A 144,179-nucleotide genomic window follows, 5' to 3' on the forward strand; every position below is an offset into this window, starting at 1 on the left:
CAGTTCAATAGGCAGTCACCAGGTCCTCAAGAATCGGGACAAGGTGAAAACGTTTTCAATGTTGGTATTCAATGCCTGGTTGGCACTCTGGCCTCACGGAGCGGAGTTAGACAGTCACAGTTTCTCAGTCTAAGGTGTTTAGCGACCAGTGCATATCCACATAACGATTGTTTTAATCTTTCCCAACACTGAGGTGCGTTGATTATATACATACTTATGAAAATAGTAGACGTATTGTAGCAAATTTTGTCTTTTCCTTTGCCGTCAATTCGTCTGTGCAAGAATTTATTGCGATTGCGAACGAGGAATCCTTGCTTTTCCTACCAAGCAACATAACACTGTCTTAAGGATCGATTACCGTCTTTGCTAAATTTTTTAGAATTTTATTTATTTGCTCATTATGTTTACAATGGAATATAATTATGGACGGTTTATGTTCCTTTTCTGTCGTTATCACGGTTTTTTATCCAAAGATTGGTTTATAGCAGCTCTCCAATCTACATCTCGTTCTCTGTCAATTTGTTTTATTTATTCATAGCTCCTTCCACCGACATTTGTTATTACCTGCTTCTCGTAGTTCATTCCATTCCTTGATATGTATTATTTTCCTCAACGTGTCCTTCAAGTATGATTTTCAATAGGATTTATTGCTTCAGGAAGTGTTAAATTTCTATCTTCTTCTCATAAGTATCCTCCATTGATTTCTCTCTTCGCCCAATCTGAAGATGGCCAATGATTGACCACCGAAAACTGGTTTAACCACTCTTATTCCCATTTAGCCAGATGTATAGGCCCTTAATCCGATTACTCGTACTTCAGATAATAGCGTACTTGTTGCCAATGGCAGACAATGTCGCAAAACTGTATTTTGCAGTAATAAATGTTAAATTGCATGAGGTAGATAAGTTAAGACTGAAGTCAACACCGTTGCAGCATAATACGGTCCTTCAATTACGAAATGCGGTCACGCTCTAATTGAAAATTCATTTACACCCTCCTCCTCAGCTTATGTTTGCTTTAGAACACGAGCGAGATGCGCTCTCATTGGCCCATCCTTTACGACCGTTTTCCTCAAGTTCAAATGAGAGATTTTTCACAATCCGCTCGCCCAGGAACACCCTGTGCAACAGTTTCATCCTTTGGTGGCAACTACAGGACCATAATTTTTGCAATGGTTTGGCTCTGTCAGAGAGTTAATTGGAACTTATTGCCCCGCTCGAGGTCTACCTTCACTTAGTGTAAACAAAATATAGATTAGTGACGGCTTTGAAAAGTTAAAACCTCTAGAGCGAGTCAATAGTTCATATTATTTCGGCGATTTTTTCATCCCATCAGCTTAAAATTTGTGGCATTTAAAATGAGGAATACATTTTTTAAATATACATAATTTTTTATGTATATAATTTAATTCTTTCGAGATCTCGGTTAGAACGGTGGGTGTGTGATCGATGCCTTGGGTGGAATATGTGTAATAATATCGGTTACGATTGAAGATGTGAATCAATCAGTTCTGCGGGTGCTGTGATAGTTTACTATCTATCAATTTAATCGACACCACAAGAAAACGTGAAAAAACTGAAATCTTTTGATTTAAGGAAACGGATATGATTTAATAAAACGACATTTTTCTAAATAATGATCGCGGCTTGCTAACAACGGCGACTTACATATATATTTTAAACTTAATCTTAATTTACCGTTCACATTCAATTAGGTTTGTAGTTCGTCTTTTGTAAGTTATTAATCTTTGTCTGCGCGTTTCAAAAATACGTAACTGTATTGAAAATAAATGTAAATGACCATAAGATCTGAAGAGTTTGCATTTCTTTGCATAGTCCAAAACAAAATGATAAGTTCTCCAATAACCAATATACAGGGCTACGATTAAAATAAGGGTTAAAAGGGTTACCTTGATTACGAAAAAACGTATAGATTTCTTTAAAAAACAAGAGAAAATGCTGTCATTTGGGTGCCCAAGCATAGCGACACATTCGATTCTTGAGTTCAGACTCATGAAGTGCAAAATTATATCCTGTTGCACTAATTCTTAGGCATTGTATTTTTAACTCATATGTAAAACAAAATGTTTCCAGTATGTATTCAAGTGGTACCATGTGCTTTTTTAAGAACATGTTTGTTCCAAGTAAATATGGGCCCGTAAATTACTGAATGCAATAAAATAAGACGGAATATGAAACAGAATTAGTTTTGATTTATTCGAATAAGCTTCCGGTGTCTGTGATAATGAAGTGATCGGCCGTCTCTCCATCGCTTTGTTCATCAATAATATTTTTGTTAAAGTGATAATCAATATTAGGTTATTTGCCGAAGATGTGGCAATCTAACCTGGTAGGCAACGAAAAAGAGTGTGGGGTCTTTTAACCAGAACTGCCGCACAGTATATTAAGTAACTACAGATTATGAAATCTTGAAAGAAACACCAATCAATTGATTTGACACATCAATTAATTATGTATTTTAGCTATTCCAAGGGTTGATTTTGGACGATCTCTGCTAGAGACTATTTATTTCTAAGTATTTTAAGATATTCAGATATTTTCCAACTGCTAGCTGCTTTTATGCTATCGAAAAATCCCACTCTCCTGCTTCACTCTCCTACTTCCCAAAGTTCTTCCATCCATCAAAGTCTTCAATATCCCACTACCTATTAATATTTCCTTATTCAATTCCTCAGCCATTTTCAAATTCCCCCGCCAACGTCCTTTCTTCGATCACTATGCGAAACCTTAGCATTTTGTCTTCCTATCTGCTCAAATCATTTTCCCCATTCTCTACCATGCCCAAATCTCAAAAGCTTCAATTCAGTGTACCCGATATCATTTCTGTCCTTCTTGCAAATGCCTCCTTTTCACTAACGGAATTCTCCTAACGTCCAATTACAATGCCCCTTTTACTCCAAATAATACTTCCCAAGTCCTGAAGTGCTCCACCTGATCTAGTTTATTCCTTCGTCCTTGTATGTTTGATAAAGGTACATAGATCTCCGAAAAAATATGATAACAATCCATTAAAATAGATTCAATGTAAAATTTCACAAATTTCAAGTTAAACATATGCAGTTTTTATGGAATCTCAAGGCTCAAGGAGTAAAACATCCCAAGGCACACAAGTGCTTTACTTTTCTATGAATAGACTTCAAAATTTTGTCTGGGTGAAAATATAAACTCTCCTACCGTTTTGACGAAAGATATTTAACACGGTGAAATATGTTTATAATAAATTATCTAACTGCTTAGTATCTCCTCGCTAATCGACACTCAATTTCTGGTGATGGTCAAATGAGGAGGCTAGCTAATATATTATATTTCATCTCTTACGATTATTGGCAACTAACAGTGAAATCTGGAAACTTGGGGGTTTTTGCTAATAATCTACAGAAACGCCGAGCAAAATCGTCAAAACTGAGAAAAATAGCAAAGCGGTTTCGTTGGCTACATACAATTTATCCTATGATATGTATATTGGGGACATATACACCTATTAGTTTTGTTATTTGTTTATTTGCCATACTACTTCTAGAACCGCGTTGTGATAAATATGAAATGGCCATTCACTAGGCAATGCAATAATTAGCTGACGCACACATTAATTTGAATACAAATAATACTATATTTATTTCGGGTTCATTTATTCGATAAACACTCATGTATTTTGTTAAATTCTACGTGAAATTAACTTTCTTTTAAGCAACTTTCAGAATCTCCACTATAATATCAACATTGGGAAACTAGATTCAAGACCTGGGACTCATTGAACATAATTATCTGATGCGGTGTAGAGCGTTGAAATGCCAAGTTTTTCAAGGAAAATCAACTCTCTAGAGGAATTTGATTCCATTTTTTTTGCTGGAACTACTTTCGCTAACTAAATATTATCGTACTGATTTATTTAAAAATAGGTCCTAAAATATGTTTTGCGTTTATCTACAGCAGAAATCAAACCCTCGACGCTCGGGTGGGCAGGCGAGGTCAGTAACCCATTGTCAAAGAGGTTGGCAAATGATATAATAATTTTGGTTGGTATTACTCATGTAGGTAGATAGTAACAAAGGTTGAAGAACCTGGCGAACACTTATACCGTCTGACAGGCCAGAGTAGAGAGAGAAAGACCCCTGAATTTATTATGCAATTTAATTCTTCTATGAAGAAACACATGCGAGAGTGACTGCAATTTCCCGCAGATCTTCCCAGTATATAACGCCCAGATGGAATTTCTGTTCTAAAGACTCCGTCTAGACCAGTGGATATCAAACATTAAGATTATAATAACCCTAAATCAGCGAGCTTAAAACTTTTTCCGTCATATTATAACTAGTAATGCTTCGTAGGACTCCAACCGAAAGAGTGACAGTTAAATTACAAGCGTAAATAGGAAAATAAAGACTAAATAATTCAGTGCTATTTTATTATTTCTATAATTCATACAGTTGTCTATTTCGCCGGAAGGCAAAATAATTTAAAACAATTTGCATTTCATTGACTTATTATACATTTTTTCTATTCAAATTTGAAAAAAAATATTTCCACATCATGAAACATTATTGCCATTTTTAAATTGGAAAGTGTATCTAATTTATATTGATCCAACTACAGTATCACATCAATGGTAATGAGTTGAATCCCTTTCCTTTTGGGTATATTATAAAAATTTTGGATCGTGTGCTCAAACAATGATGCTTTCATCACGCAATGCCATTAAGTAATTAATTATAAAAGATTCAACAAATATTTTAATGATATTATTTAATATTATCGTGAACACGAAGTATTTATACCGCGTTTCAACTATGACTAGAATTCATCTACATAATGAATACATTCACAAACGTTAAAGCTCCATTCATTACTCATCAAATATACATGAAAACTGCATATTGTGTTACACTGAGCGAGATCAGTACAACTGATATTTTGAAAAAAAAAAATGTTTCGGTTGATTTTATTTTACGAGCAAATATTTTGTCAACCTATGTTAGTATGTTTCTATATATATTGTATAAGATTAATTTATAATATCCCATTTTCACAGTGGATGTCCTATATTAACTCCAACCCAATATTGTTGGTGAATGCGATTGACTTCTTCAACAGAGACAATATTTTATTGCTCTAGATTGAACAACTAAATTCTTCACTTTACTTCTTCATAACTCTTGTTTCCTAAATTGTTTTGGTGATCGAATTTTAGCTTCGATCAAATTTAATTTGCAAGACATTTAACTCCAACTGCTCTCGATATTATTATATCTTGATATAACTACTGGTTTTCTATATGTGAGGAAATGTAACTCTTTTCTTCTATTTCATCACAATACGAACACCTCATTTGAATACAATGATAAGATTAAAAATTTTTTCTTGAAATCTAAAAGATGTATTAACAGTTGGTATAAGCAAAATAAAACAAAGTTCCGCGTACTTACACTTGTACATACGGCAATGAAAATACTAGTTTTTAAAAGGAATTTCTTAAAACACTGCTTCGTGAGCATAGACTGTAAATAAAAAACTCCGGAATTATCATTTGGGGTAAAGCAAGGAAGGTGATTCTCTTAAGACACTCTGTCTTTATTCTGCGGTAAGCAAACGATTATGAGTGATGAATGGAGTAGAATCAATGAATTAGGAAAAATGTGGACTGATTTCCAAATCAAAATCCAGGTACATATGATTACTTTCAGAGTTTTAACCCTGTTTTTTCATCAAGGGAAAACGATGGGTTGAATGTTTGCGTCTCGAAATTAAAATGTTCCCAGGTGGAGTTTCCTTTTCTTTTGAAAACTGCGTCTATCTTTCCGGATTCATCAAATAGTTATAAACTAAATCTATGCATACAACTTATAAAGGCCACCAAAACTTCTTTCTAGCGCAATTGAATCATCTGAAAAATCATCAAAATGCCCGAAGTGTGACTTAAGAATTCATTGTAACCAATATATTTCTCACTTAATTGACTATTTCATTCTTTTTGTCGCATATTTCCAAAAGAAAGTGAGTTAAAAACTACATTAGGTTGGACTGCCGAAATGAAAATGAACGTGAGAGTGACAGTTTAGTACGACCTTATTCTCGTCCCACTTGGCTCAGTATACTCGTAAGTACCACAAATTCTTCTTTTCTAAGAACCTCGTTCTCTTCTGCCAAGTTTTAACTCGAAGCATAAATGCTACAATTAATTGTAACATATATTTTTACCTTAGAGTTTTTAGTGCTTGCTTGTAGTTTTGCAACACCCATGCTGCAAATCAAAGGTCATTGCACATTTTAAAGAATGAACCTGTGGAAAAAATGTGCAAAGTAAAAACATCAAGCATTAATGCTGATTAATTAGCTGATTTCCCACATGATTCATACATAATACAAAACCGCTCAAAATGAAAAAGAGAACCACAGCACTGGGCCAATATGGAATCATCTACCGCCGGAGCACTTTGGGACTGTTCGCACTCTCTTATCACCTGTTTTAGATCACATTTCTGATTAAATCGCATTTTGGGACTAGTCACTGGACGAAGAGCACCGTGGTCTTCAGGGAGTTGTTAACATCGACGCCCTGGCATAATAATGACCAGGCGTGGGAAGACATTTCCATGCGGGCGTTTAAGTCTCTGAGCAATGCGTGCATTGAAGTCTCCGCTACATGCAGTCATTGAAATCTCCGTGATGCGCGCGCATTGAAGCCATTGTACATCGCTAATCACGAGCAATTTAGCCTTGTAGTTCACAGTAAAAGCAAGGCAGCTTACGAGTAGAACGTTAGAACGGACTCCTGGTTGCCTCTCACCAAAAGGAAAGGAGGCATCCCGCGGGTTAGGGTCTCCATCCACGCCATGTAGAGGGGCGCCGAGACTGCACCACGACGAGGCATGGGTAGCGTCCTGAAAAGACAAAAAATATTCAGAGCATTCCCTCTTTTAGGTTACGACTCCACATAATCGTTTTTAACCATGTTTTACTCTACCGCCATGGGGTGTATACAGTACACTCTTTCGCACCAGGTACCAAATATTGAAATAAGTCAATGAAAGTTACGACATGAAACTTCCCATGCGAAGTACGAGCAAGAAAAATCTCTTAAATAACTTACATGACGACGAGATTCGAATCCTTGGAGTTCTCTAGAAGCAATTCTCGTAGCCGAAGATGACGAGCTGTCTTCTCGCGCTGCGCAGTCAGTTCACTCTCGGAAATAGCGTTTTCTGCCTCTATATACATTTAATAAAAATTCCAATTCAAAGTATCAAAAAAATGGGAAATTGAATGAAGACATACAATTGATTAAATGCGGTTGTGTACAGATTAAGAAAGCTTACGTCATTGTTGCCAGATTATATCATTAATATAACTTGAAAACTCATATCAACAAATAGCTATTTCATTATTATCGCAGGAAGTGATGTTCGATTTTTGTGTATTGATGGCGAATCTGAACTTATTTTACCAATTTAAATACTTGCCATTTTTCCTCATTTGATATTTAAGATATATGCCATTACTTTAGACTTATATGAATTTTCAATTTAAACTTTGAAAATGTCCCAGTTAAAAAGATCAGCGGTATCAAGTTTATTGTCCACTATTTAAATATTGTATGCTAATATCATATCTCAAGAAATCTGAAAAAGGAATATGCCATGTGATTAAGAAAATATCTTATTAATTACAAAGGCAAACGAACTTGAAAGGGATCTAATTACCACATTGTTTGCTATGAAATTTTTTAAAACTTAAATGTATCCATAACTTTTAAAATAGTTAATAATAGTATAAAACGAAGTTTCTAAAAAATAAAACGATCTTATAGATGAATATTATTTCTTTAGCTTTAATTTTATCACAAACTCTACAGTTGCCTCACCTGGATCATCGGGTGTCACTCCGCTGGTTTTTCTTCCTCGGAAATTCTGGATGAGACTGGCGAAAAACGCTTTGCTCGAGTCCAGAGGCCTTTGTGTGATGTCTCGTATCATGGTCAGGTCTGAGTAGTCAATTCGGAATTTGGAGAGGAGGTTTGCGATGCTATAGTTTGTGAAATATAAGAGACATAATGAGTATTTTGGAGCTGAAATCACGTAGGCAGACATTAAGAGAGGCTACACGGCGAAGCTGATGAAATATTTATGCCATGGGGAAAATATTCACGAAAAAAGAAAAAAATTAATTATCTTTATCTTTTTTTAAATTTTAATTAGTTGATACAATTGATTAAGGAAAAAATCAAAACTCTTCAATATTGATAGACATTCATATGTTTTTTATACTATATTTTGCACTGATTCAGAATTAGACGCGGTGCATCATCAGGTAAATGAGATATTTCAAAAAGAGCCAGGGCTTTTGAGTGCCCTAGTCAGACATTTTTGGTATGCGACTTTGATTTTACAATGATCTCAGTGCTTATTTTTGCACAAAGGAGGTGATTGATAAATATTGATATTAGAAATAGCTTTAAACCTATCCATTTGGGTGACATTATTTTACTCAGAAGTGTCTTTGATAAATCACATCTTTTGGTCTGAATCGTAGATTATTTTAGTGAAGAGGGAAATATGAGCTTCAAACTTTCACTTTTGAGATTTTAAGTGAAAAGAAACAGTTTTCACATAGCACGTGTATAAAATTAGGAGGCATAGAAGTGTACCTTATTTGCTCCATTTCCAGATTGTCTTTAGAGTTAGCGAGAGCAAAAACGCGAAGTCTGCAGCCAGCCCAATTGCCTCTTGTGTTGATGAGGTATGGAAGTAGAAGAGTTAGTCCTGAAAATAAATGGAGGGGTTAAGATCCAAAACAAAAATTCCAAGCTCCAAACTGCTTTATAGAGTAGATGCTTTAATCGTTACTGAAGTGTAACCGTTAAGTATTCAAGTTTTATGGTTGAAATGTGTTCAGTTCAAATTGTCGTTTCATGATTGATGGGGTGAAAATATTCCCGAATTGTGTGCAGGTATCATTGCACTATTCGTTGATCGCTACGGTATCATTCATCATCAAGTGATGTGTATTTCAATAATGTTTCGATGTAGGAATATAAAGTTATTGTGTCAAGTTTTGCTTTTTTTCCTTGTTTGAAAATTTTAAAGTGCCGGCTAATCCTACTAAAGTTTTCCAGTGATTGACTTGGCACAGAAAGAATTTCGTATTAGCAGCAATGAATGAAGCCTGGATTGAATGATTCTGTTTAACGAGTTCAATGAATCGTCGCCAGATGGCGACTATGGACAATGAGCACAGTGGCTCGCGAATGGCACGCGGCCAGGAAAATATTTCATCTCTGGAAAGGAAAATGTAAATCTTAATGGATAAAAATAAAATAAAACACTGAACGAGCCAAGGTGTACACGAGAGGTAGATATTGTGTTCACTTAGATACGATATTATCTGATTCTTTGCAAACTAGAGCAGTTTGTTTATTAATTAAGTACTAATCCTAAATATGTAACATTCATTAGGTCAATAAATAGTATTCAAATAATGCTAGTTGGACAGTTGTAAATAAATATTTTATGCGAGCTAAGTGTTATCAACGGTAAAATGACTTTTACGTTTGAGATTGAGTAAGTCATATTGAATAAATCTCATTTAAAAAAATACAAATCATTTATACATGTTAATTAATTATTATTATTAATGTTTATTATTATTAATGTTTATACATTTTTTTCTTTCGTTACAATTTTCTACATTAATAATATAGTAAAATATATTTTAAAAACTCAGTATGGAAAGTAATCAGCAAAATAACACAATGCAGCAGAATTAATCGGAATGAGGATCAACTCTTCCCGCCGTAATTGGACCGTGACCATGCATTCTTAGAATATTACTTGTCAAGGCTTCCGAAGTAAAAGCTGTGCCGTATACGAGTACATCTTAGTAAATTCCGTGTTGCTCTTTACGACACTTAATTCACTCACAGTGCAAAGGGGAAACTTAACAAAGGTAATTTGACTACTATATATCTTCTACTATGTACTAATACCAGTTAACGGGGATGATATATTTTATCCGTACTGGGAAAAATTGACATAATTTGGGGTGTCTATTTTCTTGAGGGATATGATTAAATTACTATCGATCTAGTTTGGTTAAGCACGTATCGGTGCGTAACATTGGTGTTATAGAACGGTTTTCCCTTCCCTCCAACGTTGAGAAATTGATCAGAAATCAGTTTTATGACCCTTTAAATATGGGATAATGTGCAGTGTGTGAGTTTCGTTTCAGAACTATTAAAGGGATATTGGGTTCATTAAAATTATGGTATCCCTCCATTCGAATCAGAGTCCTTTGCGAGGAAGACAGTTGCTGGCATTAGTATCTTAATTATTCCTCGTCAATCTGTCTTTTCGTCTTTGATGACAATAGTAAGCTTATCTCTAAGTACTGTCTGAAATTTGCGTTAGGTTTTTTAGAAACCTACAGCGGCTCGTGGCTTGGCCTTTGCTGACAGTGGTTCCCAATGTGGCCCATCCCCCCCTTCTAGTGACCCTTGATATATTCGTAGAGCATTTAAACGACACAAGGACCAAGGCTAGTGCATCAAAGTGCGAGCACTCTGTTGCGAGCTTACCTCCGTCATCGTAGAGCCACCACACGTCAATGACCCCCTTGCCTTGCTTCCGCCGGAAATACGTCAACTTGTGGAGGACATCATTGGGCAGTGGAACTCCTCCGATGCCCCTGGAAGCGAGAATTTGGTGTAGGAGGGTTATTTTTTAATATAGTTTTGTTTGGTCATGAAAATATATATTCGTTAAAAGAGGTTTTTATCGCTGATTTTAGATTCTACAAACCTAATTCACTTTTCTACATGCCGTTGCCGTTCACTTCATAGCACTTTTTGTAACGCTGCACTAACTTATTTACCCCTCATAAATGGTTGCTGCCTGGGAATTGAACCACTTGACAAAGACGACCTTGAGTCCCTCGTCGTTTTCAAACCGTTGCCCACCAAGCCATTGCTATTTATTTTAATCGTTATTTATTTTTAATTATCATCTTTAGAATATTCACCACCTGACGTTAATAGAGGGAGAAGCAGGTCATGTCGTGGGTCGTGAGGGTCATGGTATATTCAGTGCAAGCAGACTTATTATAGTGTACTCTGAATATAGATCTTGTATCATTGGTAAACTACCTAATGTTCATAAAATTATCAAATTGACTATTAAAATATTTAGCCATGGTTATGTACTCTGCAAACTCTCTTTAATGTAAACTCTATGGCAAGTTTGTGTCTTGATGCCAAGGGAGTCTTTTAATTGAAAAAATGAATGACGACATTCAATTTGGTATCCGTTGATTCTAGTATTTTCGGGCATATCAAAGATGTGGATCTACAGAAGCGCCGTGAAATGTCCATAGTTTGGAAGAAATGAAAAAGTATAATTCTCTCAAACAGTGAAAATAAATTTGAAAGCTTTGCCAAAACATAACGCATGCAAAGTTATACATACGTGCAACAAAAATGTAGTAGGTGTAAACTTAGTTTTTTTATGAGTATCCGAGTCTAAAGATTATCAAAATTGTCCATACATCATGCTTGTTCTCATTTTGTTTCACAGAAATTTATTTGGCTGTGTTTATATTTTCTGGCGTCATGAACGTCTTCAAAACCAGCCGTATGGTATGAGTTTCATAACATTAACTCCATTCGGTGACTCCATAAGAGGGGAAACCTATATTTTGCTTAAATTAACAGCATTTAAGTACGATTTTTGCTCATTTATAGTCCACATGTATGATGTTACTGGATTCATTGATGAACAATTCAAAATAGAATGTTTCCTGAATGATGGCCCGTCATAGATAGTACTATATATACCCATGGTTCGTGATCTCCCGTATCTGAACTTTTCCTTAACCTTTCCTGTAAGGTTTGAACGCTTTCTGCTGCGTTTTGGCTTCACGCCGGCGTGTCAACTCACCTATATACATCCGCCTCGCTCTCCTTCCCTTTCTTAAACATCTTAAACATGCCGCCCTCCATCGCGCCCACGTCACCGACAGTTGAGGGCGGTGCTCCGTTCCTCTTCACGACGGGACTTCCAGACGGTGACCTATTCCCAGGCACTGACATCAGGGAAAAAATTACAAATAAATGGGTGAACCTTGGGTTAAAATCAATGAATAAATTTATGCAAGCGAGTAACCAAAGGCATGTACCGGAGTTGATGTCCAAGGATACGACACGAAACATTAACCTCGATAAAGTTCAATGACTATAAATGACGGGAACAAGCCTTAAGAGTCGAAATTTTCCTATAATTATATTTTTTATGTTTATTAGACTTTGGGCGTATATGTATACCCAATAGCAAGCTCTGGAATGCCTTACATGGAAGCGTGCTTCTAAAAATGCTCGGTAAATATTTTAAGGGCCATATTGCTTCAGAAACCACGTGACCCCTTCAGAAAGGTCCATAAAAATTGTAAATGAGGCTTTAAGTCTGACACGGTTTAACTTATACTAACTCAACAAATGGTGAAAAGATAAAATTAGGAATGTTTGGCACAGTACTGACAAATACGGAGAGAGTTGAAGAGTTAAACTGAAGGTGAAGAAATATTGTATTCTCCAGGGCTATGGATGGAAAATGGATTAGTAGACCGCAAAAATAAGGATATGAGCCTTGGGATCAATCAATGCGACGTGAGATGAGGAAGCCGTGAAGGAATTGGTAGGATGGAGGATAATAGTTATGCATTTCTAGATTTAAAAATCTAAGCTTTAGACTAGGGAACTGTTTCTCATAGCTATTAGTCTGCTGATAGCATACAAAAATACCTTAACTTAGCTTTTTAAATTATTTAAATTTGATAACATCTTAATTAAATTGAAAAAAGTATGGATACAGGTGTTAAGATTCTCAATCATTCATATGTTCCACAAGATATGATTGATGAAGTTAGTAAATTTATACTAAAACCCTGTTTATTTATTTTCAGATTTGAGAAACGGTTTCTGGTTTAATCGCAAATTTCAAGCGCTTCACGGTTAACGTGAAGCACTAGTGGAATAGCGCCATGTCAGAAAAGGAGTGTGTTTCCTTCTCGTTTCCATCCGTTTACCCGTTAACTCCGATCTCATGTTGGTCTTAAGCGGTGGAGGAGGTCCTTCGGGCTCCTCCTTTCCCTCCTCCTCCTCTCCCTCTTCCTCCTCCTCCTCCCCGTCCGTCCCCTTGTCCTCCTCCTCCCCCTCCGCCGGAGCGGGCCCCTTCTTCCGAGCTACTGACGGGGTGGCCTGAGGAGTCTGTGGGGCGGGGGTCGAACTCCTAGCCGCCGCCTCGATGGCCGCCGACTCGTTATCGTCGTCGAGTATCTTGCGGTAGTCGAGGAAGTCGCCATTTCGGAGTACAGCCAGTCCTAGGTGATGGTCCAGGGCCATCCTGTGGAAAAGTACGGAGTCATATACTCTGATGTGCTAGGGATATTGTGACCCTCATTCAAATGCGAAGCTTTTACCTAGAGAAGGGAATAGATGACGGGCACCTTTTTAATTTAATTAAAGATTTTATTGGGGCAAATTTGAGACTATTCATAGTGTGTAATATCTTCTCGCACTTAACCTCTGTACATTACATTGAAGATGATTGCAAACACCCAAGTCCTAGATGGAGGATCAGCCACGGGTTGGGTGGCGAGGACGTTACTCCGCCGCCACCTTAGGGAGAGATGTTTAGTAGAGCCTAGTTTGACTTATATGACTTATCCTTCCTCTTCGTTGAAAAATTTTCTACATTTGATTTGTTTACATTGATTCTCATCCCATACCTATCAAATTGATTTTACAATGCGCGTAACAATGGTTGTATTCCTTCACTGACTGGTAAACGGAAGCTTAATCATCCGCGTACCTAACTGCTTTTATGAATCTCCCGTCGACTTTTATTCCTATCTCCAAGTTTTTTCTTTTGCCTCCTTACCATTTTATTTTCACTAACGTTAAAAATTACGGCTGATAATGCTGTCTTTCTCCTCTCCTTTCCGCCCATCATGACCTTTTATTATATTAAAGGATCAGGATCCTGGACTGTAAGTTTTTGTACTCCAACTACTATGAATACTAAATTGGTGATAAAAATTGACGCTTATCGTATGTAAAACGATAGAGTGGTAATTTTACATTGAACTGTGATTCGATCTTCAAATAACATCTACGATCGCATATCATATGGGTTAAGCAGTTTATTTATTGTGAATTGCATGGTGTCAGGTGACAACTCCACATAATATCACAGAGCTGTGGTTTTACTAGATATCACATGCTTCTTGGTGGACGCATGGGTCACAGGAAAGAAGCTGTACTGTCTACCCTGAATAAGTGAAATCTGCGCTGCGCGCCTTGTGTCAAAGTACGAGATTGCGATCAACCCTCAACTTTCAAAACCATACTTCAGGATCATTGCTGAAGAGGTAGGAAGCACATCACAAAGAAATGAAATTACCGGACATCAATGACCCGGCGAAAATACTCACAGCAGCACGTCAAAGTACTGTCTGAGGTTCCGGGGGGGACAGCTTTGCCAATCGGCCTTGTAACCGATGAGCAGGACGTTTGGTCTCATCTTGCCCACGCCGGCCGCCTGCACGAGGGCCCGCGCCCCCACATCCAAGCCGCTCCCACCCTGGCCTCCGCCGCATCCTCCCGCGCCGCACCCGTCCACCGTGGCCACGAACGCCCGGATGTTGTGTCGGCGAAGCCAGGAATTGCCACTCCTTACCACGCAGTTTCGGGCCTTGTGGGACAGCGGTTCCTATTGGACGAAAGGAGGGAACGGGGGACGACGTTTGACATTATCCCTTGACAATATCTGATTACAACCTATAGAAAAATTATCCTACAGAGCGAGTCATAAAATACTTTGGTAATGTTTAAATTGCTCTTATTAATTACTGGTTTTTTGGTGCGAATTTGCAAAAGAGGTGTCGTTACCAATTCTTAGTTGAGCTTAGTCTTCACAGGAAAATATCTGAGATTTGTGCCCTTGTAACTGACACCAAAATACCTGGACTCACGGTTTGGTATCAGACTGAGTATCTGTAAGATAAGCTTCTTGGCGTCGGTAAGGGTTTGGGGGAATCCTGAAATGGTAATCGGTACTTATCATTCCTGTCTTACGAAACGGTATCTGGGATCCGTGAACTTTGTGTCAGTACCAAGGTACTGTAAATGTATGTAACTGTGTAGGTACTCTGCTGGTACCGACCTTATATCCCAGGTTACCAACTTCATTGATGGCTACTTACGAAACGTACATATATAGTGGGTCCATAGACATATATAATCTGCTGAAATTGTCAATGTCATATCATACATTTTCTATTTATTTTCAAAACTTCATAAATCGAATTTACTCATATTTAAAAATTATTTTCCTCTACATTATTATAAAATTTGAATACCTCTATTATTTATCATACCTGTACCTGAGGATCTGTAATTTTGAAAACGCCAAGAGTGATATATTTCCGTAAAATTACTTTAATCTTATATGGTTACATCCTTCAACTTGATGTATAACGTCAAAATAAAAACTTTTAAAACTCCAAATGCAAAAAAACTTTGATTTGATCTAGGTATCACTGCGCTAGTGAAGCACGGCAGTAATATCTAGGTCGCATTTAAGTTTATACGAAATTACAAAGTTTTTGTTTTGATTTTATTCATCGCGGAATAATTCCATATAGTTATACTTGAAACGATTATTAATCCCTTTAACTTGCGCGAATAGTTACATGAAAAGGTTAGCGCAAAATTTAATTACTTTAAACTTTTTATATAAAATAAATTTAAAATTAAGTATCATGTTTTTGGTAATGTGTTTGCATTGAAAAAATTAGCTCTAGGGAGTCTCTCCCGATCTCAAAGAAGAACATCCCTAGGGCATGGAAATGCAACAGAGACCGCAAATAAGTAGGCTGTTAAGTCAGTGAAGGTGGAGAGCACGAACTAGGGAAAAGTTGGTGGTAAACAAGGCGTTAAAGCAAATACTACAAACAGGGGAAAAGGAACAATTTTTCTTGCAGTCATATTCTTGATAGTTGGCTGAAATTTACTAGTTACGAATATTTTCTCAGACTTGGAGAGGTTAAATAAATTCCTTCATAATGGCATCACAAAAACGTTTAGCTTGAATTTTAGGTGCGATTTCAGATTTTTTTGTAGTTCATGTTAAGCATTATGTTAACATTGCCCCTTGAATTTAGCCCTGAAAATAATATCTTCCCCACTGTTTCATTCTTGGTCAGGAAGGTTCCCGATCACAAACATAGCACAGCAAATATGCTTACATATTATGTACTATGTGCAGATCATTGAGACAAGAGTTGTAATTAAAATTGCGAGGCGCAGCCAATGACAACAAGAATAAACGGTTGTAAAATAGTAAATAAAATAAAAAATGATCTAGTTAAGTATTAATTGAGAAGTTTCCGAAGTTTTTATGTAGGATAGCTATCTGGACACATTCTTAGAGAGAGTGGTTTATGATGAAGAGATACTCAGAGTAAAGTCAATGGCTTCTGAATCAATTTCGTAAAAATTCACGATCATTGATTTAGTAAACTTCGCATATTTTCACGACAATTTTTGCTGCAAAAGTTGTCGGTTTTTGATTCGCAGGTACCTGATGATGTCGCATGTTCATTAAAATAGGTAGTTCCGTGAGAAAATGTTTTGTAAAAATATATATAAGGTTTTTACTCATTCGGAAATCCGTAAAGGGCAGGAGAGCTTTAAGATACTACAGTGCGATCGTAGATTTGTCAGGATTTATGGCTTTCGGCAGCCAATAATTGTCACCATTCAAGCTTTCTCACCCATTGAAAATCGTATCTTTAAGTCAGTTATTGTCCAAATTCGATCGTAGGATTTTGAACCAGTAAAATGTAATGAACTGTAATGATAGATGCCAGTAGTAAATTCGTGAGCGGCTTCCAATGCTCGTGGTCCTCCTACGTATGTATGCCTCTGGGTACTCACCAGCTCCACGTCACCGACGACCAAGAGGGAGACGTTCCTGGTAAGCAAGTGACCGAGATCGACGAGAGGAGGCCTCGCCGAAGGACGCCCGCACAGTACCAGCACCTGGGGGCGGTAGTTCTTGACGTGCTCGCGAACCTCGTTGAGGCGCTGCAGGGACTTGATGGCCGACGTGTACGTCTGAGCCTGTGTGGATGAGCCCCAGTTGACGTCTGCAGAGGAAGAAGGGGACAGAAGATCCAATTCTATTTAGTGTTTCACATTGGCGAGGAATTGAGTAGGATTAGAAGGATTAAGTTTGCATTTTAGGGACTTTCCTTATTTACTATAAGATGATAACATACTACGAATCTTTATCCTAAAGTTTGCTTGGACGTCGCTGCATCCGCACAAATCCTCGAGTTATGTATTCAATCATTGAATAAAATCGCCTCCGCATGGAATGGTAATGGAAGTTCAGTTTAAGAGGAGGCTTACTCAGGTTAAAGTAAAATGTCGTGGTCAACATAGCCCGGTAGAATCGTTATTTTTGAGATAACGAAGAATAAAAGCGTAAATAAATTTAAAACAAAGAACGTCGATCTGTTAGTTACATTTTCAGACTTTTTCCCTGTACTCGTCGTATTAAGGCTTAATTGGGGAATAACGTACACTGGACCAGAAAGTCACTAGAGATTCAAACGACTCGAATTTATTTCACACGGAAACAGGCAATACGAAAAGCTTGATTATTCATAAATACAGTGAGGGGCAATGGGAGAGAGCCAGAAAGGTAATTCATTTCTCCTCAACGGGAGATAAAAAGGAATTGTGATCTGGATCAATTCATCGGCTATTTTTGCGAAATAATAGTCATCGTTATATGCTAAGAGTTTTAGTACTAGTAAAAAATGTTAGCTTATCCAGAGCAAAAAGTTGACAAATTAACAGACCGTACTTTATGTGACACATGTCACAGAAAGGAAAAAGTCTCCTTAGTTTATGAGTCCTCGTCAAGACCAGGCACCATTAAAGAATAGTATTACGAGTACTTTCCAGATTAGCCATGAATAGCTTAAAATGTTTTTTTGAAAACTGAACGTACAGTGCGGGACCTTCTCGATTACTTGTATACGTGTAACCCGTGCGGTGGATTTGGTTGTTGATTGGTTAGAAATATTTTGCAAATTATTCCGAAAGTATAGAATAAAAGAATGACATTGAATAATTTAGAGCGTTTTTATTTAAACATTTTATGCCCGGTGAGAAAAGGGTTTTTGCAATGTGTACATGCCTGAGGATGAGTAATGATATGATGAAACGCAGACCCTTGTTGAAAAGTTTTACTCAACAGAAAATTATTGTAATATGTGATGACATGCAACCAAGGGACTTTTTCGTGTACTCCAGGACTTACCAGGGTTTCTGTACATAACCATGAGGTAGAGTGCCAGTAATCCGGATAGGGTGATAACTGCAGTTATCCAGCTCATGAGGAACATAATGGCGATACAGATGACAAAGCCAGCCAAACTGAACCACATGTTGTAGTACTGCAGGAAGAAACGTCAAATGAAGGGATAAATAAAGAGTTTTTGCTCTCTGCCACCAAACTAGTCTATGGAAAAATGTAAATTATCTACAATCCCGTTATTTTGCCTCATAGATATCAATAGGGTCTTTCATACTCTGAAAAGTTTAGTTATGTTTACTTTAAAGAGTTTTAAGTATGAAGATATGAATTGTATTGAAATAGTATACGTATAATGCATTAGATCTGGGAAAACATTAACTCCTCATCTATATTAAACGAGAATGGTATAAGTAATTATCCCATGCTTCAATGTAATACATTCTTAATTGAGGTGCCTTACGTTCTTTGAAGTCATAATAATTGTAACCGCTAAGAAAAGCATCTGTGATGAATTATCTTATTGCAGTGATCATTTTACCTTGATTTTAACTTTTTGTATAAATTATAAAACTGGCTTTCCTACTGATGGACGTTATTGCAGTGGATAATAATTGTAAAAAGTTACGAGCCTAGGAAGGTATTGTAATATTTATTGCCAATATTAATTTCGGGGCATATCAATAAATTATCATTTATAAAGGGTCTTATTATATGCCCATGATATGAATAGATAGACTAAAGTTATATTTTAAAATAATAATTATTATTAAATAATGACATTGTTACACCATTTTGGCCATGGAAAATGAGCGCTTTGGTCGGCGATGGGATGCTGAAGACTATGATAACAGGGAGAACATTATGCAAGCAATGAAGTAGGAATAGATGGGCATATTGGGTAGAATGAAGGGAGAAAGGAAGTATATGGAATTGAGGAAAGGTTTACTGTAGTGTCGGCTGTAAGGTTGTATTTTTTTTAAGAGGAGAGGCAAGGAAATGTATCCTTACCAGTCTGTATCCATTTAAAACCTACCATAGACGGTAATAAACCAATGATAATAATGATTGGGCCATGAAAATGAATCAATAAATTTCAAGAACGTACTATTCGAAAATTGTCATTATTAATGAATGATGCTGTGCTTTTAACTTAATTTTGGCATTGAAATTAACAAAAATTAAGAAATAAATGACTTGTTGCCTGATCAAAGTAAAACATCTTGAATTTTAGACGTAGGAATCAAATTTACGTCAATTGTTTAACAGATTCCTCACAAAGCTATCAGAGCCTATCAAGAATGCCGCTATTCCTTCCTACTGCTTCTTAAATTGTTGCCATTTCCTCTCCGATAGTCGTTTTCCATTTCTATGCCACTCCATTTGCGGTATTGGCGTTTCACATTGACCCGCGACGCTCATGCCAAGCGACACAGTGCCCGCAAATGTTAATGCCCCGTCAACGGTATGTCTTCCACGGAACTGACCGCGACGAATGGCTACGCTGTCGCCATACGGCGCCACAAACGGCGCTACCCGATGAACTGTTCTTAGCGAGAAGCGACTCGTAGATTTCTATTTTGTCCGTGATCAGCTGAATTCAATCTGCAACCTATTTAGCCGTAAAGGCCTTGATTTCATTCCAACGCGCATTTGCTTCATTAGTTTCATTCATCTCCCAGTGCCGTAGGAACGGAGACAACTGAGTGGCGAGTATTGAGTATATTGAGCGAATCAGTAGGCTGTCGAGCAAAGGAGTGTATCTATCAGGAATTAAAGTTGAATTTGATTTTAAATTTTTACGCATAACGGCGAAAAATATATTTTTTGCAAATGTCTTTTTCGACGATGAAAGTTAACGCCGAGGAGTGAAAAATGAGATATTTTGACTGTTTTCTCGAGGAACTTATCCTGCGTGCGGGAGAGATCGAAACCATCTTTTACCCGAGGAAGTGAGCCTCTTCCTCTTTAATGTTATGTGACTATGCCTCTCGGTACAAAAGTATTGTTGGCTAAATCAACAATGATCTCAGAGTTCATAGCACTAGAAGACATGGTATCTTACTACCTTCAGTCCATTTCACCTGCCGTTACATGTTACGCTTAGTCACTCAGCCCTCTTACGTGAGCCCTTCATGATCTGTCTGCTAAACATTTCCTCTCCTAGGAAAATATGCGCAACTGAAGAAGGATTTAGTTTGTGTCCTCGCCCAAAACCAACATTGACAAGTAGAATGCCAATAATTAATGAGTTTACTATCGATATACTTGCTGATTAGGATAGGTTTTCATGGGCCTAGGTACTACACACTATTGTGTGAAACAAAAATATTCATACTACATACAATAGTAAGAATATTTCGATGAATGAGATTTATTAATAAATCAATCACGTGGAAGTTGGTGAACATTTTACGTGGAAGTTTAAATGACAGCGTCATTTAGTATTCGGTTTTGCGCAGCCAATCAGGGAGCAGATTGCCGCTGCAGGTTGCGGCGCCGTAGAAATAGCCCAAATCTCAACTCTTGAGGCGGTGAGCGAAACTCGACGCTCGCTGTCTGTCATCTGTTCGTCTCCCATCGAAAAACTTGTGTGTGTCATCGTTGTCTCCTCTTTCTGTCCAACGCTGCATGAGAACGGGTCACGCAGGCCGAAAAATGGAACTCGAAACTAGATGCATAAAAACGTAGGACAGAATTTATGAAATTTGTTGAATTAATTCTTGACTCATGCCTTTAGGAGAGCTTCTGGGTCCCAAATTTTTGAGTAAAATGGGGAGTGTTATTATGATTATGTTTATATTTACCTTGAACGTTGGTCTCCATCCGATGGGCTTAGCGAGCGTCGCATGGAACGTGCAGAAATTGACGAGAGCGTAGGATGCCAGGAAGAAGTTGGAGATGAGGGGAGCGATCGCGTTCAGCTCGGCTGCGGGAAAATAGACAATTCTGACTCAATTGGACGATTCGACTCAATTACAGATACAAATTTTTGCACTCAAATAGTAACCGAATAATTTACCTCTCAAGCCGCCGCAAGCTCGTGTGGCGGGGATACACACTCTTCTAGGTATTAATATTCACTTATTCATAAATAACAACTTATATTTTCACATGAAAAAACAATCAGAAATGCTAGTATGTAAAATTCAATAATGGATATGTTGAAGTTTTAAATTTTGATTTTTGAGGGACGTAGGTGTGGTTACGTCCGATTTTGCTATACTTATATAACGTGCGAGGGAATAACGATTAATTGAGTCTGTTAGTAAATTAGCCTATCCCTGATTGTCCAATCAACCAACGAAATTGGGGGTCATAATAGTTCCCTCGTATCCCAAACGATACTACGCTGTCCATCCCAACTACATTTCAAGATCATGGCAAGTGATGTAATGTCAGATTAAAATGTACCGTTAAGGATTTCTTATACATGAATTCTTTCACATTACTTCCTCTAAAGAATTTTTCACCAGAACCTACCTTCATTCTTACGTATTCACGGCTTACTCTACTCAAGGAGTGATCCACTTTGTTCAAGGGTCTCAAACACAAAAAAATATGACAAAAATCCATTCATCCTCAAAAAATAAAGATGAGAGAGGATTCTGATGCTCTCATGCTCTCACCGATGAGGATGAAGGCGAGGGCAATCAGGAAGGCCAAGGCGTAGGACCTGTACGCCTCGTTGCTCTTGCCGTAACCCTTGGCGAACCAGTGAAGTCCTGGGTAGAGGCGGTCGGCACACAGCGCTTGGAAGACTTTGGGCGCCGAGACGAGCGAGGCCAGGGCCGATGAGAGAGTAGCGGCGAAGCATCCGGCGTATATTAGGGGTCCGAATATGGAGACCAGCTCCATCACCTGCGAATCATAAGCATCATGTCAATATGTATATTATTATTATTAATAAGAGTTATCTACCGTTCAAGCTAGGGTTTTGATGTATCCAAAACCTATTCTGGTCAATGTCGACATACTTATCCTTCTTTACACTGAAGATGATGGCCGCAACATTGAAGATTTTGATTTTCGTGTTTCTTTTTGTTAGCTCTATCCTTTTTGTTTTTTTTAATGCAGTTCCAATACAATTGTTTATATGTGTATGTATACATATACACACACACACACACACACATATATATATATATATATATATATATATATATATATATATATATATATATATATATAATATTATAATTATATGAAATATAATGATACTGTTAGATTGATATCAAATTTCGTAAACATTAAAATGATATATCGATGTGAAGCAATAAATATTTCCTCGGAAATAGTTATTGTAAATGTCAATATAATATTCTATCTACTTATCGCTATACATTTCAGCTTTTCTTTGCAAAAGTATTACGCAGTTATAACCACTGTAGTAGAGAGTACTTGTCATATTGTGCAGAATTGTCATGCAATAAGATAATCATGGCTATTTAAGCAATGCTATAGATTTGGTTCCCATTTCCCTATTATATATATATTATTATTATAAGGTAATCTACGGGTTAAGGTAGGTTTTTGGATGGACACAGCTCCTAAATAAATATTTTGTGACTAAAATCTCTGTATTTTCCATCATTTAATTCTTGGGAATGATAATTGAGGTGGTTTCCCGTTGCCTTCCTCAATAGTATTTTTAACGTGACACCATCACTTACTGGCCGCCCCACTGGGGTCATACGCCATTGCAGCCGCCTCACTGAGGAATAGACGCTGCGTGGACTACGTCAAGGTTGTAGTCCGGGGAGGGATATATATATGTATATATATATATATATATATATATATATATATATATATCTTCGAAATGGAACGCTCTTCGGCGACGCACAAATATATAAAAACACGGATGTAGATTTGTAGAATATAGAGGCACATAGAACACACACATAAACAACATAGACACATTTCTATGTGTCTCTATATTCTACAAATCTACATCCGTGTTTATATATATATAATGAATTGGACGGCACAAACAATATAGACACACATAAAAAGAACACTCACACGTTATTTCTTGATAATTTCGACGGAATTCTGATCCGTCTTCATCGGAAGCTAGAGAACGTCAACGAAATCATCTATGCCTATATACATATATATATATATATATATATATATATATATATATATATATATATATATATATATATATATATATATATTAGAGTAGGTACGCATACGCAAATGTGTGTCTATATGCGTTACTACATGACGTCATTAAGAGTCAGTGCGTCAATATTCGACGTCAAAGAGTTGTCTTGTTGAAGCTGAGCTTCATTATAAACATTTTTTTCAACGTACTCAGTGTTACTTCCATTTTTATTTATTTTATATCAGTTCGGAGTCGGTAATCGGATGGAAATATAAATGTTATACTTTTAATTATCAAATGCAGTGGCAACATTATATATTTATAATTGGTATCCACCTGATATAAGATTGTGTAGAAATAATGAGCTAAAAACCGCGAAGTCCCGAATTTCACAAAGAACAAATCAAGTAACCCGTCAATCAAATAGAATACAGAATTGTAAAACGGATACACGCACGTTTTCGCTCATCCACTCAATCACTTGGTTGTGTACGGAAACAGGACATTTGCGAATCACAGGTATTCACTCGTTCAGGGTAGAAAAGGATTCCTCATACGCCAGTGACCCGTCCTGTGTGAGTGACGGGTCGCTGGCCTAGGAGGAATCCTTGTATACTCTGAATGAGTGAGTTTGTGCGATTCTCAAGGGGCTAACACACCAGAGTGATTGAGTGATTGCGTACGTAAACTTGGGAGTTTTACTTTTTTGATTTTTATTTCAATTTGTTTTTCATTCCTGTGTGAGTACAACGGGCCCCTGCCATAGGAGATATCCTTGCAAACCCTGAGTCTGTGTGTGTGAGATGCGATTCGCTGTTATTCCTTAACAGACTCTAGTGATCTAGTAGTTGTAAGTTTGTTTCCTTATTTATTAATTTTACATTGTTTGTATATTATTGAGGTACACGTGAGTCACTGCTTCCCAATCACACATAGAATGCTAATTCCCATGCAAAATATTTTCATAGAAGTTAATGTTTTAACTTGAGAATCAAAATAAATGCGAGTATAATAGAAGGTGTACTAATGGATCATGATGAAGTCCTAGGACATCTTAAGGCTCTAAACTAAAGAGAAAGTCTAACGTGTGTGCTCATACTTTGTTGATGTGGCTTTACAAATGTTACATTAATATTCCTATTCATTAATATTATGCTACTTTAGAAATGTATGCTGTGCATATGTGACATTATGCTATGCTTAATATTGGGAACAACAAAAACAAAAAGTTTGAAACTGAATCATATACATGCATACATTTCGTCCGCGAATATTTATTTTGTCGACAGTGTACATCGTATCACTTAAAAATATGTTACTTTCCCACGAATTATTGAGTATGCAATGGAATCCTTTTATCGAGTTAACATTTTCCTTTCCCAAACTTACAAAATGAATTGAGATTAAAAATTCTTTCTGTTTGAACATAGAACTTAAATTTAAGGTCAAACAGCAATTAAAATTATGCTATAAAGAATTTTGTTCAATCCTGACATTTTTTACTGCGCCTAGAAAATGAACCGCAGCTTTTCCCGCTCATGAATTATATCTTCAATGCGAGACTAGTTCCGTAACAGCGTATCATCTTCTGAACATGCCGTAATAGGTCGCAAATATGACCTATATTTTATTTGATAGCAAAATTTTCTTTTTCTCCTTATCATTTTGGAAGAATTTGACCGAGTTATGCCCAACACCATTTCGTATTTTTACGGAATTTCCATTCACCGGCGATGTAGCCAGGTAGGACATAAGATATTCCATTTAAAGTTGAATACAAATGAAAAAAAATATAATTTTATTTTTTTCCTTGGAATCGGTTCGTCAAGAATCCAAAACTTGTCAAACTTGTTTTAGCCCATAGTTCATTTAATTGTAGATAGAAAAAGAATAGACAGATTGACGGAGAAAGGAAGGGATAAGGACGATTGGTTAACTGCACAGCTTACAATCTTTTCTGACGAACTGTTATTTCTGAAAGTCATCAATAGCTCCTCTGCTTTATTTCCCTCTTTGTTTAGCCCATTGGTCTTCCATGAGGTACTATCCCTGCTATTGCCGCTCCTATTTTGTCCTTAAAATGTGTTCCTAGATGAGTCCATATAACTCATCATTTATTTTGCTTTATATAATCTTTCATTTTTCTTTTCCTTAATCGTAATCATCCTTGTTCCATACCTTATCTTTCTGTTTAATCTTCAGCATCAGCTTTAGAGCGATTCTATTCTTCTCTGGCTCACACATCCCGCTTTTTCGGCAATGTTTTAAATCCATAGAGTACCAATCTACATGATTATCGAAGGAATTAGATTAGGAGCCACTGAGAAAGACCTGAGTTTTCTTGCGACGCCGTGGGAACTATCATGCTCCAAAATATATGTAGAAGTACATTGGTAATTTCAACTGTCGAAATAAAATAAGAGAGTTAAGACACTGTCACAGAGATTCTAGCACTCGTTGCCTTACACTATCCCTAATCATAATAAAATCAAACCCAAGAACCCGAAAAGACTGAAGTCAAATGATTAGGTCAAACAAATCGATTTTTGCATAATTTATAAACATTTGTATACGAGAAAAAAATATATGTATTTAATGGCATGCATGCACTAATATTTGCGCATGTAAGACTGTTTCCCTGATACCCCCCGCCGCCCGACTTACGGCGTATTCACGCTATTTGGTAGATAAATATTGTTATCCTACCTTACCTTTCTTACTGGCATCGTCTTTGAACATGATAGTAGTGTTTCTTGATAAACTCCTCACCTTGAGCTCTTTTGGACTTGGTGTTCTCCGAGCCTTTTGCATTTTATGTAAATCCCATTTTGCTTGTCAAGTGTATTATACCCCGGAATCATTTTTCATGTTATTCATTTAAATTGTGCAGCAGTCTTTTAATTTCACATTTACAGTTGAATATCTAATATATCGATCATAAACCAAGTTCTCTTACGAATAATTTATGTTTATTGTGCTCACGCGTACATAAAATCGTTAATTATTTTCATTCGTTGTTGAAGTCACGTGATTACTTCTCACTTGCTGCCGAGGAAAATTCAATGCAAAATGCACGATATCATTTCAACCCCAGCACCCATTTTTGCTTTCTCATCAGCCTGGTTTTAATAATTTTATATATTGAATTATATCGATAGTGATAACCGCCAAGTCGACTATGGCGTCGCGCGCAACGCTGGCCGTGATACTAGCTTTCTAATCTGGAAGAGCTTTAGTATTGACACGGTAGGAGTGTAAGTGGATCCGTATTCACCCCTCGGCCCTGCGTCGTTGCAAAAGGCAGCGAATTTCATTGTTGCTGGGGGAGGGGACGAGGACGTCGGCGGGGGGTCCAGCATGCAAATGGCCGCTCGCTCCGACCGCGTCACCCGCGACACGGACGGTTTGTTTCGCGAGGTGGTATCGCGGCGGCGGGCAGAGCTTGACTGATTAGGCTGCGGCGGAGTGGGGTTGGTGGAATCGAGGGGGGGTTGAGGACGGACCTTGAAACCTTGTCCCCTTTCGTGCCTAAATGGTTAATTGGTCGAGGCCATGGCACGGGCACGCACGGACGACGCGGGCCTCCACGCGCGTCGCAGCACGCTTGGCCTCTCCACTTCGTCCACGCTGGCGAAGGACGACGCCGATGAAACCGTCATGCGGCGAAAAGCATTACTGGACGCCGTGGCCACCGGCGGGAAAGTTCGCGGGCAAGAACAGAAAGAGGGATCCCTTCATAGTGGTTATCTCGGAAACATTAACATCCATAATTCACCATTTTTGGGACGATCTTAAAGTACGAACACGCAAATATGAGGTCAAAAATCCATAAATTCATGGTCACCGTGCATGATACCAATCCAGTATGAAATACATTTTCCATTTAAAGATTTGAATTGATTATTTATCATCATCTATATTTAAGGTTTAAAAGCAACACTTTTATATTTATTTAAATATTGTACCCTAAATCCTGAAGTGGAAATAAAATGTTGATGACTGTGATGGATAGTAGAACTTTGTGTAAGCGAGGTGGAGGGTGGAAAGGATTACGTGCATGCGTGTTGAAAGGACTCAACAGAGGAAGAGACTATGTGGAGTTAAAGTGTGGTTAGTGCCCGTGTACCGTTGTCGTGTATTCGTCGTGATAGCAGGGTTTTAGAAGTTTGGCAGTGCATAATCATTAGTTCCATATAAAACCTTCATGATCGGTGGTCTATTATTAAGACATAGTCAACGAATTAAGTTCATAATTATTTTATTTTCACATTTGGTACATCTTCAATTAAGTTGTTCCACAATTTTTCCAAAGGCAAATTTTAATTGTCTGGAGTACGTTTCCAGTTTACCAGCGTCATTTAGTAATTGAATATTTAATACACCTGTTGGAAGTTTATAAATATTTTCATTGTGCTGGACTTTCCGTTGAAAATACGTTGGTCGATGCGAATAATTTTCGTTGTATAACATTGCATTTGGCTTGGGGGTCTGTCTTGTGTTTTTGATCATCCAAGGTGGTAGTAGTCGGTTTCTCGTGGCCATAGTAAGGGCTGTCAAATAATTATCACGTGCGTAAGCCTCGAGTCCTTTGGCATTTTATATTCTCACGCTTTTGAGAAGTTGGGATATATATCTACCGCACGGCAGTTGTCGTGAGTTGAAAATAGAGCGCAGAGTACCTTTAGTTTCGTGGGTAATCTTTCACCTAAGAGAAATGCGTGCTAGATGTATAATTTCAATCACTGCTTCTCATTTGAGCTTGAAAATGTTACTATTTAGTCACAGTATGATAGAAACCTTCGGTTTTGATCACTTTAACTTCCTTTACGAATTCCTTATGGATGGAGGCATCGTCAAAAGCAAGTATTTTTTTATGCAAGCTTGCAGGCTAGAATAAGATTCAAATTCTCGGAGAAGCAACTGAAAGAAAAAACTACCCTTGTATTTTAAATACGTATTTGTATATCTCGATATTTAACTGAATTGCGCTTCTGCTCTCTGAACTCGTACGTGAAAGACGGCTAGAAGATTTTTTTTAATGAAAAGTATCAGGAAGGGTACCAGTCAAGTAGGTTAACGAGAGACGTAATAGATAAGAGTAGGTTGGGTAGTTACTATAATCTTCTGAAAGAGAACTTCGGGAGAATACAACTGTATGTACATTTGAAGCCCTATGAAAAACAGCGTTATCTCGTGTATATTATTTAGTTTGTTTGGGAAAAATATTGTTAGCAAGAGAGATTTTTAAGAGGACACGATGAAAATTTGTATTTAACTAACGAGGCATAATACCTGGACATTAGATAGGAAATGTACCCTTGGGATACTACGCATGAATATTAATTGGGATTCATTCAAGGATTCTATTACGTATTATGACATATAATCATCGTAATGAATATTAAGAAAAAACCCGAACGCTAATTCTTCTGGAGTTTTCAATCGCGTGTATGAGGAGATACTATAACCTGCACAACTTTGGTTCTCTCAAATATTATACTATACTCAAAAGATTTATTCTAAGGCTTCTGAACTTTTCGATGCACACTTCGTGGTGATAAGTCAATTACGTTCATTTGTGAGAGAGCCACTGGCTGCTTGGTGTGCCCCATCAGCTGGAAACCTGCGACCCCTTGCGCAATAGTTGTGAAGACTCGACTTCATAATAGGACGGAAACGTAATTGTCTGTTAATGGCGTCAGGTGGGACTGTAATTCCTTTAATCGTCACCTCACCGGCGCCGACATAATGTTTTGCCACCCGTGGCGACCTTTACGTTTGTCAGGTCATAATCACTATGCCAAGTTGGGGTGGGAGGAGGTTAACTGGTTAACCCCATTGGACTACTGGACACTAGGTCGTGGGTTCGAGAGAGCAGGTTGATGTATGCATCGGCGTGAATTCGCTCCAATGGAGTTGATTGGAGTTGAGCTTGGATGTGTTGAAATTCTCTAATAGAAACAGGAGACTGAATTATGATCTTAATTCTCAGACGAGACTTCAATTAATTACTTCAAAAAGCATAAATACTTAGATATCGTTGTTATGCATTGTTTGAAAGAGTTTTGCGTTTGAAAAAAGGAAGTTATGTTGCCTCGCCCCGTACTATGTTTCACCCCAAATAAAAAAAATGCATTATGATCCCAGGAAAAGGACGCTAAATATCCAATAGTGTCACCTGACTTCATAACAGCTTATTCTGCCATGATGATGTCGTTGGCGTTTTTTCACCTCAAAACGCTATGAATGGAAATGCGTGTTGAATGACATAAATGCTGTATACTACCTTGATCAAAAATTTCCCGGAATTTATTCAGAAAATTAAAAATACAAGTTTATTCATCTTAATCTATATTGTCCCCTTCAAAGTAATCCCCATCGACTGCAACACACTTATGCCAGCGCTTGATCCAATCCTCGAAACATTTTTTATATTCGGTTTTCGGTATGTCCATCAGTGCTTCCTGCGATTTTTCCATTACTTCCTCTCGGCTGCTAAAACGCGTTCCCCGTAATGGTTTTTTAACTCGATTGAACAGAAAGAAGTCACAGGGAGCCAAATCAGGTGAATTCGGTGGCTGTTGGATGGTATTTGTTGCATTTTTCGTCAAAAAATTACGAATAATGATAGCACTGTGCGACGGTGCGTTATCATTGGTGCAAAATCCACGAGTTTTCTGCCCACATTTCTGGTCTCTTTCGGCGAATTGCTTCACGCAAACGTCTCATAACGCCCAAATAATACTCTTTGTTTACTGTCTGGCCTTCTGGCAAAAATTCATGATGCACTACACCGTTGTAATCCATGAAAACCGTCAGCATTGCCTTCTTTTTTGACTGAAAACGACGTGGTTTTTTTGGTCTCGGCTCATTTGGTGAACGCCATTCACTTGCCTGATGTCTGGATTGCGTGTCGTACTCATAAACCCACGTCTCGTCTCCAGTAATGATCCTTTTGATGAATGTGGGATCGGATTCAGCCTCGCAAATCATGTCTTTTGCGACGTCAACACGGTCTCTTTTTTGCATGAAATTGAGGTCTTTTGGAACCAACTTTGCTGCTACACGACGGAAACCCAAATCATTAACCACAATGTCTTGGGCGGATCCATAGGCAATGTTCAAGTCCTCCGCTATTTCTCTGATGGTTAATTTGCGGTTATTGACCAACATTTCTTTTACTTTATCAATTTTTTCACCGACTTTCGATGTCGATGGTCTGCCACTGCGTTCATCATCTTCGATTGACTCACGACCACTTCTGAACCGCTCGTGCCACTGGTAAACGACCGTTTTTTTTAGAGAATCGTTGCCGAAACACTTTTCCAACATTTCCAACGTCCGTGCGCCACTAAATCCGTTTTTTACGCAAAATTTAATACAAGTTCGTTGTTGCAAATTTAAATCCATTTCTGAAATTGTAAAAAATCGCCAACACACACAGAGATAGATGTACTCTTGGCTACGTAACTTTTGCAAATGTCAAGTTATGACACTAAGATTTAAAGGGAATATCAACAACAGATGTACCAATTTAACAAAAAAAACAGAACTCAAATCGGAACGATGGGAGCGCCACACGGTGGTTATTCCGGGAACTTTTTGATCAAGGTATATCAATCATGATCATCTCGGTGGAAAACCAAACATGATGACGCAACTCTTAATCTCTTAAAAAATTTTAATGACTGCATGGTATAACTATTTTGGATTCCTACTCCTGACCTTAGCTGATTTTTTTAGACTTTGGTACCCAATCCATAATTTGAATATCGGACGAATAGAATCAGCCAACTACTTTTTAAATCAATTCATTTATTTATTCTTTTACATCCTTGGCTAAGAGAGGAAGAAATCATTATGTGACTGATAGTTTTTATTGCATGGAGATATGTATTGTAGCTGAACAAACAAAAAGGATAATTTCATGACAAGTATGAAAGAGTTTTATTTTGGATTTGTCAATTATTTAAGATTTTTTTGCGCGATGAGGTTTTAATAAAAACAAAGAAAACTCCCGGTATTAAAGATATTTAAATTGATAGCTGCTGGATTGAATAAAACTGGCTTTCCTAGCCTATTCCACTAATAATCCTTCCTAGTACCGCATTTTATAATGTTTTAGAGCATCTCGTAATATTTTGGACTGCAACAACGTTCGACTGGCTTGCCCTTTAGAATGCGAATTGTTAAATTTGTAGATTATATTGCTGAATTTTGGAAATGATGCTCAAAGTGTTTCTGTGTTAAGAGTTTGCTAGCCGAAGTTTTAGAAGAAGTGACGTTGGCCGGTTAACTTTACACTGCCAGATATGAGGATCTTCATTTAAATGACCAAATAGCTGCAACTTTCAACCAGTTAATTCAGCCGGCCAGTTTTCGTAGCACCTAATCATCTTCAGGTCATCTGTATCATTTCCACAGGAAGATGTAGTAAAGAGACGCCTCGTGGGAAATGAAGTCGTTAAATAGTATGAAATTGCAATTATTTGGTCATTAAATATTCATATCCCACCAATTAACTCCTAAATTGGGGCGAGTCGAGGAAGATATTTAATAAGCTTTTAGAATCGTTGTGTAGAAATTTTTTTCCATTCCTGAAAAATAATGCATCTCCGTGATGCAATTTACGGCTTACGGTGAACCTGTGACCTACATAGTTACACTGCTATGTTCATTTGGGAAATCAAAGCATGTATATTAGACTTTGCAGTTATAGAAATCACTTGTAGGGTGTCTCTCTCTGCTGGAGACATCAACGACGATGGTATAAATTCCTCACGTGTCTAAATTGTTACAGATGATGCCTAATTTAATTTACACCGGCAAAGGTGTTGGTGGGACTTCGCCATCGAATTCCAACCCAATGGTTTCCGGTTCGATTCCCGTAAAGGAAGATTATCCTCCACCACCTCAAGCTTTTGCGGTTACCCTTTTTGTTATTTTCACTCTAAAAAGTCGACGTAAAAGTTTAAAATTTGGTCTTTTTCTGATCAGTGCTAATTAAACTAATGACTCTTTACGGAGGCAGTGTATTTGTATGGAATTCCGTCATAAAAAAGGAAGTTGTCTCGAAAAAAATGGTGGCGATTCCCTCGTGTTCACTCTCGACGTCAACGCAGTGGTACCATACGGTCAGAAATAACCGATTTCCTTACTCAGTATCTTTGAACTTTCAGAAAGGGAAAAGTCTCACTCTCTTACTTTGATTTGGTTCTGTGCGGTAAAAAATCTTTTCCATGAGTGTAGCACGTCGCTAATCTTGTTAATTGCCCTGCATTCACTTTGGACGAGTCAAGTCTGATGGTGGTCTAGTCTCACCTGGAAGCTGTTGTGCAGGCCCCATTGGCAATGCGCGCCCGTGCAGTTGGCGAAGGCCCAGCCAGTGATCTCGGTGGCGTTCCCCGTGGCGTCCCTGAGCACCGAGGCGCCCGCCAGCACTATGAACACCAAATAGGAGATGGTGGTAACTAAGATGGCCAGGAGGGTGCCCTTGGGAATGGCCGACGACGGGTCCTTGAAAGAAAAAAGGAGGAGGATGAGTGACGCAATCTTTTAAACTCTTATATCATACACTCACACATATCCAAGCAGAATTGAGATAAGCATTAGGTTAGGGAAGGAAACTGCAAACGGAAGGAAGTTGGCTCCTAGCCGTGAGGATTAATCCAAACCATTACTTGGGTGAGGTGTATGAATCAGTAATTTGGTTTGCAGAATTCATAGTCATCACAGCTAGCGACCGGCAGCCTAGTTCATATTAGTCATTAGGGATAAGTAGGCGGATCGGCAGAGACGGGGCTGTAGGGAAATGGTCGGAGGGGGGAGAAAAAGTTGGTCAAAATCAGCCTATTCTTAACGAAAGACGCTATGGGGTCACACAATTTAACGTCCAATCCGATTGACTAAAAACTCGAAGTGCTCTCATGAAAACCCCAAGTTGGAATTGGTATACCTCTAAAAATTCTTCAACTATCGAGATTTCAACCCGTACCCGTAAGGTGGCAATCCAGTACAATAATGCGAATTTGGGGTTCGAGGGAACGGGATGTGTTAGCAGCGTAACCAGGGTAATAGGATCGTGGTGGGGAGGAGAGGCCAATCAAACGGATCCTATTTAATTCAAGTAAGAAGTGAATTCTATCAGCAACAGCGTCATAGAACTATGTATACCTTGTTAAAAGTTCTTCGTTGGCACCTAGATATAACTAATTTAACTGAAGTCAATTTTTAATTACTGGTTACTGATAATATCAATTTTTAAGGATAAGTACTGTAGTTCAAATAAATATTGTCAACCTTAAAAATCGTTCAGTCAGAATATTTTCAAAAGGAAGATTAATAATTGAAATGCAATACTATAGTTGTAAATTAATCAATGCAATTTAACATCATCGTAACATATTAGTCAATACTAGGGTACTAAAAGAATCTAATAAATCCCCAACCTGACTAGGCCAAAACATCTGACCCCATTCATTTCCCAATCTTTGTTAAAAGTCAGCGATGTGAAGAAATATTCTCGGCGATGTACAAAGGGCCAGCAAGAGGGTTGTGGAGCAACCGTCGTCCTCAACCCTTTCCACCATACGCCTACGCCTCTGGGAAGAATACATTTTGTTGAAAACATACTTCAGATGCTCCCAATACCAGACGTAAGCTTTTACGCATCGTTTAAATCTTCATCATCCGGTAGACACCTTGTAAGGTTGGTGGAGAAGTGCGGACTCAGTTGTAGAAGGGTTTAAAAATAATGAAAATCCTTGAACTTCACAGAATAAGAAAGCTGAAAAGCCCGAATATTATATAAAAATATTTTTGTCTAAAATATGTAGGGGCTGAAAATAAATTAGATTTTTACATAGTGGAGCACGCTTAAAATTAAGTGAGCTTATTTGCATCGTTATATTTTAGTTTCTCTGGCAAACGCAATACGTAAGTAGACATTTTTAGGATCGAAATTCCTCACTTCTTTTTATGTGTTGATGGTTAACTTTTAAGCTGCCTCTTATATGTTTCACTACCAAGATTACTTACCTTCTTGACTTTCATATCCCTGTTTTGTGGCTAACATCTGTCCAATACACTTCCATAGCAGACCGAATAAGAGCCAGTAGGAGAAACTGTTAGGGAAGTAGTGGGGGGAAGAATTGGTGATGCATTGACAGGGCCTAATGACGAGGGTCTGAGATGAAAAATAAATGAGGAAATATTACTTGAAATGTCAGCGTTGATTACATGACTTTACGGCTCTTAAAAGTGAAAGCTAATTGCTTGAATATCTAAATAAAATGGTAAGAATATGGTTGGTATATGTTGTATAAATAGAGAATCTAATTCTGGAAACACTTTACCTTGTTTATCTGGAATGCTATAACAGTTTGTATTGTTGCCGGGGATAAGACTGAGAGAATCTGTACCCAAATCCATACGTTTTAATTTAAAGAAAAAACTATGATGACATTACATTACCAAACGAAGAAAATAAATTGCTGGAAGAAACTATAGATCAGCAAATAATATTTCTTTCTCGCGTACCCATATTTACTATGGGTTGGGGTAAAATATATTGATATTGATTATTCAAAATTAAGTTTAACGGAAAATTTCAATGGAAGTCTTTAACTACTTGGTATTCTTTAACCTTGAGCATTTAAGCTACCTGTGAGAATAATAAATCTACCCTGTACCCAATTATAATCCAATTGTCGGCCGCAAGAATCTATTAATTAAATTATGTTTTCATAAATATCTGCCCCAGTCTTGGTAGATACTGTCTCATTCTCATGAAACTTGAGTGATGGCTTGAGTTAAGCAATGGACAGGTGTTCACTTTAATAGTAGGACTACTGTTGCAGTGAAAATAACATAGGAGATATGTCGGATACGATCAGAATAACGCGAATATGTGGTGGGTGAATATTTTGCGATTGATATTTTTTGTGAAAGATTCATGCGTCGGAGATAGGCGAATGAGAGCTACGTGTAGGTAGAAATAAAAATAGAAACGCTAGTGAACCACTATTTCCATGATCATTACTCGTTGGGATTCGGCGTAAACGCCACGCAAAATTGCTGTTTTGCTTCTGTGAGTTTACGTTATTCCACGGTCGCACGCAATGGTTTTGCTGTCGGCTCGCGTGAGGTAAGTTGATGTTTATTGTCATCTCTCGTCGCGAGAATACGTTTCGCGCATAAATTTTCCGCGCCATCCCTTCGGTTTCCCGGGGAACGGAAGAGTACGCGGGTGTACCCGAAGTACGTGCGATCGAATAAGTCGGGGAGACTTCGGCATTCCGCTCTTCAACGAGGATCTTACAAAATCTCCGTTGACTTAAAGGTAGCCCGCAAGGTCATCGAGTTCGTCGCATTTGGGACGCCCGTCGTTTTAGCCAGGCGTGCCTCGAGTTCCAAGTCACACCCCGTCGACAGCTGCTTATGCTAGCGGCGTTGTTCTGTGATTGAAAGTCCTTTCTCAGAGTTAGTGATCGAGATCTCTGCAAAAGATTCGGCTCTCTTAAGAGTTAGAGAAATCATTATCTTCAAAATGAGGGCGTCGATTTTAATGAAGTAAAGTTTACTACATAGGATTATTAAAGTATCACACCGGTTCCAATTCATTAAACATTGAAATATTTAGTAAAGTATCTTTTTTTTCTGACCTTCAAAGTGTAATTTTTCACTCCCGGTCGTGGTTTTTTCCACCCGTGGAGTAATTGATGCCATAGTTATTAACTTGATGACCCATAATGAGTAATAATAGTTGGGAAAGAGTCTCGATAAAGCAGCCGATCAATTAATTTCGCAAATAAATTGGATGTAAGGAAATTGAAATACTACCTTGATCAAAAATTTCCCGGAATTTATTCAGAAAATTAAAAATACAAGTTTATTCATCTAAATCTCTATTGTCCCCTTCAAAGTAATCCCCATCGACTGCAACACACTTATGCCAGCGCTTGATCCAATCCTCGAAACATTTTTTATATTCGGTTTTCGGTATGTCCATCAGTGCTTCCTGCGATTTTTCCATTACTTCCTCTCGGCTGCTAAAACGCGTTCCCCGTAATGGTTTTTTAACTCGATTGAACAGAAAGAAGTCACAGGGAGCCAAATCAGGTGAATTCGGTGGCTGTTGGATGGTATTTGTTGCATTTTTCGTCAAAAAATTACGAATAATGATAGCACTGTGCGACGGTGCGTTATCATGGTGCAAAATCCACGAGTTTTCTGCCCACATTTCTGGTCTCTTTCGGCGAATTGCTTCACGCAAACGTCTCATAACGCCCAAATAATACTCTTTGTTTACTGTCTGGCCTTCTGGCAAAAATTCATGATGCACTACACCGTTGTAATCCATGAAAACCGTCAGCATTGCCTTCTTTTTTGACTGAAAACGACGTGGTTTTTTTGGTCTCGGCTCATTTGGTGAACGCCATTCACTTGCCTGATGTCTGGATTGCGTGTCGTACTCATAAACCCACGTCTCGTCTCCAGTAATGATCCTTTTGATGAATGTGGGATCGGATTCAGCCTCGCAAATCATGTCTTTTGCGACGTCAACACGGTCTCTTTTTTGCATGAAATTGAGGTCTTTTGGCACCAACTTTGCTGCTACACGACGGAAACCCAAATCATTAACCACAATGTCTTGGGCGGATCCATAGGCAATGTTCAAGTCCTCCGCTATTTCTCTGATGGTTAATTTGCGGTTATTGACCAACATTTCTTTTACTTTATCAATTTTTTCACCGACTTTCGATGTCGATGGTCTGCCACTGCGTTCATCATCTTCGATTGACTCACGACCACTTCTGAACCGCTCGTGCCACTGGTAAACGACCGTTTTTTTTAGAGAATCGTTGCCGAAACACTTTTCCAACATTTCCAACGTCCGTGCGCCACTAAATCCGTTTTTTACGCAAAATTTAATACAAGTTCGTTGTTGCAAATTTAAATCCATTTCTGAAATTGTAAAAAATCGCCAACACACACAGAGATAGATGTACTCTTGGCTACGTAACTTTTGCAAATGGCAAGTTATGACACTAAGATTTAAAGGGAATATCAACAACAGATGTACCAATTTAACAAAAAAAACAGAACTCAAATCGGAACGATGGGATAGTAGTAGTTTTGAGGGGAGGCGACCGACAGCTAAGGTCATTTGCGCCATAGGGGATGGATAGGAAAGGATGCAGGGTGGAGAGAAACCCGGCGTCGGCATTAGCCTACTCTTTACGAAAGGCGCCAAGGGGTCCACAGTTTAACGTCCCATCCGACGGACGGCGTACTCACTCAAAGTGCCCTCCACAAAGCACCTCAAGTAGGGATCGAGATACCTCTGAAAAATATTCAACACCGCCGGGATTTGAACCCGCGCCCTCAGGGTGGGAAGCCAGTACGTTAGCCCCCGCACCATCTCGATCCCCCGGAACGATGGGAGCGCCACACGGTGGTTATTCCGGGAACTTTTTGATCAAGGTAGTATTTACCGGAAGGCGATGTAATAATACGTTACTTTTTGCGTTTTCTTTTGTAATTTGAAAAGATTTTTGATTTTTCTCAAAATTTAACTATTTTTTTGTAATAGGATACCATTTTAGAAACTTGAAATCTGTTGCGCCGGATTTACACGCTTATAATTTTGTTATATCACGTCGTACCCACTTGAATGTTTTAGCAAGTGGGCCATGTTTATATCAGTTGACAGAAAAATATTCATTTTATCGCAATATTTTTTACTAATTCTTTTAAAAAGTAATTACTCAGATAACTTTGAGAAAAAAATCCTCGGAGAAAGAGCTTGGTTTAGCCTGTGGTGGAATTCGGAATTGTTGGATTACGAAATTACAGAAGGCATTTTTTAATCTTAACCGACATCATGAATGTCTTTCAGAATGTGACCGCGCCCACGACACAAGATTCGGGACGTTTGGAATTCGTGTCACTTCAGTCAGTACTGTAGGCCATTGCAGGCTCTCCATTTAGATCGTGGGAACGCTTTCGCCCCTTCGGCTAAAGCATGCCTCGCTATACACAACACTACTGTGGGAAATTCTATTCTAGAGGACTCCGCTGCGATAAATTCGTGATCCTACCTAAACCTCAATGTATGAATAACTTATTCCAACAAGTAAAACTCTTCTCTTTTTTTGGGAAGAATTTTACCCGAAAATAGGGACATTGGTCATAATGTTAGAAGAAGAAAGGCGTTAGAAACGAAAGTATGTCCAACCGGGAATGAGTTGATTATGAGGAGCATAAAAATATCGTAAATAAAAAATCAGTTAAAACTTGGATCACAAATAAAGAATATGGTTCCGGTTTTGGAGATGTGATGTAGGATAACGGAAAGTTAAACCGGATGTAAAGGCAAGTTAAATAAGTGATAGACGTGGTAAGGGGAGAGATGGGATTGTAGTGAGGAATTGAATGAAGGCTGAAGAAGTAGATTGTGACTGTGAAGCATGAAGTCAATTATCCGGCTGTGGTTTAAGGGGTAATGTAAAGAAAATGAGGTAACAATAGAAAAATAAAACATATCTTGAACGGCATGAAAGGAAATGGAAAGAGTGTTATATATGAACTGGTGTAATGTGACAGGTTATTAAATAAAACATTGGTTTGAAGTAAGTTCAACAGATTCAGGCTTGAGGTCGTGGAAGTTCATCATAATGAAATAAGGACAATTTGCACTTTTCCACAGTTTATTTAACGTACGACGCGTTTCAACTCACTGAGTCATCATCTTGTACCTGATGATGACTCTGTGAGTTGAAACGCGTCGTACGTTAAATAAACTGTGGAAAAGTGCAAATTGTCCTTATTTCATTATTGGTTTGAAGTGTTAAGGTTTTTTAAGAAGATTTTTCAAAATTTACTACGTTTTATCACCGCAAGACAACGGTGGGGTGGGAACTCGCTTACCCATCGAAAAATCCGTTGAAATATCAGGACCAAGTTCTGATTATAATTCATAAACCAGTCAATATCTTTTAAATATATTTATTTCAGAGCAGTGGAATCAGTTTACTTCTCCTTGAACTATTTTGGACAATGTTGTTCAAAGTAGTAGGGATAAAAGGAGAAGCATTCGTTTAGGCAAAGAATCTTTCACAAGAAGGTTGAGGGTTGATGACAGGAACGTTGATTAAGGAGGTTAAGAAGAGAATCGTTAAAAATATTGCATGGAATGAAGTTTATTTACGGCGCGGAAACATGATCAATGATCCAAGATGTTAGGCGTAGATTGGAGGCTTTTGAGATGTGTGTTAGAACCAGACTGGAAAGGGTAAAATGAACGGAAAGGAAAACAAACGAAGAAGGACAAGGCATGGAGGGGGAGGAAAGAGGGAGAAATCTAAAGGAGGCAGAAAATGTGGATGTATAGCAGTTTTATAGGCGATGGAAATCTGGAGACCTTGATAGAGGGAGGGATATTTAGCTGGTGAGGAATAGGTATGAAAAGGATAACTATATTGCACTAAACGAGGAGCAGAAAGTAAATTGCGGATTTGAAGAAGGATTAATTGTTACTTTGGGGCGTCACACTGTTTTGTTGAACGAAATTAAGAAATGTAGAGATGCTCAGTCTAAAACAATCTAATCCTACCATAAGATAGAATACCAATGATCAAGTAAAACATTTCTTCTTGTGTCACTCAGCGTGATTTCTCACTCCTATTTTTCACTGTAAATCATACTTAGTTTGATCTCCCATATAGTCTTATGGCCTGTGATGAGTAATGGGAATACTCGTAATTGGATGGATAAAATCGTTTCGTCAATCTCAATCTCTCAATTAAAATAAACGCTGAGAAATTGGGTTTTTACCAGAAGGTGGTGTGTTGAGGAAGTCCTATTTTCGTTGAGAAGTGGGAAAATTTTTAAATAAGTGAACGGATGTTGGAATGGGAATCGTCAATGCGTCTCCGATGAAGCTTTTCAAAGCTCTTTATTTTTTCTTATATCAATATAACATGGAAGATAGTAATTAGATCTATTTTTAATATTGTTCCAAAACAAATTAAATGAGATTAGTAGAGTTTTGGAATGTAGCTGGCAGTGCAGTCAAGTTTAAATAAACGCTTGAAATATATATGCATGAAGTTCAAAATAAATTTATTAATTTTTAGAGAAATTATTTTGGTACCTAGTGCCTTTTCACTTGATCAATTAAAGAATTAGGTTAGAGTACGATGGACCAGGACAATACTTCACGGTAAATATTTACCTTGAGGTCACCGGAGATGTTGGCGCCGGCGAGGATGCCCGTTGCGGATGGGAAAAAAATGGAGAATATGGAGAAGAAGGACTGCATCTGTCCGTCTGTCTCCCGGTAATCTGACCAAAAGTTGTGCGCTAGTAAAGTAGCTGGAAAGTAATTATAAATGTATGTAATAGGAACTGAAGTAAATATTTAAAAGGCACAAAATATCTTCTACAAGCACAATTTAAAATAGAACCTAGAACAAAAGAGTTCCTACAGTTAATCAGGAGAGAAGCAGCGTAGTTAACGTTCGGCTTCTAGGAGAAATAGTTACAGTCGGTTGAAGTACAGACGATAGGAAAATCGGTGACATTTTAATTCTAATTTAAACTTTTCAGATATTCATTTTGAGGATTATATAGTGATTGGGAGTGATATTTATCATTCAAATCCAATCTATATTTTCCCTTAAAATAACAAGGCTTAAACTCTTAGCGGACGTTTGAGTTTTCTTGTGATTACCTTCACCGTTTTTTATAGGAAATCTCTTAGAAATTGGAGCAAACTTCGAGCATGTTTTTAAATTTGTTTTTAGCAAGCATACACTTGCGACATGAAAATACTTTCACATACGCTATTGAGATTACTGCCGTAGACTGGAATTTAATATTTGGCGCACTTCTTGGCGTTATGATGAAGGAGCACGACCAAGTGCAAGACTTGTGGGAGATTTTAAGCCTCTTCTATGTACTTCATGGAGAAAATGTTAGTTCCGAAGCAGTACTGAGCTTAAGTGAATTCTCTAGCTGGGAGAGTCTTTGACACTTCCATGCGAGTAGCTTACTCTTCTTCTAGCTAGCAACGTCACCCTTTCCCCACAGTTTTAAACCTGGACCAATCTCTTAAGCCAGTTGACGACCCTCTACAAATACCAGAAGCAGATGCTTTTATCTACCATGAAGCTACGTTTTCGCGCACCCAAATTAACGTGTCGTTGCCGCACTAGGATTCTTCACCGACACACAACGTTATCGTGCTTGCGGAAGCGTCAGGAAAGAAGGACGACCACCCGCGCGCTGTGTGTTGCCGCGTCTAGCTGCATCACGGTGAAGATGTATACGGTCTGATTGGATGTGCCGTCTGAGATGAAACCTAGCCATTTGCCTATGGCCTTAAATGGAGGTAACCATGACCGATGCAAACGCTTCCAGATTGGAAACGTTTGCACGCTTGAATATGGGCTATGATTAATTCTCTTTTTGCTAATTTGTGGAAATCATAAGTGGTATAAGAGACTTAATCAATGAAACAGAGAATGAGGTAGAATTTTTAACGTTTCTTTAGGATACCTGAAATGTGGCCACAACAATTTTTGAACTTCTTGCCCACAATATACGTATTTTAAAAAAATTACCAAGATTTTTCCAATTTAGAAACGTGTGAAATGGACTTGATAAACATTATTTTGAAGTCATATTTACAATCTGGACACCTCCGTGGGATCTGAAAACAATTACCTCTATTAAATTACCGGGGTGGAATGTATAACAGCATTCTCGAAGTCGACATTACTCTTCAAAATGAATGTCATTGCATGAAAAATATTGTAAAATGACTGGTCGATCAACAATAACTAGTTTGGCCTGCATTTATCCAGCCCCACTTTCCTTTAAATATTAAAATCCTTGGCAATCCACACGTCACTGGTTTCTGTCGATGCAGTAAACGCCATTTGCCACTGGTCTTTTATGTTCCAAACATGCACATTTAATGAATACTAATAAGACTCTTTGAGTTAAGAGTGAAAGGTTTGAATGTGAAATGGATATGCATACGAGTGACCAGTTTTGCCTGTGTTGGCGAAAAGGCAAGATAGCAAAGAGAGTAAAATTACCATTTAAGCCGATGAAACCTTTGGCGACTTCCTCTTCGTTGGTCGGTCCGACGAAAGCTCCGATGATGAAGTCCGCGATGGCAATGAGTAGTATCACCAGAAGTCCCATTTGGGCCTGCAAAATGGTCCACATTCAAGGGTCAGTGAAGGTGTTATATTAACCGTTTTACATTGCCGCGAAATAGAAAAATGTTATTAAACCGGATTTGTAATATTTAAAATTGCAGAACACCAAACGGAAGCGGTGAGCACAGTCATGAGATCAACACCAAGTCTCTGTAAGTCAGAGCATGTGACGATTTCATGATAATAAGATGGTAAAAGATACGACTTAGGATTTTTCCGAAAATATTCATTAAAATAAAATCGCAAGGAACTGTAAACCAAACACTTCGATTCCATTTATCTAATATACAAATAATATTGGATCCAATACCTTATATTATCCTATCTTATCCAATACCTATCCAATATCTTATCCAATGCCTCGTATATTCTTGACCTCTTCACTCTTTTGAAGTGAATTTGTGCATTGGCAGTAATGTACCGACTTAAGGTACGCTTTTAATGGATCCTGGTGCTACAAACTATTGTACTCCAGAGCAGCGACTAACATGATTATATTTGCTTACCCTGTACTACGTACATATTACAACAACTCATTCTTTAGGGCTATATACTTAATTATTTCCTTAATTATACCCATAATACCTATTCTTGCACTCCCTCTAACTCGCTTTCCCAGCATTCTCACTTGTATTACCGTCTTCTCCATCCCATTGCATTTCACTACCTCTCGCATGAAATTGTGCTGCCTTCTTCGAATTTCTATCAACATCCTTCCCTCCTCCATTACCATGCCTAGGACTTCGTTTGTTTACCTTTCCGTCTTAATTCAATTAGCATCTGTAATGAGTATAATTAAGTTTAATATTTGGGAAAATTTTCTTTTTAACTGTTATAATCATTTTCTTCACTCTCATTTCACAGAAACAATAATTTATTCCACCCTTGTGTTAACTCTCATGTTTCGCCGTAATTCTTTCGAAGTGAAACGCCATTGATATAAATTTAACGGCCTAAATGGCACAACCTGTGGAGCTTAGCGATCAGAGTTGAGAGCAGCTATCCCACCGGAAGCCTGAAGGAGCAAATAACCTGTCAACGTAATGCGTAAATGCGTCGGTGGTAACCAGCCGCACGTCGGCGGTAAGCTCGTTCGTGACTTCCTCGGATATCCGAAAGGTGTCACGCGCGATCTCTTCTGCTCCTCATCTCGCAGTCACCGAGCGGCAAAGAGTGGCGATCGTTTGAAGCAGGTGGGAGTCACTTCGCGTGCGGGTGAGGATAGGAACAGGTTATGGCGTGCTTCCCCCCGCTTGCCTCCTCCGCAGCCCCGCATTGTGCCCCGATCATCCACCCGGAGAAAGCACCGTCGGGCAGAGCGGAAGGTTACTTTTCACTGGAATGGCGCGTCGTAGGACAGAACGCAAAAGAGGGAGGGTTGAAAATGCGGTGTCCAATCGTCACTTAAATGAGCGAAGTAACCGGTGCTATTCCGGAATAACAACATAGGGAATTAAGTAAGTTATGGGACCTAACAGTCCAGGAGTAGAGCGTTAGACTACTGAGCGGAGGGTTCGGGTTCAATTCCCGGGCACGCCTCTGTGGGCAACCCTCGGCTTCACCTAAGCTGTGTCATTTTTCGGGAGCCAGGACTTTCTGGGAAACCATAGGCAATTCAGGGAAGGGATCTGGCCTCCCTACCATGGTGGGTGACTTTCGCACGCCGTTGGGGTTAGTGCAGGGTGAATTCTATAGTCACATATCAAACCGATCTTCGGGTCGATATCTATGAATGGTTTTTAATTGAATAAATAAAACCCTGAGGCACCGCAGTATAGGATTAAGGCACCAGCTGAGCATTGAACGGAATAGACGATCAGAAAGCGACTAAAAAGCGGGATGGCCCATGTCAATAAACTTGAAAATTAAATTCTTACCGAAATTTTTATTTATTTTCGCTTGAAAACCTAAACGTTTTTTCAAAGACATTTTTCATCCCTGTGCTGCTTTCAATTATCATTCGGGACTAGTTGAAATTAAGGTCAGTTACATTATTATTTACAGTGGTCTCGCGTGTTAGGGTAGGTACTAGAGGAGCCCTGAGACAATACACTACTGTACTCCTAAGCCCTCAATGAAGAAAACATGAAATATCCTTAGACTCCATTATAAATATTACAGTAGCTCATTATTTAGATATGCATATATTCTACCGCCTTAAACTCTAAATCCGAAATGCCTATTTTTTCCTCCTGCTACCTCGCGTTCCCAGAATTCTCCCATATATCACCGTCTTCAGCATCTCATTGCCTCTTGGCATTTCCTACATCATCTTTTCCTGTCTTCCTTGAATCTCTCCCAATCTTCCTCTATCATATCTATTAGTTCAGTGTTTGTTTTTCCTCCTTACCCATTTTTCCATTTGCATCCTCTTCTCAAAGGCCTGCCATCTTCGCGTATTCTCATGCTTCAATGACCAAGGCACTGAACCATAAAAAAACTACGACAAATTAACTATTATACATACTACTCAATGTTCAAGTTTTCCCTTTTTTGTTTCTTTAAATTTGTCTACATATACGCTCCTTTTGATCATCCCCGCCTCTATGTAAAAGCTGCTTTACTTAGCTTAATTATTGTAATGTTCTTGATGCATTGCTCTTCTTCTAAAGCACTTCATAGGCAAGTGAAATTAAGCCCGCTTTGGCTCGTGTCCACCAAATTTTCAAAAGTAGCCCGTAAAATCGTTCTTTTCTGTTCCTAACTGGGGTATACTTTGCCGTATGGAATAAATATATTCTAAAAGGGGAGGATCCGGAGTTCCCTTCATCTCTTGATTTGCACAATTGAGAAGAAATGCGATTATCTAGCGTTTACTCTTCTGACTGGGAGTGGCATTGGGAGAATTCTCCTGATGATACTCTCAGTAAGAGAAAAAAAACCGTGAGATATTTTTAAATAGTACCGCAGCTAATCCCGAAAATATAGGTGATAAATAAAGTTTATGTATTTTCACAAAAATACCAACAATTTCAACCAGGAGGAAGAGAACAGGAAATTCCAAACATGCATTTTAGTGATTTTTCTTACTCCTTCCTGAGAAATAAAAATTTTAATTTAATTTTCAAGTGCTAATTTACAACATTTTATTTGGCATTACGAGTATATGTATGTTATACAGCTGCAATTTGTCTTTTTATTTTTCCAAGGGCTTATTAAAATGAATATTTCCAATTCGAAGACACCAGTGTTTGTATAACATGACGTGACACTTTATGGTCTTATGTATGTTGTCGTTTATGAGTTACATGTCTCTATGGACTTTAACGGTTAGTTGTACGAGTACGTGCCTACATGTATATCAACGTCTGATGAACGTCAGTCGTGGCTGACACAAATACTGTTAGACGTCAATCCATTATAATTTATTTAATTTAATTAAGATTAACTGATGATAAAAATATCGTAATACGAATTTGTATTTTCTTGTTGTTTATGTTCAATTTGGCGCACCAAACTTGAATATTGTGAATTTTTGCACGGTTTATAAGCGGAATTTGAACCTACAACTCTCGGTATAAGAATGATCGCGTTGGAGACCGCTATTAATATTTATTGGTACGAAAATTTGATGTGAGAAGAATTTCGAGGCTTAATGGAATCATAAAGTGACCATCCAGCTACTTTACCCGACATGACCACTTGGTATTCCTTCTGTAGCTGGTCATCACACATACAGCTTCCTTTCTACCACTCACCTTGGCCTCCCAACTCATACCGATGAGGCAGATGCAGAGCATGATAATGACGGCCGACACACCGACAATTCGGATGTCGTTCTTGGCCCCGTCCACTATCTGTGTGCCCAGGGACCTCAGGAGGTCGCCGACGGACTCGGCGAAGCCCACGGTGTGCATGGCCGTGCCGACGGCGCAGGCCAGCGAGTAGATCAGTCCCACGGCGGCTCCGAACTCGGGTCCCAAGGCCCGTGAAATCATGAAGTATATGCCACCTGTGGGGAGAAGGGAAGATAACGGGCGGGAACAGCGGGAGCCGGTTGCCGAGCACCAGACTTCAGATATTTACATTCCCTTTTCAGGTCATGCGACTTTGTGACGGGTTTCATTATGAGGTAAATTTCTTGCCTTGTTGACAGTTCATTTGTGTATTACTATTTTAATTGAGGCATAGCCTTTATAAAGAGTGGCCAAATTGAAGTATTACTGCCTCAGCTACACTTACGTAAGATGATTTCCCGAGGATTAAATACAAAATGCTTCTTAGTGTAATGATGGTAGAAAATTATTCATTGAAATTTTATTGAGGTACCGTATGGCATGAGGTCAGAAACATTAATGAATCAGGCAGTGGTATCTAGTAAATTAATTAAGGCAAACAACAATTAAGGAGGACAAATTGGTCCTGTTTTAATGTCTTAAAATACCATCCCTTTTTGAAATTCTTTCGGTATTTTTTCCTTCAATGAAAGTTGCCTGCATTAAGGTTCTATTTGTTAATGTTGTAATTAAATTCTGGCTTGGTAGAACTTCTGGCGCGAACATTTATTTTTAATGCTCCGATCGAAATTTAAAAAATATTTTAATGATCTGGTCAAGTTTGTTTCTTTGAGAGTATTTGCATTCGTTTGCGATAATCAGTGCATGGTAAATATCGCAAGTTACGATCATGCAAGCATTTAATATCAGTTAATAAAATGAGATAATTATCGCGGTTGAAAGGGTATCGTTCGTTGCAAATAGCTTTTGACCAGACGGATGATATGATCACGTGCTAACTGATGTATCTTTTTACGAAGACGGCTGGATTATATATATATATATATATATATATATATATATGTGTGTGTGTGTATATATATATGTATATATATTTGTATATTATATATATATATATATATATATATATATATATATACACACACATATGATGTATATAAAGTTAGCACTAGCGTACAAAGACAAAAACTTAGACAAACAAAAAAAAAGATTGCTGGCACCACCGAAAATTTGAGTACCGATGAGTTTCTTTTCTTTTTTGTGTGTTTTTGTCTTTGTTTGCTAGTGCTAACTTCATATACATTATTATTCACATCCGTGAGACTTTTGCATAATTTTTAAGCATATTTGTGTGTGTGTATATATTTACATAAATGAATATACGATTAAAAATGGATCAGATCATCAAACGGCGTTCGAACTGCTTCCTTTTCCTGGCCAGTACTTTGGGTTGGCTTCGATTGGAATGGGGTAAAATATTGACCAATTCGATTCTCCCGCCATCTACTATCGCTGACCACGTCTATTCCATCGAAAACAAATGACGAAACTGATACGCTCCCATTGTGTTCTCCGCCCCCTCACACTCCTCGGAGCGAGCGGTTAACGGACGGCCCACAAGGCTTTGGTCGTTGGCCGAGGGCCAGTTTGTCGGCGTCTCCGTGTCAGCCATTCTCTGAACTTTCTCGCACCACTCTGCTCTCGCCCGCTCGCTATGCGCGGCCAGCTTGTCAACGGCGTCAGTTGTATGCAAATGAGACGCAAAACTCTTAGGGGGCGCGAATCACGATTCCTCGATTCTTCCTGAGAAAGGAATAACAATTAACGTCGTCGACGCCCCATTATCCTCCCGGGGGAAGGTGGAAAGGTCTTTGCAATTAGAGGCGCCGTGCGAGATGAGGAAGCCCCATTGAGCCCACATCCCCTGATCGCCGAGAAACCCGTTATCCGACTCCGATGACCCCTTTGGAAATTACTACGTATTTTATGGCATTAACAATACATATTTCTCGGGTAATACCTAATCACCATTTATGTCATCAAGAGTGTCTATTGAGTGAGATTAAGCGCTTATTTTACTGAACTTACCGTTAGACACGCGAAATAAGTTCCAAGATCCGATTGATTTATTTGTGTTCTTTAAACCAAAGACCATCACCCTAGGATTGACATTAAAGCTACCCTCCAAGCTAACCTAATTTCTGTCAGTATCTTCATTTCTTGCGCCTTTCTCTTTCAAAATTTTCTTCTTTTAAATCGTTCTTGGCCTCTCCCTGAAGATCTTCTAGCTCATGGTTTTCTTCATTTCGTCTTCAGTAAACCTTTATACTTTATTGTGAAAAGGATTATAGCTCTCTAGTATTTCATGGTGCTTAATTTTTATGATTAGCCTCACATTATTTTTAATGCATAAACGTCATGACGATACGGCCTTTATATGTTGAAGAGCACGTCGGGGTAATAATGAATGTAGTCAAAACGGAAATTTTCCTTGCATAAATATCTTTCTGCCGTTAAGATAAAATTTCGCCATCTTCGACTGTCAGATTATTTTATTCTCCAAGCTGTGATTGTGTAGTTCAAAATGTTTTTTTTTTGTAATTCTTTATTTTGATTTTGCATCGGCTCATTGAAGGAATTTTTTATGAAAATTTATTTTTGTCATTCGTAAGAAGGAGGCACCGCGTCTAATATTCTTCTTTGTGCATCTATTATCTCCAATTTCTCAGAGTCAATAACTCTGTCTTTAAAGTTTTATTAACTTGAATCTTTTTTTCTAATTTAGCTCTAATTTTCTCATTTAGACAAAGGTATATTGAACAATATATTTTAATCAGCAATCCATGATTCCATTCAACCAGCCGACGGCTCTAAATTTGACCACATCGAGCAAGACATTCATTTGAACACTGTGGAAATTCCAGAGAATCACACATTTTATGCATGACAGATTCGTCCTTAATTTTGAGAATGTGGTTTTAAAATCAAATCGTTTGTGTAATTTTGTACTTTTCTTTACCTATTTGTATTCCTTAAGAACAAAATTTGTCACCGTCAACAGTAGCAAAAACAAATGCCATTTAACCCAATGTAAGAAAAATTGCTGTGATTCTTCCCATAAAGTTTCAACGGCATTTCACTGTGTAGCTGTTTCAACTGTTGCATTATTGTTTTCAATATGGTGAATTTTGTGACTTTTAAACTTTGTGAATTATAATCAGGTTACCATTACCATTTAGGTTGTTTTCTTCCCATGCCTCTCTAATCATTTCCAATACGTCTCCGAACGAAATAATTATTCGGCAGTGGATTTGAGAATGGGCTATGCACGCATTATTTTTTTCCATTTTTATGTTTCATTCCGTCTCGCAAGAATTGCCGCACCCTACTAAAGAACCGCGGGTAGTTCACATTACGGCTTAAGATTTATGACGTCCCAACAAGTGGAGAACGATTTTACGTGGAATTATACGTCGTGAACAGCTACAACACCCTCCGCAATCTTTCCCGCCTGGACGCGTCAAACAAAAATGCTTACTATTACTCTCGCAATAATGAGTCAAAGTGAAGTAAGTGAAAATCGTCCGACTCGGAAAGTAATCCAGGGTCCCTTTCTCTACTTTAAAACTGCTCCGACAATAAAAGCATAAACGTGTACGTCGAGGTGTTTCGGGAACAAACGCTCTAAGGATGGAATAACAGTCATAAAATCGGAGACTTGGCCGTCCGTATTTCCCAGTCGTCCGTATGATCTAAGGGTCTACAAAAATAAAAGGTCTAAGAGTCTACAAACGGGATTTCGAGTCGAATTTCATCGTGTTTTGCTCACAGGTGGACCGCTTTCCACGGCTGTGGAACTGTGGCATTTTGCAGGTGTCGGAGGATTGCCTTTGATCCCTCGCTGACCGCCCAACAATGCAAAAAAAGCGAGAGGAAATGGGGGTGGATTATTCTGAATTCGAGGACCATACACCAGTCCTCGGGCTCGTGTAATTAAGACCCACAAACCTGCTTTGACTTGACCGTTGGTGCTGATGGCGGACATTGAGAGAGCTGTCAAGGTCGTGACCAGAGCCGAGAGCAGAATGACGAGACATCCCTCACCTGCGAATAAAAAGATAAAAAGCGACTTATTGATTGAATAATTGAGGTGTTAAGAACTTAACCCATACAAGATTTAATTGTTTCACGAGAGAAGAAAGTTAAAGGAATGGGAAATGCAAGCAATGTGGCGTGGTTACCCATAAACAATGGAAAAATCAAAATGAGTATTAGTTCGTATATGGAATGTGTTTTGAAATGTTCAGTCATATAATTGAAAACTTGAGATGTAGGTAATTCGTGATAAAGTAAAAACAAGTGTTTTAAGCTTCATTTTGTGTATTTGTATGCATTTATGCGTGGAATTATGACTTTGTTTACTATTGGCTTGAGTTTTTCCTACAGAGAGAATTTTTGATTAATATTTTATTTAGCAAAGAATCACTAAGAAAACTTACACTAATTGGTGAGTTCATAAATAATAGGCAAATTGTAACAAAAACACTTGAGTATAAACTGATTTTAAGTAATTAATTAAAATTGTGTTAGCATTTGTTACAATTATTTTGATGCATAAATCTAGTGATTGGGTTTAACCATGGACCTGTTGCTTTACCATATGTTTTAGTAAGCATGCTTTGCAACAACATGACACATGCGTAAATAATACTGACTTTTTAGCAAAATAGTCAGGCATTGAGAATTTCTGGCCATATTGCTGTAAAAATTCCCTTCTTTATATTAATGAGTCAAATAATTAACTGAAATTGAGACGGGCGGCAAATGAAGCAAGAGAAACATGGTGGAAGAGGCAGTGCGAGGATATGAAAAGTTTGCAGAAGAAGGGTGAAATTCAGCGCTATATTGCAAGGACACTCTTATGACGGAGGTATACAAACTGAAAACAAATATAAGTAAAAATTATCGTGGATTATCGATTAAAGAACAGGCTCCTCTGAAGACACTAAAATACCGCCAAATCCTTTGGGTTTCAAGAACTTAGCTATTACTTACAATCGGCTAGTAAGAAGGGAAGATCTGTGCTAACAGTTAGAGATAAATAGAGGAAGATAATAGTTGAAACAGAAAGATCCAAGAGATATGGGAGGAATACATAGGAGAACTGTATGGTAAAGAAGTTAGGCCAATGAGTTTAAACATAGAAAGAGAACATGACGTAAAGGAAGATAGCTTAGGTCCAGGAATACTCAACGATGAGATAGAAAGGGCATTAAAGGAGACGAAATCAAATAAGGCCGCGGGGGTAGACAACATTACTGCGGAGCTACTTAAAGATTTAGGATAATGCGTGACTGGGAAGAGACTATATGGATGAAGGGAGGGAAGAAGTACTCAGAGATGAAGAGGGACTTGATGTAGAGTAAGTTGCTGGATTGTGTTTTGTTTGGAGTCACAAAATGTTAATTTGGTAGTTGTGCCCATCCAAAACCTACCTTTACTGGAAGGTTGCTTAAGAAATAAATATTAATTTCATTATTTAAAATGTTAAAATCATTATAAAACGAAAAGTAGAATCAGTACAATACGCATGGGATAAGAATATATCACAAGAAAATGAAGGGAACGAGAATCTCATGAAAAAGAAAGACTAAGATTAACGTTACATCTGGGAAATAGAAACGAGAACAGGTAAAAGAGTTGAAAGAATTTTTGGGAAATATTTTGGACAAAGAGGAGGAACAGTGGGAAAATTAAGTGAAAAATAGCTTTAGGTAAATATGCCTTTACCAAGAGGCAGGAATTGATAGTTAAGATTTAAAGAAACGATTGGTGAACACTTAGGTTTATTTGGGTCGGAAAATTAGTCTGCAAGGCAAGAGGATAAGCGAAGTTTGTAGTCTTTCGAGATGTTGTTGTGGAGAAGAATGAAAAAAATAAAACAGACGAGAAAGAATACAAAAGATGAAGTTTACGGCATGGTAGAGAAGGAGAGAAGGTAGTTGGGAGAAATTCAAAGGCAGGAAACATGAACACAGGCAATAGGAAACTGAATGCGGTAAGAGAGGGAAGATGTAAGGAAAGCAATGGAGGGAGGAAAAAACAGGAATTGGGGATGGAATTCAGGATGTAGAAAGTATGCAGAGATGCTTCTTAGATGAGACTCATGTTATCCATCTAAAAAACTTGACTACGAGGAATTTTATCCTCTGCAGCCTACCACCAGAAGTGCCACTCACCGACACCAGATTGAGCGACGACCCAGGACAGACGAAGGAAGAGCATGACCCCCCAGATGTTGAGCATGCAACGGACCATGACCCCTTGCACCCAACCGAACTTGACGCTGCCCTTGGACCCTCGCGCTTCCGCACCCGCTCCTCCATCTTGCTGGATGCTTTGCTAGGTGAGACATTGGCAAATTCAGATTAAGGATCATGTTAAAGGCTCAGAATCACAAGTATAGACTAGTAACACAAACATGAGTATTACTTTTAGTTGCGTATATTTTACATTTACTTCCAATGAAAACATATACTAGAAAGTAATGTAGACACGAATGAAGAAGGACACTAATAGAAATATTTTGTGCTCTGGAGGTCATGCAGTATTTGAATAACGACGTAGTGGTACATTTAATCAGTTGAAAATGAAGGATTTCGGTCACGGATCCTGGATGTGCCATACATTAGTATTTTTTCGTGGATATTTGCTGCTCCTTTGCGTTCGCCCATTTACGTTTCCTAACCTGCTAATTTAATTAGTGTAGTACGTATTTTCTGTTATTCATTTATAAGACAGCTGGCTTAGAGCACCAAACTAGCATCTAGGTCTTCAATATCCCATTTTCGACCACGATGCTCTGCATTCATCTTTCCTGCCACCTTTGAAATTCTCCCAACGATCCTTACTTCTCCCCCACCAATGTTTAGCACTTCCTCGTTTACTTTCCTTTCTGTCTATTTCACCTTTACCATTCTTCTTCACACCCAAGTTCAAACACTTCTATGTTCTACTATTTCAGGCTTCGTTTCGTGAAGGTATTTATTATTCATGCTAAAAAAGCTTGGTACTATTCCACAGATTTTTGTTATAAGGTAGTACACGTTACACCAACTTGGGGCATCATTACAAACCTTATCATTCCGTAAGTCGGTGAAACACGTTGTACCTTATAATAAAAACCTGTAGAAAAGTAAAAAGTCTTTTGGTATGGATTAAACACTTTTAAACTGTATTATCATCCTGCTTAAACTGTTTCCCCACCGCAAAAAACCACTCTTAATAACAGTTAAGTTTTGGGGAGCTTTTCCTTGACATCGTTACTTAACGTCCCTGTTATCAATTTCCTCCTCTTCGTAAAATAATATTTACCAAAGAAATTATTTTTTTTATATCCCTACCACTTTGACCATGCTTATATACACTCATATAGATGTAAGAATCAGATAACTCAACCTGCGTGACACACACAGAAATTACAAAAGAAAGTACTCAAAAAAGATATGAACTCATGTGAGGAATGATTAAACGTTTCGGTGACCCAACAAACTTCATCAGTGGAAGGAAGGATAGTCGGTTTTCTTCGTCCTTCTGTTGAAGATGGTGGTTATTTCACCAAAAAATGTGATTACTTCTCGTATGTTGTCTTATATTTTGGAGGGAGTACTTTGTGTGGTTTTGGATTACTTCTGTGATTCACGCTTGTTTCATACAAGTGTTAAATTTTACTTCACGAGCTCTTCCATTTAAGAATGTGTGTGTATTAAATGTGTACCATTATTATAATTGGAATGCTCTCATTTAAGGTAGATTTTGGATGGATTAAGACTATACAGTTGTACAAAATCCATTCCTTTGCCTCTTCTAAAAAATCACTACCTGATATTCAACACTGCAAAAAACCATTCTTTAATTATGCATACTTCCTTCCTCCCTTCATTCAACTCATTATGCTTATCCTATTCCTAACCCTTCCTCGCTTGCTTAGCGTTCTCCCTTCTGTCACGGTCTTTAACTATATATATATATATATATATATATATATATATATATATATATATATATATATATATATGTGTGTGTGTGTGTGTGTGTGTGTGTGGGCCACCGTAGTCCAGGGGTTACTGGCCTACTACTAGGGACTTCTGACCGGAGGGCCCGGGTTCGATTCCCGGGATAGACTCTCTGGGCACCTGCAGCTCCACCCAAGCTATGTGGTTTTTCGGGTACCAGGTCTTTCTGGGAAACCATAACTGGCACAGAGAAAGGAACTGGCCCCCCTACCCTGATGTGTGAATTTCACACGCCATCGGGCTTAGTACTGGGTGAACTCGACCATCACCTACCAAACCGATCTTCGGGTTGATTACTGTGTTTATGGTTATAAATATATTATAAATAATATAATAATATATGTATGATTAATTTCCTGATTATTATGATGAAGTTAATGGGAATACCAGTTGGCGTATCTTATCTAATTAATCACTTTAATGGCGCCAAATGATTTGCAAGAGGTTCCCTGCGTCAGCAGTTGTTAAACGGGGGCATTTGAAATTTCGGTCACGGATCCGAAAGCTCATTGGCATTTATATCGCTCTATTAGTATCTCTTTTCCGGACGAAGGGTGCGGTGTGAAAGGAGTGCTACAGTGCCGCAATTTCCGCGGAGGAATTTTTAATGGGAAAGATTAAAAACCACCTAGGCAACAGAGGAGCACTCTAAAGCGGTCAGCGCTTGTGACATCTTGGTATTGTTTAAAATGACGTCCCTTCGTACTAGTAAATTGATTCTGCTGTGTAGGATTGTGGAATTTCCTCATGTTCCAAGCATATTTGATCTTGGTAATTAATTCCCAGGAAACCGTATGGCAAGTTACGATCGGTAATGGAGCATAATTTTGAAATTTTTCGAAAATATATTTTTCTATTGAATTTTATTATTTAGGTAGCCTTCTATTTAAGTTAGATTTCAGATGGACACAGACTCTTTAACGATACAATGCTTTTCCCTTATTGACAAAACAAAACCTGACACTCCACTCTATGTTAAATGGTATTTAAATTCCGCATATCCTCCCATAATTCCGGAAAAAATGGGAGCATATTTTGCAGCATAATATCTTGTCAGTACAGAGGATATGAAAGCTATTTTGAATCGTTGTTGATAAGGCTAATAAATACAGCAAATAATAATGTCTTGATCCATAGAAACCTATCCTGACTCGGTAGAAAACAGCTTATAATAATGATCTTAACTAAAAACTGTTATTATTGTTAGTCCACCGTTTAATGTGGGATCTAGATGGACACAGAATGAACATTGCTATATCCCTTAGTTTTGTCTGACAAGACACAAACACATCCCACCATATTAAACTGTTCATCAAAGCCACACACTGCCCTCTTTCTTACAATCGGATAAAACTATTTTTATTCTACCCCGTTCACGCTTGATTAACGTTATCCCCTACACGTGGGTGGTCCAATAAGTACCCGTCCTGACCTAGAGATAGCGGTAGTTGTTTAAAAAATATCACTGTATTGGAATGTACGCAATCACTAAAGCATATGTTTCAAGTTTGAAGGCGCCACGTTGTTTAGCATTTGTTTGGCAGTCATCAATAGTGAATGTTTTCAGTGCATTTGTGAAAATGGAGAAAATTGGTCATCGTTATGTGATACAATACTTTTATTTGAAAGGTTTCAGGTCAACCAATATAAAGTTGAACTGGATTCTACTCTGGGTGAGTCTGCTCCTTCGTTTACAACAGTAAAATATTGGGTAGCAGTGTTTAAACGAGGCCGTTCGATCTGTCAGGACGAGCATCGCATTATTATAAAAAGGGTATCGAACTTATTGAACATCGCTGGGAAGAGTGTATAGAGCTGAAAGGAGATTAAGTTGAAAAATAAATACATTTTTTCCAAAATGTTTGTTTTATTTTACTTTGCTGGCACTTCTGGGACCACCCTCGTAAGTGTAGTTTTAAATTCAGAGATCGAATTTAAGCATGGGGTTTGTGCCCCTGATATTTAGCATCTCTAATATTTTAGTGAAATTTTGTCTTGCTTAATTGCTAGTAGCGCATATTAAGCGCTATTAACTTGGGCAGCGATGGAAATGACTGTTTGTTGCTACATTCAGTAAAATAATGCTACTATTGGCAACAGGGAACTGTTACATGCAAATATTTTTGTTAGCAATAGATTCAAGAGTTTAGATGGTAATTGTAGGGGTGATTACATCAGCAAATTAGGAAATGAGTGTGCTAGTAGGGAATGAAAAACCAAGTGAGCAAAACAAAGCTGATGAGGTTTATGAGGAGGAGGGAGACTAGGTTAAACGTTCAATGGGTCATTAACTATAACAGTTAGAGCAGTTTACCTATCTTGGAAGTGTTTTAGACCGAGATTGTCAAATCAATATGAAATACTAGATGAAGAATTGGTTTAGGTAAAGAAGCTTTCACAATGAGGAGGATATTGACGTCAGGAGCGTTGAGTAAAGATGTTATAAATAGGCACCGTAACTTTCATATAGTGCGTGGTTTTGTGCGGCGCGGAAACATGGTCACTGAAGCAAGACGTTATGCATACGTATGTCAGAGGCCTCTGAGACGTGGGTTTGGAGAAGGATGATAGAATTGCAATGGTCAGAAAAGAAAACAAACGAGAAAGTGCTAGGCATGGTGGGTAGGCTAGGGGAGGAAAAGTGATTGTTGGGAGAAATCCATAGGAGGTAAGAAAGATGGATTGGTAATAGGAAGTTGGAGACCGTGATAAAGGGGGAGAGAACACTAGGAAGGAAAGTGAGGAAAGGGTAGGAATAGTATAGGCATGCTAGGTGGAATACAGGAAGAAAAAGGATGTATGGTGGATTGAAGAGGTTTCAATGTAGCGTGGGGTGTTAGTTTGTCAGATTAGGCAAGGATACGAAATCTTGGGCTGTTAAGTCTTTATGCATCCAAAACCTACCGTCGACAGTCTACTATAAAAAAATATGCAAAGTTCGTGAGCGATAATGATGGGAATATGCAGTTTTTAAGTCCTTTGATGTTCTTATTTATTGTGAAAAATGCTCTGAAAACCTATTTTGGACAAGTTCGGTGGCATCATTTTTTTAAATAATGGGTATTCCATTTTTTTTCCTAAAATTTACCTTAAATCCTTTACCCCAAGATGGATAGGTTATTATACTATGCTAAATATATTACAATTGTGGCAATTATGTCAGTTTTGAAGGAGAACGAGATGTATTTCTGCTCCTGTACTCCAAAATTCATCAAGTGGTAGTCCACCACTGCCATAAGAAAATGTTTAAGATTTTGGTTTATTGAGTAAAAATTGAATAAACAATTAAATGGGGAATATTCAATTTTGCCAATGCCATATAACAGAAAATATTTAAGACTACAATTTCAGAAAAAATAATAAAAGTAATACATTTTAAAATTTGTTGTCTCTGGCGTGACTTTAAAGTATTTTACGCAACATATTGATATGAATGAAGTAAATTTGTAATTCTACATGATCTTTCATTAAAATACGATCTAGTTTTTGAAGTTGGACGTCATGATGATGATGATGTTCAATATTAAAACCTAGGCCGTGTTTTAATAAAGTTTGTGAGGAATTACAAAGTTACTTCTTTTTTTTCAACAACACATTTTACGTTTCGTTGTTACCTTATTATCGATAGATTGTCGTAGAGTTCCTGATTGGCACCATTGCTCTCTCTCAGGGGGATGGTTTAATTAATAAAGTGCGGCAGAAGGGTGATATAGTTGCTATTGTGCTACTGTCTGGTGTACCCATGCTGCCGCAGGCCCTGCTTTACTTGATGGACGGACAGAATGAGAGGATGGGGTTTCTTTCTTATGACTGAGTCCACCTTAATTTAGTCCTTATTAGAGAAAGCAGCCTTTCAACATTCAAATCGTCACCCACGCGCCTGGAGACTATTATCCGTAGCTTGCGCACCGTGTTTTCAAACGGCCTAATCTCCTACCCAAATTGGTCACCCATTCCGATCGTTAGATGAGTGCCGGTTGAGTGAGTCCGTTCACGCCGCGATCCATCGGAGTGTGCTGTGGCCTCCGCCCATTCGCCGTAAGCCTGGATGAGACCGAACTCAAAAGTTTTGCAAGGGCCAGACTCTGAAACCCATCCGTAGGGGCTTGAAACACTCGCTTACTTAACACTTGAAACGCAGAGTTTAAGCTAAGTTACCATGTATCCAGTTCTCAAGCGCCGCAGACAGCACAACCAATCAGGATGCAGATCGCTGGCGCATGCTGTCTGTCTTTTATTTATATCCTATAAAAACTGCACTTGGGTCATCGCCGTCTTCTGTTCCGATCTGGCGCTGCGCATACAAGAGAACGGGATGTACGGGGGTACGAAAATTGAACGCAAAACTGGACCCATGGAAATGTAGCTTCAGTAGTTTTATTCACCGGAAGGAAGAAAGTAAGTCGTGATTCTCAGTCCGAGTTATTTTTTAGTCTCTGGAAACTGTATCCACCTCCACCACCCATGTGATTTCTTTAACACTTGGCATGATTCATATAATTTATTTATTCATGCATGTTCTCACGTACGCCCCTCTCCAAGCACACACAGGATTACCCGACACACTGGCAATCTCTTTCCATCAAGTTAGCCTACGAGTCAGCACTAATCGTCAGGGACATAAACAAAAATATAAACATAGATGCTTATATTCCTTCCAATTTATAAATTAACGACATCCTCTTGGACTTGAAGGGCCCGATCTTATAAACAACATATAAATATTTTAACTCAAGAGGAAAAAAGAAGAACAAGACCGAAACAACCTGGTCTGAAGACAAATAAGTTGCTCAAATTAATTTGATGAATGAGATCAGGAAGCAAAGGAAAGAAGATAAACGCCTTTTAAGTACTTTTTGTTGCCCTAATGGGCTTTTTCGGTTTGGATAAAGATGGTAACATAAAAATATAACATTTTCTTGAGGAGAATAATTCAAAAATCTGGTATTATTACGCGATATGTTTCAAAAGGTCATTTATTTGTGCCTCCTTTATAAAGATTTCTATGTATTTATTTTTTAATTAGAAGATACCCACTTCTTTCGATAACCAGACTTATTGTTATTCACCAGTTCCCCCAGTTGTGTGATTGACGGCAAATCAAATCAATCGCCTTGTTGCGTAAGCAACTGACCAGTCGTAAATTAATATCCTCACTCCATCACGGGATCACAATGAATGGCTTATTCATCGATGCGTGAAATGCAGTCTATGACAATTACTTTAAAGTTAGTTAAAGCAGAAATAAAATTTTTCTAATAAAAGGAAATAAAGGTGCTGAATAATCTAGGTTTTCCGTTATTTGGAGAAGAGAAATATGATGATGTCAAAAAGCTTCACCTATATTGCAGCATAACTGAAATGAATTAGCTCTGGATCACTTAAAATAACTCATCTTGAAAGCGATTCATAAGCGTCACAATCTAAGAGAGGAAATACCATGAAAAATGTAGGAATGTGTGACAATGGATAGGAAGGGCTTAGAGAGAATATGTCCAGGGCCGTGCAAAGTTGGGATGCGATGGCTTCTCTAGACTAGAGCCTTTAAATTTGGAATCCCTGTGGTGAAGGAGTATGGAATTTAAAGTTTTTAAAAATTTGTTTCATAAAATTATGCAATCTTGATACTTCTATTGGACCCTTAAATTTATGGTTTAATGAGTGTACTACTTAAAAAAAATAATTTAATTAACTGAGACATCCGCGGATCTTAATCCCTCAGGATAATATTTAGGAAAATATTCTGTCATCTGCATTGCTATTAATTATTTTATGGACAATTGGACAAAGGAACTTTCGTAAAGACCGGAGACTCTGAACCAATGTCTTCAAAACAAAATAATATTCATTTTCAAATATTTACAATTCAATATCGTATTATATATATTGTTTACTAAATGTTTTTTTGCTTCCCTTAAGGTACATCAAATAGTGACTACATGTGTCATTCAAAATTCTTATTATATTAAAATTATAAGGGAAACAACAGATGATGAGGACGCAAATTTATCGATTTTTTGCTTGCGTAATCTAAGAATTTGGTTATCATTTTACAAATGATGCGACTGATAAATTGACAGTTTTGACGTTTATTGATAGATTGGAAAATTTGCGACAGGTTTGGCATGGAGTTAAGAGGGGCAAGTAGCTCGAATAATGCAAAAAAAAGTGTGGCCCAATGAATTGATCATCGCTGACGCCGCTCCGGTGGGCAAGGCTTAGGGTCAACCACGACCGCCGGCCATATGGAATGGACTGCACGGGAGGAAGCGAAGGAAATTGATGAGCCATTTGTAAGCGCGATTTTGCTTTGACGGGTTTGACCAGAAACACGTTCTCCCTTCAAATCACATTAAATGACGAGGGGAGGGTGAGTAAAAATTGAACTGGCCTGAAAAAAATGCGGCAATCCGATAGACACTTATTTTTTTAATGGTTTTGCGCTCTCAATGGCATCGAGGGCTACTCGGTACACTTTAAATGTACGCGGAGGGATCGTAAATACGGGTTTGGTGGCCAGTGTTTTTCCTATCGCCGCACCGGCAGTGCACTAGACGGTAAAACTCAAATGCTCGAGTCGGAAATTGAAGTGAAAAGGATAGCGGAGGGCTGGTTAAGCACCGAACGAATGTAAACGAAGTTAATTTTCCAAGCATCCGATGGAGAGCGCTGTTTCCATCGAAATGGTTCTTTAAATTAATGTCCACTTAGTGTGCAGTCTTTTTCTCATCGTGGGAACATTTTTCCTTTCTGAAGGATGTAAAAATCGTCTCACTAAGTTAAAGTTGGAACAAATTCACCAAACCAAATGTTGCTGAAGTAAATTGAAATATTGTTGGGAGAATTGAAACTACCATTTACTTAGAACATTAAATAAAATAATTGAGAACGATCTGAAAGTAAAAAAAAGTGTTCCTGGGTTTTGCACCTGGTTACTATGCTGAATAAGTTTCGAAGGGTAACTCTGCCATCTTTGTCAACACCCTAACCTTTCTTCATCCTTAAACTTAGAAACGTCGGCAGGGGAATAACTTCGCGGAAAATCTGAGGAGACCTCATATATATATATATATATATATATATATATATATATATATATATATATATAACCTACCTTGATCAAAAAGTTCCCGGAATGTATTCAGAAAATTAAAAATACAAGTTTATTCATCTAAATCTATATTGTCCCCTTCAAAGTAATCCCCATCGACTGCAACACACTTATGCCAGCGCTTGATCCAATCCTCGAAACATTTTTTATATTCGGTTTTCGGTATGTCCATCAGTGCTTCCTGCGATTTTTCCATTACTTCCTCTCGGCTGCTAAAACGCGTTCCCCGTAATGGTTTTTTAACTCGATTGAACAGAAAGAAGTCACAGGGAGCCAAATCAGGTGAATTCGGTGGCTGTTGGATGGTATTTGTTGCATTTTTCGTCAAAAAATTACGAATAATGATAGCACTGTGCGACGGTGCGTTATCATGGTGCAAAATCCACGAGTTTTCTGCCCACATTTCTGGTCTCTTTCGGCGAATTGCTTCACGCAAACGTCTCATAACGCCCAAATAATACTCTTTGTTTACTGTCTGGCCTTCTGGCAAAAATTCATGATGCACTACACCGTTGTAATCCATGAAAACCGTCAGCATTGCCTTCTTTTTTGACTGAAAACGACGTGGTTTTTTTGGTCTCGGCTCATTTGGTGAACGCCATTCACTTGCCTGATGTCTGGATTGCGTGTCGTACTCATAAACCCACGTCTCGTCTCCAGTAATGATCCTTTTGATGAATGTGGGATCGGATTCAGCCTCGCAAATCATGTCTTTTGCGACGTCAACACGGTCTCTTTTTTGCATGAAATTGAGGTCTTTTGGCACCAACTTTGCTGCTACACGACGGAAACCCAAATCATTAACCACAATGTCTTGGGCGGATCCATAGGCAATGTTCAAGTCCTCCGCTATTTCTCTGATGGTTAATTTGCGGTTATTGACCAACATTTCTTTTACTTTATCAATTTTTTCACCGACTTTCGATGTCGATGGTCTGCCACTGCGTTCATCATCTTCGATTGACTCACGACCACTTCTGAACCGCTCGTGCCACTGGTAAACGACCGTTTTTTTTAGAGAATCGTTGCCGAAACACTTTTCCAACATTTCCAACGTCCGTGCGCCACTAAATCCGTTTTTTACGCAAAATTTAATACAAGTTCGTTGTTGCAAATTTAAATCCATTTCTGAAATTGTAAAAAATCGCCAACACACACAGAGATAGATGTACTCTTGGCTACGTAACTTTTGCAAATGTCAAGTTATGACACTAAGATTTAAAGGGAATATCAACAACAGATGTACCAATTTAACAAAAAAACAGAACTCAAATCGGGACGATGGGAGCGCCACACGGTGGTTATTCCGGGAACTTTTTGATCAAGGTAGTATATATATGTATCATACGCAGATTAAACACCAAATCCTTCAACAACTTGGAAGGTTCAATCAAACATATAGAATTGATAATAAAGCCTGACGCTATGTTTTTGCACCAATCCGGTAAGGTCCTCCAAACAGACATTTCCAAGTCTATAGATAAATACCGTTTGTAAGACACTCCACCTTAGTTGCTTAGAAATATAAAAGAGTTGCTACTATTTCAATGAATGCAACCGTAGCAATCGTAACCAAATCAATAATGATTTTACTAACGTAGAAACTGCATATTATCATAACAGAATATTAAAAAAATAGTAGCATCAAGAAAACCGATATTTATAGCAAAAGGTCAGGCAATCACAGCGCACCTTCTCAGGCGTGAAGCCGATATAAGACGGGACAACAAGCATAAGCCATTTTTGACCTGAAGACGCCAACTATAACGCCGCCGAAATTGCCGTACTAGAATGCAGATCCACGTGGAAGAATCCCTGAAAAATGTGAATATTTAGATTCGAGCCCTGCTTTGGAACGTTGTTTTTGTACGTCACGAAAACATGGTCATTGAAGCAGGATGATAGATGTGATTGAAGGTGTTTAAATATGGATATGTATAGGAATGGAAAAGGTGGAAAAGACAGATAGGAAAGCAAAAGAGGAAGTGCTAAGCATGGTGAGGGAGGAATGAGGACTGTTGGGAGAATTCCAAAGGAGGCAAGAAAGATGGATACACAGCATCTTGATTGGCAGTGGAATTTTGAAGAGCATGAAAGAGGGGAGAACTTTAGGTAAACGAGGAAGGGGTAGGAATAGAATAGAGATGTTGGTCAGAATACTTGGAGGAAGGAATTATACGTAATTGAGGGATCCACTATAATTTCGGGTGCCAGATAGATTTTGTAGGTAGACACCAATAAATTAACATTATCAAATCAGTGTACTTTGAAAACCTACCTCAAACGGTAGAATAATAATTTTAAAACGTCAAAAAAAGTGAATTTTGAGAAATAGCTGTGCGAAGAGTATGAGAAAGGATGAATACAAAATCTCGTTGCCATAGAATTTTTGAGGTTAAAACCTAAGCAACTTAAGATTTGGCCTTGGTTCAAATTTTTTTTCAATAATTTCTAACTGAATACAAGGTGCTGACTACAGTTAAGCATCGGTTGTAGAACATTAAAAAAATTCTCTGAAAAGGAATCTCTGAGAAACTAGTAATTTTTGTGGAAACTTAAGATTTAAACTAAATATCTCTTGCAAAAACCGTGATTTTTCCTTCAGGTCTTGTTAAAACGAAGTGGAAGGAAAACCGTGTATGCCATCCCCCGATCAATCATACCATCACTGCCACGGTCACTTCCCCAAAGGTTGTTTTCGTATTTGAGGAAATACTTAACTCCAGTTGAAGCTAGTAGACGCGGAGTCCAAAATTTAGACGCTCAGGATTGGGGGGCATGTTCCGTACGATATTTCACGGTCACGATCACCCAGGATGATCTGATATCCATTAATTTATCTACGCACGATTTACAGGATTAGGTGTTTGATAACAAAAATGTAGCATACTCTTCAAGCTAGTCAACCTGTCAGAAGTTATTTGTGATAATATTAACAAGAGCTCAGATTTATGTAAAATATACCATATCGTATACCTTATACGTAAGGGAAACGGGGTGTAACATTGTTAGTTGTTAAATCTCTATCTCGTTTATAGATTCGTCTTCAAATTTTGTTCTTGTCTCATATTCCAACATTCCAGTTGCTTACAGATTTTTCTGCCATGCTATTTATTTATTTATTTATTTATTTATTCAGTATAAGTCCGAAAACAGCACATTTTGGCCTTTACATCGAACTATTAACAACGATAACAATGTCACATTTACAAACACCCAAGTGCTAGATGGAGGGAAACTCACCCAGGCGGGAATCGAACCCGCGACCCTTGGAATGGCAGACGAGGACGTTACCACGCCGCCACCGGGGCCGGCAATTTGTGTCCCACGAAGATATTTGAGCACACTACCAATTTTTCGTCATAATAAGTCAACTTTTGGGACCAGACCTTTCATTTAACGAGAGCGCCAATGATACATATCGAAATTCCCAATGATAATCCTGGCGGTATTGGATTTTCAGTGGTCATTCCGCAATCACACGCCTTAAGGAGCGAACTCCAAGTGAATAAATCTGTTCTTCAAATGGAAAATATACTGAGAGCTCCTTCTTTCATTTCAAAAAACGTATCCCCCGAAAAATCAAACAACTAACGCCCGCAACACTGTGCCTCATCCGGTCGACAACGGCCACCTGTTTCACCGGGACGGGCGAGAAATCTGCATCGCCACCTCAGGCCTGAAGACGCCAGCAGGCTGGCTCAGTTGGTAATAAGTCAACGTGGAGGGTTATCGGAAAGCCGAGCAGCTTCAGGCGACTAAACACTGCGGAAACCTTACCGCCAATCTCGAAGGTCAGTCAGGAGCCTAGTTCTACCCTCGTAAATGGTGCGTGATAGTTAACAAAACGCTGGGATTCATTCCCTCCACTCCTCCCATCACCATCTCCTCGACTCCACAAGTGCCCATAAACGATCGATTCGACCCGCTTCCGTCGTAACTTATGTGTTTCTTTTTGCCGAAGCACGAAGGAAATCTCTTTTAAAGGAGACGCCGTGCACGCGTCTTGCGTCGTTCAGAGTGGAAAAAATTGCGACGGCTCCCGGGGAGGCGACGTGCCTTGTTCCCCTGGAGTGAATCCACAGAGTCTGTAATACCAGTCCACCAACTCAATAGTGCGACGTGCAAGGATTAAGACGAACAGAAGGATGTCTTAATTGACTTCAACTGTCAGTCTGTGTGCTGTCATAAGAACCCACGGACAAATATTATTTTGCAATATTGTCACGGTCGTATAAGTTTCTAAACTTTGAGCTACCAAATAAGTTATACATGATATAATGAAGGAATAACGATACATTTATTATGAAATATCTAGTTTTAACGCAGCATAACTGGTTATTTTCAACATTAGGGATGAATGGGAAAGGAGGAAGGGTGGAGAGAAACCTGGTATCGACATTAGCTTACTCTTAACTAAATGCACCAAGGGGTCCGCAATTGAACGTCCCATGCGACGGATGGTGGACTGATTCTAAGTGCTCTCCACAAAGCACTTCAAGTAGGGATAAGGATACGACTAAAATATTTTCCAACTCCAGGATTCGAACCTGGGCTCAATAGGTGGGTAGCCAGTACGTTAGTCATCCCGGTTCCACTATGATTGTATAATATTTGAACGTGAACATATCTCTTAGTTTCGGGTTAAAAATCATAAATTACGTGAAAAATATTTTATGAACTACTTAATTTATTGACCTTGGATTATTTATTTACGAGACCCTGAATCGTCAATTTTTTATTGGAACCGCGGATACTATACATCCCTTTCTTCTTCTATTTCCGGAGTCAAAAGCACATCCTTGCCATCTTCCTATGGCTAGTCACCCCGGTTGGGAAGCAGCCTTCATTTTTAAATATAACTATGGTTAAGCATAATAGGAATCTCGCCCCTGGGAACATGTCACGGTCAGCCAACTACTTCCCCTTGCTTCTAAAATTGGGAACTCTCGTTCACATAAACATCCTGCTGCTCTCTCTACGCCCTTGCCTTGACCTCTTGAAACCCTCTTACATTGAGATGAGCTATATTTAAACCACGACTACGTAAAGAGTTATAGCGCTTGCATTTAATGGTTGTTGGTTCAAAATAGATTCCGCATTTCTCCAAGCTACTTTTAAAATCCTGAAATTGTAGCATAGCATTCAACACATACTGTTTAAGGACAAAGGCCTCAATCACGGTTAATTTTATGAAACAACCATCATTGAGGAAAATCTTTTCTCGACATCAGAAAATATTCCATCAGAAATGTTCTTACATATTACAATACATTAATATTGTTGTTTAATAAATTTCAAGTGTTTATTCACAGTCATGCTAACAATATTATTACTCACTTGCAAGCAGAACATGATTATTCAGAACATGAATGCATATACTTAATCGAAATGAGATGGATAGGCGCACAAACGTTGTGTGGCTGCAATAGCTTTTGAACTTCATATGTTGTAACTAAAAGAGAGTTTCAAGATCTGATAAATAATGATAATAAATTTGTCCTTGAATTTTTATCTATAAAAACTGTACCAGTATTAATTTAAAAATTGAAATAATTAACTTTCTTTACTTATTTTATGTGGTGAATTATGCCAAAAAATATTCCATTTGTGAGCGTAATAAATTATTTCTTACAGTTTTTTCGGTGAACGTTGGTTTAGGTAATTTCTTGAAATATGTTACATTATCAATAAGAAGTTTTTATCATTTTTAGGAAGAAATTCTGCTTCTGAAGTCTGCAAAGCATAACACCTTTAATCAAAAAGTTCCTTCTTCAACTCCTCGTTTCTACATCTATTTAATACTAGTATAAACAAAATGCTTTTATTCTTCACTCTTTCTGCAGATTAAAACTAGTATAACATTTAAGACTAGATTAAAATTCTAGATAGCAATATTATATTTTGAAATTCCTATAAAATGGGAAGCATTTAATTAATCTACATGTCTACATACATCTACATCTAATGAAATTTTTGGTAACCAAACTGGTCGTTGCTTTATTTTGTTTACTAAAGGACACTTCAGCAATGTATGTCACTGTCCCTGATTCCTTCGCAAGATTTACTTCAAATGAATCAACATATTATTTGATTTATTTTTCTACTTTTGGCCTGTCTGACCTTCGATTTTGTTTGACCTGTTAAATTGGTATACGCAGCTGATCTTGAGCGAAATTACATTAAGATTTGTCCAGTAAGTGAACGGTGGCAACTATAAAACCAGCCTCCGTATTGAGTATATTTTATGCTCTAGATTTATACTAATCTTTTGGCAATTTGTGGCCGATAATATTTGTTTTCATCACTTTTCGTTTATCAGCTCAATGCATCATTTATCTGATCGTCTCATATCATACTGATATATTTTCTTTCCTATAAACTATAATCTACGTAAAGTTTTGGTTATGAATAGATAACATATAAATGATAAGTGTTGGTTATGAATAGATATTATATTTATGCAAGTTAATAATGAGAATTATATACGAATATTGAATAAGTATATATAAAAAAAATAATCATGCCCGAGTGAAAATTATATTACTCTTGGTTTATAAAAAAGGACTGAAATTTAATAGCTGTTAAATGTGCTCACCATTCCACCAGAAATAATGGGTAGAATAATTATTTAAAATTTTACAAAAGTATCTAACTAGGTTTTTTCAAACCTCAACATTAAAAATATTGGGTCTCGGGTTTGAACAATGAACATCCTTTTCTTGTTAACAAACTAGAAAAGATTTCAATATCCGCTAAGCAGTGACCTCTGTCAATTTCCTCACTGATTTGCCTACCGCTTGATATTAAGACTCACTGAATTAGAGAGCAATGAAAGGGCAAATACTAATTATCTTCTCATTTTGAACACGATCGCGAGGTAATCCATCATTCCTAACGACCCTCATGGATGGGTTATCATGTATCTCAAAGTTTGAAGAAGAAAAACAAGCCACGGTGGGTACATAGTTTGAGCGATATGCTTTGAAACATTTACATATAAGCTCGGCTTATGGAACAGATCTATGTAGTTTGATATGCACCATTCGCTAATCTGCTTCCGTGTTATGAAAGATTAAGAAGCATCATCAATCACAATCAGATGTAACATTTAGATTTAAACGCTCTCAAATTTCAGTTGATTGAAGTAGTATCAGTACTTAGCGAATCGTAAATAGTGATAGTTGTTTGAACTATAAAAATAATGTTTTTTTAATTTGCTTCTTATTCTGAGACTTTTTCCACCACAACTTTTCGTTGTGAATTTGGATAAGGTGTAAGGAAATTTAAATACTATTATGTATTCTATTTCCTATGTAAGGAAAGGTTTTGCGTACTGTTCTTTTCCATTCGGTTAGCTTATTTTCCTGGGAAAAAACGACTCGCATCTGTACCTCTAACGTGGCTACGTCGGAGCTTGGTGGGTAGAGGGATCGGCTAGTGACAAGAGGGTTGGGACTTCAAATTCTAGGCCTTAACTCGCAAACAATCGTCAGAAATAATGTGATTTTCTGGTTATTAGAACTTCTCAAGGAACTAAATGGTGGAAAATTGAAAACAAATTCACCTTCTTATCCTAAATGCCCAAATTGGCAATACTCAAGTCATAAGTTGGGATTAAATCACTCATTAAAGCCAACCCAAGTTTGACCTTTGTGTATGATTAGGTATCCTATGGGTTACTCAATTAAGATAATTTTCATTAATATTGTATGTTGTTATGGCAGTATATTGGTACCAGAATATCCATCCATAAAGTCATCAAAAAGAATGATGCAATGATGCTTCCTGTACAGTTTGTACCTTATATTTTTCACATCTTAAACAACCTCATACTGGTGGGTTAACGAAGAATCGATCGCTGGAAATGCGAGCATTGCTAGGGGAACGGCACGCGAAAGAGAAAATTTAAATATAAAATTATGTAGTGCAAGAGCATTTATTCGCAAGCACCTGTGGGAGAATGCCGCGAAGTCAGCTCCGGACGGGAGGGAGATGCCGGTGGAGGAGTTGGGGGAGCAGGTGAAGGGAGAATGGTCTGGAGTGTGGGGGGTGGGAGGCAAGAGAGCCTCACTGCTGCGAGAGAAGTCGAGCTGCCTCTTTATAAGTGGGTCTCAAAGAAAAGATCGCGCCGGTGTTGATTTTCCGTCGCTAACGAGATCAAGGTCGAATAAGCAGTTCTGCACCCTCTCTCACCCTCTGCTCCTTCATTCCTCCTCCCTTACCCTCGCAACATCGCCAAACCTTCCCTCCCTCACCGTTGGTAGTCTACGACATCCTCACACCCCTTGTCACGCCCGTCGTCTCACCGAAGTGGGGCTGAAAAAGTGGCCGGTCGGGTACCTCTCAGCAGGGGGCGAAGGGGAGGGAGGGGAGGGACCCTCCCCCCCACTGGAGTGGCCTTTGATGGCATTGAATGTATTTGGCGACACGTACCCCGTTCATTCCTTCTGAGAGGACATCGGCGAGGGGACGAGCGTTGAAGTATCCGTCGCGGATCGTCGGAGACTTCAACAGCCGAGATGATGTGTTTGCTGCAAGTCCTCTCCCTGTTGACCTACAGATACATGGAGCGAGAGAGGGAGGGAGAGGCAATTTCGAAGCGGCAATAAATTATAGGCGTTACCCTTCATTTCACTCGCTAAATTGCTCTATCGAAGGACAAAATTACAGACCACGCTGATGCGAGATGATTGATTGGAAATCAGTGGAGGCGTGTGGCTTCCAATTAGTGAGATACACAAAAGGGGCTTTCTTTGCTGCAATTATTTTATGAGATTTATTATGTAAAGTAATTTCTGTAATTTAAAGCTGATCATTTTATCGTTTAAGTGATTAAACAATAATTTTGTCCTCTTTTATTAAGTTATATAAGAATTATTGATTGCGCCATGAAGTCATTATTGGGTGAAGATATTTGTTTGTAACCAATGGTTACAAATCATATAGTATGCCCAGATCAATGAATAAATAAAACTTAAAAATTTTTAACAGAAAAAAAATAATGAAAAAATACCAAGTTAAATTCATTCAGTGATCATGAATTTTCATAAATTAGGGCCTTAAAACATCAATTTCATATACATCCTTATTTGATGATGGTTAATTATGCAACTATTCTCCACCGCGCTGAAAAATTTGATACCAAAATATTTTTTATTACAATGATACTTGAGATTAGTATTCTAACACCATTTGGTTTTTACATGCATCACACGTCGAAAATAACATGAAAATGAGGTGAAATAACTCAAATGATTCCACAATTAACATATGTCAAGGGTTTATAACAATGAAGGCACGCATAATTCTATCCAAGTCCCTTCAAGCTATCCGTTCTAATTTAGCAAATCATAACAGGATATACGCGTATACCCAACAACTCGCATAGCACTCTTCGTATGATGAAGTGGTGCATTACGATGGGTTATCAGGAACTTAATTTCACATGCATTCATAAATGTACCCAAAAGACTTGTTTAACTATTAATTATCATCCAACAGAAAGATCTCATGTCCACATCTTAAGATATTTGGTCATTTTATTCTGAATGAGAGTTAATAAGAGTATGAAGTGACCTACTTGAATGGTTTGAGCAAAAATCTTAGATGGAGGTTTAAGATGAAAGAGGTGTTAAATATTGCTGTCTCAAAGTTCTCCTTAAAGATTGGTTAATCAACAGCTTTTCTATTCTTTGTGGTAATGTATGGGTCAGTGCGTTTGACCCACGGTGAAGATTATAAGTCTTGTGGCAAGACTCGCAACCGGTCCCCTCGAATAAGGCTACCACTATCGTTCCTTACGCGAGATTACGCCACCTTAATGTCAGCCCTAATGCATCTAGCCGCAAAAATTCCTCCCTCTCAAGATACCTGGAGTGATGAGCACGCTGCGCTTCCACTCACCAAGTATTTAATAGACACATAAACCAATCGGAACCGAAGTCATGTCCTTCGGAAAATATGCAACAAAATGAATACCAAAAATATACGCCAAAAAAGTGTTTATTTTTGCAGAGAAATTGACTGACGACATTAAGATGATAATTTCATTAGTATAGTGATTCAGATTATTATCCAATTTAAAAATTATCAATTACAAGCCAATCACATTTTGACGTAAAATTAATTCCCTGAGTACAAGTATTTACCAAAAATATTATCTTCAATTCCAATGGTTTTGCTTCTTCCATGAATATCTGAGCCCATTGGCCATAGATTCTTTCTTTCCGACTTCCGATATATTATTATCATCATTCACCCTCGTTACAAACATTCACCAAATCATAATTATTGTTAACCCGCAGATATTAGTGAAAAGAACTTGTTTGCATGGCAATGGAAATGGTTACTATTTTATCTCAATCCCCAGTGAAAACGGATCTATCCAAAATTACTTTTCCAGGAAACTAAATGAGTTTTTTCATTTCCAATTTTAAGCCAATGCTTTTTACTCCTTTGCGGAATTCAATTATGATGAGTATGCTATTTTCATCGGCGTGATCTTCAACTAAACAGCACTTTTTTCAGGGTTGAAATACTTCATTGCCAAGAATTTCAATTAAACCTAGCACTTAGAAGAGGACCAATAGGTTTTGAATCTTGTTCAAGATCAGATGGAGAGTGAAATGCTTTCTACCATATAGTGAATAGCATTTGACCTAACATGTATGTTATAATATAAGAGTAAAGGAAGGAAGAGGTGATATTCTATTTGTGTGGCATTGAATATTATTTTTTATCTTTGTTTAAATTATATTCTCTCCACAACTATCATAACAATTTGGATAAGACATTTCCCTCTGTCCACTGTGGCGAATAATACATATGAATACTCAATTATTGAGTGTTTCTAGGTCTAAAAATGTCTTTATGTCTTTTGAACAGAAAAAAACTCGAACTCGAAACAAATATTTCTCCTAAAGTGGCCGCATAACTACTTAATAAAATCTTGAATTGAAACCGCAATTTTATGTTATGTTTTATTGGCTTTTTTATATGAAGTCATTAGTTAGACTAGACTGCTATAATTTGACAAACGATTAATGCATATATTATCCGTTTTTGTGGACTGTTATACATATGTATATATATATATATATATATGTGTGTGTGTGTGTGTGTGTGTGTGTGTGTGTGTGTGTGTGTGTGTGTGTGTGTGTGTGTGTGTGTGTGAGATGGACAGAGAAGAAAACAAATGAGGAAGTACTTGGTATGGTGGGCGACGAAAGTGGTTTCTTGGGAGAAATCCTATGGAGGTAGGAAAAGTGGATGAAGGGGGTATTGACCGGCAATGGGATGTTGAAGACTGTGTTAGAGGGGAGAATGTTGGGCAAACGAGGAAAGGGAAGGGACAAGATAGGGACGTTGGACGGGATGAAGGGAGGAAGAAGGTACTCGGAGGTTAGGAAATGCTGATGTAGAGTAATGTTGTGTTTTATAGGAACCGCAAAATATTTTTTTAGGAGCTGTGTCCATCCAAAAACCTACCTTAACCGGTAGGTTACCAAATAATAATATATAAACCATAAACACAGCAATCAACCCGAAGGTCGGTTTAGTAGGTGATGGCAGAGTTCACCCAATACTAAGCCTTATACGGCGTGTGAAATTCACACATCAGGGTAGGGGAGCCAGTTCCTTTCCATGTGCCGATTATGGTTTCCCAGAAATCAAATAGCTTGGGTGGAGCTGTAGGTGCCCAGAGTACCTAGCTCGGGAATCGAACCCGGGCCCCTCCGGTCAGCAGTCCAACGCTCTACCCCCTGGACTACTGCGACCCAAAATAATATATATATATATATATATATATATATATATATATATATATATATATATATATAAATATATATGTCATTAAAATATCAAAATACCGTAACTGTCGAGAAATACAGGATTTTCGGTTTCAGCGCCAGATTACAAAATGAGTGGCTAAATCTTTATTCTCGTATCTATTTCTAACTAAAACTAAATTATCGGAAGAGGAAATTTCGAAAAAATCGCGACCCAGTATATCTGGAGCAAAGTTGCAGTTTTTCTAAAAGTTTTTTGCTACTACCAATAATTTACCCTAAATCGTATCCGCGTATATTTAGCCGCTAAAATCTGAATCTGGTTCTCTGCCTGTAAATAAATGAATTTTTGGGACAAGATCGTATATCATCATATATGATTATATAATTACTCTACAAGTTTTAGTAAATTGAAAAATATAGGATTAAGGATATAATACTATATATCTAAATATGGTAGGACAGGGAATTATTGTCTAAATCCATATGGCAAATTTTTCGAGCAGCGACTTGTTTACCTTCAATCATAATTATTAAAAAGCGGCGAGTATAATAATATCTAAGTGATGAAAAATTGTGAGAATATATTCATTACTGAAAAGTGACGATGTCGTGTTCTCTTTAGAGAGAACGTTTGGAAAGTGGAGTAAAGGAAGGTAGAGAGTAGGCTTTTCAGGCAATATTGAGGCCAGTAGAAGTTATGAAGAAATGAAGAGATAAGTAATTTAGGGAGAGCACAAGGAAGTTCTTGCGATATGTAGAAGATGAGAGTGGGTAGAGAAAGTCCAAAAATCTACCTTAAGTGGTGAAATACAATGAAAAGATATGGTACATCATACAATTTCTCTTTAGTCTCAGATAAACTACTGAATGAAACACTATCTTTTCTACATGAAAAATGGTGACGTTTTCTACAACCTTTTGCCAGATGCACAATTTTTGATGAACATTCTTCGTCTTTATATCATCACCATGGATAAGTTATCAGTCAAATTTTTTTCTAAAAAATAGAACCTATTTCATAATAGGTAGGTATAATATTGACTATATCCTACAAATATACTTTTCAGTTCATATTTCTTCAAAAATGTCTTCGTTTCTCTTTCCTGATTACCTTACATACTCTGTTCTTTCACGGCATTCAAATCAAATGGTCGCTATTCAAAAATATATCCTCCACCTATTTCCCATGCCGTTTTAGAATTTTATCCAGAAATTACTCACTAAACCCAACAATCACATTTAAAACTCCGTTCTTTTCCTCCGATAAATCCGATTTATTTTCTCAACTGCTCTCTTTTTACATTTAAAAGCCTCCATTGAACGCTTAACCTCTTTGCTTCAAACACCTGATATCATTTCTATGCAGTTCTTCACAATGGATATCAGCACAACTCTAACAATGTTTTGTCATCTATAGGGAATGACTTATTAAAATATTGGTCGAATAATAATTAAGTGAGAATAAAGAAGAAATTTTCCTTGTTTATATTACCATGTAAGTGATATAATGAAATGATACTCAAGGCTTGCGTTATTTACAAATATCAATCAAGGAGCAATGGTGGAGAAGAATAGGCATTTTGAACAGAATGAGTAATGGTAGAAAGTTGGAAGAATTAAAGACATTGTAGTGTGTGTTCAAGTTGTCTGTTGAGCAAAGCCAAGAAATGTTAAAGTGTTAAGTTTGTAACCGTCCAAAACCTACCTTGAAATTTGGTCTGAGGATATTTTTTTCAAGTTAGTTCGAGCTTAGGAGAACAGTAGTGCTTAGTTCCAGGGTCCATCAAAAACCTACCTAAAACCAGTTGACTACTGCCAACAAATATCCAAAATATGAATCCTATTAAAAATCGAATGAACTTTTATCGTTAATGACTTCATATCTATTGGTCGCTGTTTGAGAGCGTGAAGTTATTGTTATTCGTTCATCTGCCGATGCATTTCTGTACTCAAATAAAATCGTTCAAATCTCGGCATATTTTTTCATAGGTGAGGTGAGGGTGTGAGGGTAGCTTTGAAGTGTTGGGCAACATCCAGGGTTATGGCAATCCGCGGAGGCGAGAATTAATTTCCCTTACCTCTCGTTCCGACCTCCTTTGTTTTCCTCGCAAGCGGTGAATTGGTAGACACTTGCTCTCCTCAGGCGTGACTAGCCTGCGCAAACCTGAGTAACGGCGATTCCGTGAAAGTTTTTAAGAAACACGCTGCGAGCGAACTTGCTTAAAAATAATTTCGCGTCCATTTCTTTCACGATTTAACATTGATAAAACCACAAATTTTCAGTGATAGTAACAAGAATTGAGAGAAATCAAATATTCTTTGAAGGAAAAAATGTTTTTTGGATATTGCATAATAGTGAGATATATATCCGAAAATATTCTAATATGCATTTGTTTAAAATTCTACGAGAAGCGTAGGATCTGAGAGTGGAGGCAACAATTTGATCCCTCCTCTCCCAACAATCTTTCTTTCAATCAATAACTTTCCATCATTGTGGTGATTAAATATTATTATATGGCCCTTCCATTAGTATCAGTGTAAGAAAAAGTGGAAAATTTATAATAATTCTGACAATGTAAGAAAGCCTATGGACTATGGCGTATTATTTTATCCGGTGACGTATCTATCTATCACTAATTTCTCGTAAACCCTAAAAGCGAAGCTGTTGAGTGACAAATAAGCAAACAAGGTATTCAATATGCAGGTATTAACAAAAACTGCGAGTACACCGCTCACATACACCTCGCGTAATTAAGTAATGAGAATATTCCGAGAAAAATATATAAATTCTTATTTTATTTCATTTTCACTAAGGATAGTGAAAAGGAAATGGTAAATGTACGTATCCATATTTTAACTCAATTTTTTAAAATACTTCGGGTAATAATTTGGTTTCTCCTCTTATATCTCGATTGCCAGAGTTCTATCGATCCCGAAATAGCTTTCTAGCGCATAGAGCTATAGGAATGGTTGTTTTAGTTATCATCATTGGGGATGTACCAATCACACAGATAAAATAGCATATGGAGACGTTTAAAAATCTATTTTGCTAGATGGTTACCTATACTGTCACTTAACGCGTAGTTTTATGGTAGAATCCCGCCACGATAAAACATATTTTTCTCTTGAAATGTAAAAATATTTAAGAAATAGCATCTATCTTAGCAGGGAAACCCTATTTCTTCATTTCTCCTTAAGAAGATTCTTCATTATTTATATTTTAAAGTAGAAAAGTTATTTTTGAAAATATATAAATACGCTACCTTATACCTACGAATCGTAATTATTAGCACAGATTCATCATAATTATTTTTTAACAAAAATGTTTTCGTAGAAAATAATCTGGATGAAATAAAATATGTTTTTGAATTTAATATACTATCTGATTATCCTATTAATAGAGCTACTCTGTATTTATCTTAAGCGCATTACAATACCGTTGATTGAAGTTTTAAGTAAGATGCATAGATAACTGGAGAAGGCTTTATCCTGAGCTAATATTTTACGATTTATTTTCTCGTAGACTTTGCTTACCATAGCTTTCAATCTGCAAGAAAATTTGGAAAAAAACCTTAGATTCCGCTTACTAATGGATTCAGTCGAGAGACCCGGAATCGAATAAGAATTTAGACCCTTGCACTTGAATAAACGATATAGAAAGGATAGCAATAAAGACTGCCGCCATACCTTCAAAACGCTACAAAGATCTGGTAAGGGGGCCAATTATGAATTCAAAGAGGATATACATGTTCTTCGTGGAGTGTATGCCAGAAGTACGTGAAGGGAAAGGTTGAGGAATCTCGGTGCACTTATCTGTATTTTCACGAGCAAGTGAGTAAAGAATTCACCGTGCCTTGCATACTGATATCGACGGAACAGCACCTCAATGAAGAATGAGAAAACATTCGTTTACCATGGAGAATTCCACGAAAAATATTTAATTTTAAACTAAACAAATTAACTCATAGTTTTCTCAATTAAAGTGAAATTAGTTTCACTGGCAAGATCCATGGAATCAAAACAAAGCATGGTAGTTGTCTGGGGATGTAGAAAGTAATACAAAGAAAAAATAGACAATCAGAATACGCCAAACGTAAAAGGTTTACCTTATTTCGGAAGTAAAACCGCCAGAATTAAACCAGGAGTACTGGCAGTTAGAGGTTGATGAAGAATATACTTTGCATAAAAGCAAATTTGCGGGACCCGATGGCGGGAAGACTTCCTCCCTCTCTGGATTCAATTCCCACTCAGGTGAGTTTCCCCCCATCTACGGGTTTGGTATTTTTGATTTCCTTTGTTGCTGTTTCGGGCTTGTAAACCAATGTAAATGGTCTGACCGTGACTGTTTTTGGATGAATTTTAAATAAATAAAGAAAATAGGCCAAGAGGTCTCACTCCCCGACGGGTGTAATGATGAGAGAAAAGAAGAAATTGGGAAATAATATGGTGTGACTTGTGGTTACAGACTGACCAATGGCCGAGGCGTCATGAGCTTAAATCCCGGTGATTCCATTAAATGACCTTACCTAAGAATCCCAGGGATGAGATAATCTACAATCGTAAGGGAAGGGACTCCCTCACTCCCTGACCCCCTCAGTGTTCTTAATTTGCTGGTTGCACATGCCTTATTGCGTGTTTGCGGATGGCTCCACCCTCAACATTCGTAATCGACCTTCGGGTTGAACACTGAGTGGATGGAAGAGATTAGCGCATAGGGAGCATTAAAAATAATTTCTAATGAGCTCAACAAGAGAGAAAATAATCAGAAAAGTGGCTGATTAGTTCTTAAAAAGAAGGATTTATCAAGTCAGTCAAATTTAAATAACAAGTTGAAGACGCTTGAGGAAGGAAAAGGGGACTAAACGAATTAAAAAATATTATCCCTGGCTGTGAAGCGTGAAATAGGTAATGGCAGACATAAGAGCAAAAAATATGAAGACATGACGAATTTACAAATAGATGAGGTTAGGGGGGCAGACATAATTCGTCAAATCAATATCAAGGTTGATATCCGCTGTCGTTGATGAACGGTTTGATTGAGATTTATCTCATGGGACTCCAATCCATTTTCAAACTAGAAAAATGTTTTACATAGATTACAATTTTTTATGGCGTTTACGCTTTTTACTTTATCTCTCTCTGCGTTTAGTCTCCAACAGTCCCAACCGTATCCCAAACCAGCTGCCTTGGTTGAAATGCGTGTATGGATTGGAGAAACTTGAGGTTATTAAGTGAGCGTCAGCAGCAAAAATTTTTGTCACCGATGGGAAGATATTTATTTTTACAGGAGGTAAGGCATAACTGAAAGATCACTTCTAAATGGAATAATCCATTGGTCGTTTGCTTTGCATGCGGGATTATGGAATATCGCTCCAGCATCTTCAGTACTCTACTCCGCTTGTAAAGATGAAGGTTGAATGCATAGACACTTCAACCCCACCCCCAAGAAAACCAAAACCAGTCGTGTCCCATTGGAGGGTTAAAAATATTTGGCTAGGGATTAATATTTTTCATTGGCATCTATTATTCCATTAAACAGACCGTCATTTTCAATTCGATGCATTGTTTACGTGTTTCAGTTTATGTATTTCAATATTCTCAGCATTTATTTTACTGAAAGAGGAAGTATGGGAAAATAATATCACCGTTTTGCCCGGGAAATTCAACGGGGAGTAGTGTAAAAATAAAACGGGATGGAATTTTGGATAAAAATTCTGTTCGATGCATTGAAATTTTCAAACAATACTTTGAGAGATCATATTACTTTAACTGGTCCCTATTCTATATTAATTTTCTTAAAAAAGTCTCAAGTGAAAGCTGAGAGGCAAAAAACAGGATATTTATATGACCCTGTTTCTCCGTAAAAACTTGTAGATAATATCTCTTCATTGCTGCGATTACCAATGAATTCTCTGGGCGTCAAAAAATCGAAAAGTATAGGTGAAGCCTGGAGCAAACATAATCCCTGGGAATTGAACCCGAATTCTCGGGGTAGTAGCCGAGCTCTTTAATTAATACGCCATACCGTCAAAATTTGAGCTTTAGTTCAAAAAAACTAAAAAATACTAACATGCACTTTCTTTAGCGCAAGTCAAGTTATTACGAGAGAGTTTGGTGAGGAACTCTTAATTTGAATTAGCGATATACTACATATAATTGTTATTTATATTTAAAATAACACGTATGTTCTACATTAATAATTATGCAGAAGTGATGAGCTCTTGTTACGACTCTGCAGACCGCGAAACAAATACTCTACTTCTATAAGAATGAAGAAATGTTTCCTTTATTAATGAAATGTTTACCTACTGTACTCCTGGGGTGTTTGTATTTTCTAGTATGCTACGCAACTCTCTATTGGTTGGTTATCTTGAGAAAATCCGAGCTAAAGATGTCAGTTAACATATAGACGTTAAATGGTGAATCCAATTTCACATTTGACACCTTTCCTAAAAGACTGTCAATTCGAACCAATTCACTGTTTTGAGAGAATCGTTCGCAACTCTGATCAGAAACAGAGAGGCGTATATTTTTCAGTACAATAGAATAGGTGTGCCATGAATATTACTACTTGTTTTTCCTTCACCCCTTCATAATTTGGAAATATATCTGAACAAAATGCAGTACATATCCTTGTTCAGCAGGATTCAAATTACAGCCTTATGAACTATCTAACAAATGAAATTAAGCTTTTTTAAAGTAAAAATTGGCATTTTACTTAATTATCATTAAAATGCGATTTTTCTGCAAGAAAATAAAAAATAAATACGCTCCAAAGCTCGGGAATTTTGTTCAGTCCCTTTTTACATATTTACCTTGCTCAAAGTTATTCGAGGCAACCAAAATGAATAAATGAATCAAACTTCTGCAAATTAATAATAAAGGGTGTAAAGTGTAGACCAATGTTTCGCAATGAAAATGCACTGATCAGGAAACCTGAGTTATGAATTTGCGGTTCCCAAAAAGTAATGAATTAATGGAGCAGTAAGCCATAAGGTGAACCAAATTATCTTGGAATCTTCTTCCGTTGCCAATAATTTATAGAGTAACAGGTTTAATTTATAATATCAAAAATATTTAAAAAAAAAAAAAAATATATATATATATATATATATATATATATATATATATATATATATATATATATATATATATATATATTTTATATATATATATATATATATATATATATATATATATATATATATATATATATATATATATATATATATATATATATATATATATATATATATATATATATATATATATATATATATATATATATATATATATATATATATACACACATATATGGATATACGAGGGTCATCCGGAAAGTAGTACCCGTTCGTGCCGCATGAAGTGCTGACGACGCGAGTAGCCGCTGGACGAGGTCAGATAGCTTCAGTGGCTTGTCTGCCTTCTCTGAGCCAAGTTGCGTGACGCTAGCATTGCCTGTGTTGTTTCTGTGATTGTTTACAATGTTTAAAAAAATTGAGAACGCCGCCAGTTGTGAAGTGAGGGCAGTGATTAAATTCCTCAATGCAAGAAACGTTCGCCCATGTGATATTCATCGCCAATTAAAGGAGGTGTATGGAGACAATGTAATGGACGAGTCGTCTGTTCGGCGGTGGTGTCGCAACTTCAACATGGGGAGGGGGAACACACACGACGATGAGCGTTCGGAGAGACCGTCTGTCATTACAGACCAACTGGTGAGCTCAGTTGACGAATTCGTGAGGAACGATCGGCGCGTCACAATTGATGACATCTGTGAGCATTTTCCCAATGTTTCTCGAACAATTGTTCATGAAATTGTTAAACACCATCTGCATTATGCAAAAATTTGTGCAAGATGGGTCCCTCGCGTATCTCAATGAGCTGGCGGCGAAGGACTATGCAGCAGGAATACAGAAACTTGTCACACGTTATGACAAATGCCTTAATTTGCTTGGAGATTATGTTGAGAAGTAGTTTAAAGTATCCTCTTTCAAATAAAATTTTTAATGTTTGTTAATATTTACTTTTGTGTCTTTAATTCACGAACGGGTACTACTTTCCGGATGACCCTATATATATATATATATATATATATACATTCAAACACGAAATCCCGCCAAACGGCGAATAAATACTCATATATACAGAAACATATCTAAGGAAAAGGGATAGGAACACACATAAAGGACGAACACAATAGAGGTGGGGAAGGCGGAATCGAACGGATCACAAGAGCGTATGTATATATATATATATATATATATATATATATATATATATATACATATATATATATATACATATATGTAAAGGTATATATCTGTATGTATATAATATACATGCATACGTATATGTTTATATGTATATATACACAATTATACAATATACATACTAAAACACACAGCCATATACACATAAATACGAGTATATATATGTATATATATATATATATATATTCATTATCAGGAACTCCCTTCTCTCCCTTAATAAAGGTGGTATCTTCACTGAAATTTCGTAATAGGTGTGTTTCTTTTTTGCGTTTCTTTGTTTTTATTTTTAAATAAATAATTATGTATATTCATGAAGTCTTACTTGTAGTTAACAACAATTCTGTACTACAGGCGTGTGAAAGTCTTGGAGTCGTATTTGAAGAATGCCTCGGAGAAGGCCGAAAGCGCAAATAACCTACTAAGTTTCCTCTATGTGTTATGTGTTACCTGTTTTATTTTTTGTTCTATTGTACCGTTACATACTAGCAACTGAAATTCGTTTTTAGAATGTTGGCTCTTTCAACAATTAATATGGATACTATTACTGCATTTGATGTATTTGATAGTGATTTACTCACTCTTATTTACTAAGGTTTCGTAAATACGTACACATCACAATGCATTCTGATTTTTGATCTCCTGTCTAACCGCCGCGTTTGGGTGGCCTTCCCCACGCACTTTCGCTGACGTCATCTTTTCTTATTTCTGCTCTTTTGATGACGTTATTACTTAAAATATATTACACATGAGTTCTGTCTTCTAGTTTGAGGAGTTAATTTTTAATTGGGGACTTTCAACAGGGATTCATCCGTGAATTACCATGTAGTCAGGCAAGTTGAGAGATCAAGTTTGAATACATTACGTTGGGGTTATAAAATGATTTAACGTGTTGGACCTCTACCAAGGGAGACTTTGAAATAATAACACTTTCCCCTAATGGCCCACGAAATTGTACACTTGACGTGCGCTCTTGGACGATCGTGACCCTAACATTACTGCTATGATCAAAATATTGTGTTTCTCAAAGTCTTGATATCCCCAACATAAAAACCCTCTCTTCTGACTTATCTTAAAGACCTTCTTGTCTTATTTTATCCTATATAATTCTCGTTTAACAGGGTAGATGTTATAATACGTATACTGAGTAGGCATGACTTTGCCATCCCGAAAAAACAGGCGAAAGAATAATTTTTTATTCCAGATTTTTAATGGAATTCTGTCTTCACACTATGCGTGAAACCTGAACACCGTGGAATGGCAATGTTTAAAAAAATGGATATTTACGATAATTCTTGTACGCTCTGCGTTTACTGCGTAGAAAAAGATTTTCTTATTTACGACGATTTTCCGCGGAAACATAAAGCAAAGAGAGGAACCGCCCTCAGGCGTGGCACGCGCTGTGGTCGGCGAGCATTGAAGTACGATTATATTAAAATGAGAGGGCGGATTCCTTCCCGCATAAGAATGACGCCAAAGTTCAAAAATATTTTGCAAGAGACAAATGAAAACTTGTAATAAGACGTCCTCTGTGCAAGAGGTTTACGACAGATTCATATCCAAGGCTATAAAATTTTTAAACGACGGCTATATTTCTTTGACGTTCTGATTCAGAAACGCCAGATGGAGAGCAGGAGGGGTGTAAGAAGAAAATAATAACGCGGCGACAATATAAATTTCAAATTCTGAACTAGATTATCAGATCCCGTGAGTCACCAAGAGTCGGCAGAGTTTTTCTTCATGCAAAACTAGGTCATTTACCCCAAAAGTACTAAACATTTTTTGCTTATAGCTAACAGTTAAATTGTAATGCATGATCATGATCAAACAGAACTACACAATATTGAAGCGAAATAAATGTGAGTGTGCTATTTGATTACTGGTAATTGTTTTCTATTGGGGAAAAAATATGAGCAAAAACATCAGCACGTGAGGAATCATTTTATAAATTCGAAATTTCCTTCTAAGTTAATCGATAATTTTTAATAGGTAATTTCAAAACATGAATTAATACTAATTATTGGTGAATCTATGTACGCAAAAATGCCTTTTTTTGGAGTGGGACTAAATATCTTTTTTCGAGTTCCGAAGCAGCATGCGACTAAAGGGCAAATTCATCTTAGCAATATCACCGAAGGCTGACCAATTTACCGAATATTTTAGGAGGTTAAACTAAATTTCTCATGAATTTGCGAAATTTTGAGAAAGTTCATTAAAAAACGAGCTGTTGAAATAGGAGGAAACTGATGTGCTGTGTCCTGGTACGAGATACAAAGAGGATATTAGGAAGTTTATATTATTAATGGCAATGTTGTATTATAACTAAATATTGCTAGGGTTAAATAAAAATTAAAAAATAACTAGTTCAATAAAGTGGAAGGAATATAAATAAATTAATAATTTTGCTTTGTGAGAGGATTTTTGGGGAAATTCAAAGAAGGGGATTGAAGTCTTCGCAAAAAGTGGGAATAAGAAATTTTTGAAGATGCTGGGATGTTGAAGAGATTCCAGACAGATGCTTATTGAAGGGGTAATTCTAGATAGGCTTGTTTAGTATGATAGAAGGAGAGAAAAGACGTTTCATATGGTAGGAAGTCGAGCATATTGTTTTAGAACTAAACTGAGGCACTAGTTGTCATTCAAGCAATTAAATTTGCTTGAATATCTTCATAAATATTGTAGATTGTTCGTCACTCTTCGGGTTCTTATATACTCCTTTCACTTGAAGATGTACTGTGGCATCAAAATAATTTCTTTATTATCAAAAAATACACATTTTTGTTCGCCCATTGTGATTTCCCTAATCTTCCCTCGGCCATCATGTTCCCACAAAATCACCATTATTAAGGGTCCCATGCTAATGGAAAATTAAGAAGAACTTGAGAATATTCTTAGCATAACTTCATCGTATTTATACGTTAAATATATTCTTACCTTTGCAATTCTACTAAAAGCACCTCACATGACATTTCAATATTTCTAAAAATTTTCCAAAGTAACATATTTTTTGTAAACATCAGCTGAACCACGAAAAATGCCCTGCAAAAGTAGTTCCTGTTAAATAAATAGTATTTCGTAAAATATTGGGCTAGACGTCCTCTGTGAGAGTTCTCTGCATGAAACATTATTAGTATTTCCGGCATGCAAAGCTCTAGGACGAACCAATAAATTTCCATATTAGAAAAACACGTGAATATAGCGAGAAATATTCTGGAGGAAGTCGTTATGAAACTATAAATAATGTTATTGATAACTTTTCCAATTCACGTCCGGTACCTCCTACGAGGGTCATCCGGAAAGTAGTACCCGTTCGTGAAATAAAGACACAAAAGTAAATATTAACAAACATAAAAAATTTTATTTGAAAGAGGATACTTTAAACTACTTCTCAACATAATCTCCAAGCAAATTAAGGCATTTGTCATAACGTGTGACAAGTTTCTGTATTCCTGCTGCATAGTCCTTCGCCGCCAGCTCATTGAGATACGCGAGGGACCCATCTTGCACAAATTTTTGCATAATGCAGATGGTGTTTAACAATTTCATGAAAAATTGTTCGAGAAACATTGGGAAAATGCTCACAGATGTCATCAATTGTGACGCGCCGATCGTTCCTCACGAATTCGTCAACTGAGCTCACCAGTTGGTCTGTAAGGACAGACGGTCTCCCCGAACGCTCATCGTCGTGTGTGTTCCTCCTCCCCATGTTGAAGTTGCGACACCACCGCCGAACAGACGACTCGTCCATTACATTGTCTCCATACACCTCCTTTAATTGGCGATGAATATCACATGGGCGAACGTTTCTTGCATTGAGGAATTTAATCACTGCCCTCACTTCACAACTGGCGGCGTTCTCAATTTTTTTAAACATTGTAAACAATCACAGAAACAACACAGGCAATGCTAGCGTCACGCAACTTGGCTCAGAGAAGGCAGACAAGCCACTGAAGCTATCTGACCTCGTCCAGCGGCTACTCGCGTCGTCAGCACTTCATGCGGCACGAACGGGTACTACTTTCCGGATGACCCTCGTATAATGCTGCTAATATTTTAAATGCCACCATACACCATCACCACCACCATACTCCTCAAAAATTCACTTGTGGTATGACTTTGTTTAGTTTTAGTGGATTCAAAATACTTTTTTTTAATGGAGATGGAAATATTGCATTAAAAACACCAAGCATGGACGAAAAAATTGAAATGGTGCAAAAATATTGATCTTTTTGATTTTTACTTTTTTATTTAATTTTTGCTTTTCAAAATATGCAAGTAGTTGGGATAAGGCAGTTTAAAGGTAAAATGGTGATATGAAAGAAAAAAGAACTACAGCACTCATTAATAAAACTTGAACTGTCTTTGCTGGAAGGCAGTACTTAAGTCGCTACTTCAACCCACTGTAAATGAGAAAGGGATGCACCATTTTGAATTTACAATATGTTTATTACGAATTTATCGATAAACTATAGCGCTACGCTGGGGAACAATACCATTTAACTTGAAGTGATGCAAATTCAGTGGTAAATCATAGCATAGTGTATTGAAATTATGTTTATCTCTGGCATTTCAAAAAATGTAGTGATAAATGCTTCAAGTTTAACATTAGCTAAACTCCAAAACCGATTTCCAAAACAGCGAGTCTCCAAACTGTAAATGATTGTATGCACATATATGCTGATCGTTGAAGTATGCATATAAGGGTTAAAATACACAAAATCACTTAGTGCTCATTGATTCTAACTTCGTGAGCATTAAAAAATGGATTTTTAAATACATATTTAAGTGATTATCCAAATTGTCTGGTGATTTCTCAAAAAAAGAATTTGAAGTTATCCACTTCTAAAACTCGCCTCATAACGAAATATTTAGACAGTTTATCGGCATACTTATTAAATATTAAACAAATCCGTAACATTAGGCCATTTTTTGAAATTAAATTAATATAACACGAGTCAATTTATTCGCCTTGCTATGCTATGCTATATAATCTCCAGCAATAGGGTAAGAAAATTTAGTATTCATCTGTAATCTCCTGTTAGGATAATTTGGGGATGGATAATGTAATGCGCGGTACGATTTCAATTGCCTGAGAATTCAATTTTAAATAAAACCCATATTTTTCATTCATGAAGCCTGCACTCTTTATTGCGTGATCCAAAGTAACAGATTTGGGAAAAAATATTAACACAAGGATTTTCATATGCCAATAAAAACTGAGCAAGGAGCTTAAACAATAATAATTGCCATGATAACTGCTCTAGTATCTGTTCCGGGAGCTTAATAAGGAGGTTTTGTTAAAATCCCACCTTGCGTTTCGAAATTTGATTTACTACCTGCTAGAATTTTGGTATCCAGAAGATTCAGGTTTAATTACTGTTTACTTCAAATCATACATTATTTTTTATGAAAACCTCTGCCTATCGCATCCATCCGTTAGTATTTCTCCTGGAGTATATTGGCGTTTAATTTGTCTTTATTTTGTAAGTGACTAAAAGTGACCCGCAAATGTATGTTCGTATTAGAATAACCTTCTGACTTCACCTGAATGTATTTCTCTCCATCCTGTATGCCCACTTATTTGGATTTTATTTGTACATTTAATTTACAGTTGCAAATTTAAAATAGAAAATTGAACAACTGTTGCTGCCGACTTATGTTGGAAATGGTGGCTCACTACTGCCCCGAACGTTAGGTTTGGGATTCCTGCTAGCCACTAATATTTAGTATTGTAGTACTCTTTTCAGTATTATTGGGAGTATTCAGTTTAGTACTCCCTTGAAAATTAATCCTTAGCAAAATTAGCAAGCAGGGCATAATTGCTGCAGAGGTAATATTATGGATCATATTTTAAATGAGAGGGTTCTGAAAAAATAATAATTAAACAAATAAATTATATTTAATCTGTTCGAGGCAAATTGAAATTTTTATAAATAATTATATCCTTTTTTGTGACTACTAATCTCAAGAAAAAAACCAATTGCATGTAGACGTACTTTTGCGCTAGGAATATCAAGGGATTATCCTACTTAAAAGTTAAGTTAACTGTAGGTTGACGTTTGTCAACTTGATAGGATTTTTAGTTAAATTTTTCCACTCCCGTTACTTATTAATGAAATATTTTAAAACCTATGGGTTTTTAAGCACGGAATAAAAATTTCAATAAACGAAAAGTTTTTAAATGAGTTGAAGATTAAAAAGGTTCAGGGAAATATTAAACGTGTGCGTATTTCTTTATTGGGAAATCCTTTGAGCAACAACCGTCCCTAGAGGCGAGAACTTAACGATCTTAGCGACTAATTTGAACTCATTTGAAAGCAGTTATGAAAGCAAACACTAATTACTATCAACGGTGATCCACTCGTCGTAACGGACGCATTTAGCAACGGCGCTTCTTTACTCTCAGCGCATATTTTGACAATGCAGGAAATTTCCATTCATTCGACTGGGCTAAAATCACGTTCATTATAAAAAAATCTTCTTCAAACTCACTATCGCGCTTTCCTTCGGCCATTTTATTAAATTTATATTCTCATAATTTTGTTAAATCACAAAATTATGTTAATATCATCACACGAAATAACTGTATTATCCATATAACGGACAGAAATATTTCGTTACGAAATATAATATTTTGAAAATAGTTGAATCAATAGAGGAGTATGTCACCTACTTCTGAATAATGTAATATAAAACAAAAAGGTATTAAATTTTACCACTGAATAAGTTCTGCCACGCTCAAATTTAAAAACGACCTGAGAGTTCTCATTTAGGCCACGATATTAAATGAGATATGACATTAAAAAAATATTTTTCTGTAATAAACCTTGAAAAACGTAGTTACTTGATAGTAACAGGGTTCTATAATAGCTCACAGCTTAAGTAACATTATATAATGAATTTATATATGTTTACGGTTTATTTTTTTGCCAAAAAAGTATCTCAGTGAGCTTATTTTCCCTTCCATTTCCCAAACTCCTGTCAGAACATTTATTGACAGACGACCCACCTCGACAATTCCAATAGTTAGGCTCGTTGTCTACCTCACTCTGGTTCATAATTGTGGTCAGTTCAGGAGTCACCAAGTTGATGCAATCGTAATATCCCCATGAGGCGCACGGACACCGTGTTAACTGGTCGCAGTCGGCTCCAAATTTTCCAAGCGATAGTTTGGCAGTCCATCAGCGGAACATTCTCCCCTACTGCGGCCGTGACTGTCAAGAGCGGGACCCAAATACTTGACGAGTAGTCAACATGCGGTCAGTCCAGTGCAAGAAAAAAGTCTTTCCCTCACTTTCTCTCCACTTTACACCTTCTTTCCTTTTCCGATTACTCAAATTATTACCGGTCCAATCCCGTTGTTAATTTTCATGGCGGGATGTAAAAGTCGGAAGAAAATGTACTCGGTGCACCTCGCACACGTCGCCTGAGCAGAATCGCATTGGCCTCCTCTCTTTATACCTCTCGGGGAGGGAATTAATGCGATGTTTCGGCGCTGACCTAAATCCACACCGCGAGGAAATACTACCATTAAACTCACCTTACGTAAGTCGTCTTTAGATAACAACTCGTCCAGTGTGGGCCTCTTGTCCCTTCCAGAAGCGATCGACATGAGATTTCGGTAATTGTCCAGCCGCGGCAGGGCCTCCCGGGTCATTTGCACCAGAGCTCCGCCATACTGGGTCCCTCCGCCCATCCCAGTGATGGTCCCCTGGTAGGCGGACGACATCCTGCGGATGGCCGGCAATTCCATGGCCACCGCGTCCCTGGCCTCCTCCTCCTCTTCCCTGCAACAACCCTTGCCATCATCGTCCTCGTCGTCGCTAAATGCCCTATTGGCATGCCCGTTGCCCTCCTCCACCAGGGCCCCGAGGTTGCTGTGGTGCATCCCCGCGGCCACGGAGTCAACCCTGTTGACCCTGAACCGTGCCGTGGGATCTGTAAGCTCAAGTGCCACGCCGGAGAGTTTTCGCACCTTCTTCATGGGCATGTTTCGCACACTTGGATCTGGGCGATCACTCGCGGAATATTCCTCTCGATAGGGAGGCACGCACGGCCGGGATAGCGGCGATCTGGTTTGCGGCCGCCACCCAAGACACCCACTAGCGGTGTGCCGTGAGCGAGTGAATGATCGCGACCTCGCCTTTCGCGATCTGCACGGGTGGGGGTTAGTGGCGGCTCATGAGACCAAGCCCCTCCTTCCCCGAACAAAAACCAAAGTCCCGTGCCGGTCGTTGAAGTCTCCGGGATGTTTTATTTCCTTACGCGGGCGTTTGTGATTTTTTGGGAGAAATTCAACCGGTCTACGGGTTGGCGGCCACGAGGGTTACTGGTCACCCGCGGCTCTGGATATCCCCCCTACCTCTTACGTCGGATGATATTGGTCTTAACCTCGCGTGTCTCTCCCCGTGTGTCACCGGGAGGTATCTGCGTGGGTCGACCCGAGAGCGTCTTCCTTTTTGTGACCGCCGTACTTCCCCCACTCCTCCCGTGGCCCCTCTTTATATAGACACCCGTGACGTCAAGGCGGACGCAACGTTTACGTACGCGTGCCTAGGTGCCAGGGTTAACCCTCCGCTCCCCCACCGCGAGAGTTTAGTTTTCTTCCCCTTCCTTGCCCGCCCCGGCGACCGTTTCCACCCGGCTATGCCATCTCTCATCCTCCCGCACGCTTCTCCCTCCTCCGGCCACTGCGAACCGACCCGAGAAACCCCGTCTTGAGTTTCTAACAGGTACCCACGAGTGTACTTTCGGTTTCTGCTTCTGCTTGGGCACTTCAATTGGCATTTTCCTGCGTTCGCAAGTTTGAGCACAGGCTTCTACGTAGGAATGATCATTTTAAACATTCTTCTCATCATTATTTAGAAATAGAGGTGAAACTTACTAGATTAACTGTCTTCCACGGAATTGCTTTGAAGTTGAACATAAATTGAACATAATGGTTCATTCCGCAAATATTATAATACATATAAAGACGATCTGAACAGAAGATATATTAGTCACCCATGGAAAGTATTTGAAAACTTCAATAACTTAATATTTTTTTACGGGTATGCAATTTATTTACAAATAATAGCTTAAACATGGACAGGATACGATTTAAGATATATTGCGTTCCCATTTCATATTTATATAATTCAATAATAATGATGCTTTTTCGTGGAATGAATACTGTACGTTTATTTTTTTCGGTGCATTTAAAGTTGGCACATTCTGATGATAAAATTACACCATTAATTTGTGCTTATTTCGCAATTGAAAGTTATATAGAACTTATTCCAGGAAAATAAACGTGAGAGATACTGTCATAAACAATATTTACTTCTTGATTGTAATGACTGAGCATGGGTAAAGCTGATAGCATGGAAATTTTGCCATTCAACGCTATCAAAAACAATTTCTAAGCTATCGCCGCTGCCTTCCTCGTTGGGTGGTAAGTAAAATATCTAAACAGCGAGTGGGTCAGGGAATAAAATATAACGTGTATTATCTCGTCACCTTGAATGGTGTAGGGAATTCTTCTCGCACTGTGAACTATACACATAGACTATAAGTGGTTTCACCCAGAGTTGAAGTCATATACTCCTGGAAATACCTTCATAAATGAATTTGAGTCAACTAGTGTTATAAATGGAAAATGTATCTCAAGCTATGAGCTTTTGCATCTCCATTGAGAATTAAGAGCGTGCTGTTGAGTCTAACGCCCGCCTGAATACGCTTTTGAGATGAACATGAGGGGGTGGGAACCAAGGAGTCGATTGTGTCAACCGCGGTTAGTTTCCCAAAGTTAAGAGAGATTTGAGCACATTTAAAATAACTTTTAAAACCTTCTGAGTAATTAAATACTATGTAGCGAGTTGATTGTTGATATATGAGAAAGGACATACCGCCAATGAGAAGTCCGAGGGTTAGTCAATAAACAATTCGCAAACTTGGTCAAGAAAAACACAGGAGCTGTAATGCACATTACATTGAGAATGCTTGGAGCATCCATCGTACAGTCCCGACTAACCCTCCACTGATTTTCATCTGTCCAGCCCCTTAGAAATCATCTGTGTGGTCGAAGTTTTCAAAATGATGATGCTGTAGTCCAAGAGGTTACTCGTTGGCTATGACAGCAAACAAAAGACTGCTTTGCTTCCGGCTATTAATAACTTGGAAATAAATGGAATAAATGTCTGGATATGTAGAAAATAAGGGGTGAATATAAGAAGTGAAATAAGTTGCAGGATTATAATTGCCTCTATCCAGTTTTGCGAGTTGTTTATTTACTTACCCTTGAAATATAATGGGGGATTTCTAATGTTTTAAAATGAAGTGCGTCAATTGGAAATGTGATCTTTACTTAATATCTCGCCACTTGATAATCAATCGGTCGACGTGTGGCAGGGAAACGAAAGTAACTTCACAGCATTGAAAACTGGGGAGTCAATACTCAGCGTCTTCCGTCGAACAGTAACCATTATGGCATACGCTCCACTGCTCAGCAATAAGGTCATCTACACCTTTAAGAACTGATAGGCGAGCTAGTTTACTGTAGTAGAAAAGAAATCCGAGTGGTGTAGCTTTTATCCGCCTAACAAAGACAAGCGCCCAAGAAATCGTCAACGCCGTGGCGGGCTAGGGCGTGAAAAATGAATCAAAAGAACTGACAATCGAAATGAGTTTCTTAACGGTTTCCATACGAGCATTGCCAATGCAATGTAATTGATTCTCAATAAATTCTAAATTCTGGGAAACTTCGAATGGAATTTGGAGCCGAGTTGATCCTTTGTTTAATACCTTTGAGCACAACCAAGAAGAAATTTTATGGCTGGAAAGTGTTAGAACAACCGGATTATCTCAAACTGCGAGATAAATTTCAATTTTTATTTCACATACAGAAATTCATTAACATTAGTGAAGTAAAAATATACAATTTCAAAAGTTGAGTTACTCATAAAATACACTGCTAATTGAAAATGAAAAGTTTGTAAAATCAGGATTTAATTAGGTATATACGAAAAAAGGGGGAGAATATCAAAAGTTTGCTAACACAAAGAAGGTAATTTTAACTAAGACAGTTTAGAAAAAAGTAAAATGGGGTAAAGTATTCTACTTCACATCTTATGACATTATTCTCTACCTAATGAAATAAAAATAACGCCAGGATATTGTTCGTGAAAAGAATAAACTTGACATTAACCATGAAAGTCCTTAAAAATGACAGAAATCCATGCTAATTTTTATGAAGAGCGATAAGAAATAGAATTGGCATAGAGTAGTTATGAGGCCATTTTCATAGATAGAAAAGATAATTTAGGAGAAAATTGGAGATTGATAATTTTTTGGACTAGTATTCTACATTTTATTACAAAATAATGCTTATATTTTCTAAATGAAATTCCCGGATGGTATCGGGAGGGGATAAGATTTGCAGTGCCTTTATAAAATTGTGTATCAATTAATAATATATTTCTACGCTATAATTCAACTTATTTTAAATTGTTCGGAGATTATTGTAATTTCCATTTAAAAAAATGAAGCATACGGGAATTTCAATAAAATACCAGCAGTTGCTTCTGTGGTTCTGAATTATTTTAATCATATTATTTAGAATTTCAGACTATAAACATAGTCATTAATTACAATAAAATAAGGAACTCTCGCGCAAGGAATCATTTTGTCTTCAAAGAAATAATTTTTTATGATGCTTTCGGAATTGTCTATTGGGTGCTTGATTTCTCATAAAGTTGAAATATATACGATTATCATTATTCATGATTAATAATCGTTAATTTAAATGGTTGTTGATTTATTAATTCATGTAAATGACGAGGAATTAAGTCGAAGAATCTATCTAGTCTCAATCTCGACCCAATACGTTTTATTATTATTAGTGATAAACGATATTAATATCGTTTATCAATTTAAATAAAAAAGTATTCCGGTATTGTATTTCCCATTTCCGCAACGATTTTAGCCAATCAATTGATGTATTTATAATAAATAAAATGATTACGGGATAATACCAGAGTACATTAGCGAGATGAAAGGAACCAACAAAAAATTATTAATATGTGAAAAGGAAGGAGCTTATGTAAAAATAAATTCAAGTCTAAATTTTTTTGATTACTTACTTCAAACCTTGCAGGCCTCCACATAAAATTGATTTTATACCATGAGAATCAGTATTGAACAAAAAATAACACGATTGCACAATCGAATGCTAATTAGCATATAATGGTAGATCTCACTTCATAGTTAGCCATGCCGCTTTTGAGTAAAAGTACCAGATTTACCTTAATCATCTTCCTTCCCCAAATTCATGTAAGACCAGAATCCTAAACCTGAGAATAACCTTGGCAGGGAAAAACACCTCTAAGATCCGAACATAAAACCTTTCGCACAGAAGTTGAGAACTTAAATGACTAGGGTGTCAAGTCACTGATGATATAAAACATTTTGTAGTAAAACTGAGGCTTGATAGAGCAGTGGATAGGGTGCTATGCTCCTGACCAGAGGACCCGAGTTCTTTTACGGGTGACCCTAAGCATCACCCGAGCTTCGCGATTTTTATGGTACAAGATCTTCCTGGAAAACCATAGGCGAAGTACGGAATGGAATTCCTTACCACGCATTGTCACACGCCACAATAGGCTTGGTGCTAAGCGAGCTTTACTCTTACCTATTAAATAATATTCAGGGCGATAAATGTAGCCTGTTGATGGTGAAAATAATTTTTATTAAAAGTTTTGTTTCGATTCCCAAAATGTGTCCTTGAGGTACGCAGTCAGAGGAGCCGTGGTCAGTTTTGCCATTTTTTTCGCGCAAATAAATTTCGCACTCCTGACGCGTCACAACTTCTCCGGCATGTCCACCGAGATATATCCATGGCCATGGCTCCGTACGTCACCGAGGAGTGTTTTGCAGTCTCCGGACGGTGCTTGGCCAAGCGCCGAATGCTGTCCCACTTGTCTTCCTCCACCATTCCCCCAAAGCCGTGAGTTCTCTCTCGGTAGATCCCCAACGGTGGGAGGGCGGAGGAAGAATGCCGGAGAGAACAAGAGGCTACCGTGACGTGCACACGACCGGACTTCACTTTTACCCGCGTCCGAAGAGGGAGGGGGCCGCGGGTATCTCTCTCTCTTGCGCGCGCGGAGGGGGCGGAGAAGAAGCCTCGGGTGAGGAGGGAGAAGGGACGGCCCTGACACCCACGCCGGCAATTCACCCTCCCCTCCCCAGCACCTGACCAGGAGGGCGGTTGACCTACTGCGTGTGGAAGTGCGCCCCATCGAGGCCGCAGAAGCGGGAGAGGCGCCCGGTGGACTGTCGCGGTCTTCGGCCAACCGTGAGCACCGCTGGGGCACGTCCGCCGGCCACCGTGATGTTTCCATCCCTCCTCCCTCGGCATAGGATTCGCGTCCCACCAACGAAGCCTGCGGTCCCCGGGGAGACGGATTGGGAATTTCAATTGTGTGTGTGACAGGGCGTGGATTGGCCCATTTCGTCGGCCGGCGGTGGGGTGCTCGGGTAATGCTGAGACTGTCGACGACGATGCCGTGCAGATAAGACCCTGTCTCGAGGGCACGGAGCAAACGCGCGTTCGACATCATGCAATGTAAAAGATGCGGAAAGGGTGTCATAATCGCGTGCCGGAGAGAATCAACCGACTCCCGTTTGGGAGGATGTCGACGCTGGGGTCTGTTCCCGTGTGACGCTCGTGACTTTTATTGATAGCAGAAATTGTGAGCCACTCCGGTGGTCCGTACGTCGGGTAGGGATTCGAATGGGGGTTCATTCACGAATTGCTTCAGACTGGTAGAAGTGACCGTGGTGATGCCAAATACGCGTATCATGGTTTGTGATGGGAAAATTGGTTTTCAATCGATAAATAAAAGGTAATTTACTTGCAAAAAGGTAGGTTTTGGACGTTATAACTACTGTTATAAGCTATATATTAACTTCCTCTTTTTAGACCCGTATATTCCCTTGAGATCTTTTTTCCTATTATCTGCATGCATGTCCATTGCAATTATTGCATACATCACCATCTTTGTATAAATGACCTCACATATTATTTACTTTAGTGTAAGCATACAAAGAAGATGTAATGGTTGAAAAAACCAAAGTCACTAACCCGAAAGTCGGTTTGATAGGCGAGGGTGGAGCTCAACTGGTACAAAGCCCAACGTTATTTGAGGTTCACACATTAGGGAAGGTGGGTCAGTTCCTCTCCCTAGGCCACCTCAAGTTTTCCAGAAGATCTGGTACCCAATAAATTATACAACTTGGGTGGAGTTGAGGGAGCCCCGAGGTGTCACCGGGAATCAAAACCGGGCCCTTCAGTCAGCAGCCCAGCGTTCTACCCAGGGGTCTACCTCGTTCGATTACGTTGTGGTTCAAATGTGGTTAATCGGTTCAATTTCTATTAAAGGTAGATTTTAGAAGGTCTAAAACGACTATTATCTTTAACATATTGGGAAAAATTCCTTTTTTTTGGCCTTGTTTCATTTTCTTCTTCAATTCATCGTAACTCATATATCTTCATTAATGCCGTCTAAAAATCCTATTCCCTTCCTTTCTCTACTCCAATTAACCAACATTCTCCCCTCTTTCACTGTTTTCAAATCCCACTAAAGCCACTAATTTTCATTTTGTTTTTAGCCAACTTTTTCTGGCTCTATGAGATTTCTCCTTGTAACTTCCTCTTTATTCCCACCATCTTTAAAACTTTGTCTTTAGCCTCCTTCCCTGTCCGACTTACATTCTTTATTCTTAATATTCACTTAGGAACTCGGGGCGAGATTTTGTGGCAGCTCCTAATTCGAATACCAAGGTTCGATTTTGTCACTATTGCTTTTTCGCACTTTTACTATCTTAAAATCTAAGCCAAGTCTGCTCTCCTTGTGAATCAAGGGACTACCAACGTAATTCCTCCAGCATGGGATACAGGGATAGGAACACGTATGAAAGACTGACACAAGATAAGCTTCCAGACGCCATCTTCTAGCCAAAGATACTTTATTTTTATGCTTCCTCGATAGCTCAAGTGGCAAGTTTCCTCAATAAATAATCGGTCGGATAATTCAAATAGTCGAAGATCCGTGGTTCGACTCCCGATCAAGAAAACTTTCTTACGTTTGTTATCCGTTCGATTCCATCTTCCCCACGCATGTCTCTTGGTCTTCCTCGTGGAAATTTCCCTTCTTTTTTTCCTTCTACTGTATTCTCAATCAATCCATTGTGCCTCAATGTGTGTTTAATCCATCTATTTCTCCTTTGCCTTAGAGTTCTGCACATGGTCCCATCCTCTTCTGCTCTTCTATATACTTTCTCGTTCGTTACTTTGTCTGTCCATTTAATCTTCATCATTCTCCTCCAGCACCAGGTTTCAAAGGCTTCTATTCTTCGTGGTCCACTTTTCCAATGTTCCAAACGATCTCGGAAACATAGAGCGCCATGCTCCACCCGAAAGTCTTGGCGAATTGCTTCCTTGTTTGTAGTCTTAGGTTCTTTGAACATAGTTGCCTCTTCTTCATGAATGCGTTCTTAGCTTGAACGAATCTTCGCTTGATGTCGGTCGAACTTCTTTCATCCCATGATATACTTTTTTCCAGGTAGATGAAGGATTCCACTTACTCTAGTTTTACCCATCGAATTGTGTTATCTGCATTCAGCTTCTCTCTTTCACACACAATGGTTTTAGTTTTCTTCTTGTTGATGTTCATATTATATTCCCCCCTACTTGGTCCATAGGAGTTAGAGATGCTAGCGGGTCCTCTCGCGTTCCCGCCACTACTGCGATGTCAAACCGGTGCTGTTGATTTCTTCTCCATTTGTATTGGTTCCTTTGACACCCAATTCTTTTTTCTTTTATTGCCTCTTCCAGGTATACGTTGAATATTGCTAGCGAGAGATGTTGCATCATTGTTTTACTTCTTTGTTTATTTTATCTTCAATTTTACTTCCATTTTTCGTTTGCATTGTTGTTACCTGATTCTTATAGAGACTATGGATAATTCTTCAGTCATTGTAGTTCAATCCAAGCGCTTTTAGTACCTTGAATATCTTGATCCATTCGACGATGTCGAAGGCCAAGTCCATGAATGCCACTAAAATGGCTTATTTACGTGTCTCACTTTTTCGGCCAGAAATCTCAAGCTGAGGATTGCCTCAGTTACCCCTCGGTTTTCATGAATCTGAATTGGTTTTCTGAGAAGTTTCCTTCTTTCCTTCCTTCTATTTTTCGGTTAAATATCCGAGTAAGAATTTTTGATGCTCGAGTCACCAGGCGCAATGTTTTGTGTTCTTCGCATTTTTCGGTTTCTTCAGTATTACAATCATTATACTTTTCTCGAATGCTTCTGTTATCTTTCCACAGTCGTAGCTATCTTTGATTATTCCATGGAAGGCATCCTTCGCTTTGAACCCGAGTGCCTTGATTTTATCTCCGTTTATTTTGTCAACTCCTGGTGTTTTGTCGTCTCTCAGGTATGCCACGGCTCAGTCGAATTCGCTTTTCAATATCTGCGGACCCCGATCTTCTTTATCTATCATGTTTTCATCTTTAGTTGAGCCATCTTCTAGTGATTTGGGAGCTTGATAGAGTACTTCAATGTATCCATTCCATCTATTCCCAATGTCGTCATCATCTATTAGTATTTTTTCCATTAGCGGCTCGGATTGTTAGCGATTTTGTGTTTGTTTCTCCGAATTGCTTCTTCAATTGTTAATAAGCCATCTCGCTATTTCCCTTTTTCATGTTATCATTGATTTCCTAGTAGAAGCTTTCTATCCATTCTTCCTTTGCTTTCTTGCACTCTCGTATGACCTGGTTCCGCAACTGTTTATAGAGGTCTTCTTCACTTTCATTTCTTGGATTCTTGTATTTTCTTCTTTCGTCTATGAGACCTCTTATTTGAGCTGTTCTCCGTGGCTTCCTAAATATTTCCACCTTACTCACAAGTAGCTCTTCTGCAGCTTTGGTAATTATATTCTTCATTTCTTTCCATCGACCCTCAGTTCTGGTATTTTCATTATTTCCTTCAGTATCCCTTTCGATGGACGTGGTGAACTTTTCTCTTGTGCTCTTTTTTCCAGTCTCTTTGTATTCCATCTGGGTTATTGTGTCTCTTCCTTCATCTTCTTGTGTCGCAGCCTGCTATTCATGGTCACCAGGTTGTTATCGATATTTATTTATGCGCCATAGTAACTCTTACATGTCTTAACTTGGTTCTTGTATCTCTTTTTGAGAAGGATGTAGTAAAGTTGCCATTGTGCTTTTTCTCCAGGAATTGTCCACGTGCATCTTCGTCTTGGATGTTGATCAGAGATGATATTTGCCACTGCCATGTTTTTCTCTTTGTAGAATTCCATCACTCTCTCTCCCGCGGCGTTTCGTTTTTCCAATCCGAAATATCCCACGCTACTTCCCTCTCGCCCCTAGCCGACCACAGCATTCCAATCTCCCATCAATATGAGGTTTTCCTCTCCTTTTACTGTTCCTAGGGCTTCTTCCAGTTGCTCGTATACTTCCTCTATTTCCTCATCTGAATGGCTGGACGTCGGCATGTACACCTATACTATCACTGTATCCGTAGGCTCTGCCTCGAACTTTATCATCAATATCCTTTCATTATATTTTTAAAAAACCCAGTACTCGACCTGGAGGTTGGTTTGGTAGGTGATGATCGGGTCCATCCAGTGCTATGTCCGACGGTGTTTGAAATTCACACATCAGGGTATGGGGCCAGTTCCTTTCCCTGTGCCGGTTATGGCTGCCCAGGAAGATTTGGTACCCGAAAAATCACATAGATTGGTGGAGTTGCAGGTTCCCGGAGAGGTTTTCCTGGGAATCGAGCCCGGGCCCTCCGGTCAGTAGTCCAACGCTCTACCCCTGGACTATTGCGCAATTTATTTGCTCAAGATTTACCTATTTCAAGATCAATTTGATGGGAGATTTGATTTGATGGGAGAAGAAATCTTTAAAAGGATTATGTATTTTTCTTGCTCGAGTTTACTTTCGAGCCAGGTTTCCATCATAAGAAGCAACTAAATCACCTTATCATAATTTCTTATTCATGCGTCAATTATTAAATTATCGGGATATTGATCTAGAAATCAGTAAGGCCGCTGTTAAAACATTTTAAACCATCTCTGGGACTTAGCTCCCAAAACTGTGGCTTTATCCTTATTTGATGACAATGTTCCAATCACGGTTGAAAACATATGACTCAAGTTATGATAGAAGCAGGGAAAGGTGAAGAAGAGGAAGAATTAAAAATCAACTGAAGAGGTCAATTGTGCACCATAATGGTTTTTCTTCCTTTACAAACGAGTTTTCGTCTTTTGTGACTGTCGTGACAAAAACTTTCTTTACGAGATTATCAGTACCGATATCCTCGACAAAGACCCTTCAACAGGGAGGAATGATGTTGGTTACATAAGTGGAATTAAAAAACTGGAGAAGACAGTTGGTGCGAATGATGTTGCAGAAAGAGTCGTCAAACTAATTCAGCAATAAAATAGAATTGTCACAAAAGATGCAAATGAAAAACAATATGCTCTTCAGATCGTGTCCGAAGACCGTAAAAATTACCCAAATGATACTTAATCTACTCTTATCAAAAAATAATATTTAATGTTTGTTCGTTCACATATGTATGATTTGATTCTATACAAAGTATTGTTCTAAATAAAAATGTCTTTCCCTTAAAGACAATTGTAGCCTCATTAAAAAAACCTAATGCTTTCACAATTTTCATGTTATTTCAAGGATTGTTCCAACTTCAAGGAGTTCGAGGGTCACCTAGTAGTTTTCCGATCCAAGTGAAATTTTGTTTATTTGGATAAGATTAGTGGGTGGGAGCAGCAAAATTTTGACTTTCGGAAAATACCCTTTAGCTAAGGGCCACCCTAATATATATAACCTTTGGACGGCACAACAGAGCAACGTAAACGTTAATGACACTACCTCATCCTTGCTGCCGCAATGTCCATCTCTGGCGTACAGATGACCTGTCAATCTCAGAATAATTCCGAGATCCACCAACCCTTTGGCGCCCCTCCCTGACGAATTTCCTTATCTTTCCCCTACTTGTAACCGCCCCCGATCTAAAACATGTCGGCTTGTCAGAAAAACTCCCCTTTCCCCACATCCCCTTATTGCCCCTTTACATCGTTCCCATGCTAATTGCCTCTCGGAAAAGGTTATCTATCTTTTGTCATGCAAACAATTTACTTCATTTTATACAGGCGAAAATGCATTCCAGAGTCCATTCTAATGAACGATCACCGCTACTTCTGAAATTCTGCCTCACTGTCTTCTCTTCCTATCCCTTCACACGCAAATTCCAACAACCTTTCCTTCAACCAGTGTGTTTCCTGAGACCCTAATCATCCTAGAATCCTTACCCGATTCAGCCTCCAATATATAGAGGTGAGAACTCGTGAATCCACACATATACTATCTTTTGAAATTCCCACCCTTAATCGCTATCTTACATCCCCTTCTCAGCATACCCTGCGCCTTTACCCCCAGACCCCGTATTCTCCCTGTCTGAGGACTTGCAGTTTGGCCTGAGGAAGACCTAAGAGAATGAGGCGGAATGCTCAAACTTTCAAAGGTGTGTCATTTTACGTGTTATCTATTTTATTTTTGTGTTTTGTTTTGCCTTCCAAATTGCCTTACATTTCTTTTGCGAGTGCTTCTACATCATCGATATGTATATATATATATATATATATATATATATATATATATATATATATATATATATATATAACAAATAAAAAAGGTCACACACGTGTTTAGAAGTTTGTGGTGCCAAGACCACCTTACCCTGCGGACAGAATGAACTACTTCTTCCCTTCTACCCCTTACCGTAATTCGTCAATTTCACCCGCTGTTGGGCTCAGCATTGGGTGAGCTGTATGCCCACCTCGTCCAGACTTCTCGGGTTACTGTGGTTATAAGGAATAGCTAACTATCTTTCTCAAAAGGGTTGTGCGATGATTAGTATTTCTATCAGTTACTTCGTGTCATAACATGAGTGAACATTTTACATCTTTCTGCATAAATCGGCTTTTATTTAGCAGAATTGAGGGAATCATTATAGGGAAAATGAAGCCTGTTTTGAATATCCCGTCCCCTCTGGGTTCTATCGCTCCTCCCCTCTCGGTGCACCCACGTCGGTCTGATAAGCTGTTATATGAGCGTGCGCATGCTTAGTCGGGGACGCTGAAGGGTGTCATTGATTTGTTGCGACAATGCTACCTGACCAGTTTAGGGAAGCTTTTATGCGTGATTTAGGTTAACGGTTATTTAATGGAGACGGGTGTCTGATGTTATCATCGAATACGCCTCAGGTGTTTGGGACCTCTTCGGTAGAGGTTATGTTTTAGAATGCGATGATGGTGCGGCGAAGAGCTTACTCTGAAAATTATTATGACAAGCTTGAAAGGGTAGTCCCATTAAGAAACAGTATTTTTTTCGATACGCTGGTGAGCTGTTGAGTCCAGCAAAGGCAGTAGCGGATAGATGTCAAACGTGCTTCGTACACCAAATCCTTGAGTGACGGAGGAACTCCATCACTATCACTTAGGTTTTCACAGTTATGGAAGCCAGTTGTACACTACGATCGATTAGTCACTGTAAATCATACGTAAAAAAGTAAAAATAAAGACAATCTAGAGAATTCTGAGCGAGTAATCTACGTGTTTCTATAGTACCACTGACTTCAGTTTCAGTTCAGAGCTAGATGGATCAAAATTTCTGATCGTAAACGCTATGAAAAATTACGTACTGTCAAATATCTCAACATTTATCTTAATTGAGAGTATTTAATCTCAAACTGATAACATCTAAGAGAGCAGAAGTGTCAATTAACTCCTTTTGTAATTTAATGATGGGCTTCTTCAGCTACAGACCACTCTCACAACAGGGACGCGAGAATAGAACACTTTTATGGCGGGCATGTGCTACCTCCGAATAACTAACTTATTATACTTCTAAGGCTGGTTTTAGCTATCTCCTAATGTCCAGTAAGGCAGAAACTAGTGAGATGAATGACTTTCGTGCGCCAGTGAGCTTTATAGTTGAGAAATATTCAATCAAACCCGATAAAACTTCAAAGAGATAACAAGGGTAAGTTCGACGCGAACTGTGCAGCGTGACTTTTTTGATACTGTCACAAAGCGCCAGAGTAAAAGATTTTCCACTAGGGTTAGAAACCCCCTCTATTAAACCCCTTAAATTTCATCGTGTCTATTATGTTAAAATTAGGAATATTTTGATTGTTCAAATCTTTATGAAGTGACGCGGGGAGGCTGATGGACCTTTGTTTTAGGGTTCAAACCTATCACATACTTTTCGGAGGCCCTTCTCCCCCACCGTTCTGTTACACACCATGTCATAAATCTTCACGATTCACAGCTCGTGTTGAACTTGCCCTTCTGTTTCCTTGGATTTATTCCCAGAATCGATTCAATATTCCAAACTTGATAGGTGTTTGGAGTATGAAAGTAAATCGACTCACTGTTTGGTATCTGACGTGTTCGGCATGCGAAATTTGGAGTCCTTCCTTGTGATGCCGCACTTCCTTTAAACCCTTACCTCCTCTCGTGCCAAGTAATAAGCGTTTTTCCCCATCGTACTGCAGGGACAGTCAACATAAGGACATTCAGCATCGGCCGGTTGCGGGTGAGAGTTCTTTCAAGGTTGTTAAAATTCTTTTAGGGGTCTTTTGGGAAAATTTTGCGGAGATAATCCATTGAGAAAATGCGGAAAGCTTGACTAATCACCAAGTTACCTATTATTTTTCAAGCGTGTTTCTGGTTAGCAAGAATGCGAAAACATTTCACCCATACGTTGTATTTTTATGCTTTATCTGGGTGTATATAGGGATTAGGGAATATGCATCTATGTAAAGTACGTTCTCAGATACTAGGTGAACATATTTGCTGTACCTGTTGAAATACTATATGTGTGCTTAATTTACGCCGTACATTAATATGAGTTGGGTTTGAAAGGGAGGGTAAAAACAACAGCAAGGGAACAGTTAACACATTTAAGCTTCTTGGAAGAAGAATGTTCAATTATTAGGGATATTGGAACGAACTACACAAAAAGCTTTTTTGAATAAGAAGGAGATAATGGTAAGAATCTTGAATAGGAATCAGAAGAATAGATTCATGACATTTATAATTAAGAGTGTAGTTTTGTAGGAGGGGAAACTTGGTTATTGAATCAAAATGATTGACATAGTTCAGAAGCTTTTACAATGAGGGTTTGTAGAAAAAAGGAAAAAGTATAATGAGCAAAAAGAAAAACTAAGAACCAGGATTGGTGAAGTAGGAGAGAGGGTTTCAGGGAAAAATTCGAAGGAGGCAAGAAAAGTAAGCACAATTTGGTTGCTGATGAAATGCGGAAGGTGGCGTTGGAGTGTATAATGTTGTTATAGGTGATGTATGCACTCCTAGGAGGAGGAAGAGAATACTAGTATGTATGTTGAGCAGAATTAAGGGAGGCAGGATATATGCGGAATTCAACAAGGGTTTACTACAATGATGGGTTACACGTTGTGTACAATCAGGTGAGGTTTAGAAATGTAGCGGTGGTTAGCCTTTGTTTATATCCAATAGCAAACTTAATTGTTAGACTAACATTGATTAAAAACCATAGAGAATGCATTTCTTCCTTATTGAGAGGGAATCGTGCAGAATATTGTGCATAAATGCAATCAGTATCAGTGACTACAGTTGACTAATATAAGACCGTCTAAAATACCACAGAGGTAGACGGAAAAATCAAAATAACCCTAGAATAAATTTATATTTTCGTCAATAGAGATGACTAAAACATCTCGAATTGATAGATCTACGCCAAATAATCGTTCTAAAGGCATTAAGCCGAATGGAACGAGAATGGGGATAAACCCATGCATTTGAAATACCATTTTTGTAAGAACGAGTGGGTGCATTCCAAGCAGAGCGTAACTACTAAGAAGAAAAAGCAATGTGCGATATCATTCCCCATTCACGCGGGGTTATGTGCAATCTAGCCAACACCCCATCCCGCCTTCACCCCTTTTCCTTTCTCTCCCCACCACCCTTCCAACCCGCTCCCCTGCTGGACTCAGCGGCAGATTCGTTGCGTCACGAGCCTCGTCAAGGAAGACTCAACGATAGCAATCGGTGCCTCGCCCATTGGCGTTCCTTGACGTGCCGGAGTGAGGGAAATCCAGCACCGGCTGGAATTATTCATCCACATACCCGCCGAAGACCTCATCGAGATGTTCTGCCCCCAATCCTCCTCTTTATAATTAGTAATCCATGCACTGTCAATTTTCGAGCATCCCTTTTTCTATTTTAACTTATGTCATTCGAATAAGTTAAAGTTCAAAGGTGATTCCCTTGAAATAAAAAAACAAGAATCAACCAGGTTGATTTAATACATGCAGATGAGGGTTAAGCTAACATTAAGCCGTTAACCAGGTGTGTAATTCATGCAACAGAATTTAAAGGGTTTAATCCTTTTTCCTTATATCTGTATCCATGTGAATGAATATTTTTTGCCTTATGGCGGGTTTTCGTGCTATGTGTTTTTGGCCAATGTTGCTCGTCTCCTTCTAGCTCTGCACGTCACGGAACGCACTTTTTCCACCCTTTATGACGTTGTATCATTACTTTCCCTTCTGTCCTTTCCTTTTGTTTCGTTATCCATTTCTCCTTTGATGACCACAACGGCTCCCTAACGCCATCTCCTGGCCCAAGAATCGGGGGTACTGGGTTGCACAAGCCCCTCGCAGGTTTCAGGGTAAATTACGTTTCCTCAATAGATCATGTGGTTAGAGCTACCGCTAGAGGCCCGATAAGTCGGAAGATCCGTGGTTCAAGTTCCGGTCAAGGAAATTTTTGATACTTGTGATCTGCACGTTTCCGCTATCACCACCTCTCCTGTGTTCGTCTTTTATGCATATAAGTTTATATGTATAAGTATTATATGTAATTATAAATATATGTGTGTATAGGTTTATTTCTACGCATGAATGGCTGGCTGGTGGGTCGATGTAGTCCAGGGGTAAAGCGTTGGACTACTAACCGGAGGGCCCGGGTGCGATTCCTGGGCAAGCCTCTTTGGGCACCTGCAGCTCTACCCAAACTATGTGATTTTTTGGGTATCAGATCTTCCTGGGAAACCAAAATGCCATTGGGCTTAGTACTGGGTGGACTCTTTCATCACCTACCATACCGAACTTCGGGTTGATTTCTGTGTTTATGGTTTATAACTATATGAGATCAGGATGGACTCTCAGTTCAACTAATCGAAGTTTAAGGGGCGCTCAATATCGAGAGGATCTTTAAAAGTTCACGACATATCGGCGGAGTAGCCGACGTGTATTAAATAAAAAACAAACACTTTTGAGCCAAATTTTTAAAACCCAATTTTTTCCTCCCGCACTTTGCTCCCTCGGGAAAAACCGAATTAGGCTCACCGAAATTTGAGTTGCATAGTCCCTGAATTCAGTTGTGTTAATTTTAATGGACTGTGTTTGCCATAATTCTCGAATTTTTGCAGTTAAAGACTTGATGGCTGATGTGGCAGAAGGTCGATGCCATTCATTCATTGTAAAAAGAAGTGTATTGGTGCTCTTTGGTGACCATCACCTAAGACCGTGGTTCTAATCCGCCGATGGCGCGTTTCATGAGTACACATCCAGGTTTCATAATGCCTCGTTAAGCTGAAGGCTAACTTACCCTCCTGTTTAGACTAAAACTTAGGTGTGACCGCTAGTTGGGTTGAAAACCAACTCTTAAGCAGTTGAATCACTGAAAGACGATGTTACGACGGTTAATAATATTCACATTTACTAATGGAATTATTCTTTGTTTATAAAATTGGTTTTTACAGTACTACCACTTTGAGTTAACGTTCAAATTAACGAACTATTGCAATGCAACGCATTTCAAAGCATATAAATTATTCGCCTTTACCGCAAATCGAACCCGGATCCCTTGATGTCCGACCTAGGGCTTTAGCTGATTGAGTGACGGAGTCGTGCTCCTGAAATCCGAAATTTTATGAACTTTAAAGATATTATGGCGAAACACCTCACATAATATTGGTCATTATATCTTATTCCTTAAAAGCCTCCAAAATTTCGGAGTGTATTAGAACGCTTCGTTAGCTTAACTGGCTAAAGCTTTCGGTTGGACATTGAGCGGTCAGGGTTCGAATCTGAGTCGAGGGGAATAAATATTACCCTTTGAAATTTTTGCACTGTTAATCAGCATTAGTGGATGACTCCGCTTTAAGTTACCGTCATGGTATCCCCTGCTCCTTCTTCTAACGACTGGATTGCATGAGACATCATACAACCGTGTCTTATCGTAATGCTCTATTACTACAATAATCAACCCAGTCAACCCAGTGCGCGGTTTTCGGTCTACGACTACATTTCTTTTATTTATAGCTTCATGTGAAACCACCGGGCCACCATGTTATTTTAAGTCATCAATATACATTTATTAGCACTAAGGTTTGAAAATTTTGCAATGATAACAATAAAAACGTTTAGACAGACTGTGGCGTTGCGCGAAAAATACTCAAATTTTTAATTTAAAGCTTTTGGTATTTCCATGCCTGAGTTTGGAGAACCCTTCAAGTTCGAAATTTCCGGTACCTTGAACGGGTTGATAAACTTCTTTGATCTTCTGGTCACCTTCCCTTAAGAGTATATGAACAGCGATGCTAAGTTTTCTGCCACAACTCCGCAGTTCCTCACTCCATCCTTCGCCAGATTTAATTACATCAGGGTTTACGTAGAGTTTTTCGGCGGCCGAGTTCATAGCAACGGTAAAATTATGTGAAAGTATTAGTCACACAGCAGCATAAAATATAATTTCAATAATTATTTTTTTTAATGGAATACAGTAAATAAATCATGGAGAAAACATGGGAAAAGTGGGCCTATAATAAATTAGTCCAGCGTGTTTATTTTCAGTACATAAACTTTGGCTTGACTAATTCGTCGATCGGTAAAATAAGCTTCCTCAACATGAATCAAGCAATCATTAACATTTTTACATGAGGAAAGACTATGAGCAAGTGGAATTATTTCAGTGTTTGAAAGCTTAGTACCTTGGAAGGAAAGCTGTACCGATAAAATAAGAGTGGGGCCTATTATCGATAAGAAACCTATTGAAAAGAACTTCTGGCAGCAAATAGAATTCGATTGAAACAGAGAAAGAGGCTTGGTGAATGTTTTTCTTGAAATATAGAGTCTTACGGCAGCGAAATCTGGATGGGTTAACAAGGTAAATGAAAAGTGCTTGGAAATTTTTGAAAAATTTGGTTGTGGTAAAGAAAATTTAAGTCAAAGTGATCTGAAATAAAACGAAAATGATAAGAAGAGAAGATGGAGGGGAATTACTGAGAGAAATCAAAACGAGAAAGATATCAGATGGGGGCAAATATTTCGCCACAAATGCTTGCTAAGAAAAGTTTCATAAAGGGAAAAATTGAAGGAAAAAGAGGAAAGGGAAGAAGAAGGGTTGGAAAGCTTGATGAGATAAAAAATGGCAGAATTTCAGGCAAATAGAAGATGCTCGGGACCGAGCGCGATGGAGGGTATCCAATAAAAAACCTGTATGAAAACTGTTACACTTAAGAAGGGATAGAACTGAGTAAATATTGATGAACGGATTACTGATCAGTCTATGTTTCATAGTTTAAATTTGAGATGGATTTTGTTTGGCGTTATTAGAGGACAATTAGGGAGTTGATTAATTTTTATTGAATATTATACCATTTTTCTCAATTGTTCTTCATGTTTAGATGGTTTTAATTCACAGATATACAAATTATTAACACATTTATAATTTTAAATGTATATGACCTGACCCATTACTTCTATTTTATAGAAAAGTATTAAAATATTCTTTGTGAAATCCTCTGACACCTTCCAATAACTATTCGAGGCCATATTACCTAGAACATCAGAGACTTGTGCCGTAAAAATGATTCCTTAAATCATTCGTCAGAGGATTATTTTCCCATAGTAACAGGTTATCTTTTGTTAATCATCCAATCTTTGTAATAATGGTTTTTTTACGATATTTCTTTACTGTTGCATAAATCGAAACCATTATCATGGTTAAAATTTTTCCAGGCTATATTATAATTTATTTTCATCAGTTCCGTGCTACTCTTCATGCCATAGATTAAAGAGTAACATATTCACAAGAATGACCACGGCAATAAATAAATATGAATTTAGAAAAAAGCCATTTAAATCATCTTTTCATTCATAGGAGTCGAAATGTAAACGAGATTTCTCATCGCCGCAAATTTATGCTTCATTTTCTGATATTCAAGGTCGATATGCGCATTTCTCGGCGTTGTTACAAACTATTTGAATGCGGTAAGGACTGTATGATTACATTGAAACAATAGGTCATAAATATTATCATTTCTGTCTCCAACAAGTGATGACTGAATTCGCATTAAATTGAGCACGCATTCATGCATGTAGGCAGTTTCACAGGCTGTCCAGTAGGTGGGCAGAGAGTTGAGGTGGGATTACTCTTTCAAAAGATACTACACACAATAATTAGTGGTCTAGATAAAATTTTGAATGAAAAGCCAGGCAATGATGATATATTAGTAAATGTTTATTTCCTGTTACAAATCTACCGCCGTGTCACCAATATTAAAACCCCAGTAATCAACGCGAATGTTGGTTTGATAGATGAGGGTACTTCTTATCTCGCACCGTCTCTCGGAGATTGAAATTAGCACATTCTGCTTAAAAGGGAAGGGCTCCTTTCCCTGTGTAACTTGCGGCCTTTTCTATTAACCAGAATGTTGTTTTACCTGGGAGTGTACTAAGATCGTCACGAACCTGGGATTCTTCGGTCAATAGAAGAGTGCTATGCTTAATAAGTTACCGCGCAATTTAAAGGTTCACATTTTATCAACATCGTCGCAAGAAACTTTGGTGCGGTGCTTAAATTCGGACAAGCACGCGTTTCCTCGGACGACATTTCCTCGCCAGGTTAGCGAAACCTTCCTCAGACTTCTCCGAAGTATTATACTTAGCCACAATATCGTAAACAGTTGATTTGGGGTACCAGAAGAGTCGAACTCTTTCGAGCTCTCCAATATCCCTAACTATCCCTAAAACTGTATCTTAATCTGCTGGGTACGAAAGGAACGAGCCTCTTCGCAGTTAAGAATGTACTGAAAATGTTCCTGGAGCTGCAGACCTCGAGGCACTTTGTTACTAGAAAGATGATTACGCTATTTATAGTGTATCACACTATCTTGCGGAAGTATCTGGCAATGACGAAACTAGACCAAACAAATGTTTACAGAAAATCTTTTCCCGTCACTGTCCCTTTTACATTTTCACTACAGTAACTCAGCCAACTCTGTGGAGCGAACAAAAAGTCTTGTGCTGTCGTATTAAGCTACTAATATCAGCCTAGTATTTATGATGTGGTGGATAGCTACTTATCGAGACACTAAGAGCAAGGAAATAGGAAGTTGCCGACTCTCTAAAGGAAACCACCAGCTAATCAAGAGTCAGAATCTTTCATGGAATTAAAGGATTGATAATAACGGGACGCGAAAACAGATTTAATTAAAATAGGATATCCGAAGATCCAAATTTATTTATTTTACCTATAATGTGAATTTATTGTGGTGCAAATTTTATTTTACACTACTTAAAGCTCTTATGAATCATTGAAATGTGTTAAAATTTGTTGTCTCAGGCGTAACTTTTTGGAATTTGCATAACATATTGAAATGTAATGAAATAATTGACTCTGTAATTTCACACACTTTATTTAAAAACACGACCCAGGTTTCGACGTTGACCGTCATCATAACCTGATGATGACGTTCAACGTCGAAACCTGGGTCGCGTTTTTAAATAAAGTGTGTGGAATTACAAAGTCAATTATTTCATTACATTTCAATTGAAATGTGTTGCTTTTTTAATCATAAATAAGTATGCCCAAAAATTATTTGAAGGATCTCAGGCTTTCCCGGCGAATAGTATTCAGGAATTTTTCTCGGGTTTCCAACCGGGTCAGGTTTCGGAGTACCGACGTTTCGATGGCTGACTCTGCCATCGTCTTCAGGGTTGAAGTGCAGAGCATGGAAATTGCCGGGTATTTATACATGTTGCGTGGGTCAGGTGTGGCCTGATTGGTCGGATGAGTTTCTTCGGCCCGCTCCGGTCAATCGGCCTTGTTCCCGTGTGTTTCTCATCTTTTTTAGTATCGGCTTCCAAATATTACTTATCTGGAAGCCGGTGTCTCGGTGTCCCGAGTTTACATCGGGGAGACGGGCCGCACAATTGAAAAACGCCTAAAAGAACACCAGAGATGCATACGACTCCACTACCCGGAAAAGTCGGCAGTCGCCGAACACAGTATCACCCATGACCATAGAATCGACTTTGAAGCCACAAAGAGGCTATGTCATGCCAACGGGTATTGGGACCGCGTGGTAAAAGAAGGAATAGAGATCCGACTGGAGAAAAACAACTTAAACCGAGACACCGGCTTCCAGATAAGTAATATTTGGAAGCCGATACTAAAAAAGATGAGAAACACACGGGAACAAGGCCGATTGACCGGAGCGGGCCGAAGAAACTCATCCGACCAATCAGGCCACACCTGACCCACGCAACATGTATAAATACCCGGCAATTTCCATGCTCTGCACTTCAACCCTGAAGACGATGGCAGAGTCAGCCATCGAAACGTCGGTACTCCGAAACCTGACCCGGTTGGAAACCCTAGAAAAATTCCTGAATACAAAAATTATTTTATCCGATTACGAGTGCGGATCGAAAAGTAAGGTCTCTTTTTTTTCATGAAAAATCAAATTTATTCTCAACTTTGCGTACATCGTTGGAAAGGTTGAGCATTTCCCTTTTTTTCTACATAGTTACCTTAACGATCAATCACATTTTGCATCCTTGTAAGCAGCTTTTTAATACCGGCGCCTTACCTTTCTCCCGCCGCGTCGCGATGCCAACTGACGACTGCTTCTCCGATATAAATTCATCACCATTTAGTGTAAGTGTGCGGTGAGAAGTGTTTAAACATAAAAAACGTGCGGAAGTGGTGCAGGGAGTTTTTTGATGGCCGGGAAAACGTCCACGATGAGCAGCGGTCGGGGCGGCCGAGTGTGCCGGGATCAACGGTGGCTCCAAATGACGAGATGGTGCGCAATAACCGGAGAATCACCCTTCATGAGATAAAGGAAGGCTTTAATGAAGAGACTGGATACTTCTCCGTGCAGAATAAAGTGTCGGAGGTCCTCGGTTACAACAAGGTGTCTCACCAAAGGAGTGTGTTTGCATCATGATAATGCACGTCCATATGTGTCACATCAAACGACCACCCTACTCAATGAATTTGGCTGGTATATCATCGACCACCCTCCTTACAGCCCGGACGTTCCCCCAACGACTACCATTTATTTTTTGCTCTCAAAAAACATCTTGGAGGGTAGAAATTCAAGTCAGAAATGGAAGTTCAAGAAGCAGTCGGCAGTTGGCTTCGCGATGCGGCGGGAGAAAGATACGACGCCGGTATTAAAAAGTTGGTTACAAGGATGCAAAAAGTGATTGATCGTCAAGGCAACTATGTAGATTAGCTAAATTAGCTAAATGCTCAGCTTTTCCTACGATGTACGTAAAGTTGAGAATAAATTTCATTTTTCATGAGAAAACATAGGAGACCTCACTTTTCGAATCGCCCTCGTATTAATAGTTGACGGCGAGATACGAGGGTCATCCGGAAAGTAGTACCCGTTCGTGCCGCATGAAGTGCTGACGACGCGAGTAGCCGCTGGACGAGGTCAGATAGCTTCAGTGGCTTGTCTGCCTTCTCTGAGCCAAGTTGCGTGACGCTAGCATTGCCTGTGTTGTTTCTGTGATTGTTTACAATGTTTAAAAAAATTGAGAACGCCGCCAGTTGTGAAGTGAGGGCAGTGATTAAATTCCTCAATGCAAGAAACGTTCGCCCATGTGATATTCATCGCCAATTAAAGGAGGTGTATGGAGACAATGTAATGGACGAGTCGTCTGTTCGGCGGTGGTGTCGCAACTTCAACATGGGGAGGGGGAACACACACGACGATGAGCGTTCGGGGAGACCGTCTGTCCTTACAGACCAACTGGTGAGCTCAGTTGACGAATTCGTGAGGAACGATCGGCGCGTCACAATTGATGACATCTGTGAGCATTTTCCCAATGTTTCTCGAACAATTGTTCATGAAATTGTTAAACACCATCTGCATTATGCAAAAATTTGTGCAAGATGGGTCCCTCGCGTATCTCAATGAGCTGGCGGCGAAGGACTATGCAGCAGGAATACAGAAACTTGTCACACGTTATGACAAATGCCTTAATTTGCTTGGAGATTATGTTGAGAAGTAGTTTAAAGTATCCTCTTTCAAATAAAATTTTTTATGTTTGTTAATATTTACTTTTGTGTCTTTATTTCACGAACGGGTACTACTTTCCGGATGACCCTCGTAGTTCTAGTTACTTTACGTATTATTTTTACAAATCGCAAATAGATTGCTCTTATGTTTATTTTGTTAAAATAATCTGCATGCCTTCCATTTTATTGACAAACCTTTATGCAGCTGACGACCGAAACAGGACTTCCATTTATTTGTGAAATTCATTTTTAGATATCAATATTCATAGGAAAAGGGATTTGTCTAAGAATACCAATGGTACCACGCTGTCTATGTTGAAGAAATCGCCTCTCACTATTGCTTGCAATTTTATAGTCACCACGTATCTACTGCATGATTCAAGGAAAACTGAAGAGCGTAATAATGTAATTCATAAGATGAATATGCAACATGCCCAAGCATACTTATAAAGTCTTTTAAAAAAATTTCCCATGCTATGTATTCCTTGGTGACTGAGATTGCCAGTCCACCCGAAGACCACATTGTGGGATTATTTTACCACTGGGATAGTTTACCAGAAGGAATACCATCACGTCATATTGTATGTGGTGCATGCAGCATCATATAGGGAGTCTGATGGGGTGGTTTTCCCTTTGTCTTGCATATCGCAGTACTCAGGCCAAATCCGTGGCCTACATTCTGGTGGTGTCAATTGGTACTGGACGGAGCCTATTGGTCTGTAACTTCTAGTGAAATTGCTGCCTCTCACCATAGCCAACACCTTTGGTTGTAGGAATCATATTTTATTACCTCGTTCTGCACAAATCGGAAAATAATAATTTTTCAAAAGATGCAATTCATTGAAAAAATTGTGATGTCATCACTATACAAAATTGAAAAACCCAGTATTGCAGGAAAGAATCATTCGCTTACCCAGGGCTAACTATGCCCCTAATAAATATAATTATTTGGTAAATTGTTATATATGGTAGGTTTGGGATATGTATAGAATGAACACGTTTACATTAATTAGCCCACCTACCTACACACAAACTGGCACCCGACACTACATTAAGCTGTTCTCTAGCTCGACATTCATTTTATTTCCTTTTGTTCCGTTCAACATGCTTATCCTTTTCCTCTCCCTTCCTCACTTGCCGAACGTCATGCCTTCTGTCACAGTCTTCGACGCCTGGAGCTAATCTAGAAAATCATTGCCAATCAAAATTCTCAGCACCCGCTTTTCCTGCCTCCTTTGGATTCCTCCCAACAATCCTCTCTCTCCTACCCCACCATACCTAGGGATTCGTTTGTTTTCCGTTCCCTCCATTTTACCTTTTTCATTATTCTCCAAATAAGCATCTCCGCTAATAATCTACGCCTATCTTCTTGCTTGAACAACCATGTTTCCGCGCCGTACAAAACCAATTGTTTCATTAGTCTTTTCTTAAAACTATTACTCAACTTCTTAGCCATCATTTCACTCCTTATGAGCCTAACGGAATTCTTATTCATGCTATAACGTGAATTTGATTTTTTTAATCAGTCTAAGAGTCTCTTATTTGAATAGCTGCGACGCCTGGAGCTAATCTAGAAAATCAACACTTGGTGTTTACCAGAAGATGCATTATCCTGGTGTAAAATTCCGGCCTCGGTGGCGGCGGGGTAACGTCCTCGCCTACCAACCCAAAGGTCGCGGGTTCGATTCCCGCCTAGATGGATTTCCCTCCATCTAGGGCTTGGTTGTATGTGATTGTCTTCAATATAATGTCTGTAATGTAGGGTTAGGTGGAAGAATGGACTATTAGTCCCAACCTCGCCCTATTAAGTCGAGAAATAAATAAATACGGGTCCATTCCAATTTGAACTTTTGCATTCTTCAGTACGAGGGTAATTTGAAAAGCTCTCGGAATGGAAGAGAAAGAAACGATATACCTGAGTGATTATTTTTAAATTTTGAAATGTAGTCTCCTCGTACACTACTGCACTTCGTCCAGCGATGACCCATTATCTTTCCATCTCATCCATTGAGAAATAGATGGAAATTTGATGGAGCCAAATCAGGCGGGTGTGGCAACAATTCGTATCTTAGTTCACGCATTTTTGCCATGGCAACGACAAGTGTGTGGGCGTGCATTATCTTGATAAAAGGTGACTTTTTTCCTTGCCAAACCTGACCTTTTTTAGTGTATTTTTTGCTTTAGTTGGTCCATAAGGTTAGCGTAGTATTAATCAGTAATTGTTTTACAATAGGGAAGATAATCTATAGATAGCAGAATCCCTTTCGTATCCCAGAAAACTGAAGCCATCACCTTACCAGCCGACCTTATTGCCTTTGCTTTCTTTGGTGGTGAAGAATCAACATGTTTCCAATACTTTGACTACTATTTTGCCTCTAGGCTATAGTAAAGGACCTAAGTTTCATCTATGGTCACAAACTGGTGCAGAATATCTTGTTGTTTGCTCTTAAAACGAGTCGAACATTGGAAATTTCCATTAAAATGTGTTTGTGATCCTGCGTCAAGAGTCGCAGCACCCATATAGCAAATAATTTTCTCTTATCCAATTCCACTCTTAAAATGTGAGATGCCCATTCAGATGATATTCCTTCATAAATGTCTCGTACTTTCAGTCGGCGATCCTCCATGACCATTTTATGCACATGGGGAATAATTTCTGGGGTAAAGGCACATTTTGGCCGACCACTATGCGGGTCATCATCTAAGCTGTACCGATCGAACTTAAGCTCGTTTGTTCCTTGGAAATGAGGGTTCTAAATTCGGCATGAATTTACTTTACTTTAATATATTTATTTGCAAAATATTTAATCACTGCTTGAATCTAAATTGTTTCCACCTTCGTAAATATCTACACGGGAAGTACAATGGATAGGCGTCCGCACCACAGAACTCTTCCCAGAGCACTGCCGCGTTACGTATTTACTCGTGAAATATTAACTATAGCTCAGCGAGGAACTCGTTTCGTTAGTCTCATATCTGGTGGTGATTCCAGAAAATTCCAGAAAGTTCCAGAAATCCATATGTATATTTAGGCTGTGACGGCTATTAAATTAATTTTCTTTTCCACGGTAAGGTGATTGACTAAAGGAGTCATTTTCTATGGAAACACATTTTTTAGTAAATTGTTTGTATTTCCAACGGTTGCACATTTTAATTTGACATTTTTTCCGTACGCGCACAAGTTGAATGCATGTGGAAAATAAATCTCGCCCTTCATTTGGGGAAATGGTGAGGCAGTCTGTAGAGCATTATTAATAGGCATTTAAAATCAATTACCACTAAAAAACGCCAATATTTCTCTTATTAAGATGTATACACTTAGAAACGCCATCGCGTGCCTATGCACGTTTAAGTCTAGGGTATTCCGTCCACTACAGGCTGAAAGTGACTTTCATTATTTCTCATAGATACGACATTCGTACATTGAATGAATATTTCTCATTGATACATGTAAACAATTAATCAGGGTGTTCTACCTATTTTAAAGTAAGTTTTTGTACGGTCCATATAGACTATTTATTTCTAAGTGTCGTGAGAATCTATTTCTTTTTTCATTTCTTCGTTACCTCTGCCTGCCTTCATGCTGTCTGAAATGTCCCTTCTCTTCCTTAATCTACACTTTTCCTCAAATTTCTCCTTTCAACATATCACGACCTTCAACATACCACCACCTTTCAATATTTCTTCTACTCACTCAATCTGCCTTTTTTGAATTACCCCAAGCAACTTTCCCTCTTCGTCCGCCATATTTAAAACCTCAGTGTTTGTCATTATTTCCTTCAAATTTCGCCACATTCGCATCTAGAAAGCCTCCAATCAACGTTCATTCCTTTTCCTCATGTGATAAGTCGTTATTAATAATATAGATGAAATGTACTTACTTTCCATGAGCACTTTTTGGCCTTTTCATTGATCATCTATTGACCTAGTTCCCTACTTATTACAGTAACTCACGTGCATATTCTGTCATTTATGATGCACGAACGTTATCTACTCAATCATCCTGGATAGGTGGATGATGGATTCTTGACTTTTGGAACTGAGATGTCCCCACATTCATTTTGAGTTCCAAATTAAGAGCAGATTCGGGTGTGGAGTTTTTGGATTTAGATTATTTAGTATTAGTATGAAATAAGCACATAAAAACTACGTCCTCTTTATTTGTAGTTAAAGTGATTTTCGAGGAAAACCTGGCTAAATTTTTCATTATACAACTAAGCAGCTATCGATTCAAACAAAAGAACAGTAGGCATTGCATTATTTATGTTAAAAACATTAAATGTATATATTTAGTTATAAAAATACGGAGAGAATATTTAATTTTCTAATTTATGAGGGAAGAGAACATTTTTTAGAACATCGTCAGTTCAAATTCTTTATATTTTTCTCTCTCACTATCTCTTGAGAAAATTGTGAAACTTTTCTATTTCCTGAAGCATTGTATTTCTCATCTCTACAAATATTAGTGACATTACTTGCAGTTAGCTATTTGGAGCGTTTTCCGTAATCTATCGCGAGAGGCATCATAAATAAAGGTGGTTTAGGAACGAGTAAGTGCGTTACCTTTACTTCAAATAGCAAATTGCGACCGGAGCTAGTTACAAGAGAAATTGTGTTACGCTTACGTTGAAATGTAAGGTTTCTACTAGAGCCATAGAAAAAATAAAGCTCTATTTACCAGAATTCTTTAGAGTAACACTAACACAAGTAGTCACAACTAACACTTAAACAAATAGCCTTCATCTGTAACGAAAAATCTAGGCTTGTCGTCACAATCAATAATTGCAGGTAGTAAATTTTCAATTATTTGCACGAAAAATATCTTAAGCACGAAAATTCACCATTAAAATCTATCCTGAAATTAGTTGAGATTAATCAACTTCTATCTCTACGTCTCAAATCCTGTGAGATCAATATTTTTCCTAACTCAATTTATACAAATATACCACATGCATACATTAAAACCCGTTTTCTTTTAAATAATTATGTTTTTTTTTCATTTTTAATTCGTCGCGATTTATTTGAAATGAAAGAAGCATTGTAGTTTTTATATATTTCTCTTTTTTTAAATAAATTTTAGTTGACACAAAATATCTTGCTAAGTTACAATTTAGTACATGCAAGTGTTAAGTTTCGCCAACATTATTTTGTTGGAAGAATTGGTCGAATATTTGAGTGAGATCTTACATTTACCTTAATTGCTAGACCGCTGTATTTGGTGCAAAATTTTGTCGCCAACTCCGTCATCGTGGATTGAGTACAAATTAATATGTGTATTTAGCTGAATTTACTCGATTGAATGAACACGTTAAATTTAAGTTTCATTCAAATTAAAAAAAATCGGACTCGTGAATTATTTCCAGGTAGTTTATTTCAAACGAAGCTAATATCCTGTAGTTTTGAACAAATAATCCACAAGTTCGGTGAATCTTGGTCGAACGGTTTTTTCCTCGCGTCAATATCTCCGCAGAGGATTTCGTAACTGACGTCGACCATTTTGGATCGTGTCATGGCGGCGGAGGGACTAAATGAACACGCGCCGAGGACACGGGCGTTGGAGTACACTCACCTTGCGTCACGTCCAAAGGGATGAACGCTGTGAATAGAGAAGCCCGCGTCGTGGTCGGTCACTCGACGGAGGGTGCAGATATCTGCGATCACCGGAGCATTTGCACACTTGGCACATGAATGAATGTAGCAACGTTTCGTCCCACCGTGATTTCACCCCGATGACCCATTTAAACAATATCGTCATGGAATAAGGGACTGGGAGAATAAAGTAGCGCTTTCAATGGGGTTTTCCTTGACAGGAGCCATTGTATCGAAAATCATCCCCCTTAAAAACGCCAAAATATGCAGTTATAAATTGTATTCAACTGCAAATTCTGCAGTCAATCCGCGTTTCAAGACGTGATGAAATTTTCCATGGAATATTCAAATTATTGTTTAAGTCCCAGAATACCTATTTTAAGGGTGAGCAGTTCCCCTAAACTCCTCCTCGTCATATCCCTAAAAACAGTGCCTGCTCCTATAGCATGTGTAATGTTTTCACAATTAAATGCTGTTATATAAATTTGAAAACACTCATAAATTTTCTGTTAAAATGAATCTCAATGATATTTTGTAATATTTTGTAAGACGTTTTGCTATCATAAATATTAGCATATTATTACTGTTTTCAGGTGTAAAATATGATAAATTATATTCCGTTTTCCATTAAATTTACACCAACAATTACAGTAATCGCTTTAATGAATTTTTCTCTCATAAAATTTTAGTCCATTGTTTCTTTTCCTTTTTTCTCCCCCGAATATTAATTACGAAATTTACGTCACTTTCCCACTTGTTATGCTGGCTCTATGTAATTTCCGAGCGGGACTGTGAAAACCTCTGACCCTTTAATTTTGGAGTCATCTCATTAAATGTTGAAGATATGTAATTAATAAAGATACGAAAATTTTAAATCAAAAAAATTTCTTTTTTACGTATCCAGCATATAGCTCCATTGTATTGAAAATTTCCCCAACTAGAGATTATAAGAAAATGTATATTATTAGTAGAAAAGCTTTCTATGATTTATGTATTCTTGTGTTAATATTACAGATTTTATATGCATATCATCAAATTGATTTCCAAAAATTTTAAACTAGATTACAGGTAATTTGGTGATTAGGAATGATATCTTAAAATGGGAAAGTAGTGCACTTTATTTTAAACGCGTCGCTTAGAATGCTATGCGACGAATAAAAAATTGACCTATCAGGCTTGGGAAAAATATCCGATAAAAGCATATCACAGTGGGTGAATTTTTTTGGAAAATGTGAAGCCGTAGCCAGATTTAAATTATGACTAAGTTTCCACTGCTTGGTTTCTAACAATGTTTCGGGATCATACATAATCTGTCCCAAAAATAAGAAGAATAAATCCAGGAAAAATATGTTGGAGACCATTGTAAAAATCACTTAAATTCTTCAAAAAAGCGCCCTTGTCCATCGAGACACTGATACCAGCTGATGTATCCGTCGCTTTAGGATCCGTGGAAGGCGTCAACGAGAATATCGTTTAGGCACCTCGCCACGGCCTCTTTGATGTTATCCAGCGTCCCAAAATGGTGGCCTTTCAATTAACTTTTTATTCTTGGGAACAGCAAGCAGTTTGGTCGCGCCACATCGGGGCTGAAGGGTGGCTGGGGTAGTGTTGCCACCTTGTGCTTGGCCAGGTACTCCGTTCCGAGGAAGGCGCTGTGGGACGGCGAGTTGTCATGGTGCAGCCTCCAGTTGGCAACGATCTCCTTCCTGTATTCTTTTCCGCAAGCTTTCGAGGTATTCCACGTAAAACTTGCCCTTAACTGTTTATCTATAAGGTACAAAAACTTTCAAATTGGAAAAAAATGAGATTGTGTCGACTTATTTTTGGGACATATCCTATATGCTGCGTTAAAGCCTAATAAATCCTCCGGGCCCGATGAAAAGCCAGCCGGTATATTTAAGGATATAGCTTCGAAAATTGCGCCGTATCTAGAAATAATATTTGAGAAGCGGCTGGCAGATCACAAGGCTCTCAGAGATTGGAAAACGGCTAACGTAACGCCAATATTTAAAAATAGAAACTAGGGGGAACCGAGAAATTACAGACCTATTTACCTCACATCCGTTTCTTGCAAGGTTATGGTACATATAGTAGCTACTTCGTTCGTGAGACACCTCGATAATCAGGAGTTATTTATAAAAACCAGCACGGTTTCCGAAAGAGTTTATCCTGCAAGAGACAACTTTCGCTTTTTGTCCATGATATTCTTATTTCGGGAGAGAGCAATATTCCAGTGGACGCCATTTTTCTAGATTTTAAGAAAGTTTTCGACAAAGTACCTCATAGTACACTTCTCGCAAAGCTAAAAGTGTATGGCATAGAATAAAATATCCGGGGTTGGGTAAAAGATTTTTTTAATGATCGTGTACAAAGAGTAGTGATAGGTGGAGTTAGCTCAAATGCAATAAAAGTTACTTCAGGTGTTCCCCAGGGATTTGCTATCAGACCTCTTTTATCGTACTTTACGTTAACGACATTGACCCCTTAGTCACTAGTAAGATACGTTTATTTGTCGATGATGCAGTGGTTTACCGTGATATCCGTGATCCCGAGGACACAGCAGCATTATCAGATGGCCTAAATGCTATACAACGTAGGTGCGACATTTGGTAATTAGAATTAAACTTAAAAAATGGCGTTGAAGCTCTTGCATAAATTGGAAGGGCGCCTCTTTGGCAGTGATTTTGAAAATGTATTATTACCCGCATCGCACTACGGTAAGAGAGATCAAATCAATAAAATGAGAGTGGTTAAGTGTAGGACAGATACATTTAAGATGTCATTTTTTCCACGAACGATAAGGGATCGGAATAACATTGTCCGACGTCGGTAAGGTCATGTTCGGGTAAAATTATTCTGGTATGTATTAACCCCCTGCCACAAACCCTAGCATTGACTTTCAGGGTACATTCATAATAATAACACAGCCTGAGGACCGACACTGCAACAAACCTTACCTAGTACTTAAGTTTGCCACCATGGGGGTCGTGTGGACAGTCCGCTAAATATTCTCAATTTCCGTGGTAAATTATTGATAACCCTAGCTCGCGTAGCCTGAAAATCTGAAGGATAAATTCATTGAATACATCAGTGTCGGTAGTTATAGCCTTTAGAGGCTAGAGGCTTTACCTTTAACTCTTATGCGAACGAATATCCCACTGGAATTTTATTATACGATCGGAATTCTGGCACCACTCTCCAAAGGCGAACTTAGTTTCGGCTATAATGTCGGGACTACGAACATAAAGTCATGCCCCGGCAAATAAATAGCTTATTATGGAAATTCGAAGGAGGTTAACATGAAAGACTGTAAATGAGAATGGAATAAAAATAAGGAGGTTCCTGTAATTGAACTCAAAAGAGGCTATATGTGTTACGTTGACCACATAACCTTCAGGTCTCATGAGCAATTATGTAACACTACTTATTAATTAATGCATAGGCGTGACCGTAGATTTAATAAGCGTTGTTATGACAAACTAAGTAGCCAATCAAGACTATTATAGGAGCTATATTGAAAATCACTCAATGAGCGAAGTTAAAGTTACAAATTAACCCTTTTGCATAAATTGAAAGTAGGTCTCCTTAGCAATGCTGGTGAAAATGTATCAACCCTATCGTAGCACGGCAGGAAACATAATGAAAATAAGATTAGGGAGATCAAGTGTAGAACTAGCATATTTAAGATATCATTTTACCCACGAACGATAAACGATCAGAATAATTCAAGCCAATCGTTTTGTAGATAAGATAACGGCATCAGTTACACAATTAATATTTATTGGCGTCAATGGTTATACCACTGTATAGCATCATTAGGTGATGATGCCACACATCAAATTACCTGATGATGCCACAGAATGGCAAAACCATGGTCGTCAAAAAATATTAATTGTGGAATTACTGTGCTTCTGGTATCTGTAAAATGGAGAAATCCCACCGAGTAACGGCGAAAGCAGTGTTATATCTAAGCAACCGCACTATGGAGGGAAGTATTTTTCTGTTTTCATTTTAATTAGCGTAGTTATGTTGTCTTTATTTCAACTAAAGTTTTTATTGTCCCTCTAGTTACTAGATGCTCGTCTTGTATAGGCAGAGAAGTATCAAGCTTAGATACCGAAGTACATGTAGTTATCATTATCTACACTATTTGAGTTTTTGTCATATTTATAGAAACTAAGAAAAAAGGGGAGCTTAATTCTTCATGTCACATGGCTAGTGTTAAATCATCCCATCTTACCCTATAGGTACCCTCATGGGTACCTGTAGGGTAAGATGTATATTTAGGCGAAATATGTGAACAGGTTTTGAGAAGATACGACAAGGCCTATTCAATTTCCTTCTGTCGTAATGTATTTAATTTATTCAGATAAGGTATAAAGTTTATTCGATGGTTTCTGGCTCAACTTTGTGGAAGTTCATGTTCATTCAATGAAGAACACAATGTATTTTTCCACTATTCTTTATTTTGGTACAACTAGTTTCAACGTTTAGGCGTTATCATTAGGTACAATTTACTCAAGTTGTGCTCCATTTATATTCCATTCTTATGAGGGAAGGGGAGGGTGAGAGGGAAGGGGGGAAGGAGAGGGGGGATAAAAAGGAGGGGATGTAATCGGCGTTGATGAGAAGGAGGAGTGAGGTGCTAAGCGTCAGGAAAGGCGATTAGTAGGGTTTACAGTGGGGGGGGGCGGTTAGTTAGGTCTTTCTGTGAAGGAAAGGGATGCTTCCAGGATTGGGGAGAGGTGTTCAAACTATACAAGTTGTGATCAAAAAAAGACCGGACTGATTTTATTCTGCGCAAACCGTTCAACGGATCGAAACAATACACAATGTCATCTAGCGACATATTTGACGACTACAATGAGAGGTGTTGCATTTGCTTACATCGAGTGGTTACGCACCAGCAGCGGTACGTGTCTTAACCTCTTCGTCGCCGCGTGCAACGGCAGCAATGAAGGAGCTAGAGGAACAGCGTATGTGCGTGAAATCTTGTTTCAAACTTGGCATAAGTGCTACGGAGACATTTGGAATGATTCAGCAAACATTTTGATGCGACGCACGTCATGCCCAAAATTTCTGCCAAAACTGTCTGACAGGATCCAAAACTAATGTTCACTTCCTCGGCTATCTCCCCAAAAGTTAAAAGGCGATTTGTCCGCAACAAATCGGTCACCAATTTGATATTTGGTAGGGGTCTATCGAAGTGGAAGGCCGCCCCGTTCGCGAATCTTCATCTGTCGAGGTTCTGCCCGATTTAAAACGACTGTGCCACTCAAAAAATTGGCAAAACACTTCATTTGAAAAGGTTTGCTGAATCATTCCAAATGTCTCCAAGCACTTATGCCAAGTTTGAAACAAGATTTCACGCACATACGCTGTTCCTCTAGCTCCTTCATTGCTGCCGTTGCACGCGGCGACGAAGAGGTTAAGACACGTACCGCTGCTGGTGCGTAACCACTCGATGTAAGCAAACGCAACACCTCTCATTGTAGTCGTCAAATATGTCGCTAGATGACATTGTGTATTGTTTCGATCCGTTGAACGGTTTGCGCAGAATAAAATCAGTCCGGTCTTTTTTTGATCACACTCGTAACTCGTTGACAAAATGATCCTTTTTCAAACTCCTGATTTCCAACTCTTCCCACGTGTCCACCCTCCTTTCTTTATCCATTTGGTGTGTCAGTTCCGGGTTGAAATTGCTCCGATCATTTTCTTCCCACAAATGCTTGGCGAAGTGAGATTGCGTGAGGTCACACTTCCTAAAACAGCGTTTATGTTCCTCTGTATGTTATGTATCTCCCCGTTTGACCTATGTAGATAGCACTGCAGTCCTTACAAGTCAACTTATAAATTCCACTTTATTTTATTTTTCCACTTTGTCTTTTGTAGTATTTATGTATGTTTTCGTACATGATGATGACGCCTAAGCGTTGAAACTGGTAGTTCCAAAATAAAGAACAGTGGAAAATACATTATGTTCTTCATTTAATGGAGGTTTAAAGTTAACTATTCAACAAGAGTACTATTGTATATTTTTATAGGCTTGGGAAAATTGTGAGCTTTAATATCCCAAGTCTTTGCAATATTGTAATTAACAATTTTTCCGAAAATTAAACTCCCAAAGAGACTCAAGAGCTCCAATCTAAGTATAAGGCAAATACATACAAGACGGGAAATAGTTATTTCGTAGAATTTTATGTAAATCAATCAGGTTTGAAGAGAAAAAGTATGTCCAAATTATAGAATTCATGAATTTTCAATTTAATCTCCCACATAAGAATGTAAGAAAAAACGCTAAGGGCAAATATTACAAGGAAATAGGTATGCAAAAATTGTTCCTCAATTGTAAGTTCATGTTGACTATCTCCTTAAGATCATCTCCTGAGTTTCCGTGTATCTCCGTGTTGAACACCAATCATTACAATAATTCTAGGGAGTTTCACACTGTAACAGTTTCAGAGTGCAAACATTTTCCGCCTTGACCGGGATTCGAACCCGGGATTTCTCATGTCCGGCGAGTGCTTTAGACAGTTAATCTATCAAAGCGTCCTCTAACACTCCGAAATTTATCTTGGAATCTACGAAGTTTATTCATTTTATTTTAAACCATTTATACACCCTGAAAGTCACCGCTAGGGTGTGTGGCAGGGGGTGAATACATACCAGAATAATTTTAACCGAACGTGACCCTATGAAAAATGACATCTTAAATGTTTCTTTCCTACACTTAATCTCTCTAATTTTACGAACACGATATGACCTACCGTAGTGTGATGGGGGTAATTATATATTTTCAACACAGTTTGTTTGAAGGGAATATATTTCACTCAAGTTTACTGGATTTGAGGGCCTCGAGGATGTAAGTCCATCTATTATGTCGATTTACTTATCCAGTTTTAATGCTAATTTAATGGTAAGAAGTCTTTGCATCGGTACTACATATTGCAACGTGATTCAGTCGACAAAAAGATCACATTGTGCGAGGTAATCGGACAATATTGACAGTAACACCATCATTCAATTATCACTCGTTCATTTGGTGCTACCGCATCTCCCCTCGCATGCAAGGTTAACAACCTTCAACCTGAGATACGGTTCTAACTCTTAACCGGTTCAGTCCAGACAGAATATTATTCTTGATAATAGGCGCGAAGTCACGTGTATAATCGGTCGGTCTCATGAGGTCCATCGTGATCTTGATCGCCATAGGCACGATAGAAATTACACTCGAAGGATGATATTCTTTCTTTTACCTCATGAAGATTCTTGAGACACATTGTAGCAATTCAATTTTTCTATTTTCCTGTCTTTTTAGCGATTGATATTCGTCATAATATTCACATAGTTGCTAGACATTATCCGGCATATTCAACGGATTTTTTGCCAATTTTAAAATATCATTGATGATAACCATTCTCTAGACCTACGCTTAAAGGCTATCAATTTAAATTTTATTCATTATCTCATGGTTTTAAAAATATTTCTAACAGCTGCAATAGAGCACAATAAAAATATTAAGAGCGAAAACTGGGAAGATCCGTTTCTTTCCAGCGGAAAAGTATAAATGAATGCACATTCCTTTGTTACATAATATTATAGTATTCATTACAAAAAAACAAAATCCTTTCATAATGTTCATCCCTGGCATCGCGTATGATTTTATGAATGATAAGTAAAAATTTGCATCTAGTTCCTAATTAAGTGGATTCATCCATTGTAAAACTTTTCGCATGGCTCCAATTTTAGTATTTTTACTATTCTACATCTACTTAATACCCCGCAAGCCGCCGCAAGGGCGTGTGGCGGGGGGTGTTAGGGCACCACCCGTAAGTAAGATAAAAAACCGCATGCAAAAGCCGCAAATTTATACAGTCCACAAACAAAACATGGTATACATTCATGCAAAAGCCTTCTGTCGTACCTCATAATGTTAGCCATGTTTGTATTTCTATTCCATTTTATCTGTTTAATTAGATGTAAACTACAATATAGTCATTTTTAATAGTTCAGGTAGAATAATGATCGGATTGTATTATAAACGTTTTCAACGCTGAGCTTATGCTTTCTCCAAATTATGATGCCATGGTCATTCACGACTGAATTAATTGCTCATTAAATTAATAGTTTTCATCTAGTAATTAAAACTGATTCAAATATATCTTTCTCATACCAGAAAAATTGATAAAAATGAAGATTGTTTTATAATCGATTCAATTCGTTGCTTTGCCTATCGCATTTTTATTTGCACATCCAATGGGTTTTGAACCTCATCTGATGAGGATACCAGGCGTGGGTCTTTATGAGCGAACCCTGGAATTGTTTTTAGGGGACCTCATTGGTGGATGTCCGTCGGAAAAGGAATTCCTAAGAATGGAAAACTCGAATGCTAGTGGTTCCCTGGCGACCGCTTAACTGTTGTATTTGTTTCCTAAGTGTTTAACAACAAAGGCACATGAACAAATGATAATAGCTAGAACAATAAATACTCACTTCTGTAAAAAAATAAGTACGAATTCTCCCCTCCCTACTTACTCCTATCAATACAAGTTTCAAAAACTGTAATCAATCACCTTATTTTGTACCCTCATCCGTTTACCTCTCATCGCGCTTGAGGAAGCGCAGTATTTTGATCCGAGGATTCACATACCACTTTCCCATCTCTTGTGCATTTCATTTGTGGCACCACACAAGTTTTTGCTAATTTTATACTAATTTTCATACGTGCATATACGAAATTAAACTCGTGAAGGATACTATATTCATTTAATCTCAAAATTTTGAACTTAAATGCCCTTCCCCATTCCCTGTGGATTTATATTGTATGCCTATTGATTCCTAAAAAATGTAAAAAACTTCATTTTCTTATATTTGGCGTAGCAATTGTTTTTCTGTGGTGACGTTGTATTCAACCGATTGCAAATTTCTCTTTCTTTCAACTCCATTTGTCTGAGGTAAAGAAATGTATCCTCTCCCAACCTTGCTACAAAAAATACTGCGATAAGCAACAAGGAGTAATTAACTTTTACGGCACCTAAGCAATCAAAAAATAAAAGTTGAAAATTTTTTTATGCTAGCATGCGGAATAAAAGAAGGTTCATTATTCCGTGGGGCATCAGGTTTTGTCTTGTTAGACGAGGATAAGAAATGCAGGGATGTTTTGTTTGTTTCCATTCAAAACGTATCTTAGTCATTAGACTACCAATTAATTATAGTTATATGAGAGTGTGGAACAATTAAAACAGCAGAAAAATACCCATACCACGGCACAATCATAATTGATAAATTCTCTCTAAAATTCTTATATTGATTAATTCTCGCTAAAAACTTGCAAGAATTTAAATGCAGATTTGAAAAGAGCAGAAAATTTTCATTTAAATATCATCAATATATTTCAAAGTCGATATCTAACCATTTGTACAAAAATTAATGAATGAACTGAACTGAATGGAACTTATGGAAGGGGGAATGGGCAGTATATCGAATTCCCATGACAGCGGGAAAGATATTAGTCCACGTTTCATGCTGTAAAGACTCGATTTACCGATATAACTTTAGATAATTACAGGAGGAGAGAAGAGGGAAGAGAAGCGTCCGAGGGCAAATAATTTCATGCGTGAAGAATTCAAGAACCTTGATCTCCATGAAAACCTCAAAACTATTACTTGCGTATTTAAACAAAGTCCAAACAGCAATTATGAGTACCGGCGTAAAAAAATGATTCCTGGAAAAGAAAACTGAGTATGGACGAGCTGTGTATGCGAAATCTGTGAATGTTATCAGCTGCTTTGTGGCATTATCTTTCATCTCGTCAAAGTTCAGAACACGTGCTCCAGTTGCAGGGGTCTTAATTGAGGTCGCAAAAGTTGACCCAGGTTTTCTTTGGAAATGAGTCATAGGCCTACGGCTATGATCCTGAAATCCTGATCCATGGGCCTACGGCTATGAGCCCAGTCTTCTCAATAATCGGTTGACGAGATAACGAATACTGAGACGAGGCAGCTGATGACCATTCCGAAAAAGGACTTAATCGATTGTTTTGAAAAAAGGAAGAGTCGCTGGTATAAGTGTGTGTGAGGCCCCAAAAGGGAGCACTTCGAAGGGGACTTCATTGTTCTAGGAAGGCTATTTTTCTCAAAATATTTCATAGCTGAATACTTTCTGGATATAACTAGTATATGAAGATCGCATATGTTTTAATATATAATTTACATTTAAATATCGCATTAAACATCTGTTGATGTTTTCATTACAAAAAAATGCAGAAGCATTGATTTCTGGCCACGACAGTTATGTTATCAGCCAATTTTATACATTTTCTGATCATCACTTCCCATTGACCATACATTTATAATTATTCAGTAGGCACATCTGACTGCAAACGCGGGTTAAAACTGTACCCGAAGTTGTAATGCGTTTCACCATTTCGGTTATAACTCTGTAGAAAAAATACTAATGATAATAATATGAATACTCAACTCCTCCATGAAGTAAAGCCTAGATTCCATTTGCTCCGATTCTTCCTTAGAGTGCACGAATCGGCACCTGCTATCCTGAGTGACGTCCTTTATCAGCATTGACACTTATCGTTAGTGTGCGCCAATCGCATGCCATCTCTCAGTTGACAATGCTCACATCACTTCTGCCACCGTAGAATATGATCTAGCTAACCGCTGGCTTGAAGCTCGATACGTTTCAACACCTAGACGCTAAATGAATTTGCAGTCATTACGTTCATTGATTCTCTTTATTTCCTTATATCTGGTACATAAATTAGATCAACTAGCACGTAAATTTGTCTGTAATAATAGCATTATTTGCCGGTAGGAGTAGGCATAGCTGTAAAAATTGCTTAATTAGCAATTTCTAATGACTAAATAACCGTCGATGGCAAGGGATATGCTTGTTTTCATGAACTGTTTCTTGTGCGGGTGTTTTTCTAAGTGCACTAAACCCGTCAGCAAGCCAGAGAACTAATATGATTCGCTTGTCTTTATATTTTCAATTAACGATTCAAGGATCGAAATGTTCAAGGAATTTATTATGCCGAGATTCCTGTAATTATGATGATATGTTTCTACAGTTTTAGGCATAGATCCTTCATTGATGCATGAAAATCCGCTCAACGGTAGTAGTATACTCTCACGGAGTTTGATATATCAAGGCGAATGATTTTTACACTCTGAAATTGTTGTTGAGTTTGATAGAGTTTAAATAATATGAAAAGGGATTCATAAAATAAATAAAATAATAGCAGCAGATTGGTGGAGACGGTAGAACGATACGGGAAAGTGTTTCTTCAAACGGTAATGAAAGAGAAGACATTAGATATTCATGACGGATGCTCTGAACAACTGGACCATAAAGGAAGACATCATTAATGTTAGTATCCATATGAGAAAACCTCAGGAAATTTTTATTTTTTATATTATATTCCTGGACAAGGATCAAGACAATTTCACATTAGCGGTAGTGAAAAAGAAACTATCTTTAGAAGAAAAATGAGAAAAAATCAACACAGAACGCACCAAAAAGGAAGAGAATAAACTAGTATCGAAGAGGCAAATAAACTACAAAAAGTACCGAGTGACGTAGGCACTGACAGAATCAAAAAGAAAGGAAGTTCATGGAGTAATGTTAGCGCGGAAATGTGCACTGTTTTGCATTAAATATATTGATAGAAACTTTCCTAAATTTGTCAATTTAATCTATGAATCATGTGAAATTTAAAAAAGAATAGAATAAAGGATGTAAAATGATACAAAATTGGCTAATGCGAGTGTAATGCTTCAAAGAGAATCATAGAAGGCTCATTATAAGGGTTGGAGGAATTTGATATTTCTGCGGAGTGATTGCAGATAGAAAACGCAAAAACATGTGAATCATGTATTTAGAAGAATTTGAACAAGGGATATACGTGTATCATGGAAGTGATTCCAACCAAAGTTGGTCAAAGTAGTGATGGCATTGAAAGAATAATTGCTTCATGCAAAGAAGCTTACACGAGGAGTAGGGAGTTGACAGGGACATTTAATAACAATATTAAGACAAATTATGGAAAACAATGCCTTTTGGCGTAGTTTTATAAGACGTAGAATATTGGTCATCGAAGCAACTAATGTATGGATTGAAGGATTTTGAAATGCGGGTGCGAAGAAGGATGGAAAATATGAAATGGATGTGGACGAAAATGAAACAGGAAAGTCTAGTTATGGTGGTGGAGGTGAGAGGATGTTAGGAGAAATAAAAAAGAGGTAGGAAAAGTGGATGCAGAGCATTTTGATTGGCAATGGGATATTGAAGACTTGGAGAGAAAAGAGGAAGTTGGGTAAACAAGGTAGGAGAAGGAAAAGGATGGACATATTGGACTGAGTGAAGAAAGGTAGAATGGATGTTGTATTAAATAATGGGTTTTCTGTAGTATGAGGTGTCAGCTTGTGTCTCTCTACTCTAGGTTGAGAAATGTTAGGGTATTAGGTTTGTGTACATTCAAACCCTTACACTGTTTAATGTAAATTAATAATAATAGTCCGACTGGAATGATAAATGATCAACGTGAATTCCAAAAATCATCTCAAAGACAATTGTTTGAACCGCTTTATCCGAAATTACTTAATTTTGGATAAATAATCAATTATTCTTATTAGTAAACATGTTAGTATGACCGCATAAAAAGTGCATGAATAACTCATGGATGCAGCTTTTATATCATAAATAATAAATCAATTCACTTTTCACACCATTACGACTTTGATTACCTATGTGTCCTAAAAATAATTTTGATTTTCATATAGCGGTCACGGTCCAATCTGTGCCTTTTTAAAAAAGTTGATTCGTTAATCTGCATTTATCTTTGCAAATTACAAGTCTAACATTTTAATAAACAATTTATCCTCAAGATGCTTTTAAGAGTAATGCACATAATAGATTATAGTTCTATAAAAGAGAATTACGAATGGTTAGCTGCCCGAAACAGATTTAGTTTATTCCAGTATCCATTAATAAGGGAGTAACATAACAACGGTTTTTTTTAATAGAGGTTTTCGCTAAGACAAGTGAGGCTATATAATTGTTCAGGATATCCTGCCGCGGATCGAGCATATTGGTTTTACTAGTAAGTGCGGGACATCTCCTCAGCAGGTATAATGAAGCAGTATTTTTTTAATATGCTCCAAAAGCATGCAGGAAATTTAGAAAAAAATTACATAGCCTTCCTTTAACATATTTTTCTCATATACGCATGAATAATATGCATTAATAATTTGAAGACGCACGTGAGATTAATTCACGAATTAATTATTAATGATCATTGACTTTATTTTCACTCACATTACATCAAATTCAGGTGGTTAAATAGTTGAGGGAACCCGGTGGCCTCAATTTCAACCAAATCGAGCGCTTTCGCATGTTGTATCTAGCCATGAGGACGAACTACCACTCGCTCTGATGATGAAAGGGCCTCTCCGCCAGGGCCTCGCGACGATAGAGAGCGGCCCTTGCGAAAGAGGACGCAAATGGCAAACAGTCGTGGTCGCTCGCTTTCCACTCGCGGCGTCTGCAAATCGAGCGCGATTTAATAATCGGCAAACATCACCCACACCCTCCCCCTTCCTAAAGAGTCCGGTGTTTTCGGAGTGATGTAGAAGAAAGGTATGGGGGAAATTGGCTCGTCGCGGCGTGTTTGGGAGATTCATTCAAGGCAATCATCCATTTTTATTTGCTCCCCTCCCTCCCCTTTCTTACGTCGCCGAGGGAACTGAACCAATGGCGTCGCTATGTTCGACTCAACCCCGGAGGAGACGAGTGATCAATAAAACAAGCAAACCTGAGAATCGGCGGGTGAAATCCGTTTGTTCAAATGGTTCCCTTCCGGCTCCTAAATTTTTACGGAGACAAAAAAAATTGGAAGCGACTTTCTGGCGAAGGAAACCGTCGGGGATTGTTAAGCAGGCAGGATCGAGTCACTGTGGTAACACTTCACTGGAGTTGTAACAACGCCTTGGGAAAAAAATTGCTGCATGTTTACTGAGCGTAGGAGCACTCATCGCTTGATATTTCGCTGCTTAGAAAAGAGGAAATAAGTTTTGTTGCCTCTTAAGTCTAAATGGTCATGAAGAAAACGAATGTGCACGAGTTTGGAAGCAGTATAAATTTTAAGTAAAATGTAACAGTACATAAATCATGCCTCATTCATTTGATATTAAAATAACTCATAAATTAGACGTAAACAAATAAAACAAGAACAAAAATATTCGGAGAATTAACAGGAAAAATGGTACACATTAATAGCTAATTGTATGTCATTTTTGGGTAAAACTGCAATTGAACACATTTTCAACGATAAAGAAAGACTACTGATTCATTTAATCCAGAGCATTACGAAATCAAAATGATTATATTTTTCAGCAACATACGTGATACATAGTTTATGAAAACATTTATCAAAACTCTAATTGGTGTTACTAAGCAATTCATTAGTTATTAAAAAGTGAACTAGCATCGGATTTGGAGCATTATTAAAATTCAAAGAATGGTGAGAAATAAAAGTACTCAGCGTTGCAACGGATGATAGAGAAAATGGCATGTAAGATTTGATTAATAAACATCCGCATAGATAATAAATAAATAAATTGTAAAAATATTATTAAATGCAGGCAAAATAATTTGTGATATGAATCATATCACCACGTAGACTATGACTGACACAATTTGCGGACTAATAGGTAGTGTACATTTTTATACATACATTTATATATATAATAATTATGTGTGTGTATATATATGTATGTATGTGTATGTATATATATATATATATATATATATATATATATATAAAATAGAACATTCAATTTTTTTTCCAGTATTCGCACTGAATGACGGGAGGTAGAACGTATGTGGAAGTGAAGAACAATTGCTTTTAGGTGGGTGTCAGGTTTGTTTGTTAGGTGGGGCTGAGAAATACAGGTCTGTGCAGTCTGTTTCCATTTAAAATCTACTTTAAAAGTTAGATCAACAAATAATTACAATGTGCACTGGATTGTTTTTAATGAAGTCCCGAAATTCTGTAGAATAACTATATTTCCATTTGTGATTGACTCCAAATTAGTACTCCAGAGGAATGATTTCACATCTATTTAATAGTAACAAAAATCTGCTTAAGAATTTATTTACACCACGTCCCCACGAGACAGTAGGTTGAATTAATTATTTGATATGATGTGATTAGCGAATTTTTATAAAAAACTAAATTTATCGGTATTGGTCATTCAACCAATACCAACCATTCAATCAATGAGGACTTCTTAAACCACGCCGTCAATGCTAAGATATAAACGTCAAGAGGGGAAATTTTTTGTTGGATTCCTGTTTTTTTTAATCTAGCATAAGTGACATTAATGACAGATTTAAGGTGACTTCATTTCAGGAAGGAGCGTCAATGCATTAAAAAAAGACGGATATATTGTTCGGAATCCAAAAAAAATCGATCCGGACCCAGTACGTCGACTCAAGAGGCACAAATGTGCCTGAAAATCCTTAGCCTCATCTTTTGATTCCAAGAAATGTTTACTTCACCTTTTCCCACCCACTTCAGCTTGGTGTTTGACGCGTTCATATGTTACCCAGCCACCGTAGCATACGCTTACGTATTCATATCCGATATCGTCCAAATGAATCGCGAGGCAAACTAAGAAATTTTCCGGCATGACATCCTGTTGATCAACAGAATATTAATCTTACGAATCATGACAACCGCTTGGCACTGGTACAGTGAAGGTAATATAACGATAAGAAAAAGCTGAGGACTTCAAATTGCGTACGCAAATTCGTATGCATCGACAGCCTCATCCCATACGTTCGTATTCGAATATTCAAGTCTAATAACAGAGTCATAAAAATAATGTCGCCTTGACGTCACCACATGCGACTCCCACTTCGAAGCTGAATTACTAATGCGTTGAATTTTTATAAGTACCTAGATATTTATCATAAAACCTACGGAGCTTACCATAGATATGCTAGCTATTGCCATAGTTACATTAGGCTATTTGAGTCATTAAGAATAGGCGTGATATAGGTTAAACGCACCATACAATAGAGGCATTACTACTCTTCAAATGATGCTGCATGGAACTCAAGTAGGAATGGAATGTCCGCTGGAAAATGAGAAAACTCCAGGATTCTAATCGGAATACTCAAAGCCATCCGAACCCTGAAGAATCTGAAACTGAAGATATTCATTGAAATTATGAATAATAAACCATCTTTGATATTCAACTGATGACGCTCCATTTATCATCTTAGCGGTGTTATGGTTACTTTCAGCCTGGGTTATGTTTTACAGCATTATAAGTCTGCTGTTGAGCGGTGAGTTGGTGAGTCTGCTGCTGATTAAGAATGATGCACGCATTCACAAAATGTAACTCAACCACGTTACACAGCGTGTGAATTAAAGAGTTTTATATCACATTTAAGAATGTTGTCAGAGGGCTAGTAAATCGAGGTTGATCTTGGATAAACGGACAACTGGAGGATTGATATTTTGAATGTCATTAAACATGGGCGAAAAACAAATAGCCATAGTTGAATTTAGGGCTCAGAAAAAAGGTTGAATTTCGTTTTGCTGTAGTTTTCATCCTCATTTAATGCCTCAGCTGGAATTGAAAATCCTCGGTGATATTCTTCCAAACTCTCCCCTAATGGGCATAAGAAACATTTGCCAGTAATATTCCCAAATTTTTAATGCAATACTCTTAAATATTTCGATAGGTTTTACTCTTGAATCAATGCGAGCGTTTTATTTGGTGAATGATAATCTCTTATTTTCCAACAAGCTTATTATATGTTGGTGGACTTTCTCATAATAAAAGACACATAAATAAATGTACATTGAAAGACACTTATTGAAAATGTAAGCAAAAGATGAAAAACATCCTTCAATAGGAATTTATTTTCAAATTTAACGTGCAACGTATAAATGTGAAACCGATAGAACCGATCCAGATATTTTTTAAAAAGATTATATAATTTTTCAGCTCTTTATTTGCTTGACACAGAGCAATAACGTGGTGCTTGAGATCCTGATATTTTATTTTTGCGTCTTTACTGAAAATAATATTCCGAGATAAATAAAATTACATGAATGTTGGACCAGAATGAAGGAAGGCCGAAGGTATGAGAAATTGAAGGATTTATTACGTGGTTACGTCACGCAAGTCTTCAAGAAATGTGGTTAACCAGTACGTCCATTCAAAACTAAACTTAAACGGTAGACTACCATTAGTAATAATACATATAATAAATCAGGAGCTTGTGCAATATGATGCATACAGATTAACACTAATTCATGGAAAAGCTAGCGATCTACCGTGAATAAAATCCAGAAAGAACCAGTTTCAAATATCGGTCAAGTCGAGAGATTTTTGTCCACGGAGATTCTCCAACTATTAGTGTACAAATACTTAGCTTTTGCCTGATTGAAAGGGTATATATGACGACGAGTTTCTTTTCTCATTTCCCATAATTATGTGGCTACCCATAAATATTCGAGTGACCTCGGATCACCAGGAGGGGGAGCCAGTTGACAATTCCTGTCGTATTGCCGTCTTTCGAGGTATAGAATCGTGTTCCCTACCACCGTTAGGAGACTGGCCAGGGCGGCCAAGCTCCACCAAGCATCCCATAATTCGCATCCCATTATCTTGGATGCAATCCTAGGGAGAGGTGTCAGGGCTCCCCACTTCCCCAACCCCCCAGTATGCGTGTGGGTCTCCATATCTCCGATCTTCCTTTTTTTAGGGCGCGACAATGTAAAGTGGCGAGCGCTTGCGCTCTTGGGGGAGGAAGCTGAGAGCAAAAATAAATACGATATTAATGACCCAATCCCTACGGGGACGCGAAATGATTTGTGGCCTGCGATTAATTATCACCCTCCCAAGGAGAGAGAGAGAGAGGGGGGTGACGGGGGATTGGGGAGGAGAAGAACAGAAGTCGCGCCCGTCGACGCTAATCTGCGACGGATGAGGGCTAAACGACGACGCACGTTCCGGCGATACATACAGGTATATTCATATGCACGCCCTGAGTCCCCTTGTTCGAGGAAAACACGTCGAAAATAAGGCCATTTGTAAGGGAGCTTTGTCCCTCACTCCTCTTCTCCCCCTCCCCCTCGACCCACCCGCCTATGCTCCAATCTTTCCGTTTCTCGGCCCCGAAGGACGGACGTTTTACTAAATACGATCCCTGTCTTCTCTCTCGCTTTCATAAGTGTTATGTGCCAAAGCCATAACGCTCCCCGCCCGTGACGGAGGGTAAACAGGCGAAGCTTAGATCACCCCCCTCTCCTCCAGCTCTTCGGCCCCCCATCCTCCCCGCCAGTCGCTTGTGAGAGAGCGAGACTGCCTGTTTTCTCGCCCAATAAACTCCCTCCCCCCGTCACTTGAAATGAGGAGGAGGTCGATTTCTCGAACGGCTCGTTGTTTGAGCAAGATCTTCGCTCGCTAGCGTCTCCCCCTCCACCTTCCCATGCCCCCCTCTCTCACGGAAGGGGGTAGTCTTCACGAGGAGGTAGGTTGGTGACCGGGATCGTTTGAGCACCCAGTAGGGTCCGCTGATCTTAAGAAGTTGTAGTACTTATGGCAATGACAATAGCAATAAAAATAATAAACTAAGGATTTCACTTCAGCGTGCCAGGATTGAGATGAAACATGTGTAGTACATACTATATTCGAACCGGGTTCTCATCACTCGTTCAAATCAGTATTTTGTGCTCGTTTTTAAATATTAACCGCAAATATAAATACTACTGTAATGGTCTCTCCCTTGCCGCAATTATTTATATATCCTGTTTCTCTATACAAAAACCATTAACATTTAAAAAAATGCCATAATACCATCCATTATTAACGCATCCGCCTGCAGCGTGCCTATAGCCATAATTTTGCCCTTGCGAATGAAAGCTATCAGGACCAGTTTACCGATTTTTTTATGCTTCTTAGATCTATACATTACTGCTGAATATTAAGTAATATTATCTTATAGCTAAATCCAAAGTAGGCAGGAAAGATGGATCAGAGTATTTTAATTGATGGGATGCTGAAGACTGTGATGGAAGAAAGAACTCTAGGCAAACCAGGAAGGGCAGGAATAGGATAGGATGAATGAAGGGAGGAAGGAAGTTTGCGGAATTGAAGAGGGACTTACTGTGGTGTGGAGTGTCCGTCAGGCTGCCTTGTAAGACAAGGCGAAAAGGTCTGCCTGTATTCATCCTAAAACCTACCTTTAATAGTAAACTACTAGTTAATGATAAATTAAGTTGGCACTCCGGCGTCGATATTAAAGCGGCTGCCCTGTAACATATCTCGAGTCATCGTTAGATATTGACGTTATAATCAGGACTCTGTTGAGGGTATTTCTATGCTTCTTAGTCCTCCAGATAAATTCAATAAACAAAGACTATTATCTTAAAGACCCGTTTTTATTACAGTGGTCCGCTTGTACTGTAGCTATAGCCTTTGGTCCGTGCAAGGCGACCTTTGCCGAATCTTTCTACGTTCCTGATTTATCAACTAAACATCCATTTAAGAGTTTAAAAGTACAGTTAGACTTTTAAAGGACAAAGTTAAAGGTTATATCAAATGGTGAAAGTTATGCTATTACTTCAATAAACACATTTATTGATGAAGCTTTCCGACGATTCTAAATAAGACGTGGCAGTGTAGGATTATGCCATTAAAGAAAATATCTCAATTTCATTTACCGAAATTGTGGTGCTTGCATTATTTATCCCATGTTTTAAACTTTAACAATATATTTTGAGTTATATTTGGATGATTACATTTTATTATTTTCTTTGTAGTTGTACATTCATTATGATAATATTAAGGAAACTTGAATATGTTAAATGAATAAATAAATGGAGTGAAACTAAAGAAATATTCCCGCAAAAGCTCGGGAGTTTTCTTTCGCTTTAATAATTTTGTGCATTGCCTGTATAAAACATTGAGCACATTATGAATTTTATATTAAAAAGGTTTGGAAAGTGGTTTCCGCCATCATTTTTCCCCATTCTGGAAAAAATCTTGAGCATTCCGTCGTCATAGGGTGTAAATCCTTGCGACTTACATACAATATTGAGGGCTTTGATTTCATTATAATCACGCACTGAGACCTCTGATAAGAATGAAAACGATTTTGCACAACTTTTGCGAAAGCCATGGGTCACTATCACTTTTATTGCTCCGTCATAACTTCATTTTTCATTAAGACTTTCTCATATCCTCAGAGGTATGCGTGGAGGAGACGTATCACCTACCTCAGTATCATAATGTTTTTAACTATACAGACTATTTTAAAAAAATTAAATTTTACCGAACCATTTTCCCTTACCTTTTTCCAGCTCAGATTTCAGTTGCGTATTCCATTTGGAGTTTTCCATTTAGCCTGCAAAATTGCCTTAAATAAATACAAAGCCCAGCTGCGAATAATAACTCCAATTACTGTAAAATTGTTTTCTACGAACCGTAAACCGAGGTAACGACACACAAACTCATTTCTGCATGGTAAATTTTCCGGATAAGGTCTCACGTCAGGGGTCGACTCACGTTAAGGCACAAGAACACAAAATATCACACCCGTAGGGCACACATACGATACTCATTTCCATGCTTGTTTATGGGGAAATATTTTCCTGGCCAGTGAAAAACACGAACCAGAGTCCTTTTAATGATTACTCAAAAAGGTATTCTGAAGAGTCCTCGATAAGAGATGCGCTGCAAAGACGCCAAAACACAGATTTTAGGGCCATTAGCCACACACCAGGGACCACAGGAATTGGTAACCTCAGGGCTTGCATTCTCTAAAGGTTATAACACCAAAAGCTCCGGTATTAATTTACCCTGGACTTAATCACTGAGTCCAACCTTATCTTGAACGGAGAATTGCTGCTAATACTCATTATGCTTGGTTCAATCAAGGACTATTGTCTTGTGTGACGCCCCGTGATGCTTGCTTTAAAAAGCAAGTCACTTAAGAGAAATTTCCATGAATAAATCCCATCATGGAAACATCTTTTATGTTATTCCGTGTCAAAGAGTCCTTTAAGTAAAAATAAAATACATATTTAAATTTGTATGCGCCTTGATCTTACTTTGATCGTGTTTCTTAAATGTTGGATCACTGAAAAAAACTTCAAGTTGAGTATACCGTGTTTCCTATTGTCTTTATTTCAGAGATTGACTGTCGCAAACTTTGAAAATTTCGACAGAGTCAAAGAAATTTTTAAAAAATCAGGTCATTAGCATTCGGTGCCAATTAGTTGGTAGCGCAGAGGTAACAAGCTTAAGATGTGTTTTCAAGGGCTCTACCGTATGAGCAGGAGTGAAGTAAATGGAGTACGATCTGCTCTGCACAGATGCACGAATGGGTAGCACTCTGCCCATACATCGGTTTTTCTCACCTGCAGATTAGGCGATATAAATGAAAAAGATTCCTGTGGAGAGCTTGGGATAAATTTCTCCGCGGTATGGGATTTTTTTTCTTTAAGTACAGCCAGTATTAGAGGCATTTTCAAAACGTAAGATTCGTTTTCTTGCATATAAATATTGGCGTGTCCGAAAGAATTCGTACGCATTCAGTGCCAACTCTTGATTGTTTCCGAAGCCACTGAAATTCTTTTTTGATTCAGTGAGTACTCGTTTGCCTGTTTGTGAATGGAGATAACAATGTCCGCGAAAATCGTTGCAAAGCGTGTGCAGTGATTCCATTTTTTGAGTACAAATGAATCATCAGTCACCTAAATTTATCGGGAGTAGTTCCCAGTTGATAGACCTGCAGTAATGAATGAAGGATGGTGTCTATAACTCAAAACTGGCCGTCAAATATGCATGTTGAAGAGCGGAGTGGCAGGCCCAATAACCAGACCGATGACATCGTTCAACAAGTCGAACAAGAACTGTAATCCGATCGACGAAAGTCGATTAGTACTATGGCTGATAAATTTTCTCTTGTTTGGACGCACGTGTGGCGACGTATTTACTACGTGAGTTTGTTACGGAAAAGCTCGGATATCACATATTGTGTACAAGGTGTGTACCGAAAATGTTTACCAACCAAAACAAAGGTCGAAGAATGTTAAGTGGACGATCATTTTTGGACCGCTTTGCACGGTCCAGGCCTTTCACCTCGCGACTATTTTATTTATTTATTTTATTTTATTTTAAAACATTGTTCACATACAGCAGTGGCGCCAATTTACAGTGAAAAATATAACAAACATAAAAGAGGACAAAAGACAATAACAGTATAACAATAACAACGAGAACCAAGCATGGACCGGGGAAAATTTTAATTTACTGAATGGTGGGATAAAGCTTGGGTGGTGAAGTTTTTGCATGATAGGTTAAAGGGGTCGACAGTGTGAGGGAGTGAATTTAGAAGGGAGGAGAGGCGAAATAACAGTGAGCGCTTGGTGAGAGATATTCTAGGAATAGGCAGATGGAGTAGGGAGTGGGTGCGGGTGGATCGGGTTGTTATTCTGAAGTTAAAGAAAGATAGCAGTTCAGGGCAATCAATAGCCGAGTTTAGGGTCTTGTAGAGGAGTTTTAAATCAGCTTTAAGTCTGCAGCTTTGGGGACTAGAAATGGATAGGGAAGACAGAACAGCATTTGAGGACATATTGCGGTAATGTGGGACTCGGTGTTTGACTATTTTGGTAAAGAAGTGAGAGATGCAATCAAGGGATTTAAGATTAGTTGGGGATGAGGTGGACCAAATGGGGGAGCAATATGATATGATGGGAAGGACAATTAATGAGAAGTACGAATGGAGTGCAATTGGATCTTTAATTTCTGTGAAGCGGTAAAGAAGGCCTAGTAGGGACATTGCTTTATTTTTTAAAGTCTGTATGTGGCCGGAGTAATTTAGTTTCTGGTCAATTAAAACGCCAAGGTCTTTAATGGTTGTTACTCGATTTAAGGGAGTTGAATTAATTGAGTAGTTAAACATCAAGGGGTTTTTTCAGAGCAAGAGTCATGATGTTGCATTTTCCAGGGTTTAAGTTAAGCCTCCAGGTATCACACCATAGGGAAATTTTATGTAAGGCAAGTTGAAGGTGAGTACAGTCGGAAATGTTATTAATTTGCTTGTAGATCTTGCAATCATCAGCGTAGAGAAGTGTATGTACCTGGGAGGAAAGGAGTTGGGAAGGAAGATCATTAACGAATAAATTGAAAAGATATGGCCCAAGGACACTGCCCTGAGGAACCCCAGACGTGACAGGAGACCAAGAGGAAGAAGCATCCGAGAGTATCACACGCTGGGTTCTGTGGGTGAGAAAGGTAGAGAGAAGGCTAAGGAACATACCATGAATGCCGAACTGTTGGCTGAGTTTATGAAGGAGGAGTTGATGATGCAGGGCGTCGAAAGCCTTGGAGAAGTCAAGGTAGATGGCATCAAGTTGACTTGATTTGTCTATTGCCATGACGGCGTGGTGCTGAAAGACAGTGAGATTTGTCAGGCATGATCTGCCTGGGAGGAAACCATGCTGCTGAGGAGATAAAAAGGGAGAGGTGAAATAATAAATCCTGTTGAGAATAATGCGTTCACAAACGGAAGACAGGATTGGAAGCAATGATATAGGGCGATAGTTTGAAACATCATTCTTGGGACCTGTTTTATGTATCGGAATGATATTAGCGCATTTCCATTGAGGAGGGAAGGTTCCTAGGGAAAAACAGCGATTAAACAAGATGGCTAAAGGTTGTGAGAGGGATGAAGCGCAATTTCGAATAAATTTAGGGCTGAGAGCATCTGGGCCGGGTGAGCGGTGGGGGCGTATTTTGCATAGGTATTGAAAGACTTCCCGGGAGTCTGTCTGTAAGTGGGATAGGGAATGGTTTATTTTAGGAAGGAGGGAATGGGCAGAGGTATTACTGAGGTTAGAAGCAGGCTGCAGGCAATCGGAAAAAAAATTTAGAAAGAGGTTGGGTCTCTCTGATCCCGCGGCATTTTTGGTGCCATAGGAGAGTGCTTCGGGAATTTGAGGACGATTACGGCGCTGATTGATGAAGGACCAGAATTTTTTGGGGCTGGAGGAAATATTGGAGGAAACAGTCTGAGCGTAGTTTTCATTGTCACGGCGAATGAGGAATTTGGAATATCGGCGGAGATCAACGTATGATCGGCGCGTTTCCACATTAGGGACCTTATGGAGATACCAAGCGCGATTTTTGTTACCCAGGACATGTATGGTATCCTGTTTAAACCATGAAGGGAATTTTTTTGTCTTGGGCTTAACTCGAGGAACAAAGTCTTTTATGACGGCCTCGAGGACGGGAATTTTCTCTTCTTGCACTTGAAGCAGTGCAAGCAAGCAAGCACTTGAAACAGCGCTTGGTGGATATCAGTTTGAAGAAATCGAGGAACTCAATACCGCCGTTGTCAATATGTTCCATTTCCAGATTACAAACTTCTATACTGAGGGATTAAAGAAGCTGGTGCAGCGTTACCATCGGTTCTCAGAAATGAACGGCGATTATGTGGAGAAGTGAAGTAGGTTTGTAAGAAACTGAAACGGTTAATAAAGAACTCTTCTGACAAATATATTCTTTTTTATGATCAAAATAACTCGACTTAAAAAAATAACCCTCGTATATCCAATTCTCGCTTCTAGGGGGATCGGAGAAGCTCCACTTCCCAATTCTGTGCTCCACTGGCTGACGTGTTCCCGGCGGAAGCAAGGCAAGGGGGGCATTGACGTATGGTGGCTCTACAATAATGGAGGTAAGCTCGAAACACAGTTCATTGGTAAGCAACAATCTTTATCCTAACTTAAAAGATAACTCTCGTAAAAAGCGGCCTCGAGCCATTTTTAATACGTCAAAGTTCGTTTCCGGGATTCCAAACGACACTACAGTGTTTAACTGATGGTCGTACAAGAATACAATGCACCCATAGATGAGCTTGAGTAGTAAAATATATGAAGTTGTATTAATTTTAAACTTAGTATGAGAATGAGGAATATCTACGGAGACAAGACCGACGTCAAAATTAGCCCGCTCTTTGAGCAATTCTTCAGGGTATTCAGATCCTAATATTTATCCGACGAATAGTCCCCTTTCTGCAAACTTTGGTCAAATAACCCCGGTTTTTTCGTAAATTTACTTGAGAGAAGGAAGGATTTTACTTATCAATAAAATAGACCAAGGATTTGCAAACATTGCTGAGCGCATTGGAGAGTCAGTTCAATAGGAATGGGATGATAATAAAAGTAAACAAAACAAAGGCTATGCGGTTTTTGAGAAAGTGAAAGGTTGAGTTAAATGTCAAAATACGAGTTCATAATCTAGAGCATGTGGAACAATTTAGGTATTTCGAAGTTTTTCTGGACCATAGTGGTCAAAGTAGTACGGATATTTCGAGA

The 144,179-nt window shown here is 38.2% G+C and overlaps 1 protein-coding gene across 1 annotated transcript; it reads right to left on the reverse strand.

Annotated features, from left to right (window-relative positions):
* Nucleotides 1-6,657: 6,657 nt before the first annotated feature.
* Nucleotides 6,658-89,714, reverse strand: LOC139695292 (bumetanide-sensitive sodium-(potassium)-chloride cotransporter-like). Its single transcript, XM_071593990.1, has 21 exons — nt 89,290-89,714; nt 54,456-54,474; nt 52,713-52,875; nt 50,482-50,577; nt 46,435-46,688; nt 42,611-42,725; nt 40,741-40,880; nt 32,826-33,020; nt 22,021-22,252; nt 21,199-21,320; nt 18,398-18,533; nt 17,002-17,213; nt 14,496-14,773; nt 13,253-13,405; nt 13,089-13,162; nt 11,945-12,089; nt 10,588-10,697; nt 8,662-8,776; nt 7,879-8,039; nt 7,108-7,225; nt 6,658-6,898 (listed from the first exon to the last, which is right to left on the reverse strand). The coding sequence occupies exons 1-21, from the start codon at nt 89,712-89,714 to the stop codon at nt 6,763-6,765; spliced, it is 3,399 nt and encodes a 1,132-aa protein (XP_071450091.1). The 3' UTR covers nt 6,658-6,762.
* Between the last annotated feature and the right edge of the window lie 54,465 nt (nt 89,715-144,179).

This window comes from Hetaerina americana, unplaced genomic scaffold (assembly GCF_022747635.1).
Source record: "Hetaerina americana unplaced genomic scaffold, ioHetAmer1.1.p SCAF_6, whole genome shotgun sequence".
Classification (NCBI taxonomy): Eukaryota; Metazoa; Arthropoda; class Insecta; order Odonata; family Calopterygidae; genus Hetaerina; species Hetaerina americana.

Bases quoted from the DNA above. Each gene is read 5' to 3' on its own strand.
- LOC139695292 (XM_071593990.1), bottom strand. From the start codon at position 89,714: ATGCCCATGAAGAAGGTGCGAAAACTCTCCGGCGTGGCACTTGAGCTT. The intron at 13,406-14,495 runs GTGAGTATTTTC...ACTTTTCCACAG, and splicing joins CAGTACTTTGACGTGCTGCT to GATGGCCCTGGACCATCACC. The intron at 10,698-11,944 runs GTGAGTTGACAC...TCTCGCTTCCAG, and splicing joins AGCGAGGCGGATGTATATAG to GGGCATCGGAGGAGTTCCAC.